This window comes from Bombina bombina, chromosome 2 (genome assembly GCF_027579735.1).
Source record: "Bombina bombina isolate aBomBom1 chromosome 2, aBomBom1.pri, whole genome shotgun sequence".
Classification (NCBI taxonomy): domain Eukaryota; kingdom Metazoa; phylum Chordata; class Amphibia; order Anura; family Bombinatoridae; genus Bombina; species Bombina bombina.
In genome coordinates, this window is record NC_069500.1 from 1,336,661,714 (window position 1) to 1,336,805,892 (window position 144,179).

The 144,179-nt window shown below is 38.2% G+C and overlaps 1 protein-coding gene across 1 annotated transcript; it reads right to left on the bottom strand.

Annotated features, from left to right (window-relative positions):
• Nucleotides 1-55,250: 55,250 nt before the first annotated feature.
• Nucleotides 55,251-96,600, bottom strand: LOC128648289 (neuropeptide-like protein C4orf48 homolog). The gene is made up of 4 exons (XM_053700914.1): nucleotides 96,537-96,600; nucleotides 94,031-94,173; nucleotides 66,460-66,548; nucleotides 55,251-55,994 (listed from the first exon to the last, which is right to left on the bottom strand). The coding sequence occupies exons 2-4, from the start codon at nucleotides 94,152-94,154 to the stop codon at nucleotides 55,929-55,931; spliced, it is 279 nt and encodes a 92-aa protein (XP_053556889.1). The 5' UTR covers nucleotides 94,155-94,173; nucleotides 96,537-96,600; the 3' UTR covers nucleotides 55,251-55,928.
• Nucleotides 96,601-144,179: the final 47,579 nt, after the last annotated feature.

Here is a 144,179-nt window from a genome sequence, read left to right on the forward strand (position 1 = left end):
TTTGTTCAGCACCTGGGTAGTGCTTGCTGATTGTTGGCTAAATGTAGCCACCAATCAGCAAACGCTACCCAGGGTTCTGAAACAAAAATGGGCCGACTTGCTTACATTCCTGTTTTTCAAATAAATGTTCAAATAAAGATACCAAGAGAATGAAGAAAAATCTATAATAGGAGTAAATTATAAAGTGGCTTAAAATTGCATGCTCTATCTGAATCATGAAATAAAACATTTGGGTTTAGTATCCCTTTAAAATAATGATCTTACTAAAAATATTGTCTTCCTCCCATCCCTTGTGTATTATTTTGTTCAAGTACATTATTATCTTCTTCAAACTAGCAATGGTTAATTGTATGTAAGAAAGTTTAAAGGCTTTGTATTTCCAGTAAATGTATAGTAAATATAAGCATAGGTGACATCTTTTAGCACCCAGTATTTGGTATCTTAGTTTTCCTAGTAGCTTCTATTTTACCTCACACACAGCCCGCTCTGAGTAGATATTGAACATGCCTGATTATTTGTTTTTGGTACAATAAAAATAGCCTTTGCTTTAAAATTAAGTGCAACATTTATGATTCAAATAGAGCATGCAATTTAAAAAACAACAACTTTCTAATTACTTCTATTATGTATCCTTTGTTGAAGAGTAAACCTAGGTAGGCAGATAGTGCATGTGTCTTTAGTAGTCAATAACAGCAGTATTTGCAACTATGTATAACATTGCTATAAACATTGTTGCAAACATCACTACCAGGTGGCTAAATACATATTCAGGCTCTTGAGCTTACCTAGGATTAATCTTAAAGGTAAACACCAGAATTTTTGTTGTTTAAAAAGGTAGATAATCCCTTTATTACCCTTTCCACCATTTTGCATAACCAACACAGTTATATTAATACACTTTTTACCTCTGTGATTACCTTGTATCTAAGCCTCTGCAAACTGTCCCCTTATTTCAGTTCTTTTGTCAGACATGCATTTTTAGCCAATCAGTGCTTGCTCTTAGGAGGTTCACGTGCTGGAGCTCAATGTTATCTATATGAAACACATGAACTAACACTAACTGAACTAACACTGTCAAAATGCTTGCCGATTAGAGGCAGTCTTCAAGGTCTAAGAAATTAGCACATGAACCTCCTAGATTTAGCTTTCAACTAAGAATACCAAGAGAACAAAGCAAAATTGGTAATAAAAGTAAATTGGAAAGTTGTTTAAAATTGCATGCCCTATTTAAATCATGAAAGATTTTTTGTGACTACAGGGGGTCGATCCGATAAAAATTGTCGCCCGCAAAAGCCGGCGACGCCAATATTTACGCTGGTTTGGTATCACATATACGGCGTAACCTAGAAGTTACGCGCGTATATTTCTGCCGTCGCCCGTAGTTTTTTGGGCCATAGGCAGGTATACCAAACCAGCGCAGTTTGGTATCCAATATGCAGCGTAAGGACTTACGTGGCGAAAATTGAGAAATCGTACTCCATTTTCACCTTGCCACAAAAAGCAGCCGTAAGAAGCCTTACGCTGACTATTGGAGCCCCGTAACTCCCTAAACTAACTAGAAAAGAAACCTAACACCTAACGCATGCGCAATGTCTTTCTACCTGTCAACCGCGATCTGCTAAATAAAACCTAACACCTAACGCATGCGCAATGTCTAGCTACCTGTCAACCGCGATCCCCCCCCGAAATCCCTAATAAAGTTATTAACCCCTAAACCGCCGCTCCCGGACCCCGCTGCCATCTACATAAACTAACCCCCTACTGTGAGCCCCTAAAACCGCCGCAATCTACCTTATCTATCGCCTAATGTGAACCCCTAAAACCGCCGCCATCTACCTTATCTATCCCCTAATCTGATCCCTTACACCGCCGCCACCTATATAAAAATTATTAACCACTAATCTAATCCCCCTATACCGCCGCCAGCTATATTAATATTATTAACCCCTAATGTAAGCCCCTTACACCGCCACCATCTATATTAAAATTATTAACCCCTAATTTAATCTACCTACCCCGCCGCCAGCTATATTATCTATATTAACCCTAAGTATATTATAGTTAATATATGTATTACATTATATATATTAACTATATTAACCCTAATTATATTAGGGTTAATATAGTTAATATAGTTACTATAGTATTTATATTAACTATATTAACTCTATCTAACCCTAACACCCCTAACTAAATTTATATTAAATTAATCTAATTCATATTATAAACTAAAATATTCCTATTTAAATCTAAATACTTACCTATAAAATAAACCCTAAGATAGCTACAATATAATTAATAATTACATTGTAGCTATGTTAGGGTTAATATTTATTTTACAGGTAAATTGTTAATTATTTTAACTAGGTCTAATAGCTATTAAATAGTTATTACCTATTTAATATCTACCTAGTTAAAATAATTACCCAATTACCTGCAAAATAAATCCTAACCTAAGTTACAAATACACCTACACTATCAATAAATTAAATAAACTACAAATATCTATCTAAAAATACAATTAAGGGGGGCGGAGCTAACCAGCAAGCTGAGAGGATGTGATTAACAAGAGCTCCTAGTACATAATATAGTAATACATATTTTAAACTAAGTTCTAACAGCCAAAGAACTGACTACCCAGCTTTGTGGGATACCACATATGGCCAAGAAGTGGTGGGTCAAATCTCGGGCGCTTTTGTGCAAGTTTAGAGTGGCCCGACTGTCAGGACCGGACTGAAATTGGGAAACACTGGGGATGCGGCCTACCCCGGGCCGGAGGACATACAATTAAACGATAACACTATCGGGAATCAAATCCCTGCCGCCCGACCAGATAAGACACGCCAGGTGGCCCTAAAGATTAACTACAGCATACTGCTGAAGCTAAATGATAGGTGTTCAGCAGTTGCGGCTGGGAGCACGTTGGGGCCTTCTGAGAACCGAAACGAAGATGGCGGATCACCGCATGGCTATCCTGGCTCTCCTTGAAAATTACGGCCACCAACTGACGAGCCGGCTGGATCGGCTTATACAAATTAGCAGAGCGCGCAGTCCGGATCGAGCTGGGGTCGGGTGTCTGGAGCGAGAGACCGCGGCTTCTGATTTAGGTGAGATTACTCCCCCGGAGACTCCCGCCAGCCATTTTCCCTCAGGAATAGCCCCCCGCCTAGAAGCTGCCCCAGCCTATAACAGGGGTAATTGCCCACCGCATGTTTCTGCCCAGAGAGGGGAGATTGACCCACCTGTGCCAGAAGGAACCCGGGACTGCCCGATAGACCTAGCAGCTGCGAGGGCCATCGATGACAGGACTCTTGACCGGGGAAGCGTGTGGCCCGGGCTGCTGGTTGTTCGGGCGTCACTTCGTCTAGACAGTGGACCCCACATTCCACGCTGTTCCGGTGGCCTGCAATGTAGTTGCTCCTTGAAGACACCATGTATGCAGGGTATGCAAGGTCATGGGGACTGCTGGGGGAACATGCCTCACCAGAATAAGTCCTACAGGAAGACAGGTGTGGGGTGACTCTTCATGTCTGTTGTGGGGCTATATATCATCACTTTGGTACCGCTGTTATGCCCCTGCACAACCTACATGGTGACTCTTTATTTTTTCCCTCTCCTACTTCATGACGGCACTGATGCCTGAGACATTATTAACCCTGTTTAGGAGAACAACCGCAGAACTTTAGATGCACCCTCTCTGCTGTGGGTACACATGCCATTTGTCGCCTGAGGACATGCTGACCAATACCCAGTTGGCAATTTGTTTTTTAATACAAGCAGGGGGATCACAGCGCATATAACACCAACCTGTTTGCTTAAGTGCACTACTGCCTGTAATTTAGTACGGGGTCTAGGGACTCTATATTCAAGATGAACACTGTATGAGAATATGTTGATTTTGGGACTAAGTTTACCCATGTTCTATAATGCACAGCTCCCACATAGGCTTGTAGCACCTGCTTAATGGATATTATAGCCTTGTTAGACCTTAGATTGTTTTACATATTTATACAACCTTACTGGTTACTGCGAAACTCTATCATGCATGATAAACCTTGGTGTAGGTAGTTTCCTGTGAGTTAGCTTAGAGTGACTATGCTATGTTTAGTTAATATTACTGATATCTCCCTATTTAGCGGCATACATTGGTCTGGGAGCCCTCATCTAGATAAGCACATAGTTTCTTTGGGACTAGCACCACAGCGTATACATTAATGCAGAGGGACCACTAATAGCCCCTAGCCCTTATTTAGGGAGTATCTGTGAACTGTATTGACTGGTCCTACAGCTTTGTAACTAAGTATGACATCAACCTACTTTATGAATATAAGATATAATTAATTAAAAGATTAGTCTTTCACTACTCATAGTGAATAAAATTTACATAGGTTACTCTTTATTCCAGTCAGGAGAACTAGACTCAGTGACTTCCAGGTCGTACATATTAACTGTTCTATTTACTATCCTGAGCTATAAATATATTACTCAGTTAAGATGACCTTTTGGTAGGTTGCTTTGACCTCTATCACACAGATTGTGAGTTTCTTCCCCCTTACCTTTGTGTTCAGTTTCAAATAATGTTAAGTTGTTACATTAGTATTCTATGTTCCTCAAAGCAGCTAGACTATATTAGCTATAGCATAGCCTCCGCATAGGCTTGAAGCAATCATCTCCGCAGACACTAAAACTTATATAGCCTTCTATGTGTTTCGCATTTCTAGGTTCACTTTGGGGTTGTTTGCCCTGTTAGATATGACAATTGTTAGCTGGAGGCTATGCTATTCCCAACCTAACCTCCGCCCCCCCCCCCCCACACTTCTTATGCGGTTAGGGCCGTAACCTTCCCTCCGCATAACTTTTTGTCAGAGTATAGTAGTCTCTGTCCTACCTGTAGAGCTATGCTCCAGTCTTTCCCTGCATTTCTGTAGCATGGCTCTCGGGGTTCCAATACAGGAAACTCAAGTTCATTCACGATTTCCTGTGTCTCTGAAGTGTTCATATGATAATAGTTTTAGCAATATGTATGCTCCTTTAACTGCTCAGTGTTAATGGTTTATTTGGATTTAGAAAATAACTGTGGATTGTTTTGCATGTCACCTGTAATAACTGTTGATCTGTAGAGCTACATTGGTGCCCTCTTATACTTCACTGTTCTGGTATAGTATGTTCATTCCATAATCTGTATTTATCTGACTCACACTGAAACTGCAAATTCCACTATTATCTTCATTGACATGTCCTCAACCACTTTATTCAATTTGTGGGCCCTTGATTGGCCCTGTCTGCCTGAGGACTAAGCGAACCTATAAGATTTAAAAACTGAGGTGCCCAAAATGCCATGTCATGTCAGTATAACGTATGTTGTGGAATGTACCCTGTTGATGAGACTGTTGTATTTATGCTATTTTAACCTCAATAAAATAAAAATTAAAAAAAAAAAAAAAAAAAAAAAAAATACAATTAAACTAAACTAAATTACAAAAAAAAAAAACACTAAATTACAAAAAAATAAAAAAAAGATTACAAGATGTTTAAGCTAATTACACCTATTCTAAGCCCCCTAATAAAATAATAAAGCCCCCCAAAATAAAAAAAATTCCCTGCCCTATTCTAAATTAAAAAAAGTTCAAAGCTCTTTACCTTACCAGCCCTTAAAAGGGCCTTTTGTGGGGCATGCCCCAAAGAATTCAGCTCTTTTGCATTTAAAAACATATACAATACCCCCCCCATTACAACCCACCACCCACATACCCCTATTCTAAACCCACCCAAACCCCCCTTAAAAAAGCCTAACACTACCCCCCTGAAGATCTCCCTACCTTGTCTTCACCACACCGGGCCGAACTCCTCATCCGATTCGGGCGATGTCTTGCTCCAAGCGGCAAAGAAGAATTCTTCCTCCGGCGACGTCTTCCTCCAAGCGGCAAAGAAGAATTCTTCCTCCGGCGACGTCTTCCTCCAAGTGGCAGCAAAGTCTTCTTCCTTCCGGCAGCATCTTCCATGAAGCGGCATCTTCAATCTTTCTTCGCTCCGCCACCGCGGAGCATCCATCCCGGCCGACGACTGAACGACGAATGAGGTACCTTTAAATGACGTCATCTAAGATGGCGTCTGCCGAATTCCGATTGGCTGATAGGATTCTATCAGCCAATCGGAATTAAGTTAGAAAAATGTGATTGGCTGATTGAATCAGCCAATCAGATTCAAGTTCAATCCGATTGGCTGATTCAATCAGCCAATCAGATTTTTCTAACTTAATTCCGATTGGCTGATAGAATCCTATCAGCCAATCGGAATTCGGCGGACGCCATCTTGGATGACGTCATTTAAAGGTACCTCATTCGTCTTTCAGTCGTCGGCCGGGATGGATGCTCCGCGGTGGCGGAGCGAAGAAAGAAGATTGAAGATGCCGCTTCATGGAAGATGCTGCCGGAAGGAAGAAGACTTTGCTGCCGCTTGGAGGAAGACGTCGCCGGAGGAAGAATTCTTCTTTGCCGCTTGGAGCAAGACATCGCCCGAATCGGATGAGGAGTTCGGCCCGGTGTGGTGAAGACAAGGTAGGGAGATCTTCAGGGGGGTAGTGTTAGGCTTTTTTAAGGGGGGTTTGGGTGGGTTTAGAATAGGGGTATGTGGGTGGTGGGTTGTAATGGGGGGGGGGGTATTGTATATGTTTTTAAATGCAAAAGAGATGAATTCTTTGGGGCATGCCCCACAAAAGGCCCTTTTAAGGGCTGGTAAGGTAAAGAGCTTTGAACTTTTTTTAATTTAGAATAGGGCAGGGAATTTTTTTTATTTTGGGGGGCTTTATTATTTTATTAGGGGGCTTAGAATAGGTGTAATTAGCTTAAACATCTTGTAATCTTTTTTTTATTTTTTGTAATTTAGTGTTTGGTTTTTTTTGTAATTTAGTTTAGTTTAATTGTATTTTTAGATAGATATTTGTAGTTTATTTAATTTATTGATAGTGTAGGTGTATTTGTAACTTAGGTTAGGATTTATTTTACAGGTAATTGGGTAATTATTTTAACTAGGTAGCTAATAAATAGGTAATAACTATTTAATAGCTATTATACCTAGTTAAAATAATTAACAATTTACCTGTAAAATAAATATAAACCCTAACATAGCTATAATGTAATTATTAATTACATTGTAGCTATCTTAGGGTTTATTTTATAGGTAAGTATTTAGATTTAAATAGGAATATTTTAATTAATAATATTAATATTAGATTTATTTTAATAAGAGTTTAGTTAGGATGTTAGAGTTAGATAGGGTTATTATACTTAATATATATATAATATAATAACGATATTAACTATATGAACCCTAATATAATTAGGGTTAATATAGTTAATATATATAATATAATAACTATATTAACTATATTAACCCTAATATAATTAGGGTTAATATAGTTAATATAGCTGGCGGCGGTGTAGGGGGATTAGATTAGGGGTTAATACATTTATTATAGGTGGCCGCGGTGTAGGGGGATGTAGATTGTAGGCAAAAGAGCTGATTACTTTGTGACAAAGCCCCGCCAAAAGCCCTTTTAAGGGCTGGCAAAAGAGCTGTTACTTTGGGGCATGCCCCGCAAAAAGCCCTTTTCAGGGCTATTTGTAGGGTTAGACTTAGGTTTAGTGGTAGGGATAGTTTAGTATTTTAGGGGTTGAATAATTTAATATAGATGGCGGCGGGGTAGGGGGATTAGATTAGGGGTTAATAATTTTAAAATAGATAGCGGCGGGGTAGGGACTCACTTTAAGGGGTAGGTAAGGTAGATGGCGGCGGTGTTAGGGGCTCACTTTAGGGGGTTATAGATTTAATATAGCTGGCGCCGGTTTAGGGGTTAATAACTTTATTAGGTAGCAGCGGTTAATACATATTTTATTGTTAGGCTAGTGAGGGGGGATAGCGGATAGAGGATTAGACGTGTCGGGCTATGTTAGGGAGGCGTGTTAGACGTGTCGGGCTATGTTAGGGAGGCGTGTTAGACAGTGCGGGTGATTTAGACTTTAGTCAGGTTTTATAGGCGCCGGCAGTTTCTAACGTGCCGCAAGTCACTGGCGACGCCAGAAATTTGTACTTGCGCAGATTTCTGGACATCGCTGGTTTGTCAGACTTACGACACGTTAGCATCTGACGGCGCCATATATGGGATAGCTCGAGTTGCGAGCTGAAACTGCGGGCGACGCCGGTTCCCTCGCTTGCGCCGCAAACTGCGATCTATATCGGATCGCGCCCCTGATTTTTTGTGACTTTTCTGATTTAGATAGAGCATGCAATTAAAAATGTACTTCTATTATCAAAATGACTGTGATCGTATTGTTGTTGAAGAGATACCTAGGTAGTTAGTGTGCACATTTCTGGAGCAGTACATGACAGGAAACACTGCTGCCACTTTGTGTTCTTGAAAATGTATAACATAGACATACTTAATAACTGATGCCTTATATAGCAGCAGTCACATGGAAACTTCTACATTTTCCTAATTGCTTTTCAACAAAGGATACAAAAAACAAAGCAAATTTGATAACAGAAGAAACATTTACAGTGTATCTGAATCATGCAAGAACATTATTGGGTATTATGTCCCTTTAGCAAAAGATACAAAGAGAACTAAGCAAAATTGAAAAATGTCTTTAAAATGTCATGCTCTAACCAAAACAATTAAAGATTCATTTTGACTTTGCTCTCCTTTTTTATGTATTTATTTCCCATAACAAGACAAAAATATATATTTTCTTAGGGTATGAATTTTCAAAGCTAAAGTTCTCAGCAGTGTTGCAATATCTGTTTGTTACCATGAGATGGCAGAATGGGAAGTAAATCTATTTCTGCAGAATGAATAGTGCACAAGTGATTCATAAATACTGCATTTCATTCATAATTTATAGAGCATTACCAAGTACTATTTAATGAAACAAAGATACACTTATCTTGCCTAATTTTAGAAACGTTTATGCATTGTTTACATTTTACATTAAATTATCAGAAACAAATGTATTTTATTAATAACATGCAGTCTTCTGCCTTTTTCATATTAAAGTTGTTTAAAATTTCATATGCCTTCGGAATCATGAAAGAAAGATTTTTGGTTTCACATCCCTTTAATCTTTATGTATCTTTGCATATTGGAACATGAGTATACAAAAACACAACCCTAAAGGGACATAGTGTATAAGTAAAAATATTTATTTAGTTAAACATTTTATTTTTTAAGAAATTCCATTTATTTCCTCCTTCAAATTTGCATTCTTGGGGGGAAAAACCTTCTGAGGCTAGCAATTGGAGCATATTCATGCCTGCTCCTCATTTCCTCACAGTAGAATGTCCCTTTAAGATAGGAATTCACTTATATTCTATGTTAATGCTTTATTGTTTTGTTTTTTTGTTTGTTTTTTGTTTGTTTTTTCAATGTTTATTCATGGTAAAATGTATTTCTGAAATATTTTCCAATTCTAGGCTTGGCAGCTATTATATTTAAAATAATACTGCCTTCAGTTTTGACTCTCAGCCCTACAGTCCCTGTCAGCGATATATCCACATTATACCTCAGATCTGACCCTTAGCCCTGCAGCCCCTGTCAGTTGTATGCTCATATTTTACCTCAGTTCTGACCCTCAGCCCTGCAGCCCCTGTCAGTTGTATGCTCACATTATACCTCAGATCTGACCCTCAGCCCTGCAGCCCCTGTCAGTTGTATGCTCACATTAGACCTTAGATCCGACCCTCAGCCCTGCAGCCCCTGTCAATTACATTTATTTCTTATTCCAGCATAGAAGCTGGGCAGGATACCCCTTTAAGCACTCACATACTTCATATATGTAAATGTGTCAGTGTGATTCACTTTGTTAAAAACAAAATCTTTATTTCTTACTATTAAAAATGGGTAAAACCAAATTAAAATAAAAATGCAGTTAGTGGCTAGTTTGTATTAGCAAATATTTATAATACGGTTTCTGCCTTTTATAAATGTGCAGCTATGGATCTAAATCCTTGTGTTACCATTTACTGCCTACGTATATATAGTTAGTTTATTCTCGTATTCGTCCAGAACTAATTGTACTGCCTTTTATAAATGAGCAGATATAATTTGTGGGTCCAGATATCAGAAACCCTGAATAGTAGCAAATGTATCTGAAGATAAACTTCACTTTTCCAAGATTGAGTATTGCCTAAATAGGGCCTAAGAAGTACTATGTACTAATAGTGATAATATAACCCCCCCTACAGGGTATATTAAAGTTGCTGTGATACCAACAAATTTATTTAAGTACATGTAATACAGTTAATATCATATCTGGGAAATTAGAAAACGTGTCTTTCTTATTGATTGGCCTTATTGTGATCCAAATTGTTCCCTAGATCTTGAGATATTGGGCCTCATATGCTGATCAAATTTATCAACATTAGCAGGGTATAAATAGAATAGTGCTTTAGTTTAAAGGATGGTACTATTGTTTTAAGTTAAAGCAACAAAATATAAGGCAGTTAGTTCTTATCGACTGTTTTAGTTTCCTCATATATTCTGCTTACTGCAATCTGTGTACTCTTATCTTGGTTCAGAATAGACTATATTTACAACGGATGCTGAAAAAATTTAATTGAGTCAGAAAAAAACTATAATTGCCTACTATTCTTTGATGTTATCATATATGTAGCTGAGTTGTCTGTGTATTTAAATATGTGTAAGTTAAAATAAAATCCTGTTGCTTTAAATCAAAGACACCAGAAACTTGCAGTTCCAACCAAAATGGATGTTTGCCATTAGGTTGGATTTCAATATGTTCTCGTCACATATACTGTTGGTTCTTTTAGAAATCTATGAGTTCAATACTCTAAGGTTTAAATAAATTGTAAATTAGCAACATTGCTAAAAGTAATTAATTTAGCAGAAGAAAAACATAGGGCTCGTTTCCATTGATGTGGTAAATTGTGGAAACTGGTGATAAAAACATTTATCTCCATTAAAGTTTATGGAGAATTTTTATGTTACCAACAGTTTCCAAACTTTATCAATTTAATGGAAACTAGCCCATAGTTTGTCACAATCTTCTCATCCTCATGTGTAACTAATTATAGTTGATAAAGGTTTCTCCTGAATAATCTCTTGTTACAATGAACATCTTGTTACTAGATGAAATGATTAAGCAAACATTGTCCAAGGCTGCTACTCATGGCAGTAAACAGGGCTGTTAATGTTAACCCCTTAGCAGGGATAGGCAAAGACAAAGGCTGTGGTGGACATTTTCCAAATTACAGACCTTAGTGAAGGACACCAAGGTACATTTTAAATTAAAAACATTATTTTATAGTGCTTGGTGTAATTATACTGATGCAGAAATCACTGATCCTATAACCAGCCCTCCTCTGGCTATACCCATGTGCCAGTGTCACTACTGTGTCATTATATAGTGCTTGGTGTTATTATACTGATGCAGATACCACTAATCCTATAACCAGCCCTCCTCTGGCTATACCCATGTGCCATTGTCACTACTGTGTCATTATATAGTGCTTGGTGTTATTATACTGATGCAGATACCACTAATCCTATAACCAGCCCTCCTCTGGCTATACCCATGTGCCATTGTCACTACTGTGTCATTATATAGCGCTGGGTGTTATTATACTGATGCAGATACCACTAACCCTATAACCAACCCTTGTCTGGCTATACGCATGTGCCAGTGTCACTACTGTGTCTTTGTATATAGCTGGGTGTTATTATACAGATACAGATACACATCCAGTATTTCACTCAGGCTTTAGTTATTCCATAACTTATCACCCAATATCATTTTTTTTATTCCTATTATTCAATGAAAAAATATACTAAGGTTGTGGCGGACACTGCAAGGGCTATTCACGGACACCAGTGTCCGTGTACGGACACCTTGCCTATCCCTGCCACTTAGTGACCAGACCATTTTTACATTTTCTTACCGTTAGGGACCAAGGCTATTTTTTACATTTCTGCTGTGTTTGTGTTTAGCTGTAATTTTCCTCTTACTCATTCCCACACATATTATATACCGTTTTATTCGCCATTAAATGGACTTTCTAAAGATACCATTATTTTCATCATATATTATAATTTACTATAAAAAAAAGATAAAATATTATGAAAAAAAAAAAACACTTTCTAACTTTGACCCCCCAAAATCTCTTACGCATCTACAACCACCAAAAAACTCCCATGCTAAATAGCTTCTAAATGTTGTCCTGAGTTTAGAAATATCCAATGTTTATATGTTCTTTGCTTTTTTTGCAAGTTATAGGGCAATAAGTACAAGAAGCACTTTGCTATTTCCAAACCAATTTTTTATTCAAAATTAGTGATAGTTACATTGTAACACTCATATCTGTCAGGAATCCCTGAATAAACCTTCACATGTATATATATATATATTTTTAGCAGACAACCCAAAGTATTGATCTATGCCTATTTTGGTATATTTCATGCCACCATTTCACCGCTAAATGAGATCAAATAAAAAAAATTGTTAACTTTTTTACAAACTTTAGGTTTCTCACTGAAATTATTTACAAACAGCTTCTGTAATTATGGCACAAATGGTTGTAAATGCTTCTCTGGGATCATCTTTGTTCAGAAATAGCAGACATATATGGCTTTGGCATTGCTTTTTGGTAATTAGAAGGCTGCTAAATGCCACCGTGCACCACACATGTATTATGCCCAGCAGTGAAGGGGTTAATTAGGTAGCTTGTAGGGTTAATTTTAGCTTAAGTGTAGAGATCAGCCTCCCACCTGACACATCTCTCTCTACATCGGTTGCTTAAAAAAGGGTATTGCAGGAAGCCTCAATATCGAGGCATCACTGCAATACCCTGAAAGCGTCTGGAAGCGATCACAATCGCTTCCAGCGCTTGAAACCCGTTAACGATAATTTTTTGTAGGACGTGCCTGGCATGTCTTTGGTCGTTAAGGGATTAAAAGGATAGGAAAGTAAAAATTAAACTTGAATGATTCAGATAGAGCATGTAATTTTAAAACACTTTTAAATTTACTTCTATTTTCAAATGTGCTTTAATCTCTTAGTAAAAGAATACGCACATATCCTGCACTAGTGGAAGCTAGCTGCTGATTGGTGCCTGCACACATTTGTCTCTTGTGATTGGCTAACTAGATGTGTTCATCTAGCTGCCAGTAGTGCAATGCTGTTCCTTCAGCAAAGGACAACAAGAAAATGAAGCAAATTTGATAATAGAAGTAAAATGGAAAGTTGTTTAAAAAAGTATGTTCTATCCAAATCATGAAAGAAAATGTTGGGGTTTCTTGTCCCTTTAATAAACGTCACTCCTATGTTATATGCAACCCAATATAATCTAAATGTCGACTGATATTTATAGTTCAAACGCCAGGCAACATCCTGACAACACACTAAGGTATAATCTTATGATTCTTCCTGTTGGATATTGAATCCAGAACCACTGTCTGCACCATCTAAAAAATTTAAATTGAATTGTGTTAGACACCACTTGCATACATTAAGACCAGGCTCCCCATCCACCCTTTATTCCCCCTAACAAATTTTGCCATACACTGGCTTTTTCAAAAGGTGAGGCGCCGCTTTTTATCTCCTGTTCTAGCGTGACCACACCTCCTGTGATGACATCATCGTAGTTAAAATCTGGTCTGAATTTCTGCCATCCTAATACTGGATCAACTTATTTGAATAGCATCTGTTATAGTTTCATATCTTTTGTTTATCCTCTGGATATTTCAGGAAATATTTTTCCATAAAATGTTGGACTGTAAAAGCTTTGTCAGCTGAATATATTTCATTCCTTAGCTCTATTGTAAGTAAAAATAATAATTGTATTCATTGCAATCCTGTGCATTGATTACCCTTGAGTGCAATCAATGAATATGAACCTGGCAATAAAATAAAATAAATAAAAAATTGTGTTGTTGTGGTAGTGTTATACTTAGCATTATAACAAATGATTTTTATTAATAATAAAATTATAAATTCTTCTCATTAAGAATATACTTTGTGCAACTTGTTGATGCTAACTTGCTCCTCAAGAGATATTAGTGATCATTAAAGAAATAAGTGCAATGTTGTCAGATGTGACATAAAACATACTAAGGTGATCCAGTGAAAAAATCCTATAAGATTTGTGTAACAAATTGGGTGACTCATATAACATGACTAATATTGCTGCAAGTGTAAAAAAAATGTATGCAACATATAGTGGCTCTTACAGTCCACTCCTGTGTATGAATCAAACTGGTCAAGTATTATTACTGTAAGTGTTGTTTCAGCTTTAAGCAATGACTGTTCTAAGTCTCCTCCTTGAATTACCACAAAGATTTTCTGTAGTCCAAAACATTTTAATTCTGATTTTTTTGGCTTGGTGAAAATGTAGAAAATTATTGGCTACACTTGTTAGTCTTTTTACATTCTCTTTATCTTTTTTGGGTGGCAATGTTTTTTAGATGTTTCAATATTCTTAATTTCCTGTAGGTTATTCCTACATAGATTAAATTACATTTGCATGTAATTCCATAGATCCCTCCCTCTGTATTGCAATACATTTAGGTTTGGATTTTGTGCATTTTTCCAAATCTATCCTTGATATATTCAATTTTCTGTGTATGATTGCATACAGTACATGTTCTACACATAAAAGTACCTGGTGTAAGATAAGATATTTTCTTTTTTTTCAGAGTAACTATGACTGATAATATGTTTCATATTTTTAGTCCTTCTATAACCCACTTTGATTTTATATCCAATAATCTCCCTTAATATGGGATCTACTTTGAGGATGTCTAGATTACTTTGAACTATATTGATCACTTCCTCTACTTGCGGGCTATATGTCATGATCAGTCTTGTGTCTTCATCATTCTTTCTAGGGATTTTTCTCCAGTAGTTCTTTTCTTTCAGTTGTCTTAGCCATTCTTTTGGCTTTTTTTATAGATCTTTTGCTGTATCACCTTTGTAGAAGTCTCTTCACCAATTCTTCAGCTCTGATCTTGAAGGTTTCTATATCTGTATTATTCCTCCTGATTCTCAAGTATTCTCCAACTGGTGGTGCTTTTACTGCATGTGGGGAATGAGCGCTGGAATGATGTAAAATATTGTTTGTGACTGTTTCTTTTCTATAAAGATCTGTATGTATTTTTTCATTTTGTTTCTTAATGATCTTTAAATTCAGAAATGTAACTATCTGCCAGGTAAGTTTAATATTCAGATCATTTTGATTTAAATCATATAGGAATTCTTTCAATAATTCTTCAGGTCCTTCCCACATGAAGATGATGTCATCTATATATCTAAGACAGATGGGAATGTGTTCTGTAAATTTAGTTTTCTCGTCTGAGAAGACCATATGTTTTTCCCACCAGCCTAGAAATACATTTGCATAGGTGGGGGCACATGATGTCCTCATCACAGTACCTCTGATCTGCACGTAAAAGTGGTTGTCAAATATAAAATCCAAAAGTTTGATGATGAAAATGTCATGTAATTGGTTTTCATCCGGAGATGCTTCAAGGAAGCTCTTGACTGCCTTTGTTCCAAATCATGGTTAATGCTTGTGTAAAGAGCTTCCAAATCTGTTCATTTGCTTTGACATTTTCCAAATATTTAAGCACTTCCATAGTGTCCATCACGTAGGAGGGTAATTTCAGCACAAATTCATGAAGTCTGCAATGAATATATTGACTAGCTTTCTCTGTTACATTGCCCATTTCAGAGACGATTGGACGTACTAGTGGATTTTTGGGGTCTTTGTGAATTTTCAGAATCACATAAAATGTAGCTATTTTGGGATTAGTTACAGTGAATTTTTCAAATAAGTTGATTCAATATTAGGATGGTAGAAATTCAGACCGCATCGTAACTTTGATGATGTCATCACAGAAGATTTGGTCACACTAGAACAGGAAATAAAAAGCTGCAGAAGTGGCGGCGCCTCACCTTTTGAAAAAGCCAGTGTAGGGAGAAACATGTTAAGGGGGGGAGGGATAAAGGGTGGATGGGGACCCTGGTCTTAATGTATTCAAGTGGTGGCTAACACAATTTCTTTTCAATTTTTAAGATGGTGCAGGCAGTGGTTCCAGATTCAATATCCAACAGGAAGAATTATAAGAATATACCCTAGTTGCCACAAATACTGAAATTGAATCAAATATGCAGAACTTAGAACGTTTTCAATGAATAGTACTATGGATGTTATTATAATAAAAGATGTGGCTAACAAGTAGCTAGACTGTTCCCTACTGTATGTCTGTAAGGAATAGTTTGCAACAGTAGCAGATTGTTATAACAAACTATGAGGGTGCTCAAAGTCACTTTAAAACTCAGAATAATCCTCAAAGAATGTTTAAATATGTGATCACATAAAGTATATACTGATAAAAGGCTGGCAGGCTGCAAAAGTAGAAATGGTTGATATTAAGCAGGAATAACCAAGGAGACATGGACAATAGCTTGTACTGTGTTGTTGTAAGATAGGATTAAAAGGAATGCGGTACTGCAAAACATATGTGGCTAAGATAAGGCTAGCTGAATTACATAATGAAATACATGTGCAGGAAATCAACAATGCGTTTAGAATTGCTATACTGTACAGATATGTGTTAAAAACAAGCTAAAGTGAGGAACTTGTATTTGGTGAGTTTATGGAAACAGACAAGCTGAGAGTTGCAGGAACGAACGAATCTGTTAGGTTTGACCGCAAAGTCTGATGTCAGAGGAGGAGGTAAAATTCCCAATAAGCTGTAACCGAGGTAACGGCTAATAGTTGCAGGTTCAGTAGCAAAGGACAAAAGTAGACTGAATACAGTTTCAAAGCTGAGAACTTAGGATATACCGGAACGAAGATTCTTAGAGGTAGGCTTGGTAATGAGTCACGTCCAAGGGGTTAGGTACTATAATAAATTAACAAGCAATGAATGGTTGAGAGAAAGGTGCTTATAAAGGAAGATAAGCCAACCCCTAATTAAAGGGATAGCTACCAACAGGACCCAAAACATGACACTAGTGTGATGCCAGGACGTTGCTTGGCGATTTAACTATAAATTTCAGGTTATTTTGATTATATTTGGTTGCATGTAACAAAGGAGCGACCTTTATTAACACTAACATTAACTGTGTACTGCCATGAGTAGCAGCTTTGGACAATGTTTTCTTAATCGTTTCATGTAATAACAAGATATTCATTGTAACAAGAGATTACACCACTTTACACATAAGGATGAGATGATTGTGACAAAGTGTGTTTCTGTTCTGCTAAATTCATTACTTTTAGCACTCTTGCAAATTTACATTCGGCTAGATTACAAATGTTGTGGTACGGCTATATCGCTGAAAAATTGGTCATTGTGTGTAGAATGGCCGGTAACGCATATTACGAGTCACGGCGGTATAGCTATACCACAAGCATTTTAGCCTGTAACGCAATGTCCATTGGCTGCTCAAATCAGTCAATAGGATGAGAGCTTCTGAAATCCTATTGGCTGTTCAAATCAGCCAATAGGATTTCAGTAGCTCTCATCCTGTTGGCTGTTTTGAGCAGCCAATAGGATTTCTGAAGCTCTCATCCTATTGGTTGATTTAAATTTGAAGAATCAAATAAGCTAATAGGAATGCAAGGTACGCTATTTTGAAACGGGTACCTTGCATTCAACTTCCGTGTACAGCGTTGGTCGTATGATGCAACGCTGGGATGAAGATAGAAGACGTCCTCGAGATGGATGAAGGTGTCGCCGCCTGTTTGAAGACTTCTCGCTGCCCGGTTGAGCATTGACCACTGGACTTCAGGGACCGTGGTTAATGGCCAGTGTAAAAGATCTGAATGCCCTTTTAAGGGCAATGCCCATACAAATGCCCCTTTAGGGGCAATGGGTAATTTAGGATTTTTTTAGATATAGGTTTTTTGTTTTGGGTTTTACTGTTGGGGGGACTTTGTATTTTTTTCTAGGTAAAAGAGCTGTTTAACTTAGGGCAATGCCCTACAAAAGGCCCTTTGAAGGGCTATTAGTAGTTTATTGTAGGTTAGGGGGTGTTTTTATTTTGGGGGCTTTTTTATTTTTATAGGGCTATTAGGTGTTATTATTTTTTTTTTATAATTTAGTTTATTATGTTTTGTAATCTTAGAGTTTTTAATTTTTCGTAATTTTAGTGTTTATTATTTTTTGTAATCTTAGATTTTTTAAATGTTTTCGTAGTTTTTTTTAATTTGTAATTTAGGCTTTTAATTTTTTCATAGTGTTATTTTTTTTTAATCATGCAATTTAAGATTTTTAATTGGTAGTTTTTTTTATTTTAGAATAGTTATGTTAGGTTAAATTATTGTTTAAACTTAGTTTTTTTTATTTCACAGGTAAGTTTTTATTTATTTAAAGATAGTTATATTGTAATTTTAATTTAAAGTTAGGGGGTGTTAGGTTTAGGGGTTAATAGTTTAATTTAGTGTTTTGCAGTGTGGGAGGCCAAGCAGTTTAGGGGTTATTAGGTTTAGTTTAGTAGTTACGATGTGGGGGGCTGGCGGTTTAGGGGTTAATAGGTTTATTTAGTGTCGACAATATCGGGGAGTGGCGGATTAAGGGTTAATAACTTTATTTAGCATCGGCGATGTCGGGGAGTGGCGGATTAGGGGTTAATAACTTGATTTACTGTCGGCGATGTCGCGGGTGGTGGATTAGGGGTGTTTAGACTTGGGATTTATGTTAGGGTGTTAGGTTTAAACGTAACTTTCTTTCCCCCATAGACATCAATGCGTTTGCATGACGGCGATTTGTCATTCCGTGATCGCAGGTGTTAGTTTTTTTCTAACACTTTCTCCCCATTGATGTCTATAGGGGAAAGCGTGCACAAGCACGTAAACTCAGCCCTTGGCTTTTGTGCGGTATGGAACTTAATGCACCAGACCGCACAGCACAAGGAGGTTTTTGACTAACTCTTAATGGCAGCGCCATGCAAGAACGCAATTTTTTTGGCGTTATTTTCGAACACTGTTTAGCGCAAAACTCATAATCTAGTTAAATGTATTTAAACCTTAGAGTATTGTACTCATAGAACCAACAGTATATGTGTAGAGAACATATTAAAATCCAACCTAATTGCAAACATCCATTTTGGTTGGAAATGCAAGTTTATGCTGCTTCCGATTTAAATAGGATTCTATTTTGACTTATAAATATTTAAATACACAGACAACTCAGTTACATACATGATAACATCAAAGAATAGCGGCCAATTATAGTTCTTCTCTGACTCAATTAAATATTTCCATCATCCGTTGTACACTAAGGGGCCGAATTATCAACCTCCAAATGGAGCTTGATGCCCCTGTTTCCGTGCGAGCCTTCAGGCTTGCCGGAAACAACAGTTATGAAGCAGCGGTCTAAAGACCGCTGCTCCATAACTTGTCTGCCTGCTCTGAGGCTGCGGACATCAATCTGTCCTAATCCAATCCGATCAGGCTGATTGACACTCCCTGCTTGCGGCCGATTGTCCGCGAATCTGCAGGGGGCAGCATTGCACGAGCAGTTCACAAGAACTGCTAGTGCAATGATAAATGCCGACAGCGTATTTATCGATGTGCGGCGGACATTCTACGCTACATTGTATCATGTTCGCTCGCACTTTCATAAATCGTCCCCATAGTCTATTCTGAACCATTCTGAACCAAGATAAGAGTACACCAGTGGCGGTTCATGGGTTATTCAAATGGGGGTTCACAATATATATATATATATATATATATATATATATAATTTTTCAAATAAAAGAGCACTCACCAGGACTTATTGCTATAAAGCATATCAAGCTTTTATTAACAGGTGACGTTTCGGGGATTCCAACCCCGTCCTCAAACCTTACATAAATACACAAATTGCTTACCTTAAATACCCTCCACCGACTGAACATGATGCTGTACCGGAATTCGCCCGGCGTTCTGTCCGCACCACTGCGCATGCCCAGAGCGTAGGCATGACAACCAGTCACAGCGTCATGCTAAAACATAAACAAAACACCGTGGTTAAAACCGTTAACATGGAATATGCAGGGCAGACTTATATTGAAACACTTATAAGTATTATTTGCCATAATAACTTAATTTGCTTACTCAGAATGAGCTATCTATTCACATAAATACATTTGTACAATTGTGGCTACGATACTAGTCTCACTTATATTGAAACACTTATAAGCTTTATTTGCCATGATAACTTTGCTATCCATTCACATAAATACATTTGTACATTTATGGCTATGATCCAAGTCTCACTTATACTGACGTTAGTATGCTAATCCTAACCCCTAAAGCAACAGTGCCCCTATCTATACAACACCTGTATTTTGGCCCTAGCTATGTTTACCTAATGACTAGTCTGAAAAGTGGTAGCCAATCTTATGCTCGTACACCAAATTGTATTATTGGCAGGCTATGTAATAGGAACTGTTGAATAAGTTACTATAAAAAACAATGCCAATCTAAGTTGGTATTTAACCCACCAGGTACAATAGTGCCTAAGTTGAAAATCCATCTGGATTCACACTGAAGAAGAAGCCTATTTCTGTCGCCCCCCTTCTCGTGAGGGGTGGGATGTGATCTATGATCACATACCTCAAGTCCACCACCGTATGGCCCTTCAGCGCAAAATGTCTAGCCACCGGTTGTTCAGAGTTTTGTTTTTTAATCGCTAATCGAATGGCTGCGCGGTTATTGGCCATACGGGTGCAGAGGTCGTCAATAGTTTTTCCGACATAGAATAACCCGCACGGACAATGCGAACAAATACACAATGTGTGTAGTGGTGCAGGTTACTCTATGCAGGATAGTGTATCTACGATTAGTAGTGGGGTGAGTGAAAAACTTGGCATTTGATAGACCATTGCATGTAGTGCAACCCATACACTTGTAACAACCAGGTTTGGAAGTCTGTAACCAGTTCTTTTTGGTGTAATTCTGGACAGGATCCACCTTTACCAAGATGTCACGTAAGGATCTTGCTCGTCTATATCCCACCTGTGGATGGGTAACACCCTTGAACGGTAAACTTTTGTCGCTCTCTATTATGTTCCAATTCTTTCTCACCAGCTGCTGCATGTTGTATTTGTCGGCAGTGTATGTAGTAGAGAGAATCATTCTTTGGTTTTGCTTCTGAGTAGTATTCGCCTGCAGGGCCTCATCCTGAGACATAGAAGTAAAACGTCCCAAATGCTTTTCAATCTTTTTTTCTTGATAACCCCTCTGGAGGAATCTTGATTTCATCTCCTCAAGCTGTTGTTGTGCATAGTACTGACTACTATTATTTCTAATTACCCTCTTAAATTGTGAAATGGGTAGTGCATTCTTTAGAGACGGTGGATGGCAACTTGTGGCTTCTAGTAAAGAATTTCTGTCCGTCATCTTCTTAAACAGTGTAGTGCACAGGATTCCAGCTTCTAGATAAATTCTTAAATCTAGAAAATCCACAGATGTGGAGCTCTTTGTCATTTTAAATTGGAGATCAACAGAGGCTGAGTTTAGCATCTGGAACCAGATGTCCAGTTCCAGTTCCGTGCCTGACCATAAGATGAACAAATTATCTATGTACTTTTAAAGTATTTAATATGTCGATGATTAAAAAGGTCAGTGTCCTTTTCCTCAAACTCAGCCATAAAAAAGTTTGCATACGATGGGGCCATATTAGATCCCCATCGCCGTGCCCTTTAATTGCAGATAAAATGACTTTTCAAACTTGAAATAATTCCTGTGTAAACACAGCTCCAGCAGTTCCAGAATCAAATCCATCGGTGGACCCACGTATGGGTATCGATTCAGTTGTTTCTGAGTTGCTGTAATCCCTTGTCCATGAGGAATGGCAGTATAGAAACTCACAACGTCTAGTGTAACAAGAATAGTAGATTCTTCAATTTTGGGTAACCTCCGCAATTCATTGATTAGACTAATAGAGTCCAAAAGGAATGAAGGCATGTTATGTACAACGGGCTGCAGTATACTATCCAAGAAAATAGCAACAGGCTGGAGCAGGGACCCTATAGAGGACACTATGGGTCTTCCAGGAGGACTAGTAGGATTTTTATGAATCTTGGGTAGCATATAAAATGCTGGTGTACGATGTTCCACTTGCATAAAACCCCTCTCCTGTTTGGTAAGCCAGCCATTTTCAAAGGCTTGATCAAGTACTTCATCAATATGTTGTTTAAACATTTTCGTAGGGTTGCAGGTCAATACTTTATATGTAGAAACATCTCCAACCTGTGTAAGGACTTCCTGTTGATAATATGTGTGGTCCATTATCACTAGTGCTCCTCCTTTATCAGCCTCCCTAAATGGAGGAGCACTAGTGATAATGGACTACACATATTATCAACAGGAAGTCTCTCTTTTAACGACGGGTTTCTGAAAACTCGTAATACCAGCACTGCATGTAAGTGAGCGGTGAGGGAAAACTGCTCGTTAGCACCCCACAGCCTTTAACGCAAAACTCATAATCTAGGTGTTTGTTTTTAACAAAGTGAATCACACTGAGACATTTACATATATGAAGTATATGAGTGCTTCTATGCTGGAATAATAAATAAATATTTCTACCTAGATACACAAAACCTTAGTAAACTGTTAATAGGCATATTTGAAAATAAGGTATAAGTAAAATATAATATTCAAATATTACTCCTTCAATTAATATAAGTAGTTTCATTGGTTTTAACCATTACATCCTGTCAGTTATATATCTGCACTAGATTTCAGATCTGACCCAAAGCCCTGCAGCCCCTATCAGTTGTATTATCACATCAGACCTCAAATCTGACCCTCAGCTCTGCAGCCCCTATCAGTTGTATTATCACATCAGACCTCAAATCTGACCCTCAGCTCTCAGAACTCAGATATGACCTTCAGCATTGCTGCCGGTTATATTTTGAACGTTTCTGTGTTTCTTTAACAAATTAGGATCATACTTTGTATATTTCTGTGTATCTTTAACAACTTAAATTGCACCTGTTTTTTTCTCTATTGTAAATTAAAACACAGCTTCAGAAAGTGAGAGGGACAGGGGAGTTCCCGAGACTGGACAGAGGAGTTCCCAGGGTATGTCCGAAGCTCTCTTACAAGCCTTGTGAAATGCTGTAAGCATTTTAAAGAAGCTGGTCTCGCTGGTTTTATATAACTTTTCAATTCTGATCGGATCCTTTCAGTATTACTACATTTAAGCTTCACAATTTCTATTTTATATGTCAATACAATTAGATTTAGAACCAGTAGTGATTTTCAAATACTGAGTATGTTTTGAAAGTTTTCTGTGTTATTTTAACAAATTAGAATCCTACTTTTTATAGTTCTGTGTATATTTTACAACTTACATTGCACTTTGCATTTTCTTAATTGTAAAATAAAGTGGAAGGGATTGGGAATTCCCAGGATATGTCTGAAGCTCTTTCACAACTCTTGTAAAATGCTGTAAACATTTTAAGCAAGCTCTCAATTATTTTTTCTTGCCAGCTGCAAGCCATCAAGTTTACTCAAAACTCACAATACACTTATTCAACTATCAGGAAAGTAATATATACTAAACTATAGGCAAAAGCAAGAAAAATTGTAGTAAAACATTTCAGTATGATTTGTAATTGATGCAAATTGAGCCTATAGATCACAACAGGTTTTCTCCAGTTATCTCCTCTCTCCCCAGGGAAATTCTGTATCCACAAGAGCTTCATTACTTTTTATGGAAGGCATATTTCACCTCTCTGGGATTCCAGGATCCAACCTTTTTCTTATTGAATTCAGTGAATTTAGCCACTGAGAAGATTGCACTGAAATTTCTCTTCAAACTATAGCATATTTGCATATCAGGCCAATAGAAAGTAATGAAACTCAGAGAAACTGAAGCTTTCTGTTTTTCAGTTTTATTTTAAAAGAAGAAATAGACTGTAATGTAATTTGTAAATGATACACATCAATGTACAAAAGTAAAATCCTAATTTGTTAAAGTTACCAGAAAATGTGAAAGCATAATCAGAATTTGTAAAATCACAATTATTTAGATACAGAAATGCAGGGAGTGCCCCTTGGAGAAGTATAGAAAATCTGCCTTTTCAGAATTTCACTAGGGTTCTCCCAGTGCTGGAGGATTATTTTAGATCATCTCACCAGAGCGGAGATCTTAAAGGGACAGTCAACACCAGAATTTTTGTTGTTTTAAAAAATACATAATCCCTTAATTAACAATTCCCCAGTTTTGCATAACCAACACAGTTATAATTATACACGTTTTACCTCTGTAATTACCTTGTATCTAAGCCTCAGCAGACTGCCCCCTTATTTCAGGTATTTTGACAGACTTGCAGTTTACCCAATCAGTTCTGTCTCCATGGTAAATTCACATGCATGCGCTCAATGTTATCTATATGAAACACGTGAACTAATGCCCTCTAGTGGTGAAAAACTATCAAAATGCATTTGGATTAGAGGCGGCCTTCAAGGTCTAAAAAATTAGCATATGAACCTCCTAGGTTTAGCTTTCAACTAAGAATACCAAGAGAATAAAACAAAATTGGTGATAAAAGTAAATTGGAAAGTTGTTTAAAATTATATGCCCTATTTGAAACATGAAAGGTTTTTCTGGACTTGACTGTCCATTTAAGATCATCAGTCCCTTTTTGTTTAAGCATTCAATGAGTTCAATTTTTCAAGCCATTCACCCCTCTACGACTGCAGGTTCTCACAAGAGAACTTGCAGTGTATATTCATCAAGCAGCGATCCTACCTAACCTCTTTGGTGTAAAATCTCGTCTGACTGTAGAGATTGCCAGCTCATGCCCACACATGATTAGCTGTGCGCGGGCAGGGGGCGGTATTGAACGTGATCGCAAAATAGAGCTTGTGTGCAATGCTGAATTCTGGCAGTGGATTGCTGCCCGCCACAGGCGAGCTGGGGTGGACAGGGGCGAATATGTCCTGTCCGCCCTAGCTTGATAAATCAAGCCCAGTGAATTCAGCCCCTGTGAAGTCTGCACTATATTTTCTCTCCGCGCAGGAAAATCTTTGACCAATATGAAAAAGACATTTGCCTTCCTTTCATATTTAAATGGGGACTAAAGTCAAAATTTTACTTTAATGATTCAGGTAGAGCATGCAATTAAAAAAAAAAAAACCTTTCCAATTTACTTCCATTATCAATGTGTGCTCAATCTTTTTTTACATTAACTATTTTTTAGACAACAGCTTCTACTGTGCATGTGAGTTCACAGTCTAAACGTATATTTCTGTAATTGACTGATGGCTGCAACATGATACAATGCACAGGGAAATGGAAGCAATCTTCCTCAGAAAAAAAAATATTCTTATAATTTGAAAACTGCATCACAATCAAGATTGAAGGTGTTTGAGAAACAGTGGCGTATTTAGATTTTGTGCTGCCCTAGGTACTTTTCCTTCCACGATTGGCCTATTTCAGCAACAAAATCATATAAGAATATCACTGCTACCATGTTTTCTTTATTCATACTTTGTATTTCCACCACATTTTCAGTGTGATAGGAAATACTACTACGCATTTCACTTGATAGCTTTAATGTATTTGTCTTAATCTAGATATTTTCTTTCTTTAGAAGGACATGAAATCCAAACATTTTCTTTCATGATTTATATATAGCATACAATTTTAAACTACTTTCCAATCTACTTCTATTATCTTCTTTTTTTGCTTCTTTTCTTTAGTATCCTTTGTTTAAAAGGATGCCTAGGTAGGCTCAGGAGCTGGGAGCTAACTGCTGATTTGTGACTGCACATATATTCTTATTGTCATTTGTTTACCAATGTGTTCAGCTAGCTTCAAGTAGTGCATTGCTGCTCTTTTAATTAAGGATATTAAGAGAATGAAGAAAAATTGATCATAGAAGTAATTTGGTAAGTTGTTTAAAATCGTATGCTCTGTCTGAATTATAAAAGAAAAATTGGGGGTTTTATGTCCCTTTTAAAAGATTTTTTTCCTGTGTTACATTTTAAACCTGTTATATCTGTAGCACCAGCTCCTGGTATTCTAGCATTACTATGGGCGCTGCGTTCTTTTATGCACTGTGTTTTTCTTCTGGTCTGCATGATTTATTGTTGCCACGTTAAATACGTTTTTATGGGCCTTTTTCTTGCTATTGAGCATTTAGGATGTGACCAATTGTGCAGTAAAGGAACTAAAAGAAACCTAAGTAATTATTGGCTAGATTACGAGTTGTGCGTTAGGGTAAAAAAGCAGTGTTAAGAGGTCCTAACGCTGCTTTTTTATGCCCGCTGCTATTACGAGTCTTGCAGGTTTAGGGGCACCGCACACTTCTTTGGCCTTACCGCAAAACGACTTATGTAAACTTTGTAAAGTCTTTTTTCTATGGGACTTCCATAGCGCTGATATTACGATTCTGTCTAGGGAGGCCAAAAAGTGAGCAGTACACCCTACCCTTAACAGATTTAAAAGTCAGTAGTTATGAGTTTTATGGTACAACGCTGTAACATAAAACTCATAACTAAAGTGCTAAAAAGTACACTAACACCCATAAACTACCAATTAAGCCCTAAACCGAGGGCCTGCCGCATCGCAAATACTAAAATAACATTTTTAACCCCTAATCTGCCGCTCCGGACACCGCCGCCACCTACATTATATGTATGAACCCCTAATCTGCTGACCCCAACATCGCAGATACCTACATTATATTTATTAACCCCTAATCTGCCGCCCCCAATGTCGCTGCCACCTACCTATACTTAGGTAGGTGGCAGCGCAAAGAATTACGCAATCAGAGTCGTATGACTCTTAGTAACTGTGAGAATTTTATGGAAACCTCGGCAGCTTTAGACAATAGTAATTTATCTATAACACAATTGTTTTTTAAACTTGAAGATGCACTTAAACAAGAGCACCGTCACTGGTGGGACATTGATACTCTAAAAAATATAAGCACAAGGGGCATATACCTAGGGGTTTAAGGTTATCCAAATTATGTTCATTCACAAACGATGCTGATTTAACATCTAAATGGCAAAATTTATTATCTGAGTGTTCTTTTAAATTAATTGATTTACTTATTGAACACAGAGAAATGCTGTTGAGGAATACTGAATTAGAAATAGAGGAGCTTCAATCAGCTCTTGTTAAAGGGCCATAATACCCAAATGTTTAAACACTTGAAAGTGATGCAGCATAGCTGTAAAAAGCTGACTAGAAAATATCTCCTGAACATCTCTATGTAAAAAAGAAAGATATTTTACCTCAAAAGTTCCTCAGTAGCCACCTCCCATTGTAAAGGATTTCTAAGCAGCATTTTAGTGTGTCTGTCCTGGGACAGCTGAAAGGATGAGCCTTGTGAACTCTCATATTATTTCACCAATCAGGTAAAGGAAGCTTACTATGAAATCTCATGAGAGTTAAGTCAAATCTCATGAGATCACAGTAAGAGTTCTTGACCTCAGCACTGCTGATGCTGATTGGCTGCTGTTCATTCCTTCATTTTTTTTATTTTTTTTTACCTGCAGCTGGGAGCAGGTGAAGTATAACTTTCTCCTACATTGGTGTATCCGGTCCACGGCTTCATCCTTACTTGTGGGATATTCTCAATCCCTACAGGAAGTGGCAAAGAGAGCACACAGCAAAGCTGTCCATATAGCTCCCCTCAGGCTCTGCCCCCCAGTCATTCTCTTTGCCGCTCTAACTAGTAGAATCTCCCCGGGGGTGGTAAAGAGTATGTGGTGTTAGTTGTAGTTTTTTATTTCTTCTATCAAGAGTTTGTTATTTTAAAATAGTGCCGGCTTGTACTATTTACTCTGCAGCAGAAAGTGAAGAAGATTTCTGCAAAGAGGACTATGATTTTAGCACCAGTAACTAAAATCCATTGCTGTTCCCACGCAGGACTGTTGAAACCAGATAACATCAGTTGGGGGGAACAGTTTGCAGGCTTAACTGCTTCAGGTATGATCAGTCATTTTTCTAACAAGACCCAGTAATGCTAGAAGACTGTCAGAAATTCCCTCTGGGATAGGTAAGCCATTGTTATTAGATTCAGCAATAAAAGGATGGCTTATTTTAAGGGCTTATGCTGGTTGACACTATTGTGGGCTAATCGATTGCTTTTTAGCAAGTTTTCAACTTAAATAGTTTTTTTTTTATCAACTTAAAACACTTTTGGGGATTAATTTGTGTCTGGCACTTATTTGGACACCCAATCTAGTCAGAAAGGCCCCTCCACTCTGGTATGCAGAGGAAGGAAGCCTCATTTTCGCGCCTCAATTGCGCACTTGTTTTGACTAGCCAGTTCATGCAGCTTCACGTGGGGAGTCCGGAGGCATCAGAAAGGGCTCCAGGGGGGCTTATATTCTTACCAAAATAACCCTAAGGAAGGTAAAAGCCACAGGGCAAGCTGTGACAGAGTACTGTAGTGTGTTAACCGGTTAACTGCTGTTATTAGCTCCGGTTTGGGCATTAAGGGGTTAATTGGTCTGAAAATTTGTGTGCAACCTTTTCAAAGCATTATGACACTGTGGTGAAAATTTCATAAAAATCGGATGTGTTTTTGATGGTTTTTTGATGTTTCAGTAATAAAGTGTGCACTTTTATTATTTAAAGAGACAGTAACGTTTTTGTCAAAAATACATTTTATTGCATTGAAGTTACTTTTAAGTCTGTTAAACATGTCTGAACCTTCAGATAGCCTATGTTCTGTATGTTCAAAGGCCAAGGTGGTTCCCCCATTAAATTTATGTGTGAAATGTGCTATAGCGTCCAAACAGCTTAAGGACCGTACAATTACACTTACAGATATAGCCCAAGATGATTCTTTAGCTGAAGGGTGTGAAGATAGCTCGCTATCCTCCCCTTCTGTGTCAACACCAGCTATGCCCGCGCAAGCGATGCCCAGTACATCTAACGCAACAATTGCGATTACTATGCAACAGTTAGCGGCAGTAATGGATAATTCTCTCTCAGCATTTTTATCCAAACTGCCTGCTTTTCCTAGGAAGCGTGATTGCTCAGTTTTAAACACAGAGGATGAGCAAGCAGACGCAGAGGATAAGTTATCTGTAGTTCCCTCACACCAATCTGACTTAGAGGTGAGGGAAGGCCTGTCTGAGGGAGAAATTTCTGACACAGGAAAGGTTTCACAGCAGGCAGAGCCTGATACTATAGCATTTAAATTTAAGCTAGAACACCTCGGCGCCCTACTTAAGGAGGTCCTAGCTACACTTGATGATTGTGATCCTTTGGTGATCCCAGAAAAATTGTGTAAAATGGACAAATTCTTAGAGGTCCCAGTACACACTGATGCGTTTCCAATACCTAAGAGGGTGGCGGATATCGTTAATAAGGAGTGGGAGAAGCCAGGAGTACCTTTTGTTCCCCCTCCTATATTTAAGAAAACGTTCCCAATTGTTGATCCCAGAAGGGACGCGTGGCAGACGGTCCCTAAGGTAGAGGGGGCAGTTTCAACCCTAGCTAAGCGCACGACTATACCAATAGAAGACAGTTGCGCTTTCAAAGATCCTATGGATAAAACATTAGAAGGTTTACTTAAGAAAATATTTGTTCAACAGGGTTTTCTTCTTCAAACAATTTCTTGCATTATTCCTGTAACCACTGCAGCGGTTTTTTGGTTTGAGGAACTAGAAAACTCGCTCCAAAAGGAGACTTCTTATGATGAAGTCATGGACAGAATTCACTCCCTGAAGTTGGCTAATTCTTTCATTACAGACGCCGCTTTCCAGTTAGCTAAATTAGCGACGAAAAATTCTGGTTTTGCAATTGTGACGCGCAGAGCACTTTGGTTAAAGTCTTGGTCGGCGGATGTGTCGTCCAAAACAAAATTACTTAATATTCCTTTCAAGGGTAAGACCCTATTTGGGCCAGAGTTGAAGGAAATTATTTCAGATATCACTGGGGGAAAGGGTCATGCCCTTCCTCAGGATAGACCTTTCAAGGCTAAAAATAAGTCTAATTTTCGTTCCTTTCGAAATTTCAGGAACGGACCGACTTCCACCTCTACAGCCACTAGGCAAGAGGGTAACGCATCCCAGCCCAAACCAGCATGGAAGCCATTGCAAGGCTGGAACAAGGGCAAACAGGCCAAGAAGCCTGCTGCTGCTACCAAGACAGCATGAAGGGGTAGCCCCCGATCCGGGACCGGATCTAGTAGGGGGCAGACTTTCTCTCTTTGCTCAGGCTTGGGCAGGAGATGTTCCGGACCCCTGGGCACTAGAAATTGTTTATCAGGGGTATCTTCTAGAGTTCAAGGACCTTCCTCCAAGGGGAAGGTTCCACATGTCTCACTTATCTTTAGACCAGATAAAGAGACAGGCATTCTTACGTTGCGTAGAAGACCTATTAAAGATGGGAGTGATGAGGCGGGGCTGACTGCTGAGCTGTGAGGACGTGTGTGTGCAGAGCTCCCGAACTTAAGCATATATTTCTTGTAAATACTTTAGTTTATTTTTATTTTTTATCATATAGAACAACTTAAGTAGCTGGCTAAAAGCTGATTAATCAAGGGAGCAACTTCTCCTGCACTTTTCATCAAAGCTAACGGCTCCGATAACAAGCACTGTCACAGCGGCTTGCGACTAGAGGAGGTTTTGGCAAGCCCTAAAACGGACCACATACTCCCTTCCAGCACCACAGCCACACCACTCCGGAGGGTCGGGGCTCCGCTCCGGAGGGCTACACAGGCCGGCAACAGATTGAAGGAAAGAGGAGACAAGCGACTCAGCTCACTACATGTACCCGCAGGTACTGAGCTGCACAGACCTGTTCGCTGACATCGGGGGAAACCCCTTACCACAACCCCTTGTCGTGAGACTTTCTGAGGACCCGACCACGCCGAACATCAGAGTGGACACCCCAAGCAACAGGGACAGATCGATTCCCATAGAGAACAAGCTAAGTGCAGTGGCGCGAAACTCCGCCATCTTGGCCACAGCACTTTTAGGCCTACGGGCCTTCCAGATCCTACACACCTAAGAGACTAACAACCGAGGAAAACAGGGTAAGCAATATACATAAGCTATACACACAAGAACCCTGCCTACCATTCTGGGCCTCCGATGGGTGAAATATAGACCAGACCCTTATAGAAATTTACCGGTCTCACTGCTATACTAACCAGGCCTCAATAACCACGTGGCTGGTCGGACCTCCATCCACTAAAGCGGCTTACGGCCGACCAACAAGGGGGATAGTTGTTTCCTACATAACCTACATACATTAGCAGAGAAAAGATTAATCACTCTACAGACTTTCTAACTACACGAGAGGTGTCTTTTTCGTTTTGGTCGCTGATTGCTATGCACACCATCTAGAACTATATCAATGTGCTGAGGCACCTACTGAGCCGGTCAGTTCCTTACTAAATTATCCCTGCAAGAAACAACACAAATACCTCCTAAGCCTAAGGGGGCAGAACTAGAGACTGCACTTTGGGATCCACTTTAGGAGTGTTTTCAGGGACGGACAAGTAGTCACCAGACTAAGGAACTACAACGGGCCTATTACTACTAGACCATACACACCCTGCCTCGCAAGTTTTATGATTCACCCACAACTGTTACAATGCATACACAGTGATTGAAATGAGGTGAGGGTGAAGGGGTTCAACTTGCTCTTTACTTCCTTTAGCAAGCACAGACCTAGAGTTATGCTTTAAACTTTGACACAGTAACCTCTCCCACATCATTTAACCCCTGAGTCGAATACTAAACCAAAGTGTCACTACTTACTTACATACTCTTTTTGTTTCTCCTTCCTCTGGACCCCTACTGCATCACATGAGGAAGAATAAAACACAAACAGTTAAAGAATGCCTATCAAAGTCCCAACTGAAACACAAACAGGGGAATAAAAGCCCCCCTACCCAAGGAGACTCATTGAATACCAGCCTAGTAGAAATGGCAGCACCTCTCCCATCAGAAATTCAAAACAAAGAGTTGCTTTCTCAAATTAAATCCGTGTTCCAGGAAGAGCTTAAATCAGCTTTGTCGGATCTCAGACAGGATATCAAGGAAATTGGTACCCGCACTGCTGAACTGGAGGAAAAAACAGATGCAATAGCAGATGAAATACCTCACATACAAAAATCTATTTCAGAACATGCAGAATATATAAATAAACTAGAGGATCAAATAGAAGACCTTGAAAACAGATCCCGCAGATCCAACCTAAGAATCAGAAATCTACCGGAAGCATATAAAAATCTGGATGAGACCGTGACCTCTCTATTTCATCAACTGGCCCCAGATATAGAACCAGATAAGCTCTTAATGGACAGAGTACACAGAGCCCTTACCAAACCCCAACAGTCCTCTGCAAGAGACATAGTCCTCAAACTCCACTACTACCATGTGAAAGAACTAATCCTCAAAGCGGCCAGACAATTGCCAACAATAAATTTTGAGGGCCACTCCATCCAAATTTATGCAGACGTAGCACCAATCACATTACGGAAGAGAAGGGATCTTAAACCTATTACACAAGCCCTCTCGAGGGCCCAAGTCAAATACCGATGGCTGTTTCCCTTCAAATTGGCCTTTTCATATAATAATATCTATTATGCTTGCTCGGACTTGAATGAAGGACTATCGACTCTCCGAAGATTGGAGATCCCCTTTGATCCCCCTCAAACACCCCTCAACAAGAACCCCCAGAAAAAACACATTCAAAGGGAGTGGACCCCAGTAGGCCAAACGAAAAAGCATAGGAAAAATAAGATTGTCTCAAATACCCATTCAGAAGACGAGTCACCCTCTGAAGAAGAATCCTCCCCGACCTGACAAAACTGAAGGTCTAGGAGGATCTTAATTCTTAAGTTTCTGAAGCTTTGGTTAATTGTTAGCGGCCCTGAGGCTAATAGACCTTAATAACATAAAACAACAGTTAAAATGGCCTGCACGTCCGAGAACTTTATACTAGTCAAGTCTGCACATCATATTTTTTTTTTTCTTTTTTTTTTTTTGTGTATTGTTATTTTTGCAGACCTGGTTATTTTTTGACCTCACTCAGGGGTTGTTATTGTTATAGTTATTGTTGCTGAAATTAATGATGTTAATATTGTTGATATAATTCATAGTACAGCTATAGAATGTTCTGTACGCCAAAATTGTTACTAGTATCATTTACAAGTCTGTTTGCACTATCTCTTTTCTCCTTCTCTCCTCTCCTTATCCCCCCCTATTATTAAACCCAGACATACACCACTCTCCCTATACATTATCTCTCTTGCCCTCTCTCTCTCTCGCACATTTCACATTTATGCATCCCTAACCCCCTCTTTTCCTAACACTTCTGGACATGACATAAGACACATAACTTGCATTTCCAACCACACCACACTACCACTGACATCCAACACTCACTCTTCCCTCCCATCCCCCCCTAATCTTCCCTGACCCTCTCATAGGAAGGCTTATCCTAGGCACCTGCTAAAGTGCCCTTCACCCGCCTCATTAAAATGTTACTCCCTGACAAGGGAAACCATTGTAAAGTTTAAGTTTAATTTTGCTCATTATAATTTGTGTTTTGTTCGTTCAGGCATGTCATCAGATGATTTTGATCCCTTCAAATATATCACCTCATGTATATTTGTGCTTCCCACGATGTGGGATGGAAATCGGCACCCCTCTATGGTTTGGCCTTCAGGTAGGTCCCGGCTCTCTCACTCTCAGAACTACTCAATATGTTGGATCACACCCAAATCCTTAAACAGCTTGCAGTTTTCTACCCACTTGCAAATCCTTCCTAGGGATTCAATAGATGCTAATACACCTTTCACCCCAATATGTCTATAAAAATCCTCTCCCATAATGTCAGAGGGCTTAATTCCGACATGAAAAGAAAGAAAGCTATTACTACATATAAAGCACTACACGCCCACATAGTATTATTACAGGAGACTCACTTTACCAAAGATTTCACTCCCAAGTATTGGGATAAAGTTTTCCCAACACAATATCACGCAATAAGCGGGAAAAAGAAATGCGGGGTCACCGTTTTAATTCATTCTTCCCTAAATTTCAAAGAGGAAGAAATAATTAGAGATAAAGAAGGACGTTTTTTGTTGGTTAGAGGCTTAATTCACAATTCCCCTGTTCTGATCGTCAATGTTTATGCCCCAAATGAGCGCCAGGGCCCCTTTATTACTAAATTAAGCAAATTATTGACCCAATGGAAAAAACATAAGATTATCATGGGGGGCGACTTTAACTTAGCTCTGGACCAAGATCTAGACAGAACGTCTACTAAATCTCTAAAGGCCAGACCCCCTAGCTCAACCACACACATCCTGAAAGATTTTACCTTAGATCACAATCTAATAGACAGTTGGAGGGCTCTACATAATAGGGCCAGGGACTACACCTATTTTTCCCCAATGCACCTCACCCAATCCAGACTAGACTACATTTTTCTCAGCCAAATCTTGGTCCCTCTGCTAACAAGCGCTAAAATAAATAACTGCCCTTGGTCAGACCATTCTATTGTAGAAACCACGTTAGCAGGACTCATCAACCCCGCCAGGACCAAATCCTGGACCCTTAACGCTAACCTATTACAGGACGCTTTAGTCTCTCAGAAAACAAGGGAACACATTATAGAATTCATTAGGCTAAATATAGATAGTACACCTAACCCCATTTTTGTCTGGGGAGCGCTCAAAGCCTATGTAAGAGGCAACCTGATCACTGAATCAAATCACAGAAACAGAATACATAAAAACAAAATGACACAACTACAAGCTAGGGCTAATGAGTTAAGATCCCAATGTACAGCTAATACCACTAAACAAAAGAGACTAGAACTGAAAAACATAAATGAAGAAATAAATCAATTACTTAACAAAGAAGCAGCTAGATCTATTAAACAGATTGACTCACATTACTACATATATGGAAATAAGCCCGACAGAATGCTAGCCAACAAACTCAAGGAAATAACTAGATGCACTACAGTCCCCCAAATACAATTATCAGATCATAAGAACACCAATGACCCCCTCCAAATTGCGAACACCTTTGCTGACTTTTATCACAATCTCTACAATCTCCCTATACATCAAGGTAGGGTTGATAGATCCGCAAAATTAGATACTTTTTTAACTGCAAACCCCCTCCCAACAATCACTGAGGAAGAGAAATCTAGTCTAAACGCCCCGATCTCCGAGACAGAGATAAAATATACCATCAAAAACTTAAAGACTTCTAAAACACCTGGTCCGGATGGTTACTCCGGAATTTTTTACAAATTATTTTCAGATGAACTAGCCCCTCTGTTGGCCCAGGTATTTAACTCCATAATGCAAAAAAAGGAAATTCCCAATGAGATGCTAACGGCTAGAATAGCAGTCATCCCTAAGCCGGGTAAAAACAAGCTTCATTGCCAGAATTACAGACCTATATCACTAATAAATCAAGATTTGAAGATATTTACAAAAATTCTGGCAAACAGACTAAACCCTATCCTTGAAAGAGTAATCCATCCGGACCAAGTAGGTTTTATCAGAGGTAGGGAAGCACCGGACAACACACGTAAAATAATTGACTTGATCAATTTTGCCACTACTGAAAAGACGCCTTCTCTGTTCCTCTCCTTGGACGCAGAGAAGGCGTTCGACAGAATTAACTGGGAGTATATGTTCGCAGTATTAGAGAAAACAGGCATCTCGGGTGCCTTCCTCGATGCCCTGACCACACTCTACTCTCACCCGTCAGCTTTTGTAAAACTGTCAGGATATCAATCCAAAACGATACCAATTAGGAACGGAACGAGACAAGGGTGCCCCTTATCCCCTTTATTATTCGCCCTCTGTATTGAACCATTAGCCATTCAAATTAGAAAAGACCTGAATATATCTGGACTTCAAATAGGGGGCAAGGAATATAAGATTTCATTATTTGCGGATGATATCATACTATCACTAACAAAACCCCTCCTATCTCTCCCCCCCCTATACTCGATGCTCCAACAATATGGTATTTTATCTGGTTATAAAATAAATAGGGATAAATGCGAAGCTCTCGGAATAAATCTACCCCGACACACTAAAAAACTATTAGAAATTAACTTCTCCTTCACTTGGGCCCATAAGAAGCTTAAATATCTAGGTATTAATCTTACAACTGACATTTTTTCGCTATACCAAGCGAACTATCTTACAATGTTTGCCCATATAAGACATTTAATATCGAAATGGTTGAAACTTAAAATTTCTTTTTATGGTAGAATCATATCCACAAAAATGACTTTACTACCAAAGCTCCTATATTTATTCCGGTCCCTACCAATTTCCATCCCCATAGCCGAGCTCAATGCACTCCAAAGAGATATTCTGCGCTTTGTTTGGCAGGGAAAACACCCTAGGATAAACAAAAAAATCATGAGTACACACAGGAAGGATGGTGGGCTAGGCCTCCCGCATTTAGTATCTTACTATTACTCAGCTCGGATGGCCCAAACCATACATTGGTTTAGCAATACGAAACAACCCCTGTGGAAACAGATAGAATCACAGATAGCCAACACTGACCAGATATATAGACTACTTTGGTTTCCCAAAAAAAATAGCCATCCTTTACTAAATAAATATGTAGCGCTGTCCCACACTATTTTCCTTTGGAACAAACTAACCGCCAAATTCCCCTTACTACAAGACAAATCAAAACTTACACCTCTAGTATTACCACAAACCACAATAGATTCCCACATACAGACCAAATGGGCTAACAAAGGACTGTATAGAATTGCAGACGTATATGTTGAGGGAGGTTTTCTCTCTTTTGAACAATATAGAGATATTGACCCAACTGACAAAAATATATGGTACCATTACTTACAATTAAAATCAAGAACTCATGCAGTAACTGAACTTTCCAAACTACCATTGAATACAACTTTCGAATCTCTATGCCTAGCTAAAGACCCGGTGCACAGAACAATCTCGACACTATATCTTATATTCAACGATAAATCTAGAGAGGCGAAACCCTCGCAAATTCTAAAATGGGAACAAGACCTTAATAAGACCTGGTCCTTGGAGACTTGGCTAACTAATTTAGACAGAGGCCTCTCCTTCTCATACAATGCTATGTTGAAAGAGAATTTTCTCAAGGTAGCATTTAAATGGTATATATATCCTACTAGGCTCGGTGGATCAGAAGGACCTTCCCTGAATCTCTGCTACAGAGGATGTAATGTAAGGGGGACGTACATACATATGTGGTGGGAATGTGACAGAGCGAAAGAAATTTGGGAACACACCTCAACATTTCTTAGCGATCTCTTCCATAAACATATACAACTGACCCCAGAACAGGCCCTACTACACTTCCCGATTCCCAATATCTTAAGACAACACCAAAAACTAGTTATGACCATTTGCACGGTGGTTAGAGTTTGCATAGCACAATATTGGAAATCCACCCCACCTAACTTCACTTTCATCATTAAAAAAATAATACATCATTATGAAATGGCTAGCTTAGCTGCTGAGAACCTACACACCAAAGACAAATTTATCATACAGTGGGAGCCATTCATTATGTACCACGAAGCTAGAACACAGAGAAACACAGAGAATCAATAAATTCTACCAATGCACTGTATTACACTCTAGAGAGAGCCGGGACCAGCCGCCCATCCGATCAATCGGCCGAGTGGTGACGGATGACTTTATACTACCCTCCTGTGGGTAGACCTCGATTCTGTTGATCCTGTTAATATTTAACATTTATTTAAAAATTTCAGATCCTTTTACGAAATAAGATGTTACATATTGGTATAATAAGCTATACAGTGATCTCAAATCAACATGGGTAAGAGATTGATGCCAGTAATATCTTGCTGAATGTTTACTTTATGTCTAATTAATCTGATTGTACATGCCGAAATTTGTTATGTATAACCTGTTATGAAAAACCTAATAAAACTTTTTTCAAAATAAAGATGGGAGTGATACACCCAGTTCCAACAGCGGAACAAGGACTGGGTTTTTACTCAAACCTGTTTGTAGTTCCCAAAAAAGAAGGAACTTTCAGGCCAATTCTGGACTTAAAAAGTCTAAACAAATTTCTCAGAGTTCCATCATTCAAAATGGAAACCATTCGGACAATTTTACCAACGATCCAGGAGGGTCAATACTTAAAGGATGCGTACCTGCATATTCCTATCCACAAAGATCACCATCAGTTCCTGAGGTTCGCCTTTCTGGACAAGCATTACCAGTTTGTGGCTCTTCCGTTCGGATTAGCCACTGCTCCCAGAATTTTCACAAAGGTGCTAGGGTCCCTTCTAGTGGTGCTAAGGCCGAGGGGCATTGCAGTAGCACCTTACCTAGATGACATTCTAATACAAGCGTCGTCCCTTCCCAAAGCAAGGGCTCATACAGACATTGTTCTAGCCTTTCTCAGATCTCACGGGTGGAAGGTGAACATAGAAAAAAGTTCCCTGTCCCCGTCCACAAGGGTTCCCTTTCTGGGAACAATAATAGACTCTGTAGAAATGAAGATCTTTCTGACAGAGGTCAGGAAGTTAAAGCTTCTGAACGCTTGTCGAGTTCTTCAATCCATTCCTCAGCCCTCCATAGCTCAGTGCATGGAGGTAGTAGGACTAATGGTTGCGGCAATGGACGTGGTTCCTTTTGCTCGAATTCATTTAAGACCATTGCAACTGTGCATGCTCAAACAGTGGAATGGGGATTATGCAGACTTGTCTCCCCAGATTCAAATGGACCAGAAAACCAGAGACTCACTCCTCTGGTGGCTGTCTCTAGATCACCTGTCTCAGGGAATTATTTTTTCCGCAGACCGGAGTGGATCATCGTCACGACTGCCGCCAGTCTTTTGGGCTGGGGCGCGGTCTGGGAGTCCCTGAAGGCTCAGGGTCTATGGTCTCAGGAAGAATCTCTTCTCCCGATAAACATATTGGAATTGAGAGCGATATTCAATGCGCTCCAGGCATGGCCTCAACTAGCGGAGGCCAGATTCATCAGATTTCAGTCGGACAACATGACGACTGTAGCGTACATCAATCATCAGGGGGGAACGAAGAGTTCCCTGGCGATGAGAGAGGTATCCAAGATCATCAAATGGGCAGAGGATTGCTCCTGCCATCTATCAGCAATTCACATCCCAGGAGTGGACAACTTGGAAGCGGATTATCTGAGTCGTCAGACTTTCCATCCGGGGGAGTGGTAACTTCACCCGAAGGTTTTTGCCCAGTTAACTCAACTATGGGGCATTCCTGATCTGGATCTGATGGCGTCACATCAGAACTCAAAAGTTCCATGTTACGGGACCAGGTCCAGGGATCCCAAGGCGACACTGGTAGATGCCTTAGCAGCGCCTTGGTTGTTCAATCTAGCTTATGTCTTTCCACCGTTTCCTCTTCTCCCACGGCTAGTAGCCAGGATCAAACAGGAGAAGGCTTCGGTAATTCTGATAGCTCCTGCGTGGCCACACAGGACCTGGTATGCAGACCTGGTGAATATGTCATCGGTTCCACCATGGAAGCTACCTTTGAGGCAGGACCTTCTAATTCAAGGTCCATTCGTACATCCAAACCTAGTCTCTCTGCAACTGACTGCTTGGAGATTGAACGCTTGATTCTAGCTAAGCGTGCGTTTTCGGATTCAGTTATAGATACCCTGATTCAGGCTAGAAAGCCTGTCACTAGGAAAATTTACCATAAGATATGGCGGAAATATCTTTGTTGGTGCGAATCCAAGGGTTACTCATGGAGTAAGATTAGGATTCCAAGGATTTTAGCTTTTCTCCAAGAAGGATTGGAGAAAGGTTTGTCAGCTAGTTCTTTAAAAGGACAGATATCAGCTCTGTCTGTTTTGTTACACAAACGTCTGGCATCAATGCCAGATGTTCAGGAGTTTGTGCAGGCTTTAGTCAGAATCAAGCTTGTCTACAGACCTGTGGCTCCTTCATGGAGTCTAAATCTAGTTCTTTCAGTTCTTCAGGGGGTTCCGTTTGAACCTCTACATTCCATAGATATTAAGTTACTATCTTGGAAAGTTTTGATTTTGGTTGCTATCTCTTCCGCTAGAAGAGTTTCTGAATTGTCTGCTTTGCAGTGTAATTCACCCTATCTGGTGTTTCATACAGATAAGGTCGTTTAGCGTACCAAACCTGGTTTTCTTCCAAAAGTGGTTTCCAATAAGAATATTAACCAGGAAATAGTTGTTCCTTCTCTGTGTCCTAACCCAGCTTCTAACAAGGAACGTCTGTTACACAATCTCGATGTGGTTCATGCTTTGAAGTTTTACCTAAAAGCAACTAAAGATTTCAGACAAACATCGTCCTTGTTTGTCGTCTATTCTGGTAAGAGGAGAGGTCAAAAGGCAACTGCGACCTCTCTGTCTTTCTGGCTGAAAAGCATCATCCGGTTGGCTTATGAGACTGCTGGAAGGCAGCCTCCTGAATGAATTACAGCTCACTCTACTAGAGCTGTGGCTTCCACTTGGGCTTTCAAGAATGAGGCTTCTGTTGAACAGATCTGTAAGGCAGCGACTTGGTCTTCACTGCATACATTTGCCAAATTTTACAAATTCAATACTTTTGCTTCTTCGGAGGCTATTTTTGGGAGAAAGGTTTTGCAAGCAGTGGTGCCTTCCGTTTAGGTTACCTGACTTGTTCCCTCCCTTCATCCGTGTCCTAAAGCTTTGGTATTGGTTCCCACAAGTAAGGATGAAGCCGTGGACCGGATACACCAATGTAGGAGAAAACAGAATTTATGTTTACCTGATAAATTTCTTTCTCCTACGGTGTATCCGGTCCACGGCCCACCCGGGCATTTTAGTCAGGTTTAAATTTATTTTTTTATAAACTACAGTCACCACTGCACCCTATGGTTCTCCTTTTTCTCCTAACCGTCGGTCGAATGACTGGGGGGGCGGAGCCTGAGGGGAGCTATATGGACAGCTTTGATGTGTGCTCTCTTTGCCACTTCCTGTAGGGATTGAGAATATCCCACAAGTAAGGATGAAGCCGTGGACCGGATACACCGTAGGAGAAAGAAATTTATCAGGTAAACATAAATTCTGTTTTTTACACAGAACTTACTCTGCTGAGCTGAGGAGATTGTGAGGTAAAATATCTTCCTTTTTTACATAGAGATGCTCAGGTGATATTTTCCTGTCAGCTTTTTACAGTTATACTGCATCAGTTTCAAGTGATTTAGCATATGAGTATTATGTCCCTTTAAGTTTGAACAACATTCAGATTATCCTAATAAAAACAAAGAATTCCTAGAAAAAAATGATAATTATCAAAAGAAACTAATTAAAATTAAAGCTAAGAAATTAGCTAGGGATGAGAAAGATTATTCAGAAGGCTGTATATATGCAGGCAAAGCCACTGTTGAGAATAATATAGAAGAAGGATTTGAGTCAAAAGAGACATCTATTGACAAAAATGTTGTAAAACAAGACAAATGGGTAAAGGTTGAATACAAGAAACCTAAAGATAAAAGAAATAATATAGTTTCTAAGAATGAGGAATATATATACCCCAGTAATAGTAAGAAAAATCAGGGATATAATTCATCTAAACAATATAACTCCACTTGGAGACAAAAGGAAAATATTAATCCTCAGAGACAATATAGAGATAGAAATAATTATGTACAATATAGAGATGAAGATAATGAGTGGTATAAGAGGGAACAATATAGAGACTACAGTAAGGATTTTTATCAATATAATCAATCTGACTCTGTTGATCCAAATATGAGGTCAGGATATAGGGAAGAAAAACCACAGGTTTTTCAATTGAACAAAAAACAAGGCCATTACAAGCAACATCAAAGGCATATACCAATCCAATAAAAACAAATGGAAACAGATTATGCAAAAGGAGAGTACTATACTCCTCCAAAAAAAAGAACATACGCCAACGTGGCAGCAGAGGGAGAGCAAAATCTACCAAAAAGGAGAAATTGAAGAGAATGAAGGATGGTATATTTAATCTTTCTAGTCATGTATTGACAAATGAAGAAATTTGTGTACTTATTAGAGGGTTATCTTTTTGTCCATCAAATGAACACAACATATTTGAATTATTCGTAGATTTGAATAGATTCATTAGGAAATTGTCATTACAACGTTATTTTTGTGATAAAAAACTTAAACAAGAGAAACAAGTGTCAATAGTAACTGATAATATGACAGAGAGACCCCACACAGACATTATTTACTATGAACTAGTGATGTCGCGAATTGTTCGCCGTTGAATAGTTCCCGGCAAACATAGCATGTTCGCGTTCGCCCCCTATTCGTCATCATTGAGTAATACTGTTACCCTGTACCTCACAGTCAGCAGGCACATTCCAGCCAATCAGCAGCAGACCCTCCCTCCCAGACCCTCCTACCTCCTGGACAGCATCCATTTTAGATTCATTCGGAAGCTGCATTGTTAGTGAGAGGAGGGACAGTGTAGCTGCTGCTGATTTAGTAGGGAAATCTATAGCTAGGCTAGTGTATTCAGTGTCCACTACAGTCCTTTTAAGGGCTGCTTTTTTTTTCCTGTGTTATCTAATACTGTGCCCACTTGCCCAGTGCCACCACTCATATCTGGTGTAACAGTAGTGTAGATTTAAAAAAAACAACACTTTTTTTGACTGTGTTAAATAATAGCAGTCAGTTTCCTTCACACGTGTGCGTTTCAGTGCCTGCCTGCCAGGGCACAGTGTCACCCCAGTGCAACTCATATCTGGTGTAACAGTAGTGTACATTTAAAAAAAAAAAAACACTTTTTTGACTGTGTTAAATAATAGCAGTCAGTTTCCTTCACACGTGTGTGTTTCAGTGCCTGCCTGCCAGGGCACAGTGTCACCTTAGACCTTGAAGCCCACCTTAGACCTTGAAGCCCACCTCTTTTAGATTGCATTTTAACAGTTTTTCACCAGTAGAGGGTGTTAGTTCACGTATTTCATAGATAACACTGTGCTCATGCACGAGAAGTTATCTGGGAGCAGGCACTGATTGGCTAGACTGCAAGTCTGTCAAAAGAACTGAAAAAAGGAGCAGTTTGCAGAGGCTTAGATACAAGATAATCACAGAGGTTAAAAGTATATTATTATAAAAGTGTTAGTTATGCAAAACTGGGAAATGGGTAATAAAGGGATTATTTATTTTTTAAAACAATACAAATTCTGGTGTAGACTATCCCTTTAAACGGGGAGTTTGGTCTGTCACTGTGAAGCGGGCGTAACCCTTACACTACCTGATCGATACAACATCATACCTGATGTTTTAAAGCACTTTGTTCCAAACAATTTAGCAATGTTAGGTGATTTATGCCCTTTATGGATTAAAACCAGACTCTGCATCAACTATGTAATTTTCCATGGGAGTTTTGCCATGGATCCCCCTCCGGCATGCCACAGTCCAGGTGTTAGTACCCTTGAAACAACTTTTCCATCACTATTGTGGCCAGAAAGGGTCCCTGTGGGTTTTAAAATTCGCCTGCCTATTGAAGTCTATGGCGGTTTGCCTGGTTCGCCCGTTCGTGAACAGTTGCGGAAGTTCGCGTCCGCCGTTTGCAGACGCAAAATTTTAGGTTTGCGACATCACTACTATGAACCTGAAAGTCTGTGTGATTCTCTGTTTGATGATTTTGTTCATTCCAACCTAATGTTGAAATCAAATTTCAATCCCCCATTACCAGTCACAGTATCCAACTTTTCCAAGATTTAGTCTTGGAGGATTTTGGATCAATGAACAGTAAAAATAAGACCTCTAATCTGAATACCTTTGAACTTAAACCATTATCAAGACTGGCTAAAAATGATTCTCTGGTGATTAGACAAGCGGACAAGGGAGGTGGGATAGTATTGCAGGACTGGGGTGACTATATAAATGAAGCGAATCGTATTTTACTTGATACCAATTACTATAGGAGATTTACTTTTAATCCTACAAAAGACTATATGATTAGTCTCATAAAATTGATTGATGATGGATACTATAAGAGTATCCTTACTAAGAAAGAAAAAGAATATCTTAGTCCTAGTACCCCCAGTCTTGCATACTATTACCACCTCCCAAAAATCCACAAATGTAAAATTAATCCTCCGGGTCGCCCGATTATTTCGGGGATCGGGAACCTGACATGTAACCTATCAGAATATATTGATCAGTTTTTAAAAAAAAGAAGTGAGATGTTTACCATCTTACATCAAAGATACACCAGATCTAGTATATAAATGACGTATCAGCATTATATTCAAATATAGCACACGATTTAGGTGTTCAAGCACTTTCTAACTAGAGGTATCTACTTACCGGAACAACAGAAAGCATTTTTATTGGATGCTATTTCTTTTGTGTTGAAGCACAATTATTTTGTGTTTCAAGAACACTTTTTCCTGCAAATTAAAGGTACGGCCATGGGGACCAGGTTCGCCCCCAGTTTTTCCAATCTTTTTATGGGGATTTTTGAAGAAATATATATATACAATTCCCCACTGGGGGCAAACCTGGTCTTCTATGGCCGGTTTATAGACGATTTGTTGTTTATATGGAATGTAACGGAAACTTCAGCCACACAATTTGTAGAATCATTCAATATGAATGATATGGGTTTGACCTTTACGTCCAATATTGCAAGGGAACAGATTGAATTTTTGGATTTAGTACTTTATTGGGACCTTAAGGGGTCTATATCAACAAAAACTTTTTTTTAAAACAGTGGACACAAACAGTTATTTAAACTATATCACTACTATGAACCTGAAAGTCTGTGTGATTCTCTGTTTGATGATTTTGTTCATTCCAACCTAATGTTGAAATCAAATTTCAATCCCCCATTACCAGTCACAGTATCCAACTTTTCCAAGATTTAGTCTTGGAGGATTTTGGATCAATGAACAGTAAAAATAAGACCTCTAATCTGAATACCTTTGAACTTAAACCATTATCAAGACTGGCTAAAAATGATTCTCTGGTGATTAGACAAGCGGATAAGGGAGGTGGGATAGTATTGCAGGACTGGGGTGACTATATAAATGAAGCGAATCGTATTTTACTTGATACCAATTACTATAGGAGATTTACTTTTAATCCTACAAAAGACTATATGATTAGTCTCATAAAATTGATTGATGATGGATACTATAAGGGTATCCTTACTAAGAAAGAAAAAGAATATCTTAGTCCTAGTACCCCCAGTCTTGCATACTATTACCACCTCCCAAAAATCCACAAATGTAAAATTAATCCTCCGGGTCGCCCGATTATTTCGGGGATGGGGAACCTGACATGTAACCTATCAGAATATATTGATCAGTTTTTAAAAAAAAGAAGTGAGATGTTTACCATCTTACATCAAAGATACACCAGATCTAGTATATAAATGACGTATCAGCATTATATTCAAATATAGCACACGATTTAGGTGTTCAAGCACTTTCTAACTAGAGGTATCTACTTACCGGAACAACAGAAAGCATTTTTATTGGATGCTATTTCTTTTGTGTTGAAGCACAATTATTTTGTGTTTCAAGAACAATTTTTCCTGCAAATTAAAGGTACGGCCATGGGGACCAGGTTCGCCCCCAGTTTTTCCAATCTTTTTATGGGGATTTTTGAAGAAAGATATATATACAATTCTCCACTGGGGGCGAACCTGGTCTTCTATGGCCGGTTTATAGACGATTTGTTGTTTATATGGAATGTAACGGAAACTTCAGCCACACAATTTGTAGAATCATTCAATATGAATGATATGGGTTTGACCTTTACGTCCAATATTGCAAGGGAACAGATTGCATTTTTGGATTTAGTACTTTATTGGGACCTTAAGGGGTCTATATCAACAAAAACTTTTTTTTAAAACAGTGGACACAAACAGTTATTTAAACTATAGGAGCAACCATTATAAACCATGGAAAGAAAACATTCCTTATAATCAGTTCTGCAGAATACGCAGAAACTGTACTGATATTTTAGTGTTTGAGGAGCAATCAAACATTTTAAAGGAAAGGTTTTTGGAAAGGAATTATCCGCCGAAATTAGTAGAAGATAGTTATCAGAAAGCAAGAAGAAAAGAGAGATTGGAATTCTTCACCTTGAACAAACAGAGTCAAACTAATCCTATAACTAGAGACAAAATGGTATTTAAGCATAAAACTAACAATAACCCTCGTTTTATAACCAGATACAATAATAACCATAATTTAATTAAAAATATTCTACATAAATATTGGTTTATTCTGAAGGGAGATCCGATATTAAAAGAAGTACTTGATGATACTCCCATATGTACTTTTAGGAGGGCTCAAACCCTTAAAAACAAGCTAACACCGACTAAGATTGTAATGAAAAAGCCCATCAATAAAGCTAGCAATAAAATGTTACAAGCACTTTTTTAGGGATAAAAAATGTTTTTTTTAAATGCAGAAAAGCGAACTGTGGCCTTTATATGTACACTATAGGTAATAAAACTGAATTTATGTCCCATTCTACTAAGGAAAAATGTAACATCACATCTCACTTTACATGTGATTCTGCATTTGTTGTATATTTATTACAGTGCAAATGTGGGGTTCAATACATTGGAAGAACCTCCAGACCCATAAAAAAGAGGTGGGGTGAGCATATGAGAAACTTGAAGAAATCGCTTGTTAACCATAGTGTACCTCGTCAAGAAAAATTTCATGCAGGAGAACTAGATACCTTTAAGATTTTTCCTATTGAATTTATAGCACCCAAATGGGGTAGAAATAGGTTTATACAACTATGGCAAAGAGAGACATACTGGATATGGAAGCTAAAAACCCTTAAACCACATGGTCTCAATGAAAACATTGATATGGCTGCTTTCACTCTGAGATATTTAGCCATGGTAGTTTTCTATTAAAATTTATCTCAGTAATTTGTTAATAATTATATAATTTCATATATTTTTTTGGATTAGGTATTGACTAATAAAAGGAATATACTCCACCTTATTTGGATAGTATATAGGTTATAATAGGATTAAGTTAAGCTTGTTATTTGTAAAGGCACATGAAACAATAGTGTACCTCTGAGCCGGTTTTAGTCTTTATCCAAGGGTCACATATTATAAGCTTATATGTTTCTAGGGTATATTTTCATATGGCTGACATTGGAATTATGTGTATATTAATATGCTGATTATTGTTCTTGATTATTGACGTTATCAGGATCAAGAATGTTAATGTATATATGTTGATCTAGATTATATACGTTATCAGGATTAATATATTTTTTATTTAAGTATCGCTTTCCTGATAGTAATTTTTATCCCCTTATATATCGATCAACATGGGGTATATTTCTGTTATGCATTTTCGTAGATTACAAGTCATATTATCTATATAGTATAAGTCGTCTGAACATCATCTGACAATATTTGAATATAATATCTACTTTTAAATTTGTCCGATCATATGTGGTGTTCTATTTGATCAGACCTATCTGATGAATTGTATGATAATATATAGGCAGTTTAATTTTTTATATATTGGTTTATATTATATGTATATATATTTTTTTTATTATTTTTTATATAGAAATTTGTCCCCAATCTTGTTCAATTTAGTATCAAGATAAACAGTGAGTCGCTATTGAAATTATCTGAGTCCGGCAAGAAATTTCTGTCCAGACTTATTGTTATGTATTTGGCAAGTTGGGCACGTAAGCTATCATATTATTGTTAGTACTGCATGTCAATTGGAGTAGTGATCTGTGAACTATCTGTTGCGGCATAAATCCATGTGATCAGCTGTTTGGGAGGTAGGGTTTCACACACCCATATAACTGTCCTATCACCATCAAGCCGGCTCAGTTCGGGGATCCTATTGGCTTATTTTTCTAGCGCGCATGCGCAATTATCGGCCAGAGACGCCAAATTTGTTTTATAAGTCGTGATGGCATTTTATTATTCATACACCTGATGAAACGGTCTGTGTACCGGGAAAGCGTTGTGTACTTGTTTTAAAATAAACTTGAGTTTTTTGGTTTTAAACGACTTTGTCATCACGTAATTTTATTATATATGAACTATCCTCTCTTAAGTTTTGTTACAACCTGAATGGACACTTCCAGAGCGGCTGACAGTTAAAGCATTGAGCGGTTGGCTGATATTCTCATCTGATTGGGGTCCTGGATCCAGTGTGCCGGTTAACACTACGTGAGGATAGCTTGCTGGGCAGCTTATAAGAGTCTAGTCTGCACCTGTGGCACTTCTCAAGTGCTTTGAATCTAGTAAGTAATTTTTCATCTTGTGCGTGGGCAACTTTACATCATTGATTTTGCACCATTGTAGCGCCTGTTCTCTCCTATTATCTACACTTATTAACCCCTAATCTGCCGCCCCCAACGTCACCGCCACTATAATAAAGATATTAACCCCTAAACCGCCGCACTCCTGCCTCATAAACATTAGTTAAATTTTATTAACCCCTAATCTGCCGTCCCTAACATCGCCGCCACCTACCTACATTTATTAACCCCTAATCTGCCGCCCCCAACGTCGCCGCCACTATATTAAAGTTTTTAACCCCTAAACCTAAGTCTAACCCTTAACCTAACACCACCTAACTTAAATAAATCTAAATAAATATTCCTATCATTAACTAAATTATTCCTATTTAAAACTAAATACTTACCTATAAAATAAACCCTAAGCTAGCTACAATATAACTAATAGTTACATTGTAGCCATCTTAGGATTTATTTTTATTTTACAGGCAAGTTTGTATTTATTTTAACTAGGTAGAATAGTTATTAAATAGTTATTCACTATTTAATAACTACCTAGCTAAAATAAAGACAAATTTACCTGTGAAATAAAACCTAACCTAAGTTACACTAACACTACACTATAATTAAATAAATTAACTAAATTGAATACAATTACCTAAATTAAATTAGCTAAAGTACAAAAAAAACACTAAATTACAGAAAATAATAAACAAATTACAGAGATTTAAACTAATTACACCTAACCTAATAGCCCTATTAAAATAAAAAAGCCCCCAAAAATAAAAAAAAACCCCTAGCCTAAACTGAACTACCAATAGCCCTTAAAAGGGTCTTTTGCGGGGGCATTGCCCCAAAGTAATCAGCTCTTTTACCTGTAAAAAAAAAATACAAACAACCCCCCCAACAGTAAAACCCACCACCCACACAACCAACCCCCCAAATAAAATACTATATAAAAAAAACTAAGCTCCCCATTGCCCTGAAAAGGGCATTTGGATGGGCATTGTCCTTAAAAGGGCAGTTAGCTCTTTTGCTGCCCAAGCCCTAATCTAAAAAATAAAACTCACCCAATACACCCTTAAAAAAACCTAACACTAACCCCCTGAAGATCAACTTACCGAGAGACGTCTTCATCCAAGCCGGGCGAAGTGGTCCTCCAGATGGGCAGAAGTCTTTATCCAAGCAGGGCAGAAGTGGTCCTCCAGACGGGCAGAAGTCTTCATCCAGACGGCATCTTCTATCTTCATCCGTCCGGCGTAGAGCGGGTCCATCTTCAAGACATTATATCAGCCAATCGGCGTCCCTTAGATTCCGATTGGCTGATATAATTCTATCAGCTAATCGGAATTAAGGTAGAAAAAATCCTATTGGCTGATGCAATTAGCCAATAGGATTGAGCTCGCATTCTATTGGCTGATTGGAACAGCCAATAGAATGCAAGCTCAATCCTATTGGCTGATTGGATCAGCCAGCAGGATTGAACTTCAATCCTATTGGCTGATTGCATCAGCCGATAGGATTTTTTTTACCTTAATTCTGATTGGCTGATAGAATTCTATCAGCCAATCAGAATCTAAGGGACGCCATCTTGGATGATGTCACTTAAAGGTACCTTCATTCTGTTTTAGTTGTCGAATGAAGAGGATGTTCCTCGTTGGATGTCTTGAAGATGGACCCGCTCCGCGCCGGACGGATGAAGATAGAAGATGCCGTCTGGATGAAGACTTCTGCCCATCTGGAGGACCACTTCTGCCCGGCTTGGATGAAGACTCGCCCCGGCTTGGATGAAGATGTCTCCCGGTAAGTCGATCTTTAGGGGGTTAGTGTTAGGTTTTTTTTAAGGGTGTATTGGGTGGGTTTTATTTTTGAGATTAGGGTTTGGGCTGCAAAAGAGCTAACTGCCATTTTAAGGGAAATGCCCATCCAAATGCCCCTTTTAGGGCAATGGGGAGCTTAGGTCTTTTTAGATAGTATTTTATTTGGGGGGTTGGTTGTGTGGGTGGTGGGTTTTACTGTTGAGGGGGTTCTTTGTATTTTTTTTACAGGTAAAAGAGCTGATTACTTTGGGGAAATGCCCTGCAAAAGGCCCTTTTAAGGGCTATTGGTAGTTTAGTTTAGGCTAGGGGTTTTTTTTATTTTGGGGGGGCTTTTTATTTTAAGAGGGCTATTAGATTAGGTGTAATTAGTTTAAAGTTCTGTAATTTGTTTATTATTTTCTGTAATTTAGTGTGTTTTTTTGTACTTTATCTAATTTAATTTAATTTAGGTAATTGTATTTAATGTAGGGAATTTATTTAATTGTAGTGTAGTGTTAGGTGTTAGTGTATACTTAGGTTAGGTTTTATTTTACAGGTAAATTTGTATTTATTTTAGCTAGGTAGTTATTAAATAGTTAATAACTATTTAATAACTATTATACCTAGTTAAAATAAATACAAACTTGCCTGTAAAATAAAAATAAATCCTAACATGGCTACAATGTAACTATTAGTTATTATTATTTTATAGGTAAGTATTTAGTTTTAAATAGGAATAATTTAGTTAATGATAGGAATATTTATTTAGATTTATTTAAACCATATTTAAGTTAGGGGGTGTTAGGTTTAGGGTTAGACTTAGGTTTAGGGGTTAATAACTTTAATATAGTGGCGGCAACGTTGGGGGCGGCAGATTAGGGGTTAATAAGTGTAGGTAGGTTGCGGCGACATTGGGGGCGGCAGATTAGGGGTTAATAAATATAATTGTTTTGCCTATGCAATTATGTGCTGCATGCTTAGCTAGAACACTTCATTTTAAAGATAAATTGTTGCCCACTGAGCCCAATGTCTCTCAGGATGATGCTGTTCAGGCAGTGCCACAGCTTTATCCTCAAACATCCCAAGCCTCTATGGCATCACATACAGTGCTCTGCAGTTCCTCTCAGCCTCCTGGAGGAGTGTATTTGCCTGCAGATTTTGCTGCACAGGTATAATTTTCTATATCTTCTGCGGTATCTGCAGCATTATCTGCTTTTCGTATGCTGGGAAAACGCAAGAGGAAAATTAGACATTAAGATAACAAGCTTTCTGTTCCACCTACTGCTACGCAGGTTGCCCATCTCCACCCAAAATAGATGGGAAAGAGCAAAAGAGAGAGGAAAGAGCAAAATAGAGGGAAGAGAATGAAAAAGAGAGGGGGGAGAGAGAGCAAAAGAGAGGGGAGAGAGACAGAGCAAAAGAGAGGGGGGGGGAGAGGGGGAGAGAGAGAGAGCAAAAGAGATGGGGGAGAGAGAGAGCAAAAGAGAGGTATGGAGAGAAAGAGCAAAAGAGAGGGATGGAGACAGAGAGCAAAAAAAGGAGAGAGATAGAGACAGAGCAAAAGAGAGGGGGGAGAGAGAGAGTGCAAAAGAGAGGGGGAGAGAGAGAGAGCGCAAAAGAGAGGGGGAGAGAGAGAGGGAAAAAGAGAGGGGAGAGAGAGCGCAAAAGGGGGGGGTAGGGAAATAGCACAAAAGAGAGAGAGAACGCAAAAAAGAAAGGGAGAGAGAGAGTGTAAAAGAGAGGGGGGAGAAACAGCGCAAAAGAGAGGGGGAGAGAGAGCAAAAGAGAGGGGGAGAGAAAGCAAAAGAGAGGGGGAGAGAGAGAGCAAAAGAGAAGGGGGAGAGATAGAGCAAAAGAGAGGTGGAGTGAGAGAGTGCGCAAAAGAGAGGGGAGAGAGCGCAAAAGAGAGGGGGAGAGAGCAGTGATGTGCAGTCACTAGAGGCAGGTGAGGCAGTGCTTCACCTCTCATATGGGCAAAAATATATATTTTTTTATGGGCTTTAAAAAAATAAAATAAAAAAATTGCAATTTTTTTCTTCACAGATACATGTTGTGCAATGGAGAGGCACAAGCAGGTCTGCCCACCATTACACAACATGCTGCGCCATCTACTGGATGACAGTGGTTAAGATCATTGGATGGCCCATTAACTGCTTATTTGAGGCAGTCCTATTTGGGCTGACCCAATCCAGTGAGAGGCATTAGTAAGTGGAACATAGGGTTGGGGCTGGATGTTAAATCATATAAAACAAAACAAAAACGGAAAAACTACTTTAATTTATTTTGTTGCTGTGCTGTGAAGCTGCCAGCTTTTGCTAAAGTGAAAAAGAGAGTTCTGTACTTCCCCTCTAAGTGCAGTGGAATGTTCCACTGTCACTTCCTTAATACAGACAGAGGCAGAGCAGGAAGAGATTCAGTCAATAAGCAGTGTTTAAGAGACATCTTTGAAGTAAGTTCTACAGCCTTAGATTTCACTGAAAGGGATTCTGTTAGTTAAAATTATAATTTAATGAATGTGGTTTAGTGTTTTTTTACTCTTTTACAGCAGGGTCGTTTTTGTATTTTGTTTCCTCAACCTTTACACCCACTAACTTAACAGTTTGCCTTCACTTTCTGAACTCTCTGTAGCTCTGCTGTTTTATTACTTAAAATGCAGTGGTCTCTCTTCCTCCCCCCTTGTGTGTGTGTCTCTCTCTCTCTCTCTCTCTCTCTCTCTCTCTCTCTATCTATCTATCTATCTATCTATCTATCTATATCTATCTATCTATCTATCTATCTATCTATCCATCTCTCTCCTTATGTGTTGTTCTCCCCATGGTCTCTCTGTCTCTCTTCCTCCCCCTCTGACTCTCTCATCCCTTATGTGTCTCTCTAACCCTCTGTGTTTGATTGTGTCTCTCTCTCTTTCTCTAACCCTCTGTGTGTGATTGTGTGTGTCTCTCTCTCTCTTTCTCTCTCTCTCTAACCCTCTGTTTGTCTCTCTCTCTCTCTCTCTCTCTCTCTCTTTCTCTCTCTCTCTCTCTCTCTCTCTCTAACCCTCTGTGTGTGTCTCTCTCTCTCTTTCTCTCTCTCTCTAACCCTCTCTCTCTTTTTCTCTCTCTCTCTTTTTCTCTCTCTCTCTCTCTCTCTCTCTCTCTCTCTCTCTCACCCTCTGTGTGTCTCTCTCTATCTCTAACCCTCTGTGTGTGTGTGTCTCTCTCTTTTTCTCTCTCTCTCTCTAACCCACTGTGTCTCTCTCTCTCTCTCTCTCTAACTCTCTGTATGTCTCTCTTTCTCTCTCTCTCTCTCTCTCTCTCTCTTTCTCTCTCTCTAACCCTCTGCGTCTCTCTCTCTCTCTCTCTCTAACCCTCTGTGTGTGTCTTTCTCTTTCTCTCTCTTTCTCTCTCTAACCCTCTGTGTATGTGTTTCTGTCTACCTTTTATTTATTTAATTAATGAATTGGTAGTGCCATCTGATGGTGTGGCTTTATTTAAAGGGGTGGGGTCAAGCGCCCCACCATCTTTAAATTTCACCAGCATGGGCATGGATTTCTAGATCTCATAATCAGAGCAAGCATTTTGTTATCTGGCAAGTGTTTCTGTTACAATCCTTTAGACTAAAATTAGATGTTTACTAAGTTGACCAGTTTTCCAAGACACCATTTAAAGGGACATGAAACCCATATGTTTTCTTTCATGATTTAGAAAGAACATGCAATTTAAATAACTTTCCAATTTACATCTAATATCTAATTGTCTTCATTCTTTTGATATCCTTTGTTGAAAATCATATCTAAATATGCTCAGTAGCTGCTGATTGGTGGCTGCACATAGATACCTCATGTGATTGGCTCACCCATGTGCATTGCTATTTCTTCAACAAAGGATATCTAAAGAATGAAGGCGTATCCAAGCCACTGCCTCACCAGCCTCTGACGTCACTGCATGTCACTGGGAGAGAGCACAAAAGAGAGGGGGAGAGAGAGAGCAAGGGGTGGGACCGATGTACTGCAAGAAATGGCACGAGTGAACGGGCTTTAGGACTAGTTATATATATGAACAGAAATATTACCCTATGATCACATCAATATCTGTTTAACATGTTTTGTTTATTGTGAATATGATATGACATATTTAATGATGTATGAACTCATTAGGAACACAGGTGTTTTAGCCACGCCCCAAAAAGGGTGGGATTTAATGTGATTGGTTTTAGTTTATTTTAAATAGTTCAGGATGTTGTAAGGTGTTTTATGCCTGATGAAACTGCGATTTTTTTAGAAGCCGAGAAACGCATTGCATACAGGGGGCTATATGTCTATGCCCCTCCATTTAATGCTTGATGTTTTTAATGTGATTTTAAAATAAACCATTTTTAACAAAAGCTAAGTGCAAGCACCTTATTATCTGTTGGAACTGCATCCTGGGGCCTACTGTTCTTGGATCTTGCATCCTTTTTTCCAGTCTGAAGCCAAGACAAGGGTTAGCTGATACACCTTGAGTTATCAGCCTGCCCATAAGGGTGCTATTGCTACATGTGAGTAATTGAATGACGTTGTGGACTCTCTATATCCGGAAAGAAAGACATTTATCAGGTAAGCATACATTTTGTTTTTGCATAAAAAAAAGAATGGGTAAATTTTGATAATATGTAAAGCAACAAGTCCTCCAGCACTTCCAATAATAAAAGACCTTTATTAATATTACAACATGGGTTAACAAATATCTGCAAGTTTCGGGCCTAGCTCATCCCTTCCTCATGCATGAGGAAGGGCTGTGCTAGGCCCGAAACGTTTCAGATATTTGTTGACCCATGTTGTAATATTAATAAAGGTCTTTTATTATTGGAAGTGCTGGAGGACTTGTTGCTTTACATATGATTTGAGACTTGGTAAGTCTCCTCCGGGCACTCCGTTTAACAAGTGCTGTTCCCATTCCTGGATTGTTTACATAAATTTTGATAATGAAAGTAAATTAGAAAGGTTTTTTTTTTAATTATATGCTCTATCTGAATCAGTTTAATTTTGACGTAACTATCCCTTTAAAGTAACATTTCTTTTGAAAATATAATAAAATATATTTATATATAAACAAAATGATAGCACTGTATATGTACATATGGTGCAGTGATTGGAAATTTAGGTGCATTCATGCTTGGGTATAGATGGTGGTTCTGCTTATTCTCTATTAGTGCATTGCGCTTTTAGAAATAAAACACAACATGAGTGATATGCATATTTATTAACAACATATAATATATGATTATGCAATTTTGAGGTGTGTTAAAAAAATCTGCGTGTGAAATTTTAAAATATATTTTTAATGCAACAGGCATCAACAAATATAACACTTTGGTCAAAGTTTGCATGTCACTATGTGGATTATATAAAATGTCAGTATGTATTATATATATATAGTGATCAATGGTGTGTTTGTGGTATTTTGAGTTGTAAATCAACATAAAATAACTACTTCTGATTTTAAAAAAAAACAGCAGTTCATTACTATGTTTCTTTAAAAATATAATTTAAATATATTTATATTTTTATCACATGTATGCCAATTTTCTTTTTCTTTTTTAAGAGTGGAGTACAAATTTATTTTTCATTTATATTTTAATCAATGTATGATTTATTTAAGCAGCAAGCTGAACACTTAATGCATAAAATCTAGTAAATAATTTGCTAACAGTGTGCAGTAGTGGCACTTTGGCACTGGTTTGTGTAACTAGGATATATATTGCATTGTGATACATATATAAAATACATTATAAATGCTGTGGTTAATTTGTTCAACTTGATGTATCAATACTATGTGGCAGCAGCTCTCAAATGATCACAGCAGGTCTCATAACCCACTTATGTTGTGACCGTCGCTTGGGCTTCTGATCCTTCACCTCCTTATCGGATTCCCTTAAGACAGTCACATAAGCCTCTTTTTTCAGTTCTCATGAGAAGCATTTCTGTCTGAAAAAAAATAATTAGCAAGTACTTAAAAATTGTATATAAGCACATATTATAGGGTATTGCAATTATACTTTATGAAATATTATTTCAAAATAACAAACTATAATGCTAGAGCATTTTCTTTTTGCACTATTGCTTGTCTCTACCTATGTGTTTAACCCCAGCAAATAGCTCAAACAGATTAGTTAAAGTCAGCTCCGTAGGGGCAATGTACTTACGCTCCTGAGCTGGATACTGATTGACAGCTACACAAAATACTGCTTGTGATTGGCTCACCAGTAGCTACTCCGTTAAGGCTCAGGGGGTGCATTATTTTTACGGTGCTGACAAAATTAAGCCAGTCAGACAGGAAATGTTACAATTTATTGGTCAATCTGAGCTCTTCCTGCTGGTCATGCCTATACAAGAAGTTCACCCACAGCTGTAGGAAAATGTTGCAATGGCTTATTTGGCTTTTGGACTAGTACACTGACCCCTGATCCCTGGCTGTTGACCACTCTTATATTGATTGCTCTATACCTTGCCAGAACTCTAAATACCTTTCTGGCATTGACTACCACTATATACTGGTTAATCTCCTGATTGGCACTCTGGTTACCCTGCTAAGAAATTGGTTTAATTAATCATGCATAAATATGTATCTGTCTTAAATATAGTCTTAAATGAGCTCTAGTCTATTCTGTCAATACTAAGACCCAGTGTGCATTAACAATAGTTACAGAATTGTTACATTATCTTAAATGATATATCTGTAATAAAGAGTGAATTTAGCTATCTCCTTACTGCTCTGCTAATAGGTACCTTCCTGAGATAACCAGATTTGTGACAGCTCCCTTTCAGACAGAGATGAAATGTGCTGACTATTGTGTGCAAACTGAAAGGAGTACACCAATTCTTCATGTGTGCCAACCCGACAGGAGTTATATTAAGGTGCATTATGAATTTATTAAATATAAAATATTGAAAAATATTAATGATTAATGTAAATATTTAGTATAGATGTACTATAAAATTAAAAATAATCCTTGGGATATTATTATTAATATTTCTTTTAATATTTACATAACGCTCCTTAAAGGGATAGTCAACAACTTTCCAATTTACTTTTAGCATCAAATTTTGCTTTGTTCTCTTGCAATTCTTCATTAAAAACTAAAACTCGGTAGGCTGAAACTGAGTTCAAGACTGTTGAAGGCCGTCTCTTATCTTAGTGCATTTTGACAGTTTTTCACGGTTAGATAGTGCTAGTTCATGTGTGCCATATATAGATAACATTGTGCTCACTCCTGTGGAGTTATTTATGAGTCAGCAATGATTGGCTACAATGCAAGTCTGTCAAAAGAACTGAAATAAGGGGGCAGTCTGCAGAAGTTTAGATACATGGTAATTACAGAGGTAAAAAGTGTATTAATATAACTGTGTTGGTTATGCAAAACTGGGGAATGGATAATAAAGGGATTAGCTATCTGTTTAAACAATAAAAAAGAATAAAGTAGACTGTCCCTTTAAGATAACTCATTATTTATGTGCACTAACCTTAGACACACACACACACATATATATATATATATATATATATATATATATATATATATATATATATATATATATATATATATATATATATATATATATAATAATGTTTATGGTAAAAACTATAGCTACACCTATAAAACATCTACTTAATTGAAACACCTGATATCTTTTGGAGACATATTAAAGGGCAATAAAACCCATTTTTTTCCTTCATGATTCAGATAGAGCATACAATTTTAAACAACTTTCCAATTTACTTCTGTTATCAAATTTTCTTTGTTTTTTTTGCTATCCTTTGTTGAAAAGCAGGGATGTAAGTTCAGGAGTGTGCACATGTCTACAGCAATATAAAACAGCAGTTTTGCAACAATGTTATACATTAACATGAACACTAAAAGGCAGATGAGGTATCTCTTCAACAAAGAATAACATTGGAACAAAGCAAATCTATACTATAATCGTGAGGAAGCCAAAAGAATGTTGTCTGCTCGCGCAGCCAAAAGAATCCACCTGGATGCAGCGTAGGCAAACCCGAAGCCTTAAAAAAAAAAAAATACAGGCAACCGCACAAAATAACTAAAAAACACGTAACCGCCCGCAAAAAATAAATATAAAAACACGTAACCGTCCGCAAAAAATAAAAATAAAAACACGTAACCTTCCGCAAAAAATAAAAATAAAAACACGTAACCGTCCGCAAAAAATAAAAATAAAAACACGTAACCGCCCAAACGAACTATTAACAAACACAAAAACTGCAAACCTCCACATCGCAAAATAATAAAGTAATTATCCCCTATTCCTCAAATAACATAATTAAAATACTAACCCCTTAACCGACAACCACCCACATCCCAATAAACCTAATTAACCTATTAACCCCTAAACCGCAAATTGCCCACCTCGCAATAAACCTATTTAATCTATTATAACTTAAAAAAGTGTAAGTCTTGGGGGTCTGAGAAAAAAAAAATCTTAGCACCCACCCAGGTGGGAAAGTGCTTAGCTCAAAGGGTTAATGTATTCCAAAAGTTTTTACACTACAATGTATTAGTAATATTACAAATGGGAAGAAAGGTTTGTTATAACAAGGTGCTCAATGTCCCTTTAAGGCAAGATATTGTTCTTGTGCGTAATTACTCTTCAGATGTTACTACAATTACAGATGGAAATCTACAAAAGGAAAGAGAGTACATGAATGTTTCACAACTGTCCTTAGAATAAACTCTGAGCGATGACTGGGCTAATAATATATCACTTTACTTTTTACAGATTCTGTTTAAAGACTGGAAGATGCACTGTAGCTGGTGTTTTGTGTTTCCCACCGGTTATAATTACCTCATTCTATTCTAGGTAACAAATACATCATTTATTTGCTAATTAATTGTAATATAACAAGCGGGAGGCCGAGAGGGGAAAGATGCTATCATTAGAAAAACCAGACAGCTATTATTTTGTTTAACTCATTCACTGCACAGACGAACTAATAGAGGCACATTCACATAATCCTTATCCTGTATTAAAGGGACAGTCAACACCAAAATTGTTATTGTTTAAAAAAAGATAGATAATGCCATTACTACTTATTCCACAGCATTGCACAACCAACATTGTTAGACTAATATACCTTAAAATATTTAAACCTCTACATTTCTGCCTGTTTCTAAGCCACTACCGACTGCTAGTTAATGTGGACCAGATAGATAATATTGTTCTCACACCTGTGGAGTTGTGACTGACACTGTATTAATTGGCTAAAATGAAAGTCAATAGATAATAGATAGCCATGTGATCAGGGGACTGTCAGAAGTTATTTAAAAAAAAATTGCATGCTGTTTCATTTTGACTTTAATGTTTCTTTAAATAAACATTCATCCAGGCTTTACAAAGGATTGGAATTCAAAATGAAAAATCATTAAAAATGACTCAAAGTGTGTAATTTTAAACATTTTTTTTCAGTTTATTCTACGCTAAAAATGATATTTGGTATCTATTGTTTAAACTTAGCTACTTTCCATGAACACATACTGAGGAAGGCTCTTAACTTGTGCACTATATGGCAGCAATGTGTGCAACAATGTTTCAGTGTTATACATATACAGGTGGCCCTCGTTTCTTTCATGTAATTAGCAAGAGTCCATGAGCTAGTGACGTATGGGATATACATTCCTACCAGGAGGGGCAAAGTTTCCCAAACCTCAAATGCCTATAAATACACCCCTCACCACACCCACAAATCAGTTTTACAAACTTTGCCTCCTATGGAGGTGGTGAAGTAAGTTTGTGCTAGATTCTACGTTGATATGCGCTCCACAGCAGGTTGGAGCCCAGTTTTCCTCTCAGCGTGCAGTGAATGTCAGAGGGATGTGAGGAGAGTATTGCCTATTTGAATGCAGTGATCTCCTTCTACGGGGTCTATTTCATAGGTTCTCTGTTATCGGTCGTAGAGATTCATCTCTTACCTCCCTTTTCAGATCGACGATATACTCTTATATATACCATTTCCTCTACTGATTCTCGTTTCAGTACTGGTTTGGCTTTCTACTACGTGTAGATGAGTGTCCTGGGGTAAGTAAGTCTTATTTTCTGTGACACTCTAAGCTATGGTTGGGCACTTTTTTATATAAAGTTCTAAATATATGTATTCAAACATTTATTTGCCTTGACTCAGGATGTTCAACGTTCCTTATTTCAGACAGTCAGTTTCATATTTGGGATAATGCATATGAATAAATCATTTTTTCTTACCTTAAAAATTTGTCTTTTTCCCTGTGGGCTGTTAGGCTCGCGGGGGCTGAAAATGCTTCATTTTATCGCGTCATTCTTGGCGCGGACTTTTTTTGCGCAAAAATGTTTTCTGTTTCCGGCGTCATACGTGTCGCCGGAAGTTGCGTCATTTTTGACGTTTTTTTTGCGCCAAAGGTGTCGGTGTTCCGGATGTGACGTCATTTTGGCGCCAAAAGCATTTAGGCGCCAAATAATGTGGGCGTCTTTTTTGGCGCTAAAAAATATGGGCGTCACTTTTGTCTCCACATTATTTAAGTCTCATTATTTTGTGCTTCTGGTTGCTAGAAGCTTGTTCTATGGCATTTTTTTCCCATTCCTGAAACTGTCATTTAAGGAATTTGATCAATTTTGCTTTATATGTTGTTTTTTCTATTACATATTGCAAGATGTCCCACGTTGAAGCTGAGTCAGAAGATACTTCTGGAAAATCCCTGCCTGGTGCTGGAGCTACCAAAGCTAAGTGTATCTGCTGTAAACTTTTGGTATCTGTTCCTCCAGCTGTTGTTTGTACTGTTAGTCATGACAAACTTGCTAATGCAGATAATATTTCCTTTAGTACTGTTACATTACCTGTTGCTGTTCCGTCAACATCTAATACTCAGAGTGTTCCTGATAACATAAGAGATTTTGTTTCTAAATCCATTAAGAAGGCTATGTCTGTTATTCCTCCTTCTAGTAAACGTAACAAGTCTTTTAAAACTTCTCATTTTTCAGATGAATTTTTAAATGAACATCATCATTCTGAAACTGATATTGGTTCTTCTGATTCAGAGGATTCTGTCTCAGAGGTTGATGCTGATAAATCTTCATATTTATTTAAAATGGAATTTATTTGTTCTTTACTTAAAGAAGTCCTAATTGCATTAGAAATTGAGGATTCTAGTCCTCTTGATACTAAATCTAAATGTTTAGATAAGGTTTTTTAAATCTCCTGTAGTTATTCCAGAAGTTTTTCCTGTCCCTGGTGCTATTTCTGAAGTAATTTCCAGGGAATGGAATAATTTGGGTAATTCTTTTACTCCTTCTAAACGTTTTAAGCAATTATATCCTGTGCCATCTGACAGATTAGAATTTTGGGACAAAATCCCTAAGGTTGATGGGGCTGTCTCTACTCTTGCTAAGCGTACTACTATTCCTACGGCAGATGGTACTTCCTTTAAGGATCCTTTAGATAGGAAAATTTAATCCTTTCTAAGAAAAGCTTACTTGTGTTCAGGTAATCTTCTTAGACCTGCTATATCTTTAGCGGATGTTGCTGCAGCTTCAACCTTTTGGTTAGAAGCTTTAGCGCAACAAGTAACAGATCATAATTCTCATAGCATTATTATTCTTCTATAACATGCTAATTATTTTATTTGTGATGCCATCTTTTGATATCATTAGAGTTGATGTCAGGTATATGTCTCTAGCTATTTTAGCTAGAAGAGCTTTATGGCTTAAAACTTGGAATGCTGATATGTCTTCTAAGTCTACTCTGCTTTCCCTTTCTTTCCAGGGTAATAAATTATTTGGTTCTCAGTTGGATTCTATTATCTCAACTGTTACTGGAGGGAAAGGAACTTTTTTACCACAGGATAAAAAATCTAAAGGTAAATTTAGGTCTAATAATCGTTTCCGTTCCTTTCGTCACAACAAGGAACAAAAGCCTGATCCTTCATCCTCAGGAGCGGTATCAGTTTGGAAACCATCTCCAGTCTGGAATAAATCCAAGCCTTTCAGAAAACCAAAGCCAGCTCCCAAGTCCACATGAAGGTGCGGCCCTCATTCCAGCTCAGCTGGTAGGGGGCAGATTACATTTTTTCAAAGAAATTTGGTTCAATTCCGTTCACAATCTCTGGATTCAGAACATTGTTTCAAAAGGGTACAGAATTGGCTTCAAGATAAGGCCTCCTGCAAAGAGATTTTTTCTTTCCCGTGTCCCAGTAAACCCAGCGAAGGCTCAAGCATTTCTGAAATGTGTTTCAGATCTAGAGTTGGCTGGAGTAATTATACCAGTTCCAGTTCTGGATCAGGGGCTGGGGTTTTATTCAAATCTCTTCATTGTACCAAAGAAGGAGAATTCCTTCAGACCAGTTCTGGATCTAAAAATATTGAATCGTTATGTAAGGATACCAACATTCAAAATGGTAACTGTAAGGACTATCCTGCCTTTTGTTCAGCAAGAGCATTATATGTCCACAATAGATTTACAGGATGCATATCTGCATATTCCGATTCATCCAGATCACTATCAGTTTCTGAGATTCTCTTTCCTAGACAAGCATTACCAGTTTGTGGCTCTACCGTTTGGCCTAGCTACAGCCCCAAGAATTTTTACAAAGGTTCTCGGTGCCCTTCTGTCTGTAATCAGAGAACAGGGTATTGTGGTATTTCCTTATTTGGACGATATCTTGGTACTTGCTCAGTCTTCACATTTTAGCAGAATCTCATACGAATCGACTTGCGTTGTTTCTTCAAGATCATGGTTGGAGGATCAATTTACCAAAAAGTTCATTGATTCCTCAGACAAGGGTAACCTTTTTAGGTTTTCAGATATATTCAGTGTCCATGACTCTGTCTTTGACAGACAAGAGACGTCTAAAGTTGATATCCGCTTGTCGAAACCTTCAGTCACAATCATTCCCTTCGGTAGCTTTATGCATGGAAATTCTAGGTCTTATGACTGCAGCATCGGACGCGATCCCCTTTGCTTGTTTTCACATGCGACCTCTTCAGCTCTGTATGCTGAACCAGTGGTGCAGGGATTACACAAAGATATCTCAATTAATATCTTTAACACCGATTGTACGACACTCTCTGATGTGGTGGACAGATCACCATCGTTTAGTTCAGGGGGCTTCTTTTGTTCTTCCGACCTGGACTGTAATTTCAACAGATGCAAGTCTGACAGGTTGGGGAGCTGTTTGGGGGTCTCTGACAGCACAAGGGGTTTGGGAATCTCAGGAGGTGAGATTACCGATCAGTATTTTGGAACTCCGTGCAATTTTCAGAGCTCTTCAGTCATGGCCTCTTCTAAAGAGAGAATCGTTCATTTGTTTTCAGACAGACAATGTCACAACTGTGGCATACATCAATCATCAAGGAGGGACCCACAGTCCTCTGGCTATGAAGGAAGTATCTCGAATTCTGGTATGGGCGGAATCCAGCTCCTGTCTAGTTTCTGAGGTTCATATCCCAGGTATAGACAATTGGGAAGCGGATTATCTCAGCCGCCAAACGTTACATCCGGGCGAATGGTCTCTTCACCCAGAGGTATTTCTTCAGATTGTTCAAATGTGGGGACTTCCAGAAATAGATCTGATGGCCTCTCATCTAAACAAGAAACTTCCCAGGTATCTGTCCAGATCCAGAGATCCTCAAGCGGAAGCAGTGGATGCATTGTCACTTCCTTGGAAGTATCATACTGCCTATATCTTTCCGCCTCTAGTTCTTCTTCCAAGAGTAATCTCCAAGATTCTGAAGGAATGCTCGTTTGTTCTGCTGGTAGCTCCAGCATGGCCTCACAGGTTTTGGTATGCGGATCTTGTCCGGATGGCCTCTTGCCAACCGTGGACTCTTCCGTTAAGACCAGACCTTTTGTCGCAAGGTCCTTTTTTCCATCAGGATCTCAAATCCTTAAATTTAAAGGTATGGAGATTGAACGCTTGATTCTTAGTCAAAGAGGTTTCTCTGACTCTGTGATTAATACTATGTTACAGGCTCGTAAATCTGTATCTAGGGAGATATATTATAGAGTCTGGAAGACTTATATTTCTTGGTGTCTTTCTCATCATTTTTCCTGGCATTCTTTTAGAATTCCGAGAATTTTACAATTTCTTCAGGATGGTTTGGATAAAGGTTTGTCTGCAAGTTCTTGAAAGGACAAATCTCTGCTCTTTCTGTTCTTTTTCACAGAAAGATTGCTAATCTTCCTGATATTCATTGTTTTGTACAAGCTTTGGTTCGTATAAAACCTGTCATTAAGTCAATTTCTCCTCCTTGGAGTTTGAATTTGGTTCTGGGGGCTCTTCAAGCTCCTCCGTTTGAACCTATGCATTCATTGGACATCAAATTACTTTCTTGGAAAGTTTTGTTCCTTTTGGCTATCTCTTCTGCCAGACGAGTTTCTGAATTATCTGCTCTTTCTTGTGAGTCTCCTTTTCTGATTTTTCATCAGGATAAGGCGGTGTTGCGAACTTCTTTTAAATTTTTACCTAAGGTTGTGAATTCTAACAACATTAGTAGAGAAATTGTGGTTCCTTCATTGTGTCCTAATCCTAAGAATTCTAAGGAGAGATCATTGCATTCTTTGGATGTTGTTAGAGCTTTGAAATATTATGTTGAAGCTACTAAGAATTCCGAAAGACTTCTAGTCTATTTGTTATCTTTTCCGGTTCTAGGAAAGGTCAGAAGGCCTCTGCATTTCTTTGGCATCTTGGTTGAAATCTTTAATTCATCATGCTTATGTCGAGTCGGGTAAAACTCCGCCTCAAAGGATTACAGCTCATTCTACTAGGTCAGTTTCTACTTCCTGGGCGTTTAGGAATGAAGCTTCGGTTGATCAGATTTGCAAAGCAGCAACTTGGTCTTCTTTGCATACTTTTACTAAATTCTACCATTTTGATGTGTTTTCTTCTTCTGAAGCTGTTTTTTGGTAGATAAGTACTTCAGGCAGCTGTTTCAGTTTGAATCTTCTGCTTATAATTTAAACTTTATTTTGGGTGTGGATTATTTTTCAGCGGAATTGGCTGTCTTTATTTTATCCCTCCCTCTCTAGTGACTCTTGCGTGGGAAAGATCCACATCTTGGGTAGTCATTATTCCCATACGTCACTAGCTTATGGACTCTTGCTAATTACATGAAAGAAAACATAATTTATGTAAGAACATACCTGATAAATTCATTTCTTTCATATTAGCAAGAGTCCATGAGGCCCACCCTTTTTGTGGTGGTTATGATTTTTTTGTATAAAGCACCAATTATTCCCAATTCCTTATTTTTTATGCTTTCGCACTTTTTTCTTATCACCCCACTTCTTGGCTATTCGTTAAACTGATTTGTGGGTGTGGTGAGGGGTGTATTTATAGGCATTTTGAGGTTTGGGAAACTTTGCCCCTCCTGGTAGGAATGTATATCCCATACGTCACTAGCTCATGGACTCTTGCTAATATGAAAGAAATGAATTTATCAGGTAAGTTCTTACATAAATTATGTTTTTACAACAGTTCAATTTATACCGTTTCAGAATAACAACCTTTTTTCCCAGTCATGTGACTGCTATTGAAAAGCATTGAGAAGCAGTGCATTTATTAAAATAGCCAGTAGGTGGAGCTGTCCGCTTGTGTTGCAGCAAAGCCAAGCAAACTGAAATTAATCAGTTTAACCAGACCTGAGCTATTGAGCAGATTTCAAAGGAACAAGATCTTCCTGTCTATAAATCAGTCCAGATTGGAATTCATAGAAAGAACTGTTTGCAGAAAAATGCAAGTGAAGTCTGTGTTGTGTGATTATTTTATTAGGTTTATAATGCTGTTTAGCAAATGTTTTTGTTCATTTAACTTAGTTTAATTATATATTCTGTGTTGTTGGATTATTTTATTAGGTTTATAATGCTGTTTAGCATTTAAAGTCTTCATTTCAAAGCTTTAAAAATAATGTATTAGGTGTTACTTATGACAATTTTGAGAGGGGCCTGGAACCTATCTCCCTCACTTCCCATTGACTTACATTATAAACTGGGTTTCAATTTACAACGGTTTCGATTTACAACCATTCCTTCTCGAACCTAACCCCGGCGTAAACTGAGGGCTACCTGTATTGCTAAATATGTTCTCATGGAAAGGATGATGTTTCAGCAAAAGAGAGGTCAATTTGACCACTGACGTAAAATGGAAACATTTTACAAATTGTAAGTTCCATCTGAATAATAAAAGTTTCGTTTTTACAAAAACAGGAAAATGGATTAAATTATAAACTCTTGACAAAATATTGTTGTACAGTGTAGATAAGAGATAATTATACAATGATAAAATGGTAAAACTAACAATGAAGAACCTAATGATCTCAAGGGAAATAGTCATCACTTTATGGTTTGGGAAGGCAAAATATGACTTAGGGGCCGGAAAGGCTGTGGAAGGGTTCAAGGTTCAAACTTAGCACCCACCTGTGAGTCTAAGTTATACACTGTCTTTCTTAAGTCCTGGAGAGCTCTCTGCATAAACTCAAATGCATGACAATCCACACATGGGCGACCTATAGACAAGTGAGATAAAAAGCTAGACTTTAACATTAAATTAAAGAGAAGGTAATGTATTTTCATAGTTAAACACACACTATTATTATTGTTATTATGCAGATGAAGTGGCATCACAAAAAAGAAAGGGCTAGATAACAAGTGTTGCGCTTGCCTATTTGCGGGCGCGCACTAAATTACCAGTGATTAAAAGTGGCTGGTTATTGCTACTGCGAGCTCGCGGTGGCAATTATCGCTCAGAAAATAAACCAGGGATTAGATCTCTGGGTAATTTTCTAAAAGTGCCCCACATGCCATCAAAATAGAGGGCAATATAGTTTTTTATTTTAAAAAATTTAGCATTTTTTTAATAAAAAACAACTGAACTAGGCAGCTTTGGGGCTTTAAAATTTATGGGAGTGGGGTGTTAGAAAAAAAAACGTGCATTTACATCGCGGTCTATGGGAACTGTATTTTCCCAGTAAATATTTATGTATATGCTTATATACATATATATTTATGTGTTAATATGTTTATATACACACATTAACACATAAATATATATGTATATAATCATATACATATATATTTACAAACTGCTGCCATCGCTGCACCACTTACTCCCTTCGCTGCGCTTAAAGGGACACTGAACCCAAAATTTTTCTTTCGTGATTCAGATAGAGCATGACATTTTAAGCAACTTTCCAATTTACTCTATTATCAAATTTTCTTCATTCTCTTGGTATCTTTATTTGAAAAGCAAGAATGTAAGTTTAGATGCCGGCCTATTTTTGGTGAACAACCTGGGTTGTACTTGCTGATTGGTGGATAATTTCAACAACTAATAAACAAGTGCTATACAGGGTTGCTTAGATGCCTTCTTTTTCAAATAAAGATAGCAAGAGAACAAAACAAAATTGATAATATGACTAAATTAGAATGTTGCTTAAAATTGCATGCTCTATCTGAATCACAAAAGAAAAAAAATTGGGTTCAGTGTCCCTTTAAGTTCTGTGCCGTCTCTGACAGCATCAGAACGAGGCTCCCATAGGAGCCTATGAAAGTGCGCTCTAGTGAGCACAATGCTTCCTAGGAGTGCGAATGTGAGCTTGCATTCGTATTGCGTTTAACTTGTAAAACCAGTGCACATAAACTTGTGCTGGTATTACTCAGTGGAAAGCTAATATCGCTTGCGTGCTAGCGATATTTAGCGCTCTCATTGTAAAATTATTGAAAATGCCCCCCCAGTATAGGCAATACTAACATATTTTGTTCACTTAAAACATTTTTTAGCTTTTTGATCTAGAGATGGTGTCAGAAACACATTTTATTGATTCCTATACAGTTTTGTTAAAAAAATCTGATTTAAACGTTCATGATGCAATTTTAAACAACTTTACAATTTTATTATACTATCAAATTTCTTTCGTCCTTTTGTTATGCTAAGTATGCTTAGGACCAGCAATGTACTCCTGGGAGTTAGCTGAACACATCTGGGGAGCCAATGACAAGAGGCATATAGGTACAGCCACTAATCACAGGTTAGGTCCCAGGAGTGCATTTTGCTACTCAGCTTACCCAGGTATGCTTTAAAACAAAGGATACCCAGAGAACACATTTGATAATAGAAGTAAATTGGAAAGTTGTTTGCTCTCTGAATCATAAACATTTAATTTTTTCTTTACTGTCGAGATACGGAGATTTAAGGCAAAATGTTTGATATGACATTCTTCTTCAGCTTCTGTTATTTTTTAACCCCTTAACGACCAAGGACGTACGCCACACGTCCTCTAAAAAAATACACTTAATGACCGAGGACGTGTGGCGTACGTCCTTGGTCTGGAAAGCAGCTGGAAGCGATCCTGCTTGCTTCCAGCTGCTTTCCGGTTATTGCAGTGATGCCTCAACATCGAGGCATCCTGCAATAACCCCCCTTGGCCATCCGATGCAGAGAGAGCCACTCTGTGGCCCTCTCTGTACCGGACATCGATGGCCGGTTTCGTTGGTGGGTGGGAGCCAGTCTGGGAGGCGGGGTGGGCGGCCATCGATGGGCCGTATGATGTGGCGGGGGGCGGGATCGTGGGCGGGAACGCCGGGTGCGCGCGCGCGCGGGGGGGGTAGGAAGCGGGTGGGAACCGCTACACTACAGAACATGTATGGGGGAAAAGTGGCAGTGATTGCCAAATATATATATATATATATATCGATCTAAGAGATCTGGGAGGGGTGGTGGGTTGGTCTTTTGGGGGGGGGGGCAAGCTACACTACAGAAAATTATTTAAAAAAAATAATAAAACAAGGTTTTACTATAAACTGGGTACTGGCAGACAGCTGCCAGTACCAAAGATGGCTACTAATAAGTTAGAGGGGGATGGGTAAAGAGCTGTTTGGGGGGTATCAGGGAGGTTGGGGGCTAAGGGGGGATCCTCCAGAGCAGCATATGTAAATATGCATTTTTTTTTATTTATGTTTTATCAAGGATAGCTTTTTTTTTTAGTACTGGCAGACTTTCTGCCAGTACTTAACATGGCGGGGACAATTGTGGGGTGGGGGAGGGAAGAGAGCTGTTTGGGAGGGATCAGGGGGTGTAATGTGTCAGGTGGGAGGCTGATCTCTACACTAAAGCTAAAATTAACCTGCAAGCTCCCTACATGCTACCTAATTAACCCCTTCACTGCTAGCCATAATACACGTGTGATGCGCAGCGGCATTTAGCGGCCTTCTAATTACCAAAAAGCAACGCCAAAGCCATATATGTCTGCTATTTCTCAACAAAGGGGATCCCAGAGAAGCATTTACAACCATTTGTGCCATAATTGCACAAGCTGTTTGTAAATGATTTCAGTGAGAAACCTAAAATTGTGAAAAATTTTACTTTTTTTTTTATTTAATCGCATTTGGCGTTGAAATGGTGGCATGAAATATACCAAAATGGGCCTAGATCAATACTTAGGGTTGTCTACTACACTACAATAAAGCTAAAATTAACCCTACAAGCTCCCTACATGCTCCCTAATTAACCCCTTCATTGCTGGGCATAATACACGTGTGGTGCGCAGTGGCATTTAGCGGCCTTCTAATTACCAAAAAGCAACACCAAATCCATATATGTCTGCTATTTATGAAAAAAGGGGATTGCAGAGAAGCATTTACAACCATTTGTGCCATAATTGCACGAGCTGTTTGTAAATAAATTCAGTGAGAAACCTAAAGTTTGTAACAAAATGTGTGAAAAAGTGAACAATTTTTTTTATTTGATCGCATTTGGCGGTGAAATGGTGGCATGAAATATACCAAAATGGGCCTAGATCAATACTTTGGGATGTCTTCTAAAAAAAAATATATACATGTCAAGGGATATTCAGGGATTCCTGGAAGATATCAGTGTTCCAATGTAACTAGCGCTAAGTTTGAAAAAAAGTGGTTTGGAAATAGCAAAGTGCTTCTTGTATTTATTGCCCTATAACTTGCAAAAAAAAAAGCAAAGAACATGTAAACATTGGGTATTTCTAAACTCAGGACAAAATTTGGAAACTATTTAGCATGAGTGTTTTTGGTGGTTGCAGATGTGTAACAGATTTTGGGGGTCAAAGTTAGAAAAAGTGTGTTTTTTTCCATTTTTTCCTCATATTTTATATTTTTTTTATAGTAAATTATAAGATATGATGAAAATAATGGTATCTTTAGAAAGTCCATTTAATGGCGAGAAAAACGGTATATAATATGTGTGGGTACAGTAAATGAGTAAGAGGAAAATTACAGCTAAACACAAACACTGCAGAAATGTAAAAATAGCCTTGGTCCCAAACGGACAGAAAATGGAAAAGTGCTCTGGTCACTAAGGGGTTAATATAAATAAATGACAGATCTTTCTTGTGTAGGTATAAAGTTTTAAAGTGACAAGCTCACAGGCTGCAATAACAGGTTAAGAATTTGGTGTAATTAATTGGTAATTTCTTGTTTCTGCAGCTGTGTGATCACATTGGAAGATAATTTGAGTGTTTTCTGAACAATTCCAATTGCATCAGTGATTATGTTTGTGCTCTGTTGATCATACTGGAGGATCTAATTTGATAAGGTCTACTATACCCGCAGAACCAGGCTGCTTACACTGTTTTTGTGCCACTATTTTCTAATTATTTTAAATTTTTATTATTTTCTATTTTTACCAATGTTTATTTTAGAACTACAATAATTCACTGATTGGTGGTTATTAGCTTGTAGGCGTTATTTTTGCCTGCTTGATGTTTTGATGTTATTAAATGTGTTGGTTTTAAAAGGATGCAAAAGTACATGAATCAGATAGAGCATGTTATTAAAAAATGTTCCAATTAACTTTTTACTCTTCATATCCTTTGCTGAAGAGCAAATCAAGATGTATTACTTAAAGGGACACTGAACCCAAATTTTTTCTTTCGTGATTCAAATAGAGCATGCAATTTTAAGCATCTTTCTAATTTGCTCCTATTATCAATTTTTATTTGTTCTCTTGCTATCTTTATTTGAAAAAGAAGGCATCTAAGCTTTTTTTGTTTCAGACCTCTGGACAGTTCTTTTTTATTGGTGGATGAATTTATCCACCAATCAGCAAGAACAACCCAGGTTGTTCACCAAAAATGGGCCGGAATCTAAACTTACATTCTTGCATTTCAAATAAAGATACCAAGAGAATGAAGACAATTTGATAATAGAAGTAAATTAGAAAGTTGCTTAAAATGTCATGCTCTATCTGAATCGCGAAAGAAAAAAAATTGGGTTCAGTGTCCCTTTAAGTTATATATTGTTACAAACTTTACTGCCATCTAGTGTTTAACATGTATAAGATTGTGAAAAACATAAGTCATATTACAAGTGCTTTTATACCTTTGCTAAAAGTAATCTTTTTGTGCGCATCGGGTAGCACACGTATTACAAGTTGAAAGTAAAAAGTATTAGTACGAGTGAAATCCGATGTGTGCTAATCAAAGGACTTAGTGATATCGCAAAAGCGTTAATGTGTTCTCCCCATAGAAGTCAAAGAAGAGCGCAGAAGAAAAATACCTAACACCTATCGCTTTTCCACTAACCCAACATAAGTTATGAATATTTTGCATTCCAATGTTCTTCACTTACAGAACAATGCTATTTTTATTTTATATATATATATATATATATATATATATATATATGTATATATATACAGTATATATATATATATATATATATATTTGTATATACCTTTACCTGTATAACTATTCAATAAATATCTTGTTTACATTAACATTATAAGATATATATATATTTGCGATTTAGGTCTAACACAGTGTAAGGTTAGCGCAGATAAAGAATTGTTAATCTCAAAGCGTGTTTTTGAAATATTAAATCTAAAGTATTTAAAAATAATAATGATTCAAAATGATTATACATACTGTAAAAAAAAATCTAAATAATCCATAGAATATATCTATATTTTTTTGCAGTATGTTTAATAATATGGCTGAAACCCTGTATCTAATCATTCAATATATCGCACTACTGGCATTGTTAGCCAATTAAAATACAACCAGCTAACTCTCACAAACGACTATCTGTATGTTATGCCTGCGATCTACCTTACTAATGAAGACAAAAAACAAAACATTCCTATTATAATTATAAAAGCTATGTCGATACATTTATATACAATGTATCATTTATATGTATCCCATTGTACAATGTGATACTATGTATTTTAAGTATTGTTTAGGTTTTACATAGCTGTTTTTTTTCAAAGTTCTATTTTAAACATTATTATTTATTTTTCTACATATAATTATGTTATAAAAGACAGTTGCCTCAAATTTATAGTGTTACATAACTGCATAACCTTTAACTTTGCAAAGTTAGCCTTGTAAAATTTAAAGTTGTGGCTTTTGACTTTGATAACATAATTATATTTAATGCCCCCAAGACCCTTAACCTAGGACCCCCTAAGTTACAATAATAAAGAAATACTAGCATCACAAAAAATAAGGCTCCACCAAAAAAAAACTATACTAAAACTTGAATCTACTCTAAAAATTGCCCATAAAAGGGCATTTGGCGGGAAGTGCCCTCGTTGAAGTATTCACAGTTGTTTTGCTTAAAGGACCACTCAATGCAGTAGAATTGCATAATTAACAAGTGCATAATAAAAGACAATGATTTAACACCTACTCTGAATTTCAAATAAGCAGTAGATTTTTTTCTGACAAATTTATTTTTTTATCCCATTTCCTGGCCCTCTGAATCATGTGACAGATATTAGCCAATCACAGACTAGTATATGTATACCCTGTGAGCTTCTGTACATGCTCAGTAGGATCTTGTTTCTTGTATAAAAAGACTGTGCAAACATTGATTATGGAAGTAAATTGGAAAGTGTCATCCTCTTTCTAAATAATAAAAGTTTATTTTGACTTGAGTGTCCCACAAAAAAAACCATACTAATATTAAAGTACCCCCCAAAAAAGAAACCTACTCTAAAAATTGCCCCGTAAAGGGCATTTGTCGGCAGTTCCCTGAAGTGACTAAGCTCTTTTCTCCAACATAGGTGTGTCCGGTCCACGGCGTCATCCTTACTTGTGGGATATTCTCTTCCCCAACAGGAAATGGCAAAGAGCCCAGCAAAGCTGGTCATATGATCCCTCCTAGGCTCCGCCTACCCCAGTCATTCTCTTTGCCGTTGCACAGGCAACATCTCCACGGAGATGGCTAAGAGTTTTTTGGTGTTTAAATGTAGTTTTTATTCTTCTCCCGATAAACATTCTGGAACTGAGAGCGATATTCAATGCTCTCAAAGCTTGGCCTCATCTAGCAAAGGCCAAATTCATAAGGTTTCAATCAGACAACATGACGACAGTTGCTTATATCAACCATCAGGGGGGAACAAGGAGTTCCCTGGCGATGGAGGAAGTGACCAAGAGAATTCAATGGGCGGAGGATCACTCCTGCCACTTGTCTGCAATCCACATCCCAGGAGTGGAAAATTGGGAAGCGGATTTTCTGAGTCGTCAGACATTCCATCCGGGGGAGTGGGAACTCCACCCGGAAATCTTTGCCCAATTAACTCAATTATGGGGCATTCCAGACATGGATCTGATGGCGTCTCGCCAGAACTTCAAGGTTCCTTGCTACGGGTCCAGATCCAGGGATCCCAAGGCGACTCTAGTAGATGCACTAGTAGCACCTTGGACCTTCAACCTAGCTTATGTTTTCCCACCGTTTCCTCTCATTCCCAGGCTGGTAGCCAGGATCAACCAGGAGAGGGCTTCAGTGATCTTGATAGCTCCTGCGTGGCCACGCAGGACTTGGTATGCAGACCTGGTGAATATGTCATCGGCTCCACCATGGAAGCTACCTTTGAGACAGGACCTTCTTGTTCAAGGTCCATTCGAACATCCGAATCTGGTTTCTCTCCAACTGACTGCTTGGAGATTGAACGCTTGATTTTATCAAAGCGTGGGTTTTCAGATTCTCTAATAGATACTCTTATTCAGGCTAGAAAGCCTGTAACTAGAAAGATTTACCATAAGATATGGAAAAAATATATCTATTGGTGTGAATCTAAAGGATTCCCATGGAACAAGATAAAAATTCCTAGGATTTTATCCTTTCTACAAGAGGGTTTGGAGAAGGGATTATCTGCAAGTTCTCTGAAGGGACAGATTTCTGCGTTATCTGTTTTACTTCACAAAAGGCTGGCAGCTGTGCCAGACGTTCAGGCGTTTGTTCAGGCTCTGGTTAGAATCAAGCTTGTTTACAGACCTTTGACTCCTCCCTGGAGTCTCAATCTAGTTCTTTCAGTTCTTCAAGGGGTTCCGTTTGAACCCTTACATTCCGTAGATATTAAGTTATTATCTTGGAAAGTTTTGTTTTTGGTTGCAATTTCTTCTGCTAGAAGAGTTTCAGAGTTATCTGCTCTGCAGTGTTCTCCGCCCTATCTGGTGTTTCATGCAGATAAGGTGGTGTTGCGTACTAAGCCTGGTTTTCTTCCGAAAGTTGTTTCCAACAAGAATATTAACCAGGAGATAGTTGTACCTTCTTTGTGCCCGAATCCAGTTTCAAAGAAGGAACGTTTGTTACACAATTTGGACGTAGTCCATGCTCTAAAATTCTATTTAGAGGCCACTAAAGATTTCAGACAAACTTCTTCTTTGTTTGTTGTTTATTCTGGTAAAAGGAGAGGTCAAAAAGCAACTTCTACCTCTCTTTCTTTTTGGCTTAAAAGCATTATCCGTTTGGCTTATGAGACTGCCGGACGGCAGCCTCCTGAAAGAATCACAGCTCACTCCACTAGGGCTGTGGCTTCCACATGGGCCTTCAAGAACGAAGCTTCTGTTGACCAGATATGTAAGGCAGCGACTTGGTCTTCACTGCACACTTTTGCCAAATTTTACAAATTTGATACTTTTGCTTCTTCGGAGGCTATTTTTGGGAGAAAGGTTTTGCAAGCCGTGGTGCCTTCCATTTAGGTGACCTGATTTGCTCCCTCCCTTCATCCGTGTCCTAAAGCTTTGGTATTGGTTCCCACAAGTAAGGATGACGCCGTGGACCGGACACACCTATGTTGGAGAAAACAGAATTTATGCTTACCTGATAAATTACTTTCTCCAACGGTGTGTCCGGTCCACGGCCCGCCCTGGTTTTTTTTAATCAGGTCTGATGAATTATTTTCTCTAACTACAGTCACCACGGTATCATATGGTTTCTCCCTATGCATATTTCCTCCTGTACGTCGGTCGAATGACTGGGGTAGGCGGAGCCTAGGAGGGATCATATGACCAGCTTTGCTGGGCTCTTTGCCATTTCCTGTTGGGGAAGAGAATATCCCACAAGTAAGGATGACGCCGTGGACCGGACACACCGTTGGAGAAAGTAATTTATCAGGTAAGCATAAATTCTGTTTTCCAACATAAAAACTATTTTTAATAATTCCTAATCTAAAACCCTATTCTAAATAAAAACTATCTTAAAAAATGATAAGTGATTTTAGTTATTTTGCATTTTAAAAAAATACCCTAAACTAAAAAAAAAATCTAAAAAAAAATATCCTTAACAATCCCCTGAAAAGGCCATTACTGATTAAGCTCTTTTGCAAAGTAAATAAACCCTATACTAAAAAACCCAAGCTAAAAAAAGCCATCCTAAAAAAATGCCCTAAAAAGGTCATAAATGATTTAGGGATAGATTACGTATGAAGCGCAAATTAACGATCCCGCTTGAGCATTAATTGCACTAGAAGTAAGATTGTTTGCGCTCGTTGGGTTGCACTCATATTATGAGTTGAAAGTAAACGGTTTTAGCTCTAACGGTAACCTGAAAAGTGCAAAAATCCGAACTTAGAATATCGTGTGCGCGTTCACATATTCCCCCATAGAAGTCAATGGAGAAAAAAAAGTGGAAAAAAAACATTCCACTCATGTGCAAACATGATTGCATATTCCCATTTGCGCTAACCTGAACATAAAAATATGAATATTTCATATGCCAATGTTCTGCACATAACAGAATATGTTCTATTTATTCAACTGCATTGAGTGGCCCTTTAACTCTCTCCTGCCTCCCCCCCCCCCCCCTTCAATCTATCCTAAATGCCTCTGCCAGGATTATCCACCTTTCCCGTCGCTCTGTATCTGCTGCACTTCTCTGCGAGTCCCTTCATTGGCTCCCCATTCACAGTAGAATTAAATTCAAAATTCTCACCCTTACATACAAAGCTCTAACCAACGCCGCTCCCCTCTACCTATCTTCTCTAATAAACAAGTATACTCCAGCCCGCCCACTAGGATCCAACAATGACCTGCTCCTTGCATCCACGACTATCACCTCTTCTCATGCTAGACTGCAGGACTTCTGTCATGCAGCACCTACCCTCTGGAACACTTTAACTCGTGCTGTCAGGCTTTGCTCTAATCTTTCTTCCTTTAAATGCTCCCTGAAGACTTTTCTGTTCAGGGAAGCCTACCACCCAACTCAATAATAAATTAATTTCACTTACCTAAGATTTTCCTCATCTAACTCTGCATTAACATCTTTCTCAATCTTGTAGTCCTCACCTCTACTGATGTCGCGAACATAAAAATTTCGGTTGGCGAACGGGAACTTCCGCAAATGTTTGCGAACGGGCGAACCGGGCGAACCGCCATAGACTTCATTAGGCAGGCGAATTTTAAAACCCACAGGGACTCTTTCTGGCCACAATAGTGATGGAAAAGTTGTTTCAAGGGGACTAACACCTGGACTGTGGCATGCAGGAGGGGGATCCATGGCAAAACTCCCATGGAAAATTACATAGTTGATGCAGAGTCTGGTTTTAACCCATAAAGGGCCTAAATCACCTAACATTCCTAAATTGTTTGGAATAACGTGCTTTAAAACATCAGGTATGATGTTGTATCGATCAGGTAGTGTAAGGGTTACGCCCACTTCACAGTGACAGACCAAACTTCCGCAGTGGTTACAACATCTAAATAGTTTCTAAATTTTGTCCTGAGTTTAGAAATACCGGCCTAGATTTGGAGTTTGGCGGTAGATGGGTTGTTAACGCTACGCGGGCTTTTTTCTGGCCGCACCATAAATTTAACTCTGGTATCGAGAATCCAAAAAAATTCTGCGTTAGGCTCCAAAAAAGGAGCGTAGAGCATTTTTACCGCAAATGCAACTCTCGATACCAGAGTTGCTTACGGACGCGGCCAGCCTCAAAAACGTGCTCGTGCACGATTCTCCCATAGGAAACAATGGGGCTGTTTGAGCTGAAAAAAAACCTAACACCTGCAAAAAAGCAGCGTTCAGCTCCTAACGCAGCCCCATTGTTTGCTATGGGGAAACACTTCCTACGTCTGCACCTAACACTCTAACATGTACCCCGAGTCTAAACACCCCTAACCTTACACTTATTAACCTCTAATCTGCCGCCCCCGCTATCGCTGACACCTGCATATTATTATTAACCCCTAATCTTCCGCTCCGTAAACCGCCGCAACTTACATTATCCCTATGTACCCCTAATCTGCTGCCCCTAACACCGCCGACCCCTATATTATATTTATTAACCCCTAACCTGCCCCCCACAACGTCGCCGCCAGCTACTTACAATAATTAACCCCTAATCTGCCGACCGCAAAGCGCCGCCACCTACGTTATCCTTATGTACCCCTAATCTGCTGCCCCTAACACCGCTGACCCCTATATTATATTTATTAACCCCTAATCTGCCCCCCACAACGTCGCCGCCAGCTACCTACACTTATTAACCCCTAATCTGCCGAGCGGACCTGAGCGCTACTATAATAAAGTTATTAACCCCTAATCCGCCTCACTAACCCTATCATAAATAGTATTAACCCCTAATCTGCCCTCCCTAACATCGCCGACACCTAACTTCAATTATTAACCCCTAATCTGACGACCGGAGCTCACCGCTACTATAATAAATGGATTAACCCCTAAAGCTAAGTCTAACCCTAACACTAACACCCCCCTAAGTTAAATATAATTTACATCTAACGAAATTAAATAATTAAATAAATTATTCCTATTTAAAGCTAAATACTTACCTGTAAAATAAATCCTAATATAGCTACAATATAAATTATAATTATATTATAGCTATTTTAGGATTAATATTAATTTTACAGGCAACTTTGTATTTATTTTAACCAGGTACAATAGCTATTAAATAGTTAATAACTATTTAATAGCTACCTAGTTAAAATAATTACAAACTTACCTGTAAAATAAATCCTAACCTAAGTTATAATTAAACCTAACACTATACTATCATTAAATTAATTAAATAAAATACCTACAATTACCTACAATAAAACCTAACACTACACTATCAATAAATTAATTAAATACAATTCCTACAAATAACTACAATTACATAAACTAACTAAAGTACAAAAAATAAAAAAGAATTAAGTTACAAAAAATAAAAAAATATTTACAAACATAAGAAAAATATTACAACAATTTTAAACTAATTACACCTACTCTAAGCCCCCTAATAAAATAACAAAGACCCCCAAAATAAAAAAATGCCCTACCCTATTCTAAATTAATAGAGTTAAAAGCTCTTTTACCTTACCAGCCCTGAACAGGGCCCTTTGCGGGGCATGCCCCAAGAAAATCAGCTCTTTTGCCTGTAAAAAAAAACATACAATACCCCCCCCCCAACATTACAACCCACCACCCACATACCCCTAATCTAACCCAAACCCCCCTTAAATAAACCTAACACTAAGCCCCTGAAGATCTTCCTACCTTGTCTTCACCTCAACAGGTATCACCGATCCGTCCTGGCATCCGGTGCTGAAGAGGTCCAGAAGAGGCTCCAAAGTCTTCCTCCTATCCGACAAGAAGAGGACATCCGGACCGGCAAACATCTTCATCCAAGCGGCATCTTCAATCTTCTTCCATCCGGTGCGGAGCGGGTCCATGTTGAAGCAGCCGACGCGGATCCATCCTCTTCTTTCTGCGTCTCCCGACGAATGACGGTTCCTTTAAGGGACGTCATCCAAGATGGCGTCCCTCGAATTCCGATTGGCTGATAGGATTCTATCAGCCAATCGGAATTAAGGTAGGAATATTCTGATTGGCGCAGAAAGAAGAGGATGGATCCGCGTCGGCTGCTTCAACATGGACCCGCTCCGCACCGGATGGAAGAAGATCGAAGATGCCGCTTGGATGAAGATGTTTGCCGGTCCGGATGTTCTCTTCTTGTCGGATAGGAGGAAGACTTTGGAGCCTCTTCTGGACCTCTTCAGCACCGGATGCCAGGACAGATCGGTGATACCTGTTGAGGTGAAGACAAGGTAGGAAGATCTTCAGGGGCTTAGTGTTAGGTTTATTTAAGGGGGGTTTGGGTTAGATTAGGGGTATGTGGGTGGTGGGTTGTAATGTTGGGGGGGGGGTATTGTATGTTTTTTTTTACAGGCAAAAGAGCTGATTTTCTTGGGGCATGCCCCGCAAAGGGCCCTGTTCAGGGCTGGTAAGGTAAAAGAGCTTTTTAACTCTATTAATTTAGAATAGGGTAGGGCATTTTTTTTATTTTGGGGGTCTTTGTTATTTTATTAGGGGGCTTAGAGTAGGTGTAATTAGTTTAAAATTGTTGTAATATTTTTCTTATGTTTGTAAATATTTTTTTATTTTTTGTAACTTAATTCTTTTTTATTTTTTGTACTTTAGTTAGTTTATGTAATTGTAGTTATTTGTAGGAATTGTATTTAATTAATTTATTGATAGTGTAGTGTTAGGTTTTATTGTAGGTAATTGTAGGTATTTTATTTAATTAATTTAATGATAGTATAGTGTTAGGTTTAATTATAACTTAGGTTAGGATTTATTTTACAGGTAAGTTTGTAATTATTTTAACTAGGTAGCTATTAAATAGTTATTAACTATTTAATAGCTATTGTACCTGGTTAAAATAAATACAAAGTTGCCTGTAAAATTAATATTAATCCTAAAATAGCTATAATATAATTATAATTTATATTGTAGCTATATTAGGATTTATTTTACAGGTAAGTATTTAGCTTTAAATAGGAATAATTTATTTAATAAGAGTTAATTAATTTCGTTAGATGTAAATTATATTTAACTTAGGGGGGTGTTAGTGTTAGACTTAGCTTTAGGGGTTAATCCATTTATTATAGTAGCGGTGAGCTCCGGTCGTCAGATTAGGGGTTAATAATTGAAGTTAGGTGTCGGCGATGTTAGGGAGGGCAGATTAGGGGTTAATACTATTTATGATAGGGTTAGTGAGGCGGATTAGGGGTTAATAACTTTATTATAGTAGCGCTCAGGTCCGCTCGGCAGATTAGGGGTTAATAAGTGTAGGTAGCTGGCGGCGACGTTGGGGGGGGGCAGATTAGGGGTTAATAAATATAATATAGGGGTCGGCGGTGTTAGGGCAGCAGATTAGGGGTACATAAGGATAACGTAGGTGGCGGCGCTTTGCGGTCGGCAGATTAGGGGTTAATTATTGTAAGTAGCTGGCGGCGACGTTGAGGGGGGCAGGTTAGGGGTTAATAAATATAATACAGGGGTCGGCGGTGTTAGGGGCAGCAGATTAGGGGTACATAAGGATAACGTAGGTGGCGGTCGGCAGATTAGGGGTTAAAAAAATTTAATTGAGTTGCGGCGATGTGGGGGGACCTCGGTTTAGGGGTACATAGGTAGTTTATGGGTGTTAGTGTACTTTAGGGTACAGTAGTTAAGAGCTTTATGAACCGGCGTTAGCCCAGAAAGCTCTTAACTCCTGCTTTTTTTCTGCGGCTGGAGTTTTGTCGTTAGAGCTCTAACGCTCACTTCAGAAACGACTCTAAATACCGGAGTTAGGAAGATCCCATTGAAAAGATAGGATACGCAATTGACGTAAGGGGATCTGCGGTATGGAAAAGTCGCGGATGAAAAGTGAGCGTTAGACCCTTTTTTCAGTGACTCCAAATACCGGGGGTAGCCTAAAACCAGCGTTAGGAGCCTCTAACGCTGGTTTTCACGGCTACCGCCAAACTCTAAATCTAGGCCACCCAATGTTAACATGTTCTTTGCTTTTTTGCAAGTTATAGGGAAATAAATACAAGAAGCACTTTGCTATTTCAAAACCACTTTTTTTCAAAATGAGCGCTAGTTACATTGGAACCCTGATATCTGTCAGGAATACCTGAATATCCTTTGACATGTATATATTTTTTTTAGAAGACATCCCAAAGTATTGATCTAGGCCCATTTTGGTATATTTCATGCCACCATTTCACCGCCAAATGCGATCAAATAAAAAAAAATTGTTCACTTTTTCACAAACTTTAGGTTTCTCACAGAAATTATTTACAAACAACTTATGCAATTATGGCATAAATGGTTGTACATGCTTCTCTGGGATCCCCTTTGTTCAGAAATAGCAGACTTATATGGCTTTGGCGTTGCTTTTTGGTAATTAGAAGGCTGCTAAATGCCACTGCGCACCGCACATGTTTTATGCCCAACAGTGAAGGGGTTAATTAGGGAGCATGTAGGGAGCTTGTAAAGTTAATTTTAGCTTAAGTGTAGTGTAGTAGACAACCCAAAGTATTGATCTAGGCCCATTTTGGTATATTTAATGCCACCATTTCACCGCCAAATGCGATCAAATTTAAAAAAAAACTAAAACATTTTCGCAATTTTAGGTTTCTCACTGAAATTATTTACAAACAGCTTGTGCAATTATGGCACAAATGGTTGTAAATGCTTCTCTGGGATCCCCTTTGTTCAGAAATAGCAGACATATATGACTTTGGCGTTGCTTTCTGGTAATTAGAAGGCCGCTAAATGCTGCTGCACATCACAAGTGTATTATGGCTAGCAGTGAAGGGGTTAATTAGGTAGTTTGTAGGGAGCTTGCAGGGTTAATTTTAGCTTTAGTGTAGAGATCAGCCTCCCACCTGACACATCAGACCCCCTGATCCCTCCCAAACAGCTCCCTTCCGTCCCCCACCCCACAATTGTCCCCGCCATCTTAAGTACTGGCAGAAAGTCTGCCAGTACTAAAATAAAAGGTTTTTAATTTTTTTTAAATTATTTTTAGCATCTTTACGTATGCTGTGGTGTAGCATCCCCCCTTAGCCCCCAACCTCCCTGATATCCCAAAAACAGCTCTCTAAGCCTCCCCATCTGCCTTATTGGCGGCCACCTTGGGTACTTGCAGCTGTCTGCCAGTACCCAGTTTGAAAAAAAAGTGTAGTTTTTTCTGTTTTTTTTTTTTTTTTCTGTAGTGTAGCTTCCCCCACAGACCAACCCCCACCACCTGCCACACCAGATATGAGTGGTGGCACTGGGCAAGTGGGCACAGTATATGCTGTGAGCCTGACACACATTCTGGCAGGCAGGCAACTGCAATTAGATTACACAGGAAAAAAAAAAGCAGACTGATGTTCTAGCCCTAAAAAGGGCTTTTTGGGGTGCTGTCCTTACAGCAGAGATCAGATGAGTCCTTCAGGACTGTAGTGGACACTGAATACACTAGCCTAGCTATCGATTTCCCTATTAAATCAGCAGCAGCTAAACTGTCCCTCCTCTCACTAAGAATGCAGCTTCCGAATGAATCTAAAATGGATGCTGTCCAGGAGGTGGGAGGGTCTGGGAGGGAGGGTCTGCTGCTGATTGGCTGGAATGTGTCTGCTGACTGTGAGGTACAGGTTCAAAGTTTAATCAATGATTACGAATAGGGGGCGGATCGAACATCGCATATGTTCGCCTGCCGCGGCGAACGCGAACAAGCTATGTTCGCCGGGAACTATTCGCCGGTGAACTATTCACAACATCACTACTCACCTCCTGTTTCTGAACCTCCAACCCTTCTAGATTTTAAGTTCCCACGGGAAAAGGGCCCTTAATTCCCCCTGTATGTGTTTGTAAATTTTGTCCTTTCTCTTACAAGTTTTATATCATTGTTTTATTTAAATGAATTGTATCCATGGACAGAGCTGCGGAATATGTTGGCGCTTCATAAATAAAGTATAATAACAAAAATAATAAAAATACATATTTCTACATATATAGATGATGTTTTTTGGTACAATATATATCTATACCTATATACAGTCATGGCTAAAAATATTGGCACCCCTGCATGTCAGATAATGCACCACTTCACCCAGAAAATTGTTGCAATTACAAATGTTTAGGCATTCTCATGTTTATTTATTTTGTTTGTATTGGTATGACACAAAAAAGTAGAGAAAAAAGCCAAATCTGACACATTCCACACAAAACTCCAAAATTAGACTGGGCAAAATTATTGGCACCCTCTATTTAATATTGGATAGCACACCCCTTAGAAAAAATAACTGAAATCAATTGCTTTCTGGAACCATCAATGAGTTTCTTACACCATTCTACTGGAATTTTGGACCACTCTTCTTTCGCCATCTGCTCAAGGTTTCTCAGATTGGAAGGGTTCCTTTTCCCAACTGCTGTTTTGAGATCTCTCCACAGGTGCTCTATGGGATTGAGATCTGGACTAATTGCTGGCCAGTTCAATACTCTCCAGCGCTTTGTCTTAAACCATTTCTGGGTGCTTTTTGACGTGTGCTTTGGGTCATTGTCCTGCTGTAAGACCCATGACCTCTGACAGAAACCAAACTTTCTGACACTGGGCTCTACATTGCGCCACAGAATTCTTTGGTAATCTTCAGATTTCATAATGCAATGCACACAGTCAAGACATCCAGTGCCTGAAGCAGCAAAGCAACGCTAAAACTTCAGTGAACCTCCATTATGTTTGACTGTAGGGACTGTATTCTTTTCTTTAAAAGCCTCATTTCTTCTTCTGAAAACAGTAGAATGATGGGCTTTACCAAAATGCTGTAATTTTGTTTAGTCTGTCCACAACACATTCTCCCAAAAGGATTTTGGCTTCCTCAGGTAAGTTTTGGCAAACACCAGTCTGGATTTTTTATGTTTTTGTGTCAGCAGTGGGGTCCTCCTGGGTCTCCTACCATAGCGTCCCTTTTCATTCAGATGGCGACATATAGTGTGAGCTGACACATTTGTACCCTGTGCCAGAAGGTCAGCTTGAATTTGTCTGGATGTTGATCGAGATTCTTTATCCACCATTCGTAAAATCCTTTATTTTCCAGGGAGATTAGCTGCAGTGCATAGGCTGTAAACTTCTTGACAATGTTGCGCACAGTGGACAAATGAACATTAAGATCTCTAGAGATGGACTTGTAACCTTGAGATTGTCCATGCTTTTCCACAATTTTTGTTCTTAAATCCTCAGACAATTATTTGCTGCTATTTCTCTTCTCCATGCTCAGTGTGGCACAAAGAGACATACAACAGAAAGGTTGGGTCAATTTTTCACCATTTTAACTGGTTGCCGGTGTGATTTCTATATTGTCAGAACCTGTTAATTGATACAGGTGAGTTTAATTACAAATTACAGGCACATCACAAACCAATACAAACAAAAGAAATAAACATGAGAATGCCTAAACATTTCTAATTGCAACATTTTTCTGCCTAAAGTGGTTCATTATTGGGGTGCCAATAGTTTAGGGCCATGACTGCATATAGATGATTATAAATAGGTATAGATATATATAGATATATATAGGAATATCTATTTAGAAATATTTAGAAAATATTCTGCTATGTGCAGAACATAGGAATGTGAAATATTTACAGTAAATACATAGTTAAAGCCTTTATAAAATATGAATATTGCATAAATATGCTTTTGCATGTTTTCATCTACTTAACAGCAAAGGGCTCCAATGCACTTCTATATATGTCTACATATGTGTACATATGTGTATATATGTTTTTAGACATGTATATGTATGTACAGTATCTCACAAAAGTGAGTACACCCCTCACATTTTTGTAAATATTTTATATCTTTTCATGTGACAACACTGAAGAAATGACACTTTGCTACAATGTAAAGTAGTGAGTATACAGCCTGTATAACAACAAAAGTGAGTACACCCTAAGTGTAAATGTCCAAATTAGGCCCAATTAGCCATTTTCCCTCCCCGGTACCATGTGACTCGTTAGTGTTACAAGGTCTCAGGTGTGAATGGGGAGCAGGTGTGTTAAATTTGGTGTTATCGCTCTCACACTCTCTCATACTGGTCACTGGAAATTCACCATGGCACCTCATGGCAAAGAACTCTCTGAGGATCTGAAAAAAAAATTGTTGCCCTACTTAAAGACGGCTTTGGCCTTTCAGAATATTGCCAAGACCCTGAAACTGAGTTGCAGCACGGTGGGCAAGACCATACAGCGGTTTCACAGGACAGGTTCCACTCAGAACAGGCTTCACCATGGTCGATCAAAGACGTTGAGTTCATGTGCTCAGCGTCATATCCAGAAGTTGGGGAAATAGACGTATGAGTGCTGCCAGCATTGTTGCAGAGGTTTAAGGGGTGGGGGGTCAGCCTGTCAGTGCTCAGACCATATGCAGCACACTGCATTAAATTGGTTTGCATGGCTGTCGTCCCAGAAGGAAGCCTCTTCTAAAAATGATGCACAAGAAAGCCCGCAAACAGTTTGCTGAAGACAAGCAGACTAAGGACATGGATTACTGGAACCATGGCCTATGGTCTTATGAGAGCAAAATAAACTTATTTTGTTCAGATGGTGTCAAGCGTGTGTGGCGGCACAATAGAATGCCAATAGAATGCGAGCTCAATCTGATTGGCTGATTGGATCAGCCAATCGGATTGAACTTGATTCTGATTGGCTGATTCCATCAGCCAATCAGAAAATTCCTACCTTAATTCCGATTGGCTGATAGAATCCTATCAGCCAATCGGAATTCGAGGGACGCCATCTTGGATGACGTCCCTTAAAGGAACCGTCATTAGTCGGGAGACAACGGAAGAAGAGGATGGATCCGCGTCGCCTGCTTCAAGATGGACCCGCTCCGCACCGGATGGAAGAAGATTGAAGATGCCGCTTGGAGAAGATGTTTGCCGGTCCGGATGTCCTCTTCTTGCCGGATAGGAGGAAGACTTTGGAGCCTTTTCTGGACCTCTTCAGCACCGGATGATGGATCGCCAACCCCCGCTTGGGTTGGATGAAGATGTTGGAGCCAGGACGGATCGGTGAACCTGGTATGGTGAAGACAAGGTAGGAAGATCTTCAGGGGCTTAGTGTTAGGTTTATTTAAGGGGGGTTTGGGTTAGATTAGGGGTATGTGGGTGGTGGGTTGTAATGTTGGGGGGGGGGTATTGTATTTATTCTTTTACAGGCAAAAGAGCTGAAATTCTTGGGGCATGCCCCGCAAAGGGCCCTGTTCAGGGCTGGTAAGGTAAAAGAGCTTGTAACTTTTTTAATTTAGAATAGGGTAGGGAATTTTTTATTTTGGGGGGCTTTGTTATTTTATTAGGGGGCTTAGAGTAGGTGTAATTAGTTTAAAATTGTTGTAATATTTTTCTTATGTTTGTAAATATTTTTTTATTTTTTGTAACTTAGTTCTTTTTTATTTTTTGTACTAGTTTATTTAATTGTATTTATTTGTAGCAATTGTGTTTAATTAATTTATTGATAGTGTAGTGTTAGGTTAATTGTAGGTAATTGTAGGTAGTTTATTTAATTATTTTATTGATAGGGTAGTGTTAGGTTTAATTATATCTTAGGTTAGGATTTATTTTACAGGTAAATTTGTTATTATTTTAACTAGGTAGCTATTAAATAGTTCTTAACTATTTAATAGCTATTGTACTTAGTTAAAATAATTACAAAGTTGCCTGTAAAATAAATATTAATCCTAAAATAGCTACAATGTAATTATAATTTATATTGTAGCTATATTAGGATTTATTTTACAGGTAAGTATTTAGCTTTAAATAGGAATCATTTATTTAATAAGAGTTAATTAATTTCGTTAGATGTAAATTATATTTAAGTTATGGGGGTGTTAGTGTTAGGGTTAGACTTAGCGTTAGGGGTTAATACATTTATTAGAATAGCGGTGAGCTCCGCTCGGAAGATTAGGGGTTAATAATTGAAGGTAGGTGTCGGCGATGTTAGGGAGGGCAGATTAGGGGTTAATACTATTTATGATAGGGTTAGTGAGGCGGATTAGGGGTTAATAACTTTATTATAGTAGCGCTCAGGTCCGCTCGGCAGATTAGGGGTTAATAAGTGTAGGCAGGTGTCGGCGACGTTGAGGGGGGGCAGATTAGGGGTTAATAAATATAATATAGGGGTCGGCGATGTTAGGGCAGCAGATTAGGGGTACATAGGGATAACGTAGGTTGCGGCGGTTTACGGAGCGGCAGATTAGGGGTTAATAAGTGTAAGGCTAGGGGTGTTTAGACTCGGGGTACATGTTAGAGTGTTAGGTGCAGACGTAGGAAGTGTTTCCCCATAGGAAACAATGGGGCTGCGTTAGGAGCTGAACGCTGCTTTTTTGCAGGTGTTAGGTTTTTTTTCAGCTCAAACAGTCCCATTGTTTCCTATGGGGGAATCGTGCACGAGCACGTTTTTGAGGCTGGCCGCGTCCGTAAGCACCGCTGGTATCGAGAGTTGCATTTGCGGTAAAAATGCTCTACGCTCCTTTTTTGGAGCCTAACGCAGCATTTGTTTGAACTCTCGATACCAGAGTTAATTTTATGGTGCGGCCAGAAAAAAGCCCGCGGAGCGTTAACAGCCCTTTTACCGCCAAACTCCAAATCTAGGCCTAAGATAGCTACAATGTAATTAATAATTACATTGTAGCTATCTTAGGATTTATATTTATTTTACAGGTAACTTTGTATTTATTTTAGCTAGTTAGAATAGTTATTAAATAGTTATTAACTATTTAATAACTACCTAGCTAAAATAAATACAAAATTACCTGTAAAATAAATCCTAACCTAAGTTACAATTAAACCTAACACTACACTATCATTACATTAATTAAATAAATTAACTACAAATAACTACAATTAAATACAATTACATAAACTAACTAAAGTACAAAAAATAAAAAAAGCTAAGTTACAAAAAATAAAAAAAATAAGTTACATACATTTAAAAAAATATTACAACAATTTTAAGCTACTTACACCTAATCTAAGCCCCCTAATAAAATAACAAACCCCCCCAAAATAAAAAAAATGCCCTACCCTATTCTACATTAAAAAAGTTCAAAGCTCTTTTACCTTACCAGCCCTTAAAAGGGCCTTTTGTGGGGGCATGCCCCAAAGAATTCAGCTCTTTTGCCTGTAAAAGAAAAATACAACCCCCCCAACATTAAAACCCACCACCCACATACCCCTAATCTAACCCAAACCCCCCTTAAAATAACCTAACATTAATCCCCTGAAGATCATCCTACCTTGAGTCGTCTTCACTCAGCCGAGCAGCGATGGAACCGAAGAGGACATCCGGAGCGGCAGAAGTGATCATCCAAGGGGCGCTGAAGAAATCTTCCATCCGATGAAGTGATCCTCCAATCGGCGCTGATTAAATCTTCCATCCGGGCGAGGTCATCTTCCAAGAGGCGCTGAAGAAGTCTTCTATCCGGGCGAGGTCATCTTCCAAGCCGGGTCTTGAATCTTCATCCCACCGACGCGGAACATCCTTCTTTCCCGACGGACTACCGACGAATGAAGGCTCCTTTAAGGGACGTCATCCAAGATGGCGTCCCTTCAATTCCGATTGGCTGATAGGATTCTATCAGCCAATCGGAATTAAGGTAGGAAAAATCTGATTGGCTGATTGAATCAGCCAATCAGATTCAAGTTCAATCCGATTGGCTGATCCAGTCAGCCAATCAGATTGAGCTCGCATTCTATTGGCTGATCGGAACAGCCAATAGAATGCAAGCTCAATCTGATTGGCTGATTGGAGGATCACTTCATCGGATGGAAGATTTCTTCAGCGCCCCTTGGATGATCACTTCTGCCGCTCCGGATGTCCTCTTCGGTTCCATCGCTGCTCGGCTGAGTGAAGACGACTCAAGGTAGGATGATCTTCAGGGGATTAGTGTTAGGTTATTTTAAGGGGGGTTTGGGTTAGATTAGGGGTATGTGAGTGGTGGGTTTTAGTGTGGGGGGGTTGTATTTTTCTTTTACAGGCAAAAGAGCTGAATTCTTTGGGGCATGCCCCCACAAAAGGCCCTTTTAAGGGCTGGTAAGGTAAAAGAGCTTTGAACTTTTTAAATGTAGAATAGGGTAGGGCATTTTTTTATTTTGGGGGGGTTTGTTATTTTATTAGGGGGCTTAGATTAGGTGTAAGTAGCTTAAAATTGATGTAATATTTTTTTAAATGTTTGTAACTTATTTTTTTTATTATTTGTAACTTAGCTTTTTCATTTTTTGTACTTTAGTTAGTTTATGCAATTGTATTTAATTGTAGTTATTTGTAGTTAATTTATTTAATTAATGTAATGATAGTGTAGTGTTAGGTTTAATTGTAACTTAGGTTAGGATTTATTTTACAGGTAATTTTGTATTTCTTTTAGCTAGGTAGTTATTAAATAGTTAATAACTATTTAATAACTATTTTAACTTGCTAAAATAAATACAAAGTTACCTGTAAAATAAATATAAATCCTAAGATAGCTAAAATGTAATTATTAATTATATTGTAGCTATCTTAGGGTTTATTTTACAGGTAAGTATTTAGTTTTAAATAGGAATAATTTATTAAAGTATAGTGTAGTGTTAGGTGTAATTGTAACTTAGGTTAGTTTTTAGTTTACAGGTACATTTCTCTTTATTTTAGCTAGGTAAGCCCTTAAATAGTTAATAACTATTTAATAGCTATTGTACCTAGTTAAAATAAATTGAAAGGTACCTGTAAAATAAAAATAAATCCTAAGATAGCTACAATATAATTATTATTTATATTGTAGCTATATTAGGGTTTATTTTATAGGTAGGTATTTAGTTTTAAATAGGATTAACTTAGTTAATAATAGAAATATTATTTAGATTTATTTAATTAATATTTAAGTTAGGGGGGTGTTAGGGTTGGTGTTAGACTTAGGTTTAGGGGTTAATAATTTTATTACAGTGGCGGCGGTGTAGTGGGGAGCAGGATAGGGGTTAATAAATTTATTATAGGTTGCGGCGGGTTCAGGGAGCGGCGGTTTAGGGGTTAAACTATTTATTTATTTGCGGCGAGGTGCGGGATCAGCAGGATAGGGGTTAATAACTTTATTATAGAGGGCAACGGTATAGGGGGGGCAGGATAGGGGTTACTAGGTATAATGTAGGTGGCAGCGGTGTCCAGGAGCTGCGGTTTAGGGGTTAATACATTTATAAGACTTGCGGCGGGGTCTAGGAGCGGCGGTTTAGGGGTTAGTAACTTTATTTAGTTGCGGGGGGCTCCGGGGGGGTATAGGGGGTAGAACACTGTAGTTTAGTGTGAGTGCTTAGTGACAGGCTAGCAAGAAAGCTGTAAAAAAGCCGAAGAGCAGCGAGATCGGATGAGTGATAACTCTCACAGTCCGCTGCTCATCGCCCCGCGGCTTTTTGACAGCTTTACTTGATAACTTTTTTCAGGTCCACGGCGGCGATGTGAGGCGAGCTTAGGCGGGCGTATTGGGCCGGCGAAGGCAGGAAAGTTGACACGTTGATAACTACCCCCCATAATCTGGCCCTTAGTTATTTTGCAAAATAAAAAAGATAAAAAATAAAAAGACCCCCCAAAAAAACGCTAAACCACAAAGTTTGTACTGACGAACTTGAATATGGCTCCTTAGGTGGGCAGTTGCGGGTCCATTGTAGTGGTCATCAGGTCCTCTTTAGTCTTCTCTGGTGGTCCTCAGAGATGTTGCGGCACCTTCTTCTTTCCAATGTATCTTCATGCTTTTACCGCAGCACACTGAAGCTTCCCTTATATAGGGGTGCCCTTGCATTTTTGTTGGCTGATTTTCAAATCCAAATTCAAATCAGCCAATAGCATGAAAGCTTTGGGGAGGGGTTAGCTGTTAGGAGGTTAGGGGGTACATAGGTTAGGGATAGTTTGTGATGGGGGTTGTGACTGTTAGGGGGTTAATAGGTTAGGGCAGGGGTGGGCAAGAGGTAGATTGCGGTCTACCAGTGAACCACGAGTGAATTTTGAGGTGACCTCCTGGAAGATTTGAAAAGTCTGCATAATAAGAGAAAGATTTCTCACACATCTAGATTCTGAGTGAAGAGCCTCACCACCATAGATGTATGAGTAATGTTTCTCTTATGCAGACTTTTGAAATCGGCGAGTGAGTCTATGATGGAGGTAAGTGTACTTCAGCATGCACGACGTGGCTGTAGCTGAACTCGCTGCCCCAGCTTTAGTTACTGCCTGTCCCAGACTCTCCTACTTTTTGTCACAAGCGCCAGGCTGAGATGCTGCTCGGTATCCCTGGGTTTGGCAGTTCCAGGTCCTGCTCTGTCTGATATTCTGCTGCTACTTTCTAGTTCTGTCCTCCGTTACTTTTTTCAGGCTCTGCTGGGTGAATGGTCTGGTGATGTTTTTTCTCCCAGGGTCTGTTACTCCCCTCTGGTTCTTTTAATTACTCTGTACCAGGCGTTGATGCTGCTCTCTGAGACTTTCTCTGACACACTATTATCTATACTTTGTGCTAGTATCTGCAGCTTTCTGTCCCCAGAATTTTTTGTCCCCAGATTATGCAGGTCAGTGCTGTTGCTGCTATACCAGTCTCTGGTTGCTGTGTAAAGCGGTACAGAGCCTGCAGGTCCTGCAGCTGTCACTATCCCAACTATTTGCAGTAGTCTTCAGCTAGTAGCGGACGGATGGAGAGCAGCCAACAGGACCTGCCCTCTAATCAACCTGACATGGCGTCCAGCCAATAAAATTACATTGTAGAATGAGTCTGTCTATGATTGACTGAGAATAGCTCATTGTCATCATTGTACCTGAGCTGTGGGTTTCCCATGTGTTCCAGGCTTGACTACTCCGATAGCCCTAGACTTGAGCCGTCTTAATTGTGAGACTACTTATTTATACGCAGGCGCGGTACACAGATAAGGTTGATTGATGGTCCCAGCATGACGTAAACAGAGAGCTCTCGCAGTAAGTAAAATGCGCGGCTGTATTTATTATTAAAAAGCGTGGCTGATTTTTAAAGCTTTATAAGTTGTGGCAAGAATACAATTTTCAGCCAGCAGATCTTATTTGTGGCAAAAATACAATTTTCAGCCACCAACTGGTGTTTTTTTTTAGTTAGGTGATCACGTCACTTGGAATAAAATTAGAGGTAACCCTTGCCTTACAAAAATCTGCCCACACCTGGGTTAGGGGGTAGTTTGTGATGGGGTTGTGGTGGTTAGGGGGTTAATAGGTTAGGGAGCTTATTGCTGTGGAGGTGTGGCAGTTTAGGAGTTAATAGTGTTGAAGGGTAGTTTGTGATGGGGGTTTGGCAGTTTACGGGTTATTAGAGAAGGGGGTTTATTGTGATGGGGTTAAAGCATGAGTGCATTGCGTTGGAGTAATGGAAGTTTAGAGGTTAATAGAGTAGGTGGTTATTGTGGTTGGATATGTGGCGGTTTCGGGGGTTAATAGTTTAGGGAGTTTATAGTGATGGGGTGTGTGGCGGTTTAGGGGTATCATAGTGTAGGGAGCTTATTGCAGTGGGGCTGTGGCAGTTTAGGGGTTAGTAGTAATGTAGGGAGTTTATTGTAATGAGGTGTGGGGCAGTTTAGGGATTAATAGTGTAGGGAGCTTATTGCTGTGGAGGTGTGGCAGTTTAGGAGTTAATAGTGTTGAAGGGTAGTTTGTGATGGGGGTTTGGCAGTTTACGGGTTATTAGAGAAGGGGGTTTATTGTGATGGGGTTAAAGCATGAGTGTAGGTGTTACGTTTTTTAAACATCGCTGCTCCATTGAATTCAAAGGGGTTACTGTGATATTGCAAACTCAGTTTCCTCTGGTTAACTGTTTGTGTGTCGGGTTTCATGCGAACGCAACCAGACTCGTGCAATAAGTTAACTTCTAGCATTGTTAACGCTCGAGCGGGAGCAGTTATTACTGCTCCACTTGTAATCTAGCTCAAAGAAGGTTGCCGTGGTTAAACCAAGTAAAAGTAAATCAAAACCTGATGGGTTGCAATAAAAACACATATTATTTTTATACTTTATTTATAAAGCGCCAACATATTCCGCAGCGCTTTTCATGGGTACAATTTAATTAAATAAAACAATGTTATATAACTTGCAAGAGACAAGACAACATTTTACAAACACATACAGGAGGAATTAAGGATCCTATTCCTGTGGTAAGTTAAGTTACAATCTAGTATAGAAGGGTAGGAGGTTGAGAAGCAGGAGGTGAGGACTGCAAGATTGAGAAAGATGTCAATGCAGAGTTAGATGAGGGAAATGTTAGGTAAGTGAAATTAATTTATTATTGAGTTGGGTGGTAGGCTTCTCTGAACAAAAAAAGTCTTCAGGGAGCATTTAAAAGAAGAAAAATTAGGGGAAAGCCTGACAGGACGATTAGAGAGGATAGATAGTTGATTAGAGAGGATAGAGAGGACTTGTTGATTAGAGAGGATAGATAGTGGGGAGCGGTGTTGGTGAGAGCTTTGTGGTGAGAATTTTTAATTTAATTCTGCTGTGAATGGTGAGCCAATGAAGGGACTCCCAGAGAGGTGCAGCAGATACAGAGCGACGGGAAAGGTGGATTAGCCTGGCAGAGGCATTTAGGATAGATTGAAGGGGGAGAGGCGGGAAAGAGGAAGGGCAGTAAGTAGGTTATTGCAGTAGTCAAGTCGGGAAATAACAAGGGGCTGGATTATTTGCTTTGCAGTGTTATTGCTCAGAAATAGGCAACTCTTGGAAATATTGCGTAGGTGATTGTGGCAGGATGAAGAAAGCGATTAGATGTGGGGGACGAAGGATAGATTTGAGTCAAGTGTAAAACATAGAGGTAAACACTCAAAAAAATGTAGGAAAATTAAAAATAGTAATGCAATTTATGTTGAACCAATTGAGATTAATTTACCCATGCAATTGTGTAATGCCCCTTTAAGTGCTACTAAAAGCATTATTAGCTTGACATTCATATTATGCATACTTTCAGCTGGTATCAGGCTTCCTTGTCCTGGATGGGATCCACCAATGTTCCCGCTCACTGAGACAAACCCTATGGCACCCACGATCATCATGCACAGAAGACTTGTGACACCAGCCAATGCCATTATTAGTATTCAAGATCTACTACAAATGGAAAAAACACATTAAATCTAAATGGTAATATAAATTGTAATGGTTTTATTATACACATTATAAAGAATGTATACAAAGTCATGTCATTACTAAACTACAGCTTGGAGTTTATTTCATTAAAGGGATAGAAAGCAGGTGCATTTTAGTGTTAAATAGAAGCATTATTTTTAAAATCCTTTCATTGGCAAAAATGCTTCTAGTAAAAGCTATTACTGTTTTTTCAGCAGCATACGCACATATGCTGTGAGGGCTTAGTGCACCAGTATTCAAACACCAGACATTCTTATAGTCAAGAGTGGCTTGTATGACACAAATTAAGTGTCCACAGATGAAATAAACACCACCGCCAGCTCGCTAAGCTTGAATAATGGTGCACGGACCCTCACAGCATATGTGCATATGCCGCAGAAAAACAGTAATAACGTTTACTAGAAGGATTTTTGCTAATGGAAGCATAATGTAAAATTGCATTCATTTAAAATTGAAATGTACCCATGCAAATTTCACTTTTGACCCCTCTTCCCTGTTATAAGTTAACTTAATTGTCTGAGAAACTATACAAATGATTGTTATCTCCTATGCAATTTCAGCAAGTTGTTAGATAGGCACAGTTTCCTCTAGTTTAATATCAAGCAGCTATTCACAGCTTTACAATCATCTTTAAGTTTTATGTGGTTGCTTCTGCTGCATTGCACTCACAGAATACACCAGCCAGCCCCAGGAGTTTGTCAGGCAGTTCACCTAAGCCACAGTTCTTCAAACCTCATGTCGGACCCATTACTGGGTCACAACAACATATTTACTGGGTCATGACTTGTGTGTGTGTTGTTGTGGTGTGTGTGTGTTGTATGAGAGTGTGTGTGATGTGTGTGTGTGTTGTATGAGAGTGTGTGTGGTGTGTGTTTTATGAGAGAGTGTGTGGTGTGTGTGTGTTGTATGAGAGTGCGTGGTGTGTGTTGTATGAGAGTGTGTGGTGTGTGTTGTATGAGAGTGTGTGTAGTGTGTGTTGTATGAGAGTGTGTGTGTTGTATGTGTGGTGTGTGTTTTATGAGAGAGTGTGTGGTGTGTGTGCTGTATGAGAGTGTGTGTGTTGTATGAGAGTGTGTGTGTTGTATGAGAGTGTGTGTGGTGTGTGTTTTATGAGAGAGTGTGTGGTGTGTGTGTTATATGAGAGTGCGTGGTGTGTGTGTGTGTGTGTTGTATGAGAGTGTGTGTTTTATGAGAGAGTGTGTGGTGTGTGTGTGTTGTATGAGAGTGTGTGGTGTGTGTGTTATATGAGAGTGCGTGGTGTGTGTGTGTGTGTTGTATGAGTGTGTTGTATGAGTGTGTGTGTGTGTGTGTGTGTGTGTGTTTTGTATGAGAGTGTGTGTGGTGTGTTGTATGAGAGTGTGAGTTTGTTGTATGAGAGTATGTGTGGGGTGTGTGTTGTATTTGAGTGTGTGTGGTGTGTGTGCTGTTGCTGTATGAGAGTGTGTGAGTGTTGTATGAGAGTGTGTGGTGTGTATGTTATATGAAAGTGTATGTTGTGTGTGTGTGTTGTATGAGAGTGTGTGGTGTGTGTGTTAATTTGAGTGTGTGTGTGTGTTGTATGAGAGTGTGTGTGTGTGTGTTGTATGAGTGTGTGTGGTGTGTGTGCGTTATATGAGTGTGTGTGTGTTGTATGAGAGTGTGTGTGGTGTGTTATATGGGAGTGTGTGTGTGTTGTATGTGAGTGTGTGTGGTGTGTGTGCTGTATGAGAGTGTGTGAGTGTTGTATGAGAATGTGTGGTGTGTGTGTTATATGAAAGTGTATGTGGTGTGTGTGTGTTGTATGAGAGTGTGTGGTGTGTGTGTTAATTTGAGTGTGTGTGTGTGTTTTGTGTGTGTGGTGTGTGTTGTATGAGAGTTTGTGTGTGTGTGTGTTGTATGAGAGTGTGTGGTGTGTGTGTGTGTGTGTGTTATATGGGAGTGTGTGTGGTGTGTTATATGGGAGTGTGTGTGTGTGTGTGTTGTATGAGTGTCTGTTGTATGAGAGTGTGTTATTACCTACAAAACACTTTCAAGTTTGACTACAATCAGGAATAAAGTACAAACACATCACAGTCACTTTGCAAACAAATTACAGCTATCTTGTATATTACTTTAGAAATTTTCAGACCCAGCATAAAAATAGGGTTGTGAAAGTATGTGTTATCATTGCACTGGGTCTTGGGGAAAAAAGTTTGAAGAACCCTAAACCAAACATAGCTCATATTTCATGAGAACAATAACTGGGCAATGTCTAATTAATGGCACATTACTTGCACAGTGTTAGCTGCACTGTTTTCTATGCCCCATAGGTGATGTCTGCTGGTCCTGCTAAGCCTATCCTTTACCTTCAAGACGAGACGATGATCTAGCAGTCACAGTCTGCCTGGTACAGCGGATGTGACATGTTCCTTCTTCCTTGCTGACTGGGTCATTGCTATGGTGAATTCCCATAGCAACATAAGATAGAGCATACTGACAGAGTACAGCTGGTGGAACAAAATCCAGTAAGGATATTGCTTTACTTTAAGCATTGTATGTTTAGTGGGAACCACTGATTTGTGTAATAATAGAACCAATCATACAGTCACAACATGATTTACTGTCTTTTCAGTCAGCTTCAACTCATGTGCAAAACAAAATATTTATAAATTGGATATAGCTCAAAGAAAGCTACTGACATTGTGTGTGGTCAGCAGAATAATAATACAGCAATTGTCTATAATGTCTAAAGCTTAGAAAGCAGACATTCAATAAATCATTACATTGAAAAAGGGAAAGGGATAAATATCAAACAACTTGTCATTATTTTGATGCTGAAGTGCCATAAGATTTGAACCTGTTTTCCCTTTCTAAGGCCCAGATTACGAGTTTTGCATTAGAGGCTATGTGGTGCTAACGAGCAGTTTTCTCTCACCGCTCACTTACCTACAGCGCTGGTATTACGAGTTTTAACAAACCCGTCGTTAAAAGGCAAGAAGTGAGCGTTGAGCAAAATTTTGCTCATTACCGCACTCCAATACCAGCGCTGCTTAAGTCAGCGGTGAGCTGGTCGTATGTGCTCGTGCACGATTTCCCCATAGGGATCAACGGGGAGAGCCGGCTGAGAAAAAGTCTAACACCTGCAAAAAATTAGCGTAAAACTCAGTAATGCAGCCCCATTGATTCCTATGGGGAAATAAAAGTTATGTCTACACCTAACACCCTAACATGAACCCCGAGTCTAAACACCCCTAATCTTACACTTATTAACCCCTAATCTGCCGCCCCCGACATCGCCGTCACCTGCATTATACTTTTAAACCCCTAATCTGCCGCTCCAGACACCGCTGCCACCTATATTATACTTATGAACCCCTAATCCGCTGCCCCCAATGTCGCCGCAACCTACCTACACTTATTAACCCCTAATCTGCCGCCCCAACATCGCCACCACTATAATAAACATATTAACCCCTAAACCACCTCACAAACATTAGTTAAATATTATTAACCCCTAATCTGCCGCCCCCAACGTAGCCGCCACTATACTAAATGTATTAACCCCTAAACCTAAGTCTAACCCTAACCCTAACACCCCCTAACTTAAATATAATTTAAATAAATATAAAGAAAATTACTATCATTAACTACATTATTCCTATTTAAAACTAAATACTTACCTATAAAATAAACCCTAAGCTAGCTACAATATAACTAATAGTTACATTGTAGCTAGCTTAGGGTTTATTTTTATTTTACAGGCAACTTTGTATTTATTTTAACTAGGTACAATAGTTATTAAATAGTTATTAACTATTTAATAACTACCTAGCTAAAATAAATACAAAAGTACCTGTAAAATAAAACCTAACCTAAGTTACACTAACACCTAACACTACACTATAATTAAATAAATTAACTAAATTAACAACCATTAAATCAATTAAATTAAATTAGCTAAAGTACAAAAAAAAAAAACACACTAAATTACAGAAAATAATAAACAAATTACAAGATTTTTAAACTAATTACACCTAATCTAATAGCCCTATCAAAATAAAAAAGCCCCCCACAAAAAAAACCCTAGCCTAAACTAAACTACCAATAGCCCTTAAAAGGGCCTTTTGCGGGGCATTACCCCAAAGTAATCAGCTCTTTTACCTGAAAAAAAATAATACAAATAACCCCCCCAACAGTAAAACCCACCACCCACACAACCAACCCCCCAAATAAAATACTAATAATAAAAAACCTAAGCTCCCCATTACCCTGAAAAGGGCATTTGGATGGGCATTGCCCTTAAAAGGGCAGTTAGCTCTTTTGCAGGCCCAAACTCTAACCTAAAAATAAAACCCAGCCAATACACCCTTAAAAAAAAACTAACACTAACCCCCTGAAGATCGACTTACCGGGAGAAGTCTGCCGGGCTGAAGTCCTCAACGAAGCCGGGAGAAGTCTTCATCCAAGCCGGGCGAAGTGGTCCTATAGACGGGCAGAAGTCTTCATCCAGACGGCATCTTCTATCTTCATCCATCCGGGGCGGAGCAGGTCCATCTTCAAGACATCCGATGCAGAGCATCCTCTTCATCCGACGACTAAAGACGAATGAAGGTACCTTTAAGTGACGTCATCCAAGATGGCGTCCCTTAGATTCCGACTGGCTGATAGAATTCTATCAGCCAATCGGAATTAAGGTAGAAAAAATCCTATTGGCTGATGCAATCAGCCAATAGAATTGAAGTTCAATCCTATGGGCTGATCCAATCAGCCAATAGGATTGAGCTCGCATTCTATTGGCTGATTGGAACAAGGTAATGGGGAGCTTAGGTTTTTTTAGATAGTATTTTATTTGGGGGGTTGGTTGTGTGGGTGGTGGGTTTTACTGTTGGGGGGGTTGTTTGTATTTTTTTTTACAGGTAAAAGAGCTGATTACTTTGGGGCAATGCGCCGCAAAAGACTTTTAAGGGCTATTGGTAGTTTAGTTTAGGCTAGGGTTTTTTTTATTTTGGGGGGGCTTTTTTTATTTTGATAGGGCTATTAGATTAGGTGTAATTAGTTTAAATATCTGTAATTTGTTTATTATTTTCTGTAATTTAGTGTTTGTTTGTTTTTTGTACTTTAGCTAATTTAATTTAATTTAGGTAAATTGTATTTAATTTAGTTAATTTATTTAATTATAGTGTAGTGTTAGGTGTTAGTGTAACTTAGGTTAGGTTTTATTTTACAGGTACTTTTGTATTTATTTTAGCTAGGTATTTATTAAATAGTTAATGACTATTTAATAACTATTGTACCTAGTTAAAATAAATACAAACTTGCCTGTAAAATAAAAATAAACCCTAAGCTAGATACAATGTAACTATTAGTTATATTGTAGCTATCTTAGGGTTTATTTTATAGGTAAGTATTTAGTTTTAAATAGGAATAATTTAGTTAATGATAGTAATTTTATTTAGACTTATTTAAATTATATTTAAGTTAGGGGGTGTTAGGGTTAGGGTTAGACTTAGATTTAGGGGTTAATACATTTAGTATAGTGGCGGCGACGTTGGGGGCGGCAGATTAGGGGTTAATAAATGTAGGTAGGTGGCGGCAATGTTAGGGACGGCAGATTAGGGGTTAATAATATTTAACTATTGTTTGCGAGGCGGGAGTGCGGCGGTTTAGGGGTTAATATGTTTATTATAGTGGCGGCGATGTTGGGGGCGGCAGATTAGGGGTTAAAAATTTTATTTTAGTGTTTGCGATGCGGGAGGGCCTCGGTTTAGGGGTTAATAGGTAGTTTATGGGTGTTAGTGTACTTTTTAGCACTTTAGTTATGAGTTTTATGTTACGGGGTTGTACCATAAAACTCTTAACTACTGACTTTTAAATGCGTTAGGACTCTTAACGGGGTAGGGTGTACCGCTCACTTTTTGGCCTCACAGGACAGGCTCGTAATACTGGCACTATGGAAGTCCCATAGAAAAAAGTATTTACAAAGTTTACGTAAGTCGTTTCGCGGTAAGGCCAAAGAAGTGTGCGGTGACCGTAAACCTTTAAGACTCGTAATACCAGCGGGCGTAAAAAAGCAGCGTTAGGACCTCTTAACGCTGCTTTTTTACCCTAATGCACAACTCTAATCTAGCCGTATTAGATTTAACCAAGACTTTGGTGTACGTAGAAATCAGCTGATCTCAGAGTAAAGTGTAAGCAAGTGCCCCCATACACACACATGTACAAACACAAACATAGATAACAGAAAGACAGAGAGATAGATAGATAGATAGATAGATAACACATACAAAAAGTGTGGCACCCTCTTGCAAGTACACAGCAAGACTAAAAGCAAAAATGGAAGTTAGTTACAGCATTTGGCCAAAGGGTTTAAGCCCAGGACCACGTCAAGGTTTTCCCTAGCCTGAGTTGCTGGGAGTTGTACAGCTGTCTGTAAGCATCTAGGGCTGTGAGTTTTACAGTGACATGAGATGTGTACCCAGTCAAAATCCACATCTTAGTGTGCTGCACTTTCACAAGAAGAAATACGGCTCCAAAAGAGCCGAATTCCATAAGAGGCTGCCTTCTTCTGCATTCGGCAGTTAACAAAACTGTGTTATGCACATGTCTAATATATATATATATATATTATACATACATACATACTGTACATACACATAAATATTCAGTTTGTGGCTTATTGTTTTTTTTAAATATATGAAATTATTTCTACAAAAGTGGTTAATGTGGTCATGATATGTTCATTTTGCCATTATTTAACCCCTTAACGACCAAGGACGTACGCCATACATCCTCAAAAAAAATACACTTAACGCCTGAGGACGTATGGCGTACGTCCTCGGTCTAGAAAGCAGCTGGAAGCGATCCTGCTCGCTTCCAGCTGCTTTCCGGTTATTGCAGTGATGCCTCAACATCGAGGCATCCTGCAATAACCCCCCTTGGCCATCCGATGCAGAGAGAGCCACTCTGTGGCCCTCTCTGCACCGGACATCGATGGCCGGTTTCGTTGGTGGGTGGGAGCCAGTCTGGGAGGCGGGTGGGTGGCCATCGATGGGCCGTATAATGTGGAGGGGGGCGGGATCGTGGGCGGCAACGCCGGGGGCGCGCGGGGGCGCGCGCACGGGGGCGCGCGCACGGGTAGGGAGTGGGTGGGAACCGCTACACTACAGAAAAATGATGTGCAAAAAAGTGGCAGTGAGGGCCAAAAATATCTAAAGTATATCGATCTAATAGATCTGGGAGGGGGTGGGGGGGTTGGTCTTTTGGGGGGGGGCAAGCTACACTACAGAAAAATATTAAAAAAAAATAATAAAAACAAATGTTTTACTATAAACTGGGTACTGGCAGACAGCTGCCAGTACCAAAGATGGCTACTAATAAATTAGAGGGGGATGGTTAAAGAGCTGTTTGGAGGGTATCAGGGAGGTTGGGGGCTAAGGGGGGATCCTCCAGAGCAGCATATGTAAATATGCCTTTTTTTATTTATTTTTTTTATCAAAGATAGCTTTTTTTTTTTAGTACTGGCAGACTTTCTGCCAGTACTTAACATGGCGGGGACAATTGTGGGGTGGGGGAGGGAAGAGAGCTGTTTGGGAGGGATCAGGGGGTGTAATGTGTCAGGTGGGAGGCTGATCTCTACACTAAAGCTAAAATTAACCCTGCAAGCTCCCTACATGCTACCTAATTAACCCCTTCACTGCTAGCCATAATACACGTGTGATGCACAGCGGCATTTAGCGGCCTTCTAATTACCAAAAAGCAACGCCAAAGCCATGTAAGTCTGCTATTTATCAACAATGGGGATCCCAGAGAAGCATTTAGAACCATTTGTGCCATAATTGCACAAGCTGTTTGTAAATGATTTCAGTGAGAAACCTAAAATTGTGAAAAATTTAACTTTTTTTTTTATTTAATCGCATTTGGCGGTGATATGGTGGCATGAAATATACCAAAATGGGCCTAGATCAATACTTAGGGTTGTCTACTACACTACAATAAAGCTAAAATTAACCCTACAAGCTCCCTACATGCTCCCTAATTAACCCCTTCATTGCTGGGCATAATACACGTGTGGTGCGCAGTGGCATTTAGCGGCCTTCTAATTACCAAAAAGCAACACCAAATCCATATATGTCTGCTATTTATGAAAAAAGGGAATCCCAGAGAAGCATTTACAACCATTTGTGCCATAATTGCACAAGCTGTTTGTAAATAAATTCAGTGAGAAACCTAAAGTTTGTAACAAAATGTGTGAAAAAGTGAACAATGTTTTTTATTTGATCGCATTTGGTGGTGAAATGGTGGCATGAAATATACCAAAATGGGCCTAGATCAATACTTTGGAATGTCTTCTAAAAAAAAATATATACATGTTAAGGGATATTCAGGGATTCCTGGAAGATATCAGTGTTCCAATGTAACTAGCGCTAAGTTTGAAAAAAAGTGGTTTGGAAATAGCAAAGTGCTACTTGTATTTATTGCCCTATAACTTGCAAAAAAGCAAAGAACATGTAAACATTGGGTATTTCTAAACTCAGGACAAAATTTGGAAACTATTTAGCATGGGTGTTTTTTGGTGGTTGTAGATGTGTAACAGATTTTAGGGGGTCAAAGTTAGAAAAAGTGTGTTTTTTTCCATTTTTTCCTCATATTTTATAATTTTTTTTTATAGTAAATTATAAGATATGATGAAAATAATGGTATCTTTAGAAAGTCCATTTAATGGTGAGAAAAACGGTATATAATATGTGTGGGTACAGTAAATGAGTAAGAGTAAAATTACAGCTAAACACAAACACTGCAGAAATGTAAAAATAGCCTTGGTCCCAAAGGTCAGAAAATGGAAAAGTGCTGTGGTCATTAAGGGGTTAATTTGCTTTCACCTAGATTAAGAGTTTTGCGTTAGCCTTAAAAAGCAGCGTTGAGAGGTCCCAACGCTGCTTTTTTCCTAACGCTGATATTACGAGTCTTTCAGGTACAGGTGTACCGCTCATCTTTTTTTACGCAACTCTAAAATACTGCAAATCCACTTACGTCAATTGCGTATCCCATATTTTCAATGGGACTTGCATAACGCCGGTATTACGAGTGTTCCTAAAAGTGAGCGGTACAGCCTCTCCTGTCAAGACTGGAACCGCATTTAAAAGTCAGTAGTTAAGAGTTTTATGGGCTAACGCCGTAACATAAAACTCTTAACTAAAGTGCTAAAAAGTACACTAACACCCATAAACTACCTATTAACCCTAAACCGAGCCCCCCCCCCACATCGCAAACACTAAATAAAAATATTTAACCCGTAATCTGCCGAACCGGAGATCACGCCACTATAATAAATATATTAACCCCTAAACCGCCATACTCCCGCATCACAAACACTAGTTAAATATTATTAACCCCTAATCTGCCGTCCCTAATATCGCCACCACCTACCTACATTTATTAACCCCTAATCTGCCGCCCCCAACTTCGCCGCCACTATATAAAATGTATTAACCCCTAAACCTAAGTCTAACCCTAACCCCCCTACCTTAAATATATTTTAATACATCTAAATAAAATTACTACAATTAACTAAATAATTCATATTTAAAACTAATACTTACCTATAAAATAAACCATAAGCTAGCTACAATCTAACTAATAGTTACATTGTAGCTAGCTTAGGGTTTATTTTTATTTTACAGGCAAGTTTGTATTTATTTTAACTAGGTAAAATAGTTATTAAATAGTTATTACCTATTTAATAACTTCCTAGTTTAAATAAAGACAAATATACCTGTAAAATAAATCCTAACCTAAGTTACAATTACCCCTAACACTACATTATAATTAAATTAATTCCCTACATTAAATTAATTACAATAAAATAAAATAAAGTACAAAAAAACAAACACTAAATTGCAGAAAATAATAAAATAATTACAAGTTTTTTTAAACTAATTACACCTAATCTAATCCCCCTAATAAAATAAAAAAGCCCCCCAAAATAATAAAATCCCTACCCTATACTAAATTGCAAATAGCTCTTAAAAGGGCTTTTTGCGGGGCATTGCCCCAAAGTAATCAGCTCTTTTACCTGTAAAAAAAATACAATACCCCCCAACATGAAAACCCACCACCCACACACCCAACCCTACTCTAAAACCCACTCAATCCCCCCTTAATAAAACCTAACACTAACCCCTTGAAGATCACCCTACCTTGAGACGTCTTCACCCAACCGGGCAGAAGTGGTCCTCCAGACGGGCAGAAGTCTTCATCCAAGCCGGGAAGAAGAGTTCCTCCAGACGGGCAGAAGTCTTCATCCAGACGGCATCTTCTATTTTCATCCATCCGGAGCAGAGCGGGTCCATCTTCAAGACATCCGATGCGGAGCATCCTCTACTGTCTTCATCCGACGACTAAATGACGGTACCTTTAAGTGACGTCATCCAAGATGGCAATCAGCCAATAGCATTGAAGTTCAATCCTATTGGCTGATCCAATCAGCCAATAGGATTGAGCTTGCATTCTATTAGCTGTTCCAATCAGCCAATAGAATGCAAGCTCAATCCTATTGGCTGATTGGATCAGCCAATAGAATTTTTTCTACCTTAATTCCGATTGGTTGATAGAATTCTATCAGCCAATCGGAATTGAAGGGACGCCACCTTGGATGACGTCACTTAAAGTTACCGTCATTTAGTCGTCGGATGAAGACAGAAGAGGATGGTCCATGTCGGATGTCTTGAAGATGGACCCGCTCCGCTCCGGATGGATGAAGATAGAAGATGCCGTCTGGATGAAGACTTCTGCCCGTCTGGAGGACCTCTTCTTCCTGGCTTGGATAAAGACTTCTGCCCGTCTGGAGGACCACTTCAGCCTGGATGGGTGAAGACGTCTCAAGGTAGGGTTTTCTTCAAGGGGTTAGTGTTAGGTTTTATTAAGGGGGGATTGGGTGGGTTTTAGAGTAGGGTTGGGTGTGTGGGTGGTGGGTTTTAATGTTGGGGGGTATTATATTTTTTTTTTTACAGGTAAAAGAGCTGATTACTTTGGGGCAATGCCCCGCAAAAAGCCCTTTTAAGGGCTATTTGTAATTTAGTATAGGGTAGGGATTTTTATTATTTTGGGGGGCTTTTTTATTTTATTAGGGGGGTTAGATTAGGTTTAATTAGTTAAAAAAACTTGTAATTATTTTATTATTTTCTTCAATTTAGTGTTTGTTTTTTTGTACTTTAGTTTATTTTATTTTATTGTAATTAATTTAATTTAATTTAGGAAATTAATTTAATTATAGTGCAGTGTTAGGTGTAATTGTAATTTAGGTTATGATTTATTTTATTTATAACTAGGAAGTTATTAAATAGTTAATAACTATCTAATAACTATTCTACCTAGTTAAAATATACAAAGTTGCCTGTAAAATAAAAATAAACCCTAAGCTAGATACAATGTAACTATTAGTTATATTGTAGCTAGCTTCTGGTTTATTTTATAGGTAAGTATTTAGTTTTAAATATGAATTATTTAGTTAATTGTAGTAATTTTATTTAGAAGTATTTAAATTATATTTAAGTTGGGGGGGTAGGGTTAAGGTTAGACTTAGGTTTAGGGGTTAATACATCTAATATAGTGGCGGCGACGTTGGGGGCAGCAGATTAAGGGTTAATAAATGTAGGTAGGTGGCGGCGATGTTAGGGACGGCAGATTAGGGCATAAAGGAAAAAATGAAGTCGTCAGTAGCTGGTTTAAAAATTAAAAGTCTCTTTATTTAAAAAACTCTAAAACATGGAGGGTATGTACCCTTAAGAAAAATAGACTAACATGTTTCGGCAAACGCCGTACTCATAGTCCCTAAAATTCACTGCACACATTTGAACTTAAAAACCCCCCTCTGGGGCATGATTGGTGGAAATTCTGGACACCAATTTAAATTTAAAGGTACAATCACATCAATTCCTATACACTTAATACTGACCTGTGCTATGACTAATAGAATATTTTATTTGTATTTAATACATTCTTACAACCTATGCTTAAATGGCATAAATCTTATAACTGTTAACTATCGATTTCACTTGGTCCAAAACTCTGGGAAATGCAAAGGTAAAGTAACATTGAAACTTTGTATGCAAAATGTAATACATAAATTCCTAACTATGTTAACAATTTTAGTACACCCAATCAACAATGTACACTTGCAATGTTCCCTCTACAAAATAGTATATCCTTATGCACCTTCCAAAGAAAATACACTTTTGGAGGAAAATATTTTTTCTTTTGAAGAAAACATTTTTATTATCATTATTATTTGAAAGATCATTCCAAACAAATATATCTACCTAAACATCCAGATAGTTCTATCAGATCATATTATCACTAAATGTGTTCACCCCTGTTCATCAGGGATGAAATAAATAAATGAATAAATAAGACCTTTAGAGGATATTGGTGGTAATGATATTTAAAGATAATTTGAATATTCAAAAAATGTCTTAGGGAGGTCCCTGAAGCAGATAGAGGTAAACAATCACTAGTAATCTATGCAAACTTTTAGCTTCTCACTTCTGATCTTATTTGTCTCATTATTATCATCAGTATTTATAGCCTTCACTACCCAATTTCCTATACACATGTCTATATATATGTATATATACAAACACTTACTTATAATTTTCGATTTACCCAGAAGAGGGAGAAAAGACAAAATCAGCTCCAGTAATTTATAAAATCATACTCAGAGTTCAGACCAAAAGGAACCTTGGTCTGAAGCCTGAAGATCCAGTACATTTCTTGTCTCGAAAGGACCTGATATTTGTCTCCTCCCCTCCTCTGGGCCTGTATCTTTTCTATTATCATCCACCTAAGGTTTTTAAACCAGCTACTGACGACTTCGTTTTTTCCTTTATCCCTTGCAATATTGCCTAAGTCAGTAGCTGAGGCTGCACTGCGGTCTGGACCTTCCCATCATCTCCCTTTGGATGGACACACTTTATTGCCTAAACCAAGGGTATGCGGTGTATCATTGGCATTTGAGACCAACACTTAATATTTGACAAGACAGCAGGAGCTGTGAAGAAAAAGGCTTGCAGTTTTATCTGTGTATTTTTCCTCAGACTCGCTACCCCATTTACTTACAGCATTCCGTTAACCAGGAAGTGACGTCACAACTGACGCGAGGACACAGAACACGCTGAATCCGCATGGTATGGACGGACAGGTGTCCGGAACAGCGGTTGCAGAGATCCCGGGCCTGAGGTATTGTTGAGGGGTATTGAAGGGAGCTGAGAGGTACTGATGTCTTGGGAGTGAAAGATTCATAACCTTGATGTTGATATTTTTGACATAAGCCGTTGCATATTATCCCTAAGTGTGAAACACAGAGATACACCGCAGCTTGGGGCATATGTTAAAGTGGATAATAGCGCTGTATATATTATCTTTGTGGACATGAGCGCTTGTGCATATATATAAGAAAGAGTAGCACTGATAAATAATTAAAAGCTGAAAGTCCGTTTTTATTGGGGAAGTTGTTAACGTTTTTTGATCTGGACATTACTCTGTTTGGAAGCAGTTACTATAGTGCTACACTGAGGCATAATCTATTTTCTAATTGTTGTCATTGAGTGCATGGGCAAAGCACTCGGTCTATCAGTGTAACATCATGCAGCAAGATATTGATCAAGAGGGATCAGCTATGGTCACTTATTACTCACTAAAGAAAGTGAATGAGAGGGACATTGATAATGTTGAAATTGTGCATATATTTTCACATGACCGAAAAAGCTATGATCTTCCTATGCTATTTGAGGACATGGAACGTCTTTTGATTAAAGAAAATAAATTAACGTGGGATATTTGGACTCTGGAAAAATATACAGCCTTAAATATGATACCCAGGGGTTTGCGGATCAAATTCCCAACCTTTGAGACTGATGACCAGGAGTTCATAGATATGTGGAATCTTATATTAAGTGACTGTTCTAGTCGATTAATGAAATTACTGATAAGTCATAAAACAGAAATGTTGAAAATCATTACAATTGAGATTTGTGATGTACAAGTGCTTTTGAATAATCATTGTACCAATATTGATTATCCCAAGTTTGATATGGTCTTGCAGAAGACAATTATGGAAGTTAAGGAAGAAATAGTAAGCATTAAGCACAGTAAATTCTTAAGGGATAAACTAGATTATGATAATTGTAAAGTATACATTTGGACAGGGGTCAGAGATTTCACTATAGGAGGAGTCAGAACATGAACAGGGGATTTAGGAGAGGTAGAGGCAGAAGACAGAGAGGTAGGGGTAACAGATCAGTAACCTCTTCAGACAGTGAAGCCGAATCTGGGGATGATAATACATTATCAGCAAATGAGGATGAGTCTCTACAAGAAGTTGTTAATAGAAATACAAACTATAACAGATTTTCAGGGCGAGGTAATGTGTATACCAGAATGAATGTGAGACAGGGCCCCAATAGAGTGTATGCAGCACAACACTCAGGTCAACCCAGGTTCCAAGCACAACATATACAGCAGCATAGAAGATACCAACCTTCTAGCAATTCTACACATTCCCTTGAACAACCCACTATGAATGAGTCAGGAGGTAGAGATGAGGAATTCTCACAAATGGAGCAGGTTTTTCAAATGGGTCAGCGTTCCAGGGGGGGGAGGGACGGGTACAATGCAACCCCAACAGGGGAGGTACCCGGTAAGGCAAACCAGGGTACCTTCAAAGTACAAACCGTCATAAATCTATCTGATCATATTTTGACAAGAGAAGAATACAAGGTGTTAAGTTTAGGCCTAGGTTTGTACCCACTGTGAATTTTAATTTGTTTCACACAATGCTAGACCTTAACAAATTCATACGTAACTTGACACTTTGTAAACACTTCACGTCAGCTGATGCAGATATGAACTTAGAACCACCCCATGGGCCAACTAATGTTAATGTGTACCAAGGCTTTCAATTCCAGGAAATGTGTGACCTCATAGCTCTGAGGGGGTTGGAACAGGAGATTGGAGTGGATACCACTAATAGTCAATCCACTTTGTGTAAGAGATACAAGAATCCTTCCACTTTCTACCCCATTCAGAGCAGAGGAAACATAGTGGAAACTTTTTATAGGAGAGTTGAAGCTGATTTGAGAACACTTAATCAGACAAAAAAAACCTGCAAAAAGGAATTTGAGCATACAGGAACAGCAAGCTATAAAATCTCTAGGTGACAATATGAGTATTGTCATTAAACAGGCAGACAAGGGGGGCTCTGTGGTCCTGATGAATAGGTCACACTATGTAGGAGAGGCCTTGAGGCAATTGGGTGATACTGACAGCTATATGAGGCTTACAGGAGACCCCGCAGATTCCTTCCAACAACAACTTATGCATCTTTTGGATGGGGCGGTGGAAGATGGTTTTATTGACCAGGACACTTGCCAGTATTTGTATGTTTCACATCCAGTGATTCCAATATTCCACCACCTACCCAAAGTTCATAAAACAACTGAAAATGTTCAGGGTAGGCCTATAGTTAGTGGAATTGGGTCAATGCTTGAACATCTTATGGAGTGGTTGAATGATCTTTTACAACCACTGGTTCGCGCCCTTCCAAGTTACATTAGAGATACGAAGCATATCTTCAATTTGGTTGAACAGATTGAATGGACACAGGATTCTGTGTGGCTCACTGTGGATGTCGTTGCATTGTACTCCTCAATACCGCACAATTTAGGCTTAAAAGCCATTGAATATTGTCTGGCAAATGAGACGACACACAGTGAGTCATTCAGGACTTTTGTATTGGAGATCACAGAATTTCTGTTGTCTCACAATTATTTCCAATTCGAAGGCGAGTTCTATCTGCAGAGGTTTGGGACCGCAATGGGCGCCAAGTTTGCCCCTACTTACGCCAACCTATTCATGGGTTGGTGGGAGCGGTCCAACATCTATGCAGATAGTAACACGTTTAGGCCTGCTATTAAAATGTATCATCGTTTCATAGATGACCTACTGTTTGTTTGGGACAGTGAGAAGTACTTGGGTCAAAATAACTTTAATTTACGATTTACATATGAATCAAACAAACAAAAAATACATTATCTGGATGTTGAATTGAAAGGTTGGCAGTCGGGCAGTATCACATCAGAAGTGTATAGGACGCCGATTTCGGGGAACAGTCTTTTACATGCCAAGATCTGCCACCCCCGACAGGTACCTTATTCAGTAGCCAAAGAGCAGTTTGTCCGCCTTAAGAGAAATTGCACGTTAACAGGTGACTTTGAAAAGCATGCTGACGCCTTACAGGGGAGATTGCGAGACAGAGGCTATAGCAATAGTGTACTTAAAAAAGCAAAGAGAGAAGTTGACAATATAAACCGAGAGGCTCTCTTAAAGGATTGTATAAAAACAAACAAGGCTCCAGAACGTAAACTAACTTTTGTCACGGATTATTCTGAACAGTATCAGAGTATTTGTAATATAATTTGGGGACATTTCAAATTGCTTGCAGCTGACGATGGTCTTGCTGATGCAGTTAGGAGGGGCTGTAGGTTCTCTTATAGAAGAAACAAATCAATTGGAAGTATAGTGTCTCCATCCCAACTTAAGAAACCTGCATCAGCTACAACACAGTCTTCTTGGCTTAGACATAGGGGTACCTATAGGTGTGGTTATTCACAGTGCAAGGCCTGTGAACATGTACATATAGGTTCATCCTTTCAATCCTCTGTTACAGGGGAAACTTTTGAGGTGGCTTCATGTCTGAATTGCTGATCCACATACTGTATCTACCTATTGTGGTGTTCAGTTTGTAATCTTCAATATATAGGATTAACGACAATAGAGGTACGTTCATGCATACGTGAGCATTTATCCACAATTAAAGTGGGTAAAATTAGTACCCCGGTGGTGGATCACTTTGTAAAGACACATGACAAGAATTGTGCCACTCTTAGGTGGATGATAATAGAGAAGATACAGGCCCAGAGGAGGGAAGGAGACAAATATCAGGTCCTTTCGAGACAAGAAATGTACTGGATCTTCAGGCTTCAGACCAAGGTTCCTTTTGGTCTGAACTCTGAGTATGATTTTATAAATTACTGGAGCTGATTTTGTCTTTTCTCCCTCTTCTGGGTAAATCGAAAATTATAAGTAAGTGTTTGTATATATACATATATATAGACATGTGTATAGGAAATTGGGTAGTGAAGGCTATAAATACTGATGATAATAATGAGACAAATAAGGATCAGAAGTGAGAAGCTAAAATTTTGCATAGATTACTAGTGATTGTTTACCTCTATCTGCTTCAGGGACCTCCCTAAGACATTTTTTGAATATTCAAATTATCTTTAAATATAATTACCACCAATATCCTCTAAAGGTCTTATTTATTCATTTATTTATTTCATCCCTGATGAACAGGGGTGAACACATTTAGTGATAATATGATCTGATAGAACTATCTGATAGAACTATGGATCTTTCAAATAATAACGATAATAAAAAAAAAAATCTTCAAAAGAAAAAATATTTTCCTCCAAAAGTGTATTTTCTTTGGAAGGTGCATAAGGATATACTATTTTGTAGAGGGAACATTGCAAGTGTACATTGTTGATTGGGTGTACTAAAATTGTTAACATACGGCTAGATTTAGAGTTTTGTCGGTAAAGACCCGCGTAGCTAATGCTGCTTTTTTTCCCAGCGCACCCTTAAGACAACGCTGGTATTTAGAGTTGTCTGAGTGGCTGCGTTAGGCTCAGAAAAGGGAGCGTTGAGCATAATTTAGCTCCACTTCAAACCTCAATACCAGCGTTGCTTACGGTATCGGTAACCTGGCAAAACGTGCTCGTGCACGATATCCCCATAGGAAACAATGGGGCTGAGCTGGCCGAAAAAAAAACTAACACCTGCAAAAAAGCAGCGTTCAGCTCCTAGCGCAGCCTCATTGTTTCCTATGGGGAAACACTCTCTAAGTCTGCACCTAACACCCTAACATGAACCCCGAGTCTAAACACCCCTAACTTTACACTTATTAACCCCTAATCTGCCGGCCCCTCTATCGCTGACACCTACATTATATTATTAACCCCTAATCTGCCGCTCCGGACACCGCCGCCACCTACATTATCCCTATGAACCCCTAATCTGCTGCCCCTAACATCGCCGACACCTACATTATATTTATTAACCCCTAATCTGCCCCCCCCCCAATGTCGCCGCAACCTAACTACAAGTATTAACCCCTAATCTGCCGACCGGACCTCGCCACCACTATAATAAATGTATTAACCCCTAAACCGCCGCACTCCTGCCTCGCAAACACTATAATACATTTTATTAACCCCTAATCTGCTCTCCCTAACATCGCTGCCACCTACCTATAATTATTAACCCCTAATCTCCTGCCGCAACGTCGCCGCTACTATAATAAATGTATTAATCCCTAAACCTAAGTCTAACCCTAACACCGCCCTAGCATAAATATAATTTAAATTAAACAAAATAATATTAAATTATTAAATAAATTAATCATATTTAAAATAAACCCTAATATAGCTTTGTATTTATTCTAACTAGGTACAATAGCTATTAAATAGTTATTAACTATTTAATAGCTACCTAGTTAAAATAATTACAAAATTACATGTAAAATAAATCCTAACCTAAGTTACAAATACACCTAACACTACACTAACACTACACTATCAATAAATTAATTAAATAAATTACCTACAATTAGCTAAACTATCAGCCAATCAGGTTTTTCCTACCTTAATTCCGATTGGCTGATAGAATCCTATCAGCCAATCGGAATTCGAGGGACGCCATCTTGGATGACGTCATTTAAAGGAACCTTCTTTCGTCGTTAGTCCGTCGGGGAAGGAGGATGTTTCGCGTCGGCGGAATGAAGATGGATCCGGAAGACAGAAGATAGAAGATGCCGCTTGGAAGAAGACATCACCCGGATGGAGGACTTCTTCTTTGCCGCTTGGATCAAGACTTCGCCCGGATGGAGGACCTCTTCTTTGCCGCTTGGATGAAGACTTCGCCCGGATGGAGGACCACATCTGCCGGATTGGATGAAGACTTCGGCTCGGCTGAGTGAACATGACTCAAGGTAGGGAGATCTTCAGGGCGTTAGTGATAGGTTTTTTTAAGCGGGGTTTGGGTGGGTTAGAATAGGGGTATGTGGGTGGTGGGTTGTAATGTTGGGGGGGTATTATATTTTCTTTTACAGGTAAAAGAGCTGATAACTTTGGGGCAATGCCCCACAAAAAGCCCTTTTAAGGGTTGGTAAAAGAACTGGTTACTTGGTAATTTAGAATAGGGTAGGGAATTTTATTATTTTGGGGGGCTTTTTTATTTTATTAGGGGGCTTAGATTAGGTGTAATTATATTAAAATTCTTGTAATATTTTTTTATATATATTTTTTTTGTATTATAGATTAGTTTATTTAATTGTATTTTAGTTTAGCTAATTGTAGGTCATTTATTTAATTAATTTATTGATAGTGTAGTGTTAGGCTTAATTGTAACTTAGGTTAGGATTTATTTTACAGGTAATTTTGTAATTATTTTAACTAGGTAGCCATTAAATAGTTAATAACTATTTAATAGCTATTGTACCTAGTTAAAATAAATACAAAGTTGCCTGTAAAATAAATATAAATCCTAAAATAGATACAATGTAATTATTATTTATATTGTAGCTATATTAGGGTTTATTTTCTAGGTAAGTATTTAGTTTTAAATAGGATTAATTTATTTAATTATAGGAATATTATTTCGTTTAATTTAAATTATATTTATGTTAGGGGATGTTAGGGTTAGGGTTAGACTTAGGTTTAGGGGTTAATACATTTATTATAGTAGCGGCGACGTTGTGGGCAGGAGATTAGGGGTTAATAATTATAGGTTAGTGGCGGAGATGTTAGGGAGGGCAGATTAGGGGTTAATAAAATTTATTATAGTGTTTTTGAGGCGGGAGTGCGGTGGTTTAGGGAGTAATACATTTATTATAGTGGTGGCGAGGTCCGGTCGGCAGATTAGGGGTTAATAAGTGTAGGTAGGTTGCGGCGACGTTGGGGGGGGGCAGATTAGGGGGTAATAAATATAATATAGGTGTCGGCGATGTTAGGGGCAGCAGATTAGGGGTTCATAGGGATAATGTAGGTGGCGGCGGTGTCCGGTCGGCAGATTAGGGGTTAAAAAAAATTATTAGAGGGTTGGCGATGTGGGGGGGGGGGGGCTTGGTTTAGGGGTACATAGGTAGTTTATGGGTGTTAGTGTACTTTATAGCACAGTAGTTAGGAGCTTTATATTCCGGTGTTAGCCCATAAAGCTCTTAACTACTGACTTTTTTTTGTGGCTGGAGTCTTGTCGGTAGAGGGTCTACCGCTCACTTGTTCCAAGACTCCAAATACCAGCGTTAGGCAAATCCCATTGAAAAGATAGGATACGCAATTGACGTAAGGGGATCTGCGGTAGCCTGGAGTTGCGGAAAGAAAGTAAGCGGTAGACCCTTTCCTGGCTGACTCTAAATACCAGCGGGCGGCCAAAAGCAGCGTTAGGACCCCTTAACGCTGCTTTTAACGGCTAACGCAGAACTCTAAATCTAGCCGTTAGTTAGGAATTTATGTATTACATTTTGTATACAAAGTTTCAATGTTACTTTACCTTTGCATTTCCCAGAGTTTTGGACCAAGTGAAATCGAACAGTTATAAGATTTATGCCATTTAAGCATAGGTTGTAAGAATGTATTAAATACAAATAAAATATTCTATTAGTCATAGCACAGGTCAGTATTAAGTGGATAGGAATTGATGTGATTGTACCTTTAAATTTAAATTGGTGTCCAGAATTTCCACCAATCATGCCCCAGAGGGGGGTTTTTAAGTTCAAATGTGTGCAGTGAATTTTAGGGACTATGAGTACGGCGTTTGCCGAAACATGTTAGCCTATTTTGCTTAAGGGTACATACCCTCCATGTTTTAGAGTTTTTTCAATAAAGAGACTTTTAATTTTTAAACCAGCTAACTGAGGCTGCACTGCGGTCTGGACCTTCCCATCATCTCCCTTTGGACGGACAAACTTTATTGCCTAAACCAAGGGTATGCAGTGTATCGTCGGCATTTGAGACCAACACTTAATATTTGACAAGACAGCAGGAGCTGTGAAGAAAAGGCTTGCAGTTTTATCTATGTATTTTTCCTCAGACTCGCTACCCCATTTACTTACAGCATTCCGTTAACAAGGAAGTGACGTCACAACAGACGCGAGGACACGGAACACGCTGAATCCGCATGGTGTGGACAGACAGGAGTCCAGAACAGCGGTTGCAGAGATCCCGGGCCTGAAGTATTGTTGAGGGGTATTGAAGGGAGCTGAGAGGTACTGAGGTCTTGGGAGTGAAAGATTCATAACCTTGATGTTGATATTTTTGACATAAGCCGTTGCATATTATCGCTAAATGTGAAACACAGAGATACACCGCAGCTTGGGGCATATGTTAAAGTGGATAATAGCGTTGTATATATTATCTTTGTGGACATGAGCGCTTGTGCATATATATATACAGGGAGTGCAGAATTATTAGGCAAATTAGTATTTTGACCACATCATCCTCTTTATGCATGTTGTCTTGCTCCAAGCTGTATAGGCTCAAAAGCCTACTACCAATTAAGCATATTAGGTGATGTGCATCTCTGTAATGAGAAGGGGTGTGGTCTAATGACATCAACACCCTATATTAGGTGTGCATAATTATTAGGCAACTTCCTTTCCTTTGGAAAAATGGGTCAAAAGAAGGACTTGACAGGCTCAGAAAAGTCAAAAATAGTGAGATATCTTGCAGAGGGATGCAGCACTCTTAAAATTGCAAAGCTTCTGAAGCGTGATCATCGAACAATCAAGCGTTTCATTCAAAATAGTCAACAGGGTCGCAAGAAGCGTGTGGAAAAACCAAGGCGCAAAATAACTGCCCATGAACTGAGAAAAGTCAAGCATGCAGCTGCCAAGATGCCACTTGCTACCAGTTTGGCCATATTTCAGAGCTGCAACATCACTGGAGTGCCCAAAAGCACAAGGTGTGCAATACTCAGAGACATGGCCAAGGTAAGAAAGACTGAAAGACGACCACCACTGAACAAGACACACAAGCTGAAACGTCAAGACTGGGCCAAGAAATATCTCAAGACTGATTTTTCTAAGGTTTTATGGACTGATGAAATGAGAGTGAGTCTTGATGGGCCAGATGGATGGGCCCGTGGCTGGATTGGTAAAGGGCAGAGAGCTCCAGTCCGAATCAGACGCCAGCAAGGTGGAGGTGGAGTACTGGTTTGGGCTGGTATCATCAAAGATGAGCTTGTGGGGCCTTTTCGGGTTGAGGATGGAGTCAAGCTCAACTCCCAGTCCTACTGCCAGTTTCTGGAAGACACCTTCTTCAAGCAGTGGTACAGGAAGAAGTCTGCATCCTTCAAGAAAAACATGATTGTCATGCAGGACAATGCTCCATCACACGCGTCCAAGTACTCCACAGCGTGGCTGGCAAGAAAGGGTATAAAAGAAGAAAATCTAATGACATGGCCTCCTTGTTCACCTGATCTGAACCCCATTGAGAACCTGTGGTCCATCATCAAATGTGAGATTTACAAGGAGGGAAAACAGTACACCTCTCTGAACAGTGTCTGGGAGGCTGTGGTTGCTGCTGCACGCAATGTTGATGGTGAACAGATCAAAACACTGACAGAATCCATGGATGGCAGGCTTTTGAGTGTCCTTGCAAAGAAAGGTGGCTATATTGGTCACTGATTTGTTTTTGTTTTCTTTTTGAATGTCAGAAATGCATATTTGTGAATGTTGAGATGTTATATTGGTTTCACTGGTAAAAATAAATAATTGAAATGGGTATATATTTGTTTTTTGTTAAGTTGCCTAATAATTATGCACAGTAATAGTCACCTGCACACACAGATATCCCCCTAAAATAGCTAAAGCTAAAAACAAACTAAAAACTACTTCCAAAAATATTCAGCTTTGATATTAATGAGTTTTTTGGGTTCATTGAGAACATGGTTGTTGTTCAATAATAAAATTAATCCTCAAAAATACAACTTGCCTAATAATTCTGCACTCCCTGTATATAAGAAAGAGGAGCACTGATAAATAATTAAAAGCTGAAAGTTCGTTTTTATTGGGGAAGTTGTTATCGTTTTTTGATCTGGACATTACTCTGTTTGGAAGCAGTTACTATAGTGCTACACTGAGGCATAATATTTTTTCTAATGGCAGATTAGGGGTTAATAAAATGTAACTAGTGTTTGTGATGCGGGAGTACAGTGGTTTAGGAGTTAATAACTGTATTATAGTGGTGGCGACGTTGTGGGCGGCAGATTAGGGGTTAATATGTGTTGTTAGGTTGCAGCGACATTGGGGGAGGCAGATTAGGGGTTAATGAATATAATGTAGTTTGCGGCAATGTTGGGGGCAGCAGATTAGGGGTTCATAAGTATAATGTAGGTGGCGGCGGTGTCCGGAGCGGCAGATTAGAGGTTAATAATATAATGTAGGTGTCAGCAATAGCGGGGGCGGCAGATTAGGGGTTAATAAGTGTAAGATTAGGGGTGTTTAGACTCAGGGTTCATGTTAGGGTGTTAGGTGTAGACATAACTTTTATTTCCCCATAGGAATCAATGGGGCTGCGTTAGGAGCTGAACGCTGCTTTTTTGCAGGTGTTTGTTTTTTTTCAGCCGGCTCTCCCCCATTGATACCTATGGGGAAATCGTGCACAAGCGAGTTTAGCCAGCTCACCCCTACCGTAAACAGCACTGGTATTGAGGTGAGATGTGGAGCAAAATTTTGCTCTCCACTCACTTTTCTGCGGCTAACGCCGGGTTTAAAAAAACCTGTAATATCAGCGTTACTGTAGGTGAGCGGTGAGCATAAACTGCTCGTTAGCCACGCACAGCTTTACCTTTTTTTTAACATTTAACACAGAAAAAAAATGTGAATCAGATTACATTCTCAAAAGGGGGTACCCTGTGCCCACAGTCTGTGAGATGGTCTGACACCCTATTACTGTATTTAGGGGCACTGTTTAACCCACCGAACTGTATGTAGTGAGTCAATAACACAGTCTGTAATCTGCCAGTGAGATGGCTGGCCTGACCCTACCTGCGCCAGTACTTTATATAGTGACCAAAGCAGTCTGTGGTATGGTCCAGTCCCCCTGTACTTTAGTGGTACTGTATAGTGACACTGTTTACCCCCGCCCCCCCCCCAATGCTGTAGTAACAAGGTCTGTAATCTGCTGGTTCCACAAACATACACACACATACATGCATAAATATACACACAGTCACATACATACACACACACATACACATACACACACACACACATAATCACAAACATACATGCATAAATACACACACACATACATAGTATACATAGACATGCCTATAGGTTTAAGTATCGGTTTAATTGTACATTACAGTCATCACCCTGTGAGGTCATGGAATAACAAATCTTTATTATTATTATTATATTAAATATGGATGGAGGAAAAAAATCCTCAGAGGGTGCGCAGGTGATGACAAATGGTGGATGTATATAAACTCAAAAGCGATGGCTGCACTCCCAATGTTCGGTCCCGATGGAATCCGGAGCTGTGAGAGAGGAAGAGAAGAGAGGCGCCCAAACCATAAAACAGTATCGTGATGTAATAAAATAGGAACCCCTCGCTGCCAGAAAACCCGCTGATCCAGATACTCACAAGACTGGCGGCACGGATGACGTGCCTCAAAGCGCAGGTCGGGACTACTGTGAGTCGCCCGACTGACACACCTCCGTGAACGTACGTCACTCCCTGTCCACCAATCGGTAAGCACCTCTGTTGGCCTCGTGTGTCTCCAAACAAACCCGAACACTGTCACAGAAGATGTCAGGTATACCGCTTTGGGCACAGGCAGCAGGTCTCGGCTTACAAAAAGGGGGATAGTACGTGATAGTAAAAACAACAGGATCGGACAGGTATATAAAAACGTCTGTATTTATTTTGTAAGAAAACAACTGCAACGCGTTTCCCGGCTAGATATGCCGCTTCATCAGGCTGTGTTATAATGAGCCCTTGCTGACAATAAATACCTAACGAACACCTGTTAGGGGGCGTGCCCAACAAGTGATACCTGTCTTCCTGTTCTAAAATTAACCAATTCATCACCAACATTGGCCGAGTATAAACATACTACAATTGATAAAAAATCATTAAAACAATATACTACAATTGATACATAATCATTAAAACATCAATATATAAAACAGAATCTAGCATCCAGTGGCTATTATATTACATAACATATACATATAACATTAGCAATAAAAAAAGTGAATATAATATACCTTCCCTTTTGGGAGTGTACCTCATTAATAATATGAACCTGCTGATATACCAGCATTAATTTGAACAAATACATACCAATTGTATGCAAGAAAAAATTCAGAGACCGTATAATGTAGGAGGAAATATAAATTAATAACCTTATGGATTGACTGTTCTATTTATCCTTAAAATGACACCTCATTAGCAACTAGTGGTGCGACACTACCACTTATAAAGAATTATTAAGGATACCTTCCAAGGGGATCTCGATATTATTAAATGGTGGCTGACAATGGTGTATTACTTGATAAAGCTATATAACGTTACCTGCTGGATCATTAAAACTACAAGAGATGGAATTATTGTAACACTAAAACCTGGGGCCTAGATTTGGAGTTCGGCGTTAGCCGTGAAAACCAGCGTTAGAGGCTCCTAACGCTGGTTTCTTACGCACTCCGGTATTTAGAGTTTATTTACCGCGACTCAAAATACACCTAACGCTCACCTTTCTACCGCCACCTCAGACCCAGTAGTAAACATATACCGACAAAAAAAACATCCACGAATCACAAAACAAATATTACACAAAGTACACTTACACTCATACAAACACTACACTATTTTTATTTTTCATATTTATTTTGTTTTCGGTAAAATACAAAGGATTAAAGTTGCGAGATCTCGGGTGTTTGAAAAAAATCCACAAAAATCCATTTTCCCATTGACTTACATGGACATACGGGAAAAGACACTCATATACCTACATCTAACTAATAACATTATCACAAACATACACTCATCGATGCATACAAACAATATACACCACATGACATACACAAAATATTTATTTATTACAAAAAGAACACGATTTAGTTACTTTTTCACACAAGCTCATGACGTCACTCACTTTACGAGGAAAACCAGTCTTAGAAAAAAAAATTAGAAATCTTTAGAGCCTCCATTGACTTCTATTGGGAAGACGTGCTCGTGCACGCGAAACCCTCATTTCCCTAACGCACGCAAATAGCGTAGACTGAAAAACTCCAAATACCAGCGCTAGAAAATACATGATTTCATGCGTTAGACACAGCTATGATAAATAGATCAAGAAATGACTATTTCCCTATGGTGGACTTATGGTTTTTAATTATTAAATATTCACAACACCATAAATTTGTTTCACACTTTTAGATTACATCAACTACAAATCCACATCACTAGTAACACATTATTATTTCAATAAAATTACATTTAAAATTAAAATAAAATTCAATACACATTTCTGGATTCACAAACACTACACAATGGGAAACACCTCTCATTTACCTTTATTATTGCATTTCAGTTATTCAACTCATATGCTTGCAGCAACTGCATATTTACATAGGCTTAACACATAATCACTCATGGATGCACATATATTACTTTTAACATTCACTCATACATGTGCATTCAAATGATGGTGGACAAACACATTACATTCTCTACAGGAATCACAAAACAGAACATATGGATTTTACTGTACTTTTAACATCATGATTCCATCACAATAAACCATTAGGAATTACGTACAAGAAGAACATCATTACACCAGATTACAGATGTCACTTTATGGGAAGGAACAACAATGCCAGACCGCTATATAGAAGTCAGCATATGTGGGACACAATCACAATATATACGTACATGTATATAACACGTATCACCCATCACGCAACCACAAAGCACACATTTAGATTTTATTCAGCACACAATAACAATGTAGCACAATACAACAACACAATGAGGATTTCACAACTACATAGGCAGGTTAATAATATCATGACGTCATTAGAAGATTCAACCATACACATCACAGATTCACCACTGTACCGCCCCTTTAGGAACTTTAACACTCAATACTACAATACAACATATACGTAAACCACACTTTTGAACAGCATTATTATGGAGATTTCAATGGGACAATTAAGAAATATTGTCAGATCGCAAATCACTTATATATACAATACTACAGATGGCAGCCGGAAGTTATTCAGTATTAGTGGCATTTTTATGGCACGCATACAATATTGTCAGATCTAAAATCACTTATATATACAATACTACAGATGGCAGACGGGAAGTTCTGAATTATTATTGCGATTTGAAAGGGACGCATACAATATTGACAGCTCGGCAATCACTTATATATACAATACTACAGATGACAGCCGGAAGTTATTCAGTATTAGTGCCATTTTAATGGGACGCATACAATATTGACAGCTCGGCAATCACTTATATACACAATACTACAGATGGCAGATGGGAAGTTCGGAATTATTATTGCGATTTGAAAGGGACGCATACAATATTGACAGCTCGGCAATCACTTATATATACAATACTACAGATGACAGCCGGAAGTTATTCAGTATTAGTGCCATTTTAATGGGACGCATACAATATTGACAGCTCGGCAATCACTTATATATACAATACTACAGATGGCAGATGGGAAGTTCGGAATTATTATTGCGATTTGAATGGGACGCATACAATATTGACAGCTCGGCAATCACTTATATATACAATACTACAGATGACAGCCGGAAGTTATTCAGTATTAGTGCCATTTTAATGGGACGCATACAATATTGACAGCTCGGCAATCACTTATATATACAATACTACAGATGGCAGATGGGAAGTTCGGAATTATTATTGCGATTTGAAAGGGACGCATACAATATTGACAGCTCGGCAATCACTTATATACACAATACTACAGATGGCAGATGGGAAGTTCGGAATTATTATTGCGATTTGAAAGGGACGCATACAATATTGACATCTCGGCAATCACTTATATATACAATACTACAGATGACAGCCGGAAGTTATTCAGTATTAGTGCCATTTTAATGGGACGCATACAATATTGACAGCTCGGCAATCACTTATATATACAATACTACAGATGACAGCCGGAAGTTATTCAGTATTATTGCGATTTTAAAGGGACGCGATTTTAAAGGGACGCATACAATATTGACAGCTCGGCAATCACTTATATACAATACTACAGATGGCAGACGGGAAGTTCTGAATTATTATTGCGATTTGAAAGGGACGCATACAATATTGACAGCTCGGCAATCACTTATATATACAATACTACAGATGGCAGATGTTACTTTATCGTTTACAAACAATGTTGCAGCAACATTGATCGATCACATTCGATGCACATTATACACAACTATGCACTTTCATTCATGTTAGCCTGGACGTGTGCTTGTTACTATAAGATCGCGTTTCATAAATATTGATTACGCATATGAACAAACATTACAAACATGCACTGTATGTGTGATATTTGACACTTTCACATTGAGATTTATTTGCGGAAAACAACATTTCAGCCAAAAAAATACAACGCCCACTTTGAAAGCATTCGCGCCGCTCACATACAAACAAGTGAATACAATCAGCAATCATTACAAACTCAATACCATTGGACTAATCGTACTATAAATCCCCCAAACAACATGGCCAATGCATCACTTGTGATCCACATCAGATCAAGTGCTTACCTTGTTACGCTGTTTTGAAAGATGGATGACGATGACATGGTAGACGCTGCTGGTGCTGCTATTGGCGAACTAGCTGTTGGTCGAATCAGGCAGCCTCGGCGGCTCAGACTGAGACGAAGGGGTCGTCTGGTTCGAGGTCCTCGTGTCTACAGGGTGAGACCCACCTTGGAAAACATGAGCGACTTTGAGGTTTTTGATAAGTATCGGCTCGATCGCGAACAGCTCATTGGCCTTTACGATCTTCTTAAACCTCATTTGGAGCCACGTATACAAATAAGGACTGCTGTTCCCCCCATGAGTAAGATGCTAAGCTGTCTATACGTCCTGGCCTCCGGGAGTTTTCAATCCGGAGAACTGTACATGCATGGCCTGGCTCAAGGTACATTCTCTGTGGTGTTTGATAACTTTCTGGACGCCATGGTACGTATCAGTAAGCAATACATAGGATTCCCACAGAATGATGGTGATTGGAGGCGCCTGAAGCGGGAATTCTTTGATATTGCTCAATTGCCCAATGTCTTGGGAGCCATAGATTGTACCCACATTGCGCTGCGTGCTCCAATTGATGACTTGCCCTTCAGAAATCGCAAACATTTTCATAGCCTCAACGTGCAGTATGTTTGTGACGCACGGATGAGGATTATGCATGTGTATGCGAATTTTGGAGGGGCTTGTCATGATGCCCGCATCCTCTCTCTGTCGTCCCTGTGGAGCCAGTTTGAGGAAAGACAAATGCCCCCTGGTTATCTCGTTGGTGAGTATTTGTGCTCAACATGGTTAATAATTTTGACAATTGGCCCTGTATTTTTTAACTGTTAGCGTCATGTTCAGCTATAGGATTAAATTTAACCATTTGTTATTTACCGACGCTAATGTCTATTTTTATTTAAATGCAGATATGTAGCATGTCTTACCTTAAGTGTTCAGATAGAGAATGCAATGTAACCATGTAGTTAGCATTTTACACAAGGTTTTTTTTCAGAACAATACGCATATGTAGCATGTCTTAGCTGAAATGGGAAGCTATTATCTCATGCAATTTAACCCTGTCATTGTCTCTTTCTGCTAATGTCTAGTTTTATTTAAATTCAGATATGTAGCATGTCTTACCTTAAGTGTTCAGATAGAGAATGCAATGTAACCATGTAGTTAGCATTTTACACAAGGTTTTTTTTTCAGAACAATACGCATATGTAGCATGTCTTAGCTGAAATTGGAAACTATTATCTCATGCAATTTAACCCTGTCATTGTCTCTTTCTGCTAATGTCTAGTTTTATTTAAATTCAGATATGTAGCATGTCTTACCTTAAGTGTTCAGATAGAGAATGCAATGTAACCATGTAGTTAGCATTTTACACAAGGTTTTTTTTCAGAACAATACGCATATGTAGCATGTCTTAGCTGAAATGGGAAGCTATTATCTCATGCAATTTAACCCTGTCATTGTCTCTTTCTGCTAATGTCTATTTTTATTTAAATGCAGATATGTAGCATGTCTTACCTTAAGTGTTCAGATAGAGAATGCAATGTAACCATGTAGTTAGCATTTTACACAAGGTTTGTTTTCAGAACAATACGCATATGTAGCATGTCTTAGCTGAACTGGGAAGCTATTATCTCATGCAATTTAACCCTGTCATTGTCTCTTTCTGCTAATGTCTATTTTTATTTAAATGCAGATATGTAGCATGTCTTACCTTAAGTGTTCAGATAGAGAATGCAATGTAACCATGTAGTTAGCATTTTACACAAGGTTTGTTTTCAGAACAATACGCATATGTAGCATGTCTTAGCTGAAATGGGAAGCTATTATCTCATGCAATTTAACCCTGTCATTGTCTCTTTCTGCTAATGTCTAGTTTTATTTAAATGCAGATATGTAGCATGTCTTACCTTAAGTGTTCAGATAGAGAATGCAATGTAACCATGTAGTTAGCATTTTACACAAGGTTTGTTTTCAGAACAATACGCATATGTAGCATGTCTTAGCTGAACTGGGAAGCTATTATCTCATGCAATTTAACCCTGTCATTGTCTCTTTCTGCTAATGTCTATTTTTATTTAAATGCAGATATGTAGCATGTCTTACCTTAAGTGTTCAGATAGAGAATGCAATGTAACCATGTAGTTAGCATTTTACTAGACATGTGCGGTTCGTTTCGGATTAATTCGGAAATTCGGTAAATTCGGTAAATTCGGAGATTCGGATCGATTCGGATTTCCGAATTAAAATACTTCCGAATCTACCGAATGAATCCGAAATAGCTGCCGTATCTCCGAATAAATCCGAATTAGCTCGTTAAGATTCGGCATTTCCCCATAGGAAACAATGGGAGTTTCGGCTGAAAAAAAACTAACACCGCAGCCCCATTGTTTCCTATGGGGAAACACTAAGTCTGCACCTAACACCCTAACATGTACCCCGAGTCTCTAAACACCCCTAATCTAACACTTATTAACCCCTAATCTGCTGCCTCCGCTATCGCTGACACCTGCATTATTTTATTAACCCCTAATCTGCCGACCGAATATCGCCGCCACCTACATTATAGCTATTAACCCCTAATCTGCTGTCCCTAACACCGCCGACCCCTACATTATAGTTATTAACCCCTAATCTGCCCCCCCCAACGTCGCCGCAATCTAACTACAAGTATTAACCCCTAATCTGCCGACCCGATATCGCCGCCGCCTACATTATAGCTATTAACCCCTAATCTGCTGTCCCTAACACCGCCGACCCCTACATTATAGTTATTAACCCCTAATCTGCCCCCCCAACGTCGCCGCAATCTAACTACAAGTATTAACCCCTAATCTGCCGACCCGATATCGCCGCCGCCTACATTATAGCTATTAACCCCTAATCTGCTGTCCCTAACATCGCCGACCCCTACATTATAGTTATTAACCCCTAATCTGCCCCCCCCAACGTCGCCGCAATCCTAACTACAAGTATTAACCCCTAATCTGCCGACCTGATATCGCCGCAACCTAAAATTATAACTATTAACCCCTAATCTGCTGTCCCTAACACCGCCGACCCCTACATTATAGTAATTAACCCCTAATCTGCCTCCCCCCAACGTCGCCACAATCTAACTACAAGTATTAACCCCTAATCTGCCGACCGCAAATCGCCGCCACTATAATAAATGTATTAACCCCTAAACCGCCGCACTCCCGCCTCGCAAACACTATAATACATTTTATTAACCCCTAATCTGCCCTCCCTAACATCGCCGCCACCTACCTACAATTATTAACCCCTAATCTCCCGCCCCCATCGTCGCCGCTACTATAATAAGGTTATTAACCCCTAAACCTAAATCTAACCCTAACACTAACACCCCCTAACTTAAATATAATTTAAATAAAACGAAATAAATTTACTATAGTTAAATAAATGAATCCTATTTAAAACTAAAGACTTACCTGTAAAATAAACCCTAAGATAGCTGCAATATAACTAATAGTTACATTGTAGCTATTTTAGCATTTATTTTTATTTTACAGGCAACTTTGTATTTATTTTAACTAGGTACAATAGTTATTAAATAGTTAATAACTATTTAATAGCTACCTAGTTAAAATAAATACAAATTTACCTGTAAAATAAATCCTAACCTAAGTTACACTAACACCTAACACTACACTATCATTAAATTAACTAAATAAATGATTCCTATTTAAAACTAAATACTTACCTGTAAAATAAACCCTAAGATAGCTGCAATATAACTAATAGTTACATTGTAGCTATTTTAGCATTTATATTTATTTTACAGGCAACTTTGTATTTATTTTAACTAGGTACAAAAGCTATTAAATAGTTATTGACTAATTAATAGCTACCTAGTTAAAATAATTACAAAATTACCTGTAAAATAAATCCTAACCTAAGTTACAATTAAACCTAACACTACACTGTCATTAAATAAATTAACTACAAGTACCTACAATTATCTACAATTAAATAAACTAAAGTACAAAACCCCCCCACTAAATTACAAAAACAAACAAACACTAAATTACAAAAAATAAAAAAATATTACAAGAATTTTAAACTAATTACACCTAATCTAAGCCCCCTAATAAAATAACAAAGCCCCCCAAAATAAAAAAAATGCCCTACCCTATACTAAATTACAAAAGTTAACAGCTCTATTACCTTACCAGCCCTGAACAGGGCCCTTTGCGGGGCATGCCCCAAAGAAAACAGCTCTTTTGCCTGTAAAAAAAAAACACAATCCCCCCCCCCCACATTACAACCCACCACCCACATACCCCTACTCTAACCCAAACCCCCCTTAAATAAACCTAACACTACCCCCCTGAAGATCTCCCTACCTTGAGTCGTGTTCACCCAGCCGGGACGAAGTCTTCATCCGATGGGGCAGAAGAGGACATCCAGACCGGCAGAAGTCTTCATCCAAGCGGGGCAAGAAGAGGTCTTCCATCCATCATACAAGTACCAAAATACAAACAAACACTAAATTACCAAAAATAATAAAATATTACAATAATTTTAAACTAATTACACCTAATCTAAGCCCCCTACTAGCTATTAATATAGCTTCAATATAACTAATAGTTACATTGTAGCTATTTTAGGATTTATATGTATTTTACAGGCAACTTTGTATTTATTTTAACTAGGTACAATAGTTATTAAATAGTTAATAACTATTTAATAACTACCTAGCTAAAATAAATACAAATTTACCTGTAAAATAAATCATAACCTAAGTTACAATTACACCTAACACTACACTATCATTAAATTAACTAAATAAATGAATCCTATATAAAACTAAAGACTTACCTGTAAAATAAACCCTAATATAGCTGCAATATAACTAATAGTTACATTGTAGCTATTTAGCATTTATATTTATTGTACAGGCAACTTTGTATTCATTTTAACTAGGTTCAATAGCTATTAAATAGATACTGACTATTTAATAGCTACCTAGTTAAAATAATTACAAAATTACCTGTAAAATAAATCCTAACCTAAGTTACAATTAAACCTAACACTACACTATCATTAAATAAATTAACTACAAGTACCTACAATTAAATACAATTAAAAAAACTAAACTAAAGTACAAACCCCCGTCCACTAAATTACAAAAAATAAAAAAAATATTACAAGAATTTTAAACTAATTACACCTAATCTAAGCCCCCTAATAAAATAACAAAGCCCCCCAAAATAAAAAAAATGCCCTAACCTATACTAAATTACAAAAGTTAACAGCTCTATTACCTTACCAGCCCTGAACAGGGCCCTTTGCGGGGCATGCCCCAAAGAAAACAGCTCTTTTGCCTGTAATAAAAAAACACAATCCCCCCCCCCACATTACAACCCACCACCCACATACCCCTACTCTAACCCAAACCCCCCTTAAATAAACCTAACACTACCCCCCTGAAGATCTCCCTACCTTGAGTCGTGTTCACCCAGCCGGGCCGAAGTCTTCATCCGATGGGGCAGAAGAGGACATCCAGACCGGCAGAAGTCTTCATCCAAGCGGGGCAAGAAGAGGTCTTCCATCCATCAGAAAAGTACAAAAAAACAAACAAACACTAAATTAGCAAAAATAATAAAATATTACAATAATTTTAAACTAATTACACCTAATCTAAGCCCCCTACTAGCTATTAATATAGCTACAATATAACTAATAGTTACATTGTAGCTATTTTAGGATTTATATTTATTTTACAGGCAACTTTGTATTTATTTTAACTAGGTACAATAGCTATTAAATAGTTAATAACTACCTAGCTAAAATAAATACAAATTTACCTGTAAAATAAACCCTAACCTAAGTTACAATTACACCTAACACTACACTGTCATTAAATTAACTAAATAAATTAATCCTATATAAAACTAAATACTTACCTGTAAAATAAACCCTAATATAGCTACAATATAACTAATAGTTACATTGTAGCTATTTTAGCATTTATATTTATTTTACAGGCAACTTTGTATTTATTTTAACTAGGTACAATAGCTATTACATAGTTATTGACTAATTAATAGCTACCTAGTTAAAATAATTACAAAATTACCTGTAAAATAAATCCTAACCTAAGTTACTATTAAACCTAACACTACACTATCATTAAATAAATTAACTACAAGTACCTACAATTAAATACAATGAAATAAACTAAACTAAAGTACAAAAAAAACAAACACTAAATTACAAAAAATAAAAAAAATTACAAGAATTTTAAACTAATTACACCTAATCTAAGCCCCCTAATAAAATAACAAAGCCCCCCAAAATAAAAAAAATGCCCTACCCTATACTAAATTACAAAAGTAATCAGCTCTATTACCTTACCAGCCCTGAACAGGGCCTTTTGCGGGGCATGCCCCAAAGAAAACAGCTCTTTTGCCTGTAAAAAAAAACACAATACCCCCCCCACATTACAACCCACCACCCACATACCCCTACTCTAACCCAAACCCCCCTTAAATAAACCTAACACTACCCCCCTGAAGATCTCTCTACCGTGTCTTCACCCAGCGGGCCGAAGTCTTCATCCAATCGGGCAGAAGAGGACATCCAGACCGGCAGAAGTCTTCATCCAAGCGGGGCAAGAAGAGGTCTTCCATCCATCAGAAGTCTTGATCCAGGCGGCATCTTCTCTGTTCATCCATCCGGAGCGGAGCGGCAGCATCCTGAAGACATCCCACGCAGAGCATCCTCTTCTTTCTTGATCCGACGACTAGGTGACTGTACCTTTAAGTGACGTCATCCAAGATGGCGTCCCTTGAATTCCGATTGGCTGATAGGATTCTATCAGCCAATCGGAATTAAGGTAGGAAAAATCTGATTGGCTGATTCAATCAGCCAATCAGATTCAAGTTCAATCCGATTGGCTGATGGAATCAGCCAATCAGATTGACCTCGCATTCTATTGGCTGTTCTGATTGAACTTGAATCTGATTGGCTGATTGAATCAGCCAATCAGATTTTTCCTACCTTAATTCCGATTGGCTGATAGAATCCTATCAGCCAATCGGAATTCAAGGGACGCCATCTTGGATGACGTCACTTAAAGGTACAGTCACCTAGTCGTCGGATCAAGAAAGAAGAGGATGCTCTGCGTGGGATGTCTTCAGGATGCTGCCGCTCCGCTCCCGATGGATGAACAGAGAAGATGCCGCCTGGATCAAGACTTCTGATGGATGGAAGACCTCTTCTTGCCCCGCTTGGATGAAGACTTCTGCCGGTCTGGATGTCCTCTTCTGCCCGATCGGATGAAGACTTCGGCCCGCTGGGTGAAGACACGGTAGAGAGATCTTCAGGGGGGTAGTGTTAGGTTTATTTAAGGGGGGTTTGGGTTAGAGTAGGGGTATGTGGGTGGTGGGTTGTAATGTGGGGGGGGGGTATTGTGTTTTTTTTTACAGGCAAAAGAGCTGTTTTCTTTGGGGCATGCCCCCACAAAAGGCCCTTTTAAGGGCTGGTAAGGTAATAGAGCTGATTACTTTTGTAATTTAGTATAGGGTAGGGCATTTTTTTATTTTGGGGGGCTTTGTTATTTTATTAGGGGGCTTAGATTAGGTGTAATTAGTTTAAAATTCTTGTAATTTTTTTTATTTTTTGTAATTTAGTGTTTGTTTTTTTTGTACTTTAGTTTAGTTTATTTCATTGTATTTAATTGTAGGTACTTGTAGTTAATTTATTTAATGATAGTGTAGTGTTAGGTTTAATAGTAACTTAGGTTAGGATTTATTTTACTGGTAATTTTGTAATTATTTTAACTAGGTAGCTATTAAACAGTAAATATCTATTTAATAGCTATTGTACCTAGTTAAAATAAATACAAAGTTGCCTGTAAAATAAATATAAATGCTAAAATAGCTACAATGTAACTATTAGTTATATTGTAGCTATATTAGGGTTTATTTTACAGGTAAGTATTTAGTTTTATATAGGATTAATTTATTTAGTTAATTTAATGACAGTGTAGTGTTAGGTGTAATTGTAACTTAGGTTAGGGTTTATTTTACAGGTAAATTTGTATTTATTTTAGCTAGGTAGTTATTAACTATTTAATAGCTATTGTACCTAGTTAAAATAAATACAAAGTTGCCTGTAAAATAAATATAAATCCTAAAATAGCTACAATGTAACTATTAGTTATATTGTAGCTATATTAATAGCTAGTAGGGGGCTTAGATTAGGTGTAATTAGTTTAAAATTATTGTAATATTTTATTATTTTTGCTAATTTAGTGTTTGTTTGTTTTTTTGTACTTTTCTGATGGATGGAAGACCTCTTCTTGCCCCGCTTGGATGAAGACTTCTGCCGGTCTGGATGTCCTCTTCTGCCCCATCGGATGAAGACTTCGGCCCGGCTGGGTGAACACGACTCAAGGTAGGGAGATCTTCAGGGGGGTAGTGTTAGGTTTATTTAAGGGGGGTTTGGGTTAGAGTAGGGGTATGTGGGTGGTGGGTTGTAATGTGGGGGGGGGATTGTGTTTTTTTTTTACAGGCAAAAGAGCTGTTTTCTTTGGGGCATGCCCCGCAAAGGGCCCTGTTCAGGGCTGGTAAGGTAATAGAGCTGTTAACTTTTGTAATTTAGTATAGGGTAGGGCATTTTTTTTATTTTGGGGGGCTTTGTTATTTTATTAGGGGGCTTAGATTAGGTGTAATTAGTTTAAAATTATTGTAATATTTTATTATTTTTTGTAATTTAGTGTTTGTTTGTATTTTGGTACTTGTATGATGGATGGAAGACCTCTTCTTGCCCCGCTTGGATGAAGACTTCTGCCGGTCTGGATGTCCTCTTCTGCCCCATCGGATGAAGACTTCGGCCCGGCTGGGTGAACACGACTCAAGGTAGGGAGATCTTTAGGGGGGTAGTGTTAGGTTTATTTAAGGGGGGTTTGGGTTAGAGTAGGGGTATGTGGGTGGTGGGTTGTAATGTGGGGGGGGGGATTGTGTTTTTTTTTTACAGGCAAAAGAGCTGTTTTCTTTGGGGCATGCCCCGCAAAGGGCCCTGTTCAGGGCTGGTAAGGTAATAGAGCTGTTAACTTTTGTAATTTAGTATAGGGTAGGGCATTTTTTTTATTTTGGGGGGCTTTGTTATTTTATTAGGGGGCTTAGATTAGGTGTAATTAGTTTAAAATTCTTGTAATATTTTTTTATTTTTTGTAATTTAGTGTTTGGTTTTTTTTGTAATTTAGTGGGGGGGTTTTGTACTTTAGTTTATTTAATTGTAGATAATTGTAGGTACTTGTAGTTAATTTATTTAATGACAGTGTAGTGTTAGGTTTAATTGTAACTTAGGTTAGGATTTATTTTACAGGTAATTTTGTAATTATTTTAACTAGGTAGCTATTAAATAGTCAATATCTATTTAATAGCTATTATACCTAGTTAAAATAAATACAAAGTTGCCTGTAAAATAAATATAAATGCTAAAATAGCTACAATGTAATTATTAGTTATATTGCAGCTATATTAGGGTTTATTTTACAGGTAAGTATTTTGTTTTAAATATGATTCATTTATTTAGTTAATTTAATGATAGTGTAGTGTTAGGTGTAATTGTAACTTAGGTTAGGATTTATTTTACAGGTAAATTTGTATTTATTTTAGCTAGGTAGTTATTAAATAGTTATTAACTATTTAATAACTATTGTACCTAGTTAAAATAAATACAAAGTTGCCTGTAAAATAAAAATAAATGCTAAAATAGCTACAATGTAACTATTAGTTATATTGCAGCTATCTTAGGGTTTATTTTACAGGTAAGTCTTTAGTTTTAAATAGGATTCATTTATTTAACTATAGTAAATTTATTTCGTTTTATTTAAATTATATTTAAGTTAGGGGGTGTTAGTGTTAGGGTTAGATTTAGGTTTAGGGGTTAATAACCTTATTATAGTAGCGGCGACGATGGGGGCGGGAGATTAGGGGTTAATAATTGTAGGTAGGTGGCGGCGATGTTAGGGAGGGCAGATTAGGGGTTAATAAAATGTATTATAGTGTTTGCGAGGTGGGAGTGCGGCGGTTTAGGGGTTAATACATTTATTATAGTGGCGGCGATTTGCGGTCGGCAGATTAGGGGTTAATACTTGTAGTTAGATTGTGGCGACGTTGGGGGGAGGCAGATTAGGGGTTAATAACTATAATGTAGGGGTCGGCGGTGTTAGGGACAGCAGATTAGGGGTTAATAGTTATAATGTAGGCGGCGGCGATATCGGGTCGGCAGATTAGGGGTTAATACTTGTAGTTAGATTGCGGCGACGTTGGGGGGGGCAGATTAGGGGTTAATAACTATAATGTAGGGGTCGGCGGTGTTAGGGACAGCAGATTAGGGGTTAATAGCTATAATGTAGGCGGCGGCGATATCGGGTCGGCAGATTAGGGGTTAATACTTGTAGTTAGATTGCGGCGACGTTGGGGGAGGCAGATTAGGGGTTAATAACTATAATGTAGGGGTCGGCGGTGTTAGGGACAGCAGATTAGGGGTTAATAGCTATAATGTAGGCGGCGGCGATATCCGATCGGCAGATTAGGGGTTAAATAATGTTATTATAGGGTTTGCGATGTGGGGGGGCCTCGGTTTAGTGGTTCATAGGTAGTTTATGGGTGTTAGTGACTTAGTGTACTAAATGGGTGTTAGTGTACTAAAAACATACCGAATTTCGGAACGGAATAGAACCGAATTCAGCCGAATCCGAATAAATCCGAAACGAATTTATTCGGATCCGAAAAAATCCGAAACAAATTTATTCAAATTTTGCCGAATCAGATTCGATCCGAAACGAAATTCGAAAAGTCCGAATCGATCCGAACCGAAAACGAACCGAATTTTTTAGCGGTGCACATGTCTACATTTTACACAAGGTTTGTTTTCAGAACAATACGCATATGTAGCATGTCTTAGCTGAAATGGGAAGCTATTATCTCATGCAATTTAACCCTGTCATTGTCTCTTTCTGCTAATGTCTAGTTTTATTTAAATGCAGATATGTAGCATGTCTTACCTTAAGTGTTCAGATAGAGAATGCAATGTAACCATGTAGTTAGCATTTTACACAAGGTTTGTTTTCAGAACAATACGCATATGTAGCATGTCTTAGCTGAAATGGGAAGATACAGAATAATATAGAAATTTTATTTTTTGGATGTTTCTGACAAGTTTTAATATGGATTATGGTTTTTAACAAAAAAAATTTATACAACAATATACTAGTTTAAGTATTCTGTTTGAATTATGTTCTGTTCAAAATTTATAGGTGATTCTGGGTACATGAGCCGGCCTTGGCTCATTACCCCCTTGCGTAGCCCGACTGATGTGTCTGAGGAGCGCTACAATAGGGCTCATAAGAGAACCAGGGCGGTGGTTGAAAGGATGTTCGGGCTCCTGAAGATGAGATTCAGGTGCCTGGACCGTTCTGGAGGAGCACTCCAGTACAACCCAAAGAAGGTGGCTAAGATCGTTGTAGCCTGTAGCGTCCTGCATAATATTGCACAGCGGGCTGGGATGCTGCAGGCCGTCCCGGTGGACAGAGACCTCCTCAGAGATGAGGAGGATGATCCTGTTCTAGAGGGGGAATTCCAGGACGAGGGACTTGATGTCAGAGCAGACGTCATCAACCGCCACTTTAGACGGTAAAGAATAGAAGTTAGACTGTAGTATTTTCAATAGATGTGAACTCTAGGGAAATGACAAGTAGAGAATTGTGCAAACATGTTAGTATTGATCAAATGTTAGAATAATTTTTAATTTTCATAATATAGGTGATGCTCTGGGCATTGGGTCCTATAGCGAGTCTTTGCCACCTGGTTTTTAAAGAGGACATCAGATGGTAAGTAGAAATGTATGGACTGTTGCTGGCATGATTTGTACACAAATACATCATATGGCATACATTTTAAAAAATAGATTTTTGTTTACACATTACTTAAAATGTACATAATCAGAAAGGGATACTCTAGAATGACTATGGTTCAATGTCACACAGAGGTTTTTTATGCTCAATATGACTCATCTTCACACTTGATAGAAAATAACACAGGTTCATACACAGGCTTAGTAAGCTAGTGACAGATATTTATTATGAAATGGGGGGTGGGAGAGGGGTACAGAACTGATTCACACACTTGTATGAATTTTTTTTTTAAAATTTATTACATTAGGGAGATGACTTAATCTAAAGACTGAAAGGGAACAATTTGAAGCCTGACAGTCAAGATTGCCCAGACTGACAGTGGGGAAAAAGCCAAGATTGAAATTGAAGTATACCAATGGGATCATGTCTGGCATTATCTTTCAATTCTGCTGACCTTGAAAACCATACAAAGACATGTTCACATGGTAAGTGCAAACTATTTGATAGAATAAGGCTGTGGAGACATCCTATTGGAGACACTTAGATGATTTTCTATTTTGTAGATGGTATTTCCCAGTCCTCTATTTAATGAACTGATGAATAAGACACCTATTGAAGATCAACTGTTTACCCCTGAATTGACTTTCAAAGACCATGCATTATCCAGGTTGGTGCATGCTAGTTAAGAATCACATGAAGAATGTTGATTATTGTTAGCTTACATACATTAGTCATACTTATTTCATCATTAGATATTTAGGGATCACAATCAGAAAAAGGAATACATATTATAGTTGATATAGAGGTATTTGAATGGACATGAAATATTAGATTTATGTTCAGCATACATATATTGTTGAAATGTGATATACATTATTATGTATAATTTGAATTTTGGATATTTAAATAGAATTTTTAATCAACAATATAATGGTGTATGTATTTCATTAATTTTAAATCAATTTAATGATTATCTTTAAAAAATGTTGATCAAAGTTAGAGCATAGACACCATATGATTTTAAATGTATTTTATGAATATTTGACAACGTGTGTATTAACTTTGTTCCATTTTTATTATTTTTCATTTCAGATTGGCATCTGATGACTTCCAGGAATATTTAATTATTTTCTATTAAATATATTTTGACATGTTAATACTAAACATTTTATTATTAAATACATTATTTTGAACAGATTCTACTAAATATCAATATAATCTGTAAATAAATCAAACTTGGACTCCCATGACTGGTAGTTGGCTATTTGACAAGCACATGCATAAGATAAAATAATGCATTAATATTAGAAAATAAAATGCTTCCGAGAATATTAAAATATATTTTATAACATTAATTGGGGAGTCAGATTCTTAAATGCTTTTATATTGAAAATGTATATATTAAAATTATTTAGGATATGTAGTAAAATTTTTATTTTTTTAACATTTAATAAGGTGAAGTGGTTCAATTACATGAAAGTGACAGTGTTGTTGAATGTAAAAATAATTGTATAAGATCATGTATCTTCCTTAGGTATCTCAAAAAATTAATTGAAAAATTATTTAAATTATTACATTTATAAATGGTAGGTCATTTAACTTGATATTTTTAAAAAATTAGTTATTGGATGCCAGGTTAATCTATGTAATTTTCTAGTGGAGTCATTTAACTATACTTAGTAATATTATGTATTTATGACAATCTTACCTCTTGGGTTAGACATCAAATATCTATATAGAATGTAAATTCCCCTTTTGTTTATTTTGTCAATGTTAAATCAAAATACAAAATGTTTGGGTCCTTAAAGGGACATTCACAAAGTATATTTTGTATAGATTTTTAAAAATATCATACAAGAATTTAAACATATTTAGAAAGTACTATAGAATTACATTCAGTCTTTAAATATACTTGTTAAAATAAAAAAAACAATGCACATATCTTAGTCAATGATATAAGGCATCTATATGCAAACAACAATCAGCATCAAAATAGCCTATGTAGAGATGTATTTAATCCAAGAATATATATAATTACAATATAATGATTGAATAACAAAACATATTAAGTTGTTCAAATATAAGAATATTATACAAAATGCATACATAACATATAGCTTAATGTCCCTCTACTCTGAAGGCTAAAAAAGACCTCATTTAATAAATATATTTCAGTCAGTGTGTAAAACAATCTAGAAGTTAATCTAAATTTGCTTTACTCATATGTTAGACTCATTTAGCAAAAGGAAGGTGCCTAGGTTTATGATATTTTAAGCATTATTGTGAAATGTTTATTTAAAGGGACATGAACTCAAAATATACTTAAAGGTAGACAGTTAAAAAATTAATGATTTATACATTCTGAATGAGTATTCTATTTGAATCAACTTTAAAACTTGTCTCATATTATGAATGCTCATTGTGATGTTGCTATCATTACTTTAAAAATAAGGCAGTAAATAGCTAATTTATTTGCTTCAGTACTCTGGACAGAACTTGATTGTTTGGAATAATTGATGCAACAATCGTCAAGGACAACCCAGGTTTTTATAAAACAATTGTCCGTAATATAAAATATCATTATTGATTTGCAAAGAAACATAACAAGATAACTGTTAACATTTGATAATCTGATTAAAGAATAAAGTTGATTAACATTTCATGCTCAATCACCAATGCTAAATTTGTTTGGACAGTGTCCCTTTAAGAGATTTAAAGAGTGTATTTACTTATCTTGCTATCTTGACATACTTTGCTTGAAAAGCATATCGAGATCGGCTCAGTAGATGAAGATTGGTGGATGCACAGAGATGCCTTATGTGATTGTCTCAACCATGTGCATTTAAATTTCTTCTGTTGAGGATATATAAATACTAATGGAAAATGATTCACATTTTAAAGTCTAAACAATCTTCTATCTCTACAGATTATTTGATACAATTGTTTGTAATGTCTCTTTAAAACTAAAGACGCCATTGCACAATAACATATATGAGCACTTCAGACAAATACAAGCTCGAGGTTTATTTGCGAATAACAAAGCTGTAGTTTTATATTTATAAACAGATTATCCAAGTTACTGACATTCTAACCTGAATTTTAACATTAATAAATATTGCGTGGGAAACGCATCTTGAAACACCAGATTAGCATCTTTAAACATTAGAGTCTAATGTCACGCAATAGCACACAATCAATGTGCATTATAAAGACATTTAATAGAGCAATGTCAATACTTCACAATAAATGTATTTAAAGAACAATAAAGACATACAATATGAAATGTGTATTTGTATTAAAGAAACAGACCGTTATTAAACCGAGAAATGTCGACAACATTAATAATGTGACAGTATTAGATTTTAAAGAGTATTTAATAATTAATATTTAACGGATCACGGATATTAAATCTGCGTCACACATATCCGCATGACAGGCCCATGAGTTACAAATAAGTCTACATGAAAAATGAAGTAACAGCACCACCAAGCGGTATGTGTAAGGAAGTTACTAAGATATGAAACATTAAGGAACGGCCAATCAGAGTTCATCACACAAACACAACTTGAGTCAGGATGGTCTCACAGACATTATAACAATATTTCAAACTTTTATCCAATCAGATGTACAGATAAATTGTCCCATGGTGCATCTCATGTTTACTTCACCATATAAAAGTCCATTACACGTTGCCATCATTGTCAGTTCTCTAATGCCTGCAGGCAATATATATTATTATTATTATAATTATACAACCCAGCAGGCATGTCAGTTCCCAGGTTCACCAAGGAGGAGAGCGCTGCACTGGTCCACGCCGTCAAGGACTTTTATCCCCAGCTGTTTGGGAACAAGAGGAGTTCGACAGATGCGCCTGTTAAGAAGGCCCTCTGGGAGTCTATCACCAATGCGGTTAGATTGGTGTGTGACGTCCAGAGGACCCAGGATCAGATCATGAGGAGATTCGGAGATATGAGGTTGCGTTTATCGAAAAAAGTAAACCTCATAAGGGACTGGGTACAAGCCCGTAAAAGAGGGGGCCAAAGAAAGGCCCCGCGGAAACTGTACCTACTCCCTTATGAGGTGACTTTATGCGAGCTCCTCAATCTCCGGGTCCCCAAAAGATTTAGATCCTCGCCATCCTCGGCCTCCTCTTCTTCCCTCCCAGCTGCGGGATCTGAAAGTCCTGACGCGGGGGACAGGGCAGATGCTTCTCCGTCCGGTGGCCTGGGAGGAGATGATAGAGAATCTGAACCAGGTAATTATCCAACTTCATATAATATATATATTTTTTTTTTTTATAATCAAAATATGTGTATATAGTCAGATACTAAACCTATACAGATCTCACAACATACACTACATATGATGTTTAGATATCTGATTTTAGATTATTGACACATGAAATAGGAATGATGTTTCTTGCGCTCTACAGAATATGCGTCACAGAGCGGAAATGTAATTTCTCATCCACGTTAACATGGGTTTGCGGAAAGTGGCATTGCTTTATACATGTTGTTCAAATGACGGATGCGTAATTCCGCTTGGAATCATTGCGCAATGATCGCGAAAATGGCATTTCTCATCCACGTTAACATGGGTTTGCGGAAAGTGGCATTGCTTTATACATGTTGTTAAAAATTAAATGGGAATTCTTAGATTAGTGAAGAATACAGTATTCTTATTTTCAATATTATAGCTAATAAAAAACGAATAATACAAAACAATTATAACATATGGCCATCAATTGATGATTATGTAATAACAAGCAGATATTCTTAAAGATACAGTAAACAACACAACTGATTGAAAATAAGAGTCCAGGATATATTTTTAATTAATTTAATTGAGGAAACTATTAACTCATGGGACTACCAAAGGATTAATATTTTTCAATTGATTTGTTATTAATGTAATTTTTTTAAACATGGCATGATTAGTATTAATGATATGCAATCCTCATTTAATATATTACAGATATGGATGTGGCTGCTGGATCCTCAAGCCAGGGCTTGTCACAGTATGGTATGTCTCTTTTTAATTGACATTTGTCTTAGAAACATGGACTGAACATTACATACTAAATACACATTGTTCAATATTTATATGTAATGTCTATTTAATAGATGAAAATTAAATAATTATTCGGATATCCTTACATAACATATTACATTTTAATTGCATGCTCAATACCATTCATGACATCAACATATGGAGTAGATAATTCATTAACAACAACATTGTGGAATCAATTTAATTTTACATTAAAGGGATACTGAGCTACAATTATTAATATTGTCATTCAGATACAGTATGCAATATTAATAAACATAAAAATATAATACTATCATCATATGTGACATATTCTATTGCTAAATGTATTGTAAAATAAAGAAAGTACGTTTATGTGCATCTAAATTTTGGTTGACCAACCTGGGTTTTTATTGATGATTGGTGGATACCTTCAACAAACAATATTTATTGAATCCAATATTCCTTATCTGCCTTTAAGATTAATATCGAGCAACATTCTAATTATAATAGGAGTCAATGTTAAATCATTTTTTACAGTTTGAACATAGAAATCAATTATTTAAATTAATCATGTCAGTGTCCCTTTAAGACAAAATAGATTCATTCATCTTTACATTCTTTTTATTAAAAACTATTGATATATAAATCACATTCTCTGTTGGAGTTACTTTATAGATATCTGCATACTCTAACAGCACCATGATTACATATTTGTAATAATCAATTTTGTTTTGTATTGTGATAAATATGTGTTGTGTCCTAAACAAGATTACTGTACATTGCAAAAATGGCTCGATGTGACACATGTGTTTGTTTAGATTTGTCAACAGATGCTACTCAATATGTGGTTTGTGTGTATTCTTGTAACTTCTTAAGGACATATGACGGAATTATTCCGTCATAAAACAATTGAGCAAAGTGAAAGCCGTGTCCTTAAAGGGTTAAGTACATTGATCATTGGGTATATTTAGATATGCAATAGCAGCATCTGAGATGAATTTGATGTCTAATGTAGTCTGACATTAAACATATGTTCAATACAGATATTTTTACAGAATCCCCTTGATTCAATCAAGCATTTTCTGGTGTAATGACTGCTCTATTCTTCACATTTTAAAGTTGATTAATGTTAAAATTCTAGACAGATGTGATTTAGTGATATCCCAAATGTGTTTAATAATATATATCTATATCATTCATAGAGAGAGTTGGTGTGGTGAGCCCACAGGAATCCAGCAGTGACATAGAGACGCCTTTGCGGTCTCCTGGTAAGTCCATTGACTCATTTATATGTAATTGAAGGTGTATTGCTAATCAATATTATGATCATGATTCTGATGAAGCATAACATTATAAAAATTCAAAATATTTATCTTCTGATTATATATTAATTTATTTTTCATATTGAACGATTAATAATTTCTACTTTATTAGTCTACACATTTGTTATTCATAAGATGTATAACATATGTTTGTTTCCATTAGATTTTTTGACAACAGTCATCAAGTGATACACACATGAGAAATCTTAAATGTTCTATGTACTATGCTTTTATGAATTTAACATTAATACAAACAATACATTAAAATTAATATTCATTGACAATAACAAATCTATTGTCATTTGTATGCTCCATCAAAATGATGTAAATCATAACTTTGTGTGTGTATATCTTTAATGCAACATTGATGTGCGTATTTGAGCAACAGTAACATATGTTATAATATCTGATCTTAACGTGTACACAACATGTTATGTTTTACAGAGATTGCTGTCACATGTGGGACGGAGGAGGAAGAGGCTGCCTTGGAGTCTGATGGTATGTGAAATATATCTATCATGTTTCCAACATGTTTCTTTTTTGGAAATCATTTTATTGAAGACATTAAAAGTCTACAGCTTTTGCCCTTTAAAAAGGAATATTATTTGTCTGTTCAAATACACTACTGCCCCCTTTCTATATCAGGCAGCATGAAATTCTGCTTGTATATTTATTTTTAAAAATTTATAATTCATGCCATCATTATGTCACATGCATATTCCATGCCAAAACACAATAATAAGGTTCAAATTGTACAGACAGTCATTGATATTCATCTGAGTGCCTATATACATACCATATCCTCATTTCAGAATTGTTTAAAAATTCAAACACACTTCGAAGTATATTGAAAACATAATCAATTTGAAATGCGTTGATTTGATGTCAGGATGTATGAGATGTTAATATATTTTCTTTACATTTTCAGATGGATCCACCACTTCTGGTCATCTGGTTTCCGCCCCTGCCCAGTCACAGACCCCTCCCCATGCACACACCCATGACCATGGCCACACCCCTGCACAGACCCAGAGCCCTTCCCATGACCAAACTCATGACCATGCCCAGACCACTGCCAGCCCTTCCCATATTTCAAATCCTGTCCCTCCCACAAAATGCCCATACACCCCCCTTCGCCGCTCTCCCCATATTCTGGCCCGTACAGCTGCCCAGACCCAAACTCCCCACTCCCCAGCTGTACGGCCTACCCCGGAGCGGCAGCTCACCCCTCCCCAAGCCATTCACATCCCTCCCCAAGCCAATCCCATCCCTCCCCCCTGTCTCAACCTTCATTGTCCTGGGTGTCAGATTGTCCTTCCCAGGCACAGCTGTAAGCATCATTCTAAATACACTTTATAAGATACTTAAAGGTACAGTGAAGTTAAATTCGTTAAATTGTGATTCAAATCCAGCATGCAATGTTAATCAAATTTATAATTTAATACTCTTATTAATTATTCGTCATTCTCTTGATATATTTTTTTAAAAAAAGTAATTCCTATAATTAGTTTAAACAATAAAATAAATCTGGCCATCATTTCTTTATTGTTGGATGAATGTATCCATCAACCAGCATGCACAAACAAAGTTGATAAACAAATATTGGCTTCCATAAAAAGCAACATTCTTGCTTTCAAAATATAGCTTGAGAATTAAAACATATAATGAATATGTGTAATTTATAAAGATTTGTCATGTCATGCTCTATCTGAATGAGTCCATTAAATATTTAGGTTCAGTGTCCCTTTAATTGGATATCGCTACATATACCAAACACCACTACTTGGATCCAAAATTTTATGTACAAATGTGGATACATTATCTCTTGTCTAACCCAGTGGGAATGTAATTTCTTCTGGTTGCTATGTTTACACAGCTTGTCCTCAATGCAAAAATGTTTAAGGATAGGTGTGCCTACCACAGTCTAAATTTAATTTTTAAATTGCTGATGTAAGTACAATGTAAATCCTTTAACAAGATTTGATACACTCAAGCTGTATAAGTGGATCATCTAAAACCAATTAAAGGGGACAACATGTTTGAGTAACATGTCCCTTTAATGATTTCTGTCTGTCTGAATAACCTAATTCATGTGTAAAGAATAAATGTAAACTAATTAATGTAAATAATTATTTGTCTTTATGATGACAATGTATGTATTAAAATTTTTTAGTCTGTTGTGTAATTATCCTTAATATTTAATTTTATTTTATTTTAGGCTGTGACTCAGCATGGCTCATGCTAGAAGGGATAGCAAGAGTAGAGCAGGCCGTGTTGAGGAACGCAGCTGTCCTGAGAGGGATGAACGACACCATGCAGGCCCAGCTCCGGGTTCAGGACTTGACTCTGCGTGAAATTATGCGATTACGTTCAAGGCCTGAATCTGGAGCTGGACATGCACAGGACAATGAAGAGGATGACCAGTAAGTGGAGGATCTGGATATGCTCCATGGTGGCAGATAAGAATCCTCCGTCCACATGTTGAATTTTTATTTTTAGTGTTGCCATTTGGCCTTTTTTTCTGTTTATTGTTGTGCCTGTTGCACTCTTTTACCTTGTCATATGTCTCCAATGGGGCTATGCTGGCCCTTGGCAACTCTCTTAATGGACTGTGATGCACTGTGTTACCTTGTCATATGTCTCCAATGGGGCTATGCTGGCCCTTGGCAACTCTCTTCATGGACTGTGATGCACTGTGTTACCTTGTCATATGTCTCCAATGGGGCTATGCTGGCCCTTGGCAACTCTCTTCATGGACTGTGATGCACTGTGTTACCTTGTCATATGTTTCCAATGGGGCTATGCTGGCCCTTGGCAACTCTCTTCATGGACT

What these genes read in the sequence shown, in the direction of transcription:
- LOC128648289 (XM_053700914.1), bottom strand. Translation starts at nt 94,154, where the DNA reads ATGGCATTGGCTGGTGTCACAAGTCTTCTGTGCATGATGATCGTGGGT. An exon ending in AAGCCTGATACCAGCTGAAA is followed by an intron (nt 66,549 to 94,030) that starts GTATGCATAATA and finishes ACTTGTCTATAG; the next exon opens with GTCGCCCATGTGTGGATTGT. An exon ending in TGTATAACTTAGACTCACAG is followed by an intron (nt 55,995 to 66,459) that starts GTGGGTGCTAAG and finishes ATTTTTTTTCAG; the next exon opens with ACAGAAATGCTTCTCATGAG.